Source organism: Mustela nigripes, chromosome 6 (assembly GCF_022355385.1).
Source record: "Mustela nigripes isolate SB6536 chromosome 6, MUSNIG.SB6536, whole genome shotgun sequence".
Taxonomy (NCBI): domain Eukaryota; kingdom Metazoa; phylum Chordata; class Mammalia; order Carnivora; family Mustelidae; genus Mustela; species Mustela nigripes.
In genome coordinates, this window is record NC_081562.1 from 6,860,725 (window position 1) to 6,999,483 (window position 138,759).

The window sequence follows — 138,759 nt, forward strand, 5'->3', positions numbered from 1 at the left end:
CATTTCCTTTGGTTTTTAAACAAAAAAAATTTTTTTAAGATTTTATTTATTTATTTGACAGAGAGAGATCACAAGCAGGCAGAGAGGCTTGCAGAGAGAGAGAGGGAGAAGCAAGCTCCCCACCAAGCAGAGAGCCCAATGTGGGGCTTGATTCCAGGACCCCGAGATCATGACCTGAGCTGAAGGCAGAGGCTTAACCCACTGAGCCACCCAGGAGCTCCACAAAAAATGTTTTTATTTAGAAATGTAATACATGCTCATTAAAGAAAAGTGTATAAAATATGGAAAAGTAGAAAGCAAGAATAATATCATTCTACCAATTACTTCAAAAAAATTTTTTAAATTAAAAAAAAAAAATACCCTAAGCCCCCAAATGCCAAAGTGTGGTATTTAGAGTCTATCCAGTTCCAGATCTGACTCAACACTTTGTAAGTATAGGAAAAGGGCAGAGCAGATGAGGAACCAACGTAAACTGCCCAAGTGTTACTGCTAGTGAGTGCCAGTCAGAACGTGCTGGCAGTCCACGGCTCCTGACGTGACCCACCCAAAGACCCACGCATGCGGGCTCAAAGGCTTCTTCCAAGAGGTCTCCACCTCCAGAACCAGAGGATGCCTCCCTGCTGCCACCTACTGTTCCCAGTAGGTGTACGGAAGTGCCCTGACTAAAAGGCACTCTGCAGGCTCACCTCAAAGAAGACAGGACTCACCCAAAGTCAGCCAAGCAGTCAGACACTCTGGACCCAGCTCTTCCTACAACCTCCATCTCAAGTCAGCTCAAAACGAAGCTCTTTCGGACCAGGTCTCTCTTCAGAGTGGCCAAATTTCATTTACAGAATACGTGTGTGTTCCTTGGTGAAGGCTGAATCACAGACCCTCACCACTGTTCTTCACTGATCCTAAGGACACATGGGTTCGAATCTCAGCACTGTCGTGCACTTGCTTTATGACTATTGGAATGTGACATCTCCATCTTTATTTTTTTATTTTTTTAAAGATTTTATTTATTTATTTGACAGACAGAGATCATAAGCAGGCAGAGAGGCAGGCAGAGAGAGAGGAAGGGAAGCAGGCTCCCTGCTCAGCAGATAGCCTGATGCGGGGCTTGATCCCAGAACCCTGGGATCATGACCTGAGCCGAAGGCAGAGGCTTAACCCACTGAGGCACCCAGGAGCCCCGAAATCCCCATCTTTAAATTGAGGTGGTTATAGCACCCATCTCACAGTCACTAGGATGACCAAATTAGGTAATGAATACGAAGCATTTATCACTCCATAAACACTGCTTATTTATTCTATTACTACTGCTTTCTACTTTTTCTTGAGAGGCATCTGTTAATGTACAATGAAATACCACACTTTGGGGTTTGGGGGCGTGGGGTTTTTTTTTTTTTTAAGATTAAAAAAATTTTTGAAGTCATTTCTACACCCAATATGGGGCTTGAACCCATAACCCCAAGGCCAAGAATTGCACACTCCACTGCCTGAACCAGTCAGGTGCCCCTACACTTTGTTTTTAAAACCAAAGGAGGGACGCCTGGGTGGCTCAGTTGGTTAAGCAGCTGCCTTCGGCTCGGGTCATGATCCCAGCGTCCTGGGATCGAGTCCCACATCAGGCTCCTTGCTCGTCAGGGAGCCTGCTTCTCCCTCTGCCTCTGCCTGCCATTCTGTCTGCCTGTGCTCGCTCGCTCTCTCTCTCTGATAAATAAATAAAATATTTAAAAAAATAAAAAAAAAATAAAACCAAAGGAAATGTGTCTGAAGAACAATAGCACTAAGACCCTCAGAAGGTCTAGTTCAGTACCCACAACCTTGTGTCTCTCGGCCTGACTCAGTCTCACATCCCTCTCCTACCCAAACTTCATGCTATCTGTGGCTCAGGGGAACCTACCATCACCATGGGGATACAAAGGGAGTCACAGGCAGTGAGAAGAAATTCTGAGAAGTCCTCCAAAGTGTCTTCCTTCTCAGCACTGGGAGCTGTGAATGGGTTCTCCTGGGCTGAAGGCTCACTCTGGAATTCCACAGCCAACCTAAGAAATCAACATGTGAGGGTATCAACTACTACCTATGCAACATAAAGGTCAGAGGCATCCTCCCAGAGCTTAGGGTTCTGGGAAAGTATCCCCATCATCAGTTTAGAGAAAATTCAAGAGGCCTCAATGATAGAGCACCCGGTCCTTGGCCACCCGTCCAGCTGTGTACTCCCCACCCCCTCTCTCATAGTACAGGACCTATCACATGTACCTCCCTGAACACACCATGCCACTTGCTATTTCACATCTCTTTGCCTTTACGATGCTGGTCTCTCTGCCGGGAAAGCCTTCCCCAGATTTGTGACAACCTAATGAATCCTACATATATACACAAAACTGCCTCTTCCGTAAGAGACTGTAAGCTCCTTGGGGGCAGGAATCAATCTGACCTTATCTGTCTACTCCCACTGTCTAGCCACGGGCCTGACACAGAGTAGACTCAACAGACACTTGTTACTGTAAATTATATTAGTCCAACAAGCATTCAGCTTGTTTATAAATAGGTGTTTCCCTATTGGGCAAAGTTATTTGGGAAGAGTAACAAAGCTGAATGAGACAGAACCTCATTGTAGGGCAACAAAAACTTCACCAGGGGACGCCTGGGTGGCTCAGTTGGTTGGACGACTGCCTTCGGCTCAGGTCATGATCCCGGAGTCCCGGGATCGAGTCCCGCATCAGGCTCCCAGCTCCATGGGAAGTCTGCTTCGCTCTCTGACCTTCTCCTAGCTCATGCTCTCTCTCACTGTTTCTCTCTCAAATAAATAAATAAAATCTTTAAAAAAAAAAAAAAAAAAACTTCACCAGGAGGCAATCTTTAGAGACCTCCTACTCTAGCTCCTCCTTCTCAAACCTTCTCTACACACCCCTGCACACACATACACACACACACATACATACATACATACATACATACATACATATCCCCAACCTCTGCCCCTGCCAAGCTGCTCTCATTATGCAGCAAAGCATCAGAAATCAAGTGTTGCAGGGCGCCTGAGTGGCTCAGTGGGTTAAAGCCTCTGTCTTCGGCTTGGGTCATGATCCCAGGGTTCTGGGATTGAGCCCTGCATCGGGTGCTCTGCTCAGCGGGGAGCCTGCTTCCTTCTCTCTCTCTCCCCCTGCCTCTCTGCCTACTTGTAGATCTCTGTCTGTCAAATAAATAAATAAAATCTTAAAAAAAAATAAGAAAGAAATCGGGCGCCTGGGTGGCTCAGTTGGTTGAGCCGCTGCCTTCGGCTCGGGTCATGATCTCAGGGTCCTGGGATCGTGTCCCACATCGGGCTCTCTGCTCAGCAGGGAGCCTGCTTCCTCCTCTCTCTCTCTGCCTGCCTCTATGCCTACTTGTGATCTCTGTCAAATAAATAAATAAAATCTTTAAAAAAAAAATAAGAAAGAAATCAAGTGTTGCTTCTAGAACTTCATCCTCAGTCTGATTCTTCTCCACCTCCACCCCCCATAATACTGCCTCAGACCACAGAAGGTCAGTCCCTCACCTGCAGGCATTTCTAAATCCCTCCAGAGTGCTCAGAAGGAACTTTCCCCTTCGAAGAATGGACTTCTCTGAATCTCTGCTGGAGGCATGGCCCTGAAGTGAGAAGGAGAGAGGAGCATCTATTAGTCAAGTACCTACTCTGTGTCCCAAACTGTGCTTGGAAGACCACAGACCTCTTCCTTCCCCGCTGGAGTCTGGCATTCCCATACACCTAACACTTTCCAGGGGATCTTGGTTATATTCTCACAAATCTAGTTATCTAATAGCTCTTTAAAAAATGGCAGCAGGGGGAATATTAGCTATCTGTCTCCCTGTGAACCACAGGACTGGCTCTGTTCTATTATATGCAGAAAACTGTCACAAGCTGGTGCACATTAACTTAACTGGCTGTAATGCCCATATCAGTTGCTCCAAAACACACAAAAATCCCACCCCCATCAGGTTTGATAAGCTTAATTTCCAAAGTTAATTTTGAAAGACATAACCAGCATTCACATTACCCATATCCTTTCTGATATTTTAAGTGGTGTGCCCTTAAAAGCCAACAATTCCAACACATTGCACATTGGTCAGATACTTTGCAAGATTCTAGTGAACCCAGCCTTAAATAATTTTGTGAGCATGTTTACCATAACTGCTTAGATGATATAAAAGACAAAGTGGTATAGTATAGTAGATCTGGGTACAAACACCCTGGGATTTACTATCCAAACTCAGACACTCCCAAGTTTCAGACCTTAGAGAAAAAGTATTTAACCCTATGGCTTCAGTTTCCAAATCTGCAAAGACGAGGACAGCAATCAAGCAGATTCATAGCTCTGCCATTAGGGGAGAAAAATAACATCTCATTATAGATGTTTTTGCATGAGAAAAAGTTATAAAGAGGCATACAAAGGTAAGGGAATTATCTTCTTAAAACACCTCATAGCATGATCTCCAGAAGAAACAGGCTGCATGCAGCGTACTGACCAGGGGCCTCCTGTTCAGCGGGGTCTGGGAAAAATCTGCACAGCGGCTCAGCATGGCTTCAAGCAAGGCCCGCAGTTCCCTGTACTGCACAGGTGGGACACTCTGATGGTCCTTCCTGCAGCCAAAGAGACAAAGGCAAGCTTAGGGTAAGGTAAAATGATTCCAAGATACCTGCATGTTCTTAGGCAATGGGAGACAGCATGATGGATCAGAACATGGGTCTAGGATCTGATCTAATAAAAATCCTTGCTCCAACACTTGTCTAGCTGCGAGACGCTGTGCATAGTCCTCACTTTCCCTAGCCCTCAGTTTTGCCATCTATTAAATGAGAGGTAATAGCACTTTCCTTATAGAATTATTTTAAGGATCAAATTAGATAATGTATGCCAAGAAGTTATGACAATGCTGAATAGATAGTAAGCCCTTGTAAATGACAGCTGAGACTATCACTGGTGTTATTAAGGAGACAGAGGGCTTTCTCGTGGAGGAGAAAGAAGCACTATCTAGAATTGAAGGTGCATGAAGACATGTAATGGCCACTACCCTCAAATTAGTAATAAGCTCTCTTGGGGAAGAGAGATCAAATTTGCTATTACCTTGGTAAGGAAAACCACGATCAACAGGGAAATATTATCAGGACTCAGACTTTATTTCAGAATAGAGAAGAACTTCCTAAGAGTCAAATTCTAGAGAGGTAAAGGGGAAATTCTAGGTGGAGCAAGCTCCCCATTCTTAGAAATTATAAGCAAAGACTAGAAACTAGTTTTGGAGATTTAATCATTCTGAGTGTGGCATAAATGTGGAAAGTAACACTTAGGGTCCATCTGAACTTTCATATTCCATGGATTCAGGGAGGCAAGAGTCATAGATTAGTCTAACTGTGAGCTCCAAGAGGCCAGAGACCAGCCCAGCTATATCTTTTCATTTTACCTGAACAGAACTAGATGCATTATAAACTGACGATAAATGTAAAAAGATGTTAAATGAATGAATAACCACTTGACAGGGTATAAAGTCACTATATTTGTTTCCTGGGAATGCTATAACAAATTATCACAGAACACATGGCTTAAAACGACAGAAATTTATTTTCTTGTAGTTTGGGGAGATAGAAATCTAAAATCAAGGTGTTGGCTCCCTCTAAAGGCTCTAGGGAAGAATCCTGTCATGCCTCATTGCTACTGGTGGTTGCCAGCATTCCTTGTGATTCCTTGCCTCAGAGCTGCATCATTCCACTTTCTGCCTCTTCTTCACAAGGCCATCTTCCCTGTGTCTATTACACTGTATGTCCAAATCCCCCTCTCCTTACAAGGGCACCAGTCTTTGGATTTACCAGCCAACACTGTATGACCTCATTTTAATTCAGTTGTCTCTACAACGGCCCTATTTCCAGATAAGGCCACATTCACAGGTTATAGGTGGGCATGAATTTTAGAGGGATGCTATTCAATCCACTGCAGTAACTAAGGGGAAACCTATGTCAACCCTCATCTCTGGGCCTTTTTGGAACACTGAGAGTAATCTGTTGAGCCTTCTAACAGGCACTCAGTTCACTGTATTATAGTTAAGCTTTGATTTCCCCTTTCCTTCTTCATTTCTAGAAGCTCTAAACTTTCTGTCCTACAGTGATTGTCAAGCCCTGGGTCCACCTTCTTTAAATTCTTTTCAGCAGTTCTCATTCCTCGTTCCTCCTTCCGGTTGGGCTTTCCAGAGACCCAGTGAACCACTATACTTCAGAGGGACCACTTCAGTAAATATTCTAGGAAATTAACATGAAAAATAAAATCATCTAAAGATTAATCTACTTAGCACTCTCCACAATTCTGACCCAACCTGCTTTCCCAGCTTCTTCATGTATTACTCTCCTTCACACAACCTGCTGGCCAGACTAGCTACTGTACCCTAAGTGATCCCTACACTTTCCCACTCACAAACCTAAATCTCTCTCATCCCTCTTAGCACAGCTCAAACATCACCCACCTCCTGCCTCAAAGGTGCTACCAGTCCCCCAAGCACTGGCCTCCTGGGAGACTTCCAGTTCTACCTGGGCACCTCTAACTGACACTGCTCTGCCTCTGTGCCTTTGATACCCTGTCAGTTAACTCATCTCCCCCTCACTGGGATTCATGCCCCCTGATTCAGAGATTCAGATGGGGGGGAAGAGGGGGAAAAGAGACAGATGAAGTCATTGTAATATAAATGTTATTTTATGTTTCCATTTTTATTTTTTTTTTTTTTTTTTTTTTTTTTTTTTTTTTTATTTTAAAAGATTTTTTTTATTTATTTATTTGACAGAGAGAGATCACAAGTAGACAGAGAGGCAGGCAGAGAGAGGAAGAGAGAGAGAGGCAAGCAGGCTCCCTGCTGAGCAGAGAGCCCGATGCGGGACTCGATCCCAGGACGCTGAGATCATGACCTGAGCTGAAGGCAGCGGCTTAACCCACTGAGCCACCCAGGCGCCCCTATGTTTCCATTTTTAGACCCCACCTACAATCAAATCACAAAGACTTAAATAAGGTTACAGAAGAGACTATAAATGTTAACAACCTTTACCATGTAAAATTAAAGGTACAGCTGACTAACACTGAAAAGGAGAAGGTGGGGAGGAGAAAGGAAAAGTTGGATGCTAATATACTCAGCTAATCAAGGAGGGAGTCAAAGATACTACTTGAAGTTGAGGGAACAAGAAATACAAGTTTTAAGTATACCATTTAAAGATTTGAAGACATTAAATATTAATTAGCAAAAATGCCAAAGAAATGTAGAGAAGACAAAATAATAGGATCTAAATCTTGGTCTTTCTTATGGGTGACTCAATGAATAATGTCCTAAATTGATAAAGTGACAGCATTATAAGCACATTGTTTAGGTGCAGGGAGATAATCACCAGAACTAAAACCAAAATGAGTTACATTTCGTTTTCTTTAGAAACTGGGAGAGGGAACTGTTCTTTTTCATTATAAAAATAAATATTTTATTTTTTATTATTTGAATATATTACTTTGTTAGATTTTTGGAAAAGAAAACATGGAAATAAAGTAAAAATTATTTCATAAATAAATATAAGTTTTCTCCATTATTTTTTTTCAAGATATCAGGCATCTTGCTAAGGAATACTTTACCATCCTGACCCTAGGATCACTTAATCTTATCATCTATTTTGAACATCTTTCATTCATACGCTTTCAGGAGTGAGGCATACAGTAGTGAGCAAACTGACATGGTCCCTGATCACTTGGACATTATATTATAGTGGGGACAGACACAAAATGAATGAATAAACAAGAACTATTCAAATGTTTGGTAGGTGCTATAACAGTCTAATAGGTCAGTTAGGGAAAGATGCTCTGAATGTGACCTGAATGATGGGAAGAAGCCAGTGGTGCAAAGATTTTAAGGAAGAGCATTTCAGGCAGAAAGAACAATTTGTAGAAAGGAAAAAGGGGGAAATTCTGGACTAAAACAGAAGACTGAAATGTTTAAAAAATTACATCCACGGAACAAACAGAATAAAATGTTATTTGAAAACATGCAAGTGGGGCACCTGGCGGGCTCAGTCAGTGGAACATGCGATTCTTGATTTCAGGATTATGAGGTTCAGCCCCACATTGGATGTAAAGCTTACTTTAAAAATTTAAAAAAAAAAAAAAAAAAAAACATGTAGGGAATTGGGAAGAACTCTTCCAAATTAAAAATATGAAAGCAAAAATAACATACACAGTAGAAGTGTTGAAAGATAAGTCAAGAAAATTTTCCAGAAACTACTGCATAATGACAAAAATATGTAAAACTGTCAGAAAACAAAGAAAATTAGAGGACCAGTCCAGATCCAACATTTGAATAGCAGCTCCAGAAAGACAAAAGAGTAAATAGAGTATTGGAAAGAAAAAATTGAAGAAAATTTCCCTGACCTACAGGACAAGTACTGCCTGGAAGCTTCCCTGGCTTGACCGGGCCCACGGGGCGTACAGAGGTGGAAAGTTCAGTCTGCCTGGGTCTCTCACCTCAGAAAGGCAGAAATGGCCTTCATTGCCTCAGCAGCCACCTCCAGCACAGGGCTGCTTACTGCTTCTTGGAGAGCACGGCCAGCATCTCTACACATGGCTGAGCTTGTAAACAGCTTAATCTCCTCTGGCTGCCTGAGAAATGGTAAATGATCAATGAATAAGTTAATGCCTATCATGGGCACAGCCAGGAACAAACACTTCTTTCCTTCTCCACTCTGGCCCCTACAGGCCCAACACCCCATCAATCTGCTCACCGAGTCAGGATCTCGGCAAAAAGCAGCAGACCCTGCTTATGCAGCTCTGTGTTGTTCATCCGGAGGCTTCCCTGTAGGCTCCTCACCACTGACTCGATCCCTATCTCAAAATTACATGACAGAGGCCAGGAATCAGTGCTTGGTAGCTCCTTCACTGCCTGCCCAGGAGAAGTGAGAGGCTGTGGACAGCACATATTTGCTGGTGGCCCCTCATGGAGGGGCCCTGACACGACTGAACAGAGGGGATGGGACTGTGAGATCTTCAAGGGCAGGCCATTCTCTGATTCATCTCTGTCTCCCCGAAACTCAGCACAAGCCATAGCACAGGCCCTGGTACTTAAAGTATTTAGTAAATGTCTACTGACTGAGTTGTCCCTTTTTCCGCTAGACACACTCACATTCCTTCTCAAAGAAGCGGGTCAGACCTCCACTCCTCCTGGAAGCCTTCCCTAATCCATTCAGGCAGAGCTATGGGCCTCCAGTGAGCTCCCACACCTCCTATACTTCCCTTTGGCAGAGCCCTAATTGGCTTGTTTGCATTTCTCTCCCCTTCCAGAGAACAGGGACCACATTCTAGGTATCACTAAATCTCTTAAGTCCCAGCCTGGTGCCTGGCACAGAACAGGAACATAGAATATAAAATGAATAACCAAATGTGTCCAGTCTAAAAATCCAGACATGATGTAAAAAGTCCCAGACAAAAAAAAAAATACCACCAGGAAGGAAGAAGGGACAGTTTCAAAAAACTATGAAAGAATGAATCAGCTAAACTTAGGGACTAACTTGATGGACACATACCTGGGGGACAGGAAAAGACTGAATCCAAGGCTGAGTAAAGTCATTCTTAAGGAATTCATTCAGGGGCTAATAAGAGTACTTTTCTCTTGCCAAACAAGGAGACTTCTTCTAATCAGCAGTGGGAACTGTCTGGATGTCCCTGCTTGCATATGGAATCTGGTAATGAGTTTGGGCTGATGGAATGACTAGACCCAGCACTGCCTCCAAGGTGTAAGCTAGTCCCCCATCCTTCTTTTTTTTTTTTTTTTTAAAGATTTTATGTATTTATTTGACAGAGAGAAATCACAAGTAGATGGAGAGGCAGGCAGAGAGAGAGGGAAACAGGCTCCCCACTGAGCAGAGAGCCCGATGCAGGACTCGATCCCAGGACCCTGAGATCATGACCTGAACCGAAGGCAGCGGCTTAACCCACTGAGCCACCCAGGCGCCCCAGTCCCCCATCCTTCTTACTGCTACTAACCTTCAAAGTACTGATCACACTGTGGGTGTGTGGGGTGGCTCAGTTAGTTAAACATCTGACTCTTAATCTCAGCTCAGGTCTTGATCTCTGGATTATGAGTTCAAGTCCTGCACTGGGCTCCATACTGGGCATGGAGCCTACTTAAAAAAAAAAGTGCTGACCACCACCCTACCAGAGCTAGTGTAGGACTCCCACTACCAACCATACACCGTGTGGCACTTGGAAAAGAAGAGTGGCTCTTCTGCCAGAAGTATCAAGCAGTTGTAGCTGGACCAGACAAGCACTTCGCTGGAAGAGGAAAGGTGCTCAAAGAGGAACTCTGGCCGGGAGAGGGGAGAAAACAATAAATGACAGTCGTGTGACCACGATCCCGTCACTAAAGCTAGGGGTTTGGACTACTCAGCATCTCACACCTATTACATCTGTTCACACACACCCTCCATGAGATGTGATCATGAATTCACAGGTAAACCTGGAAAATAACCTCAGGATTATGGTCTAACATCATCATTTTAACAGGTGAGGAAACTGAGACCCAGAAAGAGCTATTGTCAATGGCAGAGGTTCGACTGGAACTCGGGTCTCTTAAAGCCCAGGGTGGGTAACAGCATGATGCAGAAAGTTTTTAGAGCCAGAGAGGCTTGACTGCATAGCCTTCTCTGCCTGTGACTAGCCTTATAAGTTTACACCAGTTATTTCCCTTCTCTGATCCTCAATTTCCTTATCCATGAAGCAGCCAAGTTGAGGACCTAAATGCGGCATCTTTCCATCACCCCACACTAGGTGTTACCCCTAGATGGTCAAGGTCATTATAAGGAATCTGTAGCAAAAGGATTCACTTAATGAGGCCTTATTCTCAGAGTGTATCCTGTACAACTGAGCTTGTCATCAACCTCTCTCTCCAGTACGCATTATCAAAAAAAAAAAAAAAAAAACCAATAGGACAGCTGCTGCTGCTGTGACTCCAGGGTCTCCAGTCAGAACTCTGGGGTCCTCAGAAGAGAAGATTAGAAGGAGCTCCCTACCTGGAATGTCGGCATGGATGAAGGCTGGGGCATGCTTCAGTGGGGAGTGGACCAGTACGGCAGTCATACAGTGGGCACTGGCCACCTGCAGAGTCTCATCTCTAGAGAGGAGAAGCTGGAGAAACAGGCAACAAAAAGTGCTATGGTGACAGAGGGCCATGCAGCATCAGACACAAGGGTGGTGCTTGGGGAAAGCTACAGATTACGGACTGGGGTCTCTATGAAGAACAGCGGGTGGGAAACAGAACAAAAGAACATAATGGCATCAAAGAACACTAAAGCCATCACCAAGAAGGGTTTGGGCCTTCATTGACAAAAGTATTTTCACAGCCCTCATCTGGTTTTGAAGCTTGCAACAAGCCTGAAAGGTAACAAGGGACCGTTCTACTGTGAGTCTCACTTTACGGAGTGTGCTGAAAAGAACTAACAATGCAGGCATGAGGCTGTTATCCTTAGAAATGGCTGTCTGCAAAGTTTGTCACTGAATGGATTTGGGAAGCTGGATCTCAGGAGAGCTCCCGCCACTCCCAGAACCAATAATAGTGACTTTGTGACTACTCTCTATACAAACACTGGCGCCTACACGCTGAATACCTGCCATCCTTCTGTGAGTCTGGAATTTTGGTATGTGCTAGGTAGAGGGGACCAAGGTGACTATCAGCCCCCAATAAAATTTTTGGGCACTGAGACTCTAATGAGCTTCCCTGCCAGGCCCCATCTTACATGTGTTGCCACAATTCATTGCTGAAGGAAGAAAGTGCCTCCTTGTCTGACTCCACTGGGAGAGGACTCAGAATCCTGTACCTAGTTTTCCTGAACTTTACCACATAGGCCTTTTCCCTTTGCTGATTTTGCTTTGTATCCTTTTTGCTTTGCATCTGTATTAAATAAGAGCCATGAGTATGACTATCTGTTGAGTCCTCCTAGCAATCATTGAACCTAGGGGTGGTCTTGGAGACTCTCAACCTACAGAAGGAGGAATTAAAGCTCATGGTGGTTAAGTCACACGCTCCAGGCCACACAGTTAATAAGTGGCAAAGCTAAGGCAGAAACCCAGGTCAGCCACGTCCAAATCTAGGAGTCTTCCTACAGGAGAAATGCCTCCTCCACTAAAGTTTTAGATTAGTTTATTTCTCTACTCAAAATATTTCAGTGTTGGGGCGCCTGGGTGGCTCAGTGGTTGAGCCTCTGCCTTTGGCTCAGGACATGGTCTCAGGGTCCTGGGATCGAGTCCTGCATGGGGCTCTCTGCTCAGCAGGGAGTCTGCTTCTTCCTCCTCTCTCTCTCTCTGCCTGCCTCTCTGCCTACTTGTGATCTCTCTCTCTCTCTGTCAAATAAATAAATAAAATCTTTTTTTTAAGATTTTTATTTATTTATTTGATAGAGAGAGATCATAAGTAGGCAGAGAGGGAGGGGGAAGCAGGCTCCCCGCCGAGCAGAGAGCCCGACTCGGGGCTTGATCCCAGGACCCTGAGATCATGACCTGAGCCGAAGGCAGAGGCTTAAACCACTGAGCCACTCAGGCGCCCCTAAAAAAAATCTTTTAAAAAATATTTCAGTGAATTTCCATTATACTCTGAGTAACATCCAAACTCCTACTGAACACCATACCTATTGGGAGTCCCATGACACTTTCAGAAATCAAGGAAAGGGGACACCTGGGTGCCTCTGTCAGTTAAGCATCCGACTTGGTTTTGGCTCAGGTCATGATCTCACGGGATGGGACTGAGCCCCACACTGGGCTCCGCATTGAATGTACAGTCTGCAGCAGATCCTCTCTCCTTCTCCCTCCCAGACACTTGCTCTCTAATAAATAGATAAAATCTTTAAAAAAAAATAAAATAAAACCTTATTTAAAAAAAAAATCAGGGAAAGGGTTAACTGCAACTGTGGACATGAAGTGTAGGAGAAACTGGCCTCCTATGGGAAAATGGTGAGTAGAACATATAACATGAGACAAAAGAGAGTTATGTCTGGTTTTAGAGCTTCAGAAGAAAAGGACCAAGTGACACTCATACCTAGTAGAGACCTATCTGAGGGCTGTAAGCTTAAATAAACCCATCTCAGTCATGTCAGACTTAAAAAAGAACACAATTGACCAGCTTTGCTATTAGTAGGTGAAAGAGTCTCTAAATAGTCTTAATCTTTATCTTGTTCTCTTTTATATAAGAAATGACATGTATTTCAAGATGCTATTGATGTAAGGCAAACCATTATTTTATATGCCACTAAAAGAAAAAGAGCTATAATTAAACTATGACACACTATTGATGGTAAAATGTCTTCCAATTTCAGAGCTGCTAAAATGTGAAAAAAAAAAACTTAGAAAAATGCTCTTCAACTCTTAAGTAAAACAATGATTCTTGGTTTAAAGTGCATATTCCTTATTATTTTGAGAAAGAAAAAACACTCCAGTCCTACTTTTCCATCATACACAAACTTAACTATGAAAATTTATCCTTTAAAAAAAATCCTAGGGGGCACCTGAGTGGCTCAGTGGGTTAAGCCTCAGCCTTTGGCTCAGGTTGTGATCTTAGGGTCTTGGGATTGAGCCCCTCATCAGACTCTCTGCTCAGCAGGGAGCCTGTTTCCTCCTCTCTCTCTGCCTACTTGTGATCTCTCTCTCTCTGTCAAATAAATAAATAAAATCTTTAAAAAATAAATAAATAAAGGGGAGCCTGGGTGGCTCAGTGGGTTAAAGCCTCTGCCTTTGGCTCAGGTCATGATCCCAGGGTCCTAGGGTCGAGCCCCTCGTCGGGCTCTCTGCTCAGTGGAGAGCCTGCTTCTCCTCTCTCTCTCTCTGCCTGCCTCTCTGCCTACTTGTAATCTCTGTCAAATAAATAAATAAAATCTTAAAAATAAATAAATAAATAAATCCTATGGGCTTCTGGGTGGCTCTCATGTTTGAGCATCTGCCTTTGGCTCAGGTTATGGTCCCAGGGTCTTGGGATCAAGCCGTGTCAGGCTCCCTGCTCAGTGGGGTATCTGTTTCTCCCTCTCCCTCTGCCTCTCCCCCTGCTTGTGCTTTCTCTCCCTCTCTCTCTCAAATGAATAAATATTTTTAAAAGGAAAAATTAAAATAGACTAAAAAGTCCTAATTGGGGCACCTGGGTGGCTCAGTCAATTAAACATCTGCTTTCAGCTCAGGTCATGATCCCAGGGTCCTGGGATTGAGCCCTATGTCAGTCAGTCTCCCTGCTCAGCAGAGAGCCTGCTTCTTCCTCTCCTGCTCCCTCTGCTTGTCCTGTCTGCTCCCCACCACCTTGTCAAATAAATAAATAAAATCTTTAAAAAGAAAAAAGGCCTAGGGTGCCTGGGTGGCTCAATTGTTAAGCGTCTGCCTTTGGCTTGGGTCATGATCCCAGGGTCCTGGGATTGAGCTCTGCACTGAGATCCCTTCTCAGGGGGAAGCCTGCTTCTCCCTCTCTCACTTCCCCTGCTTGTATTCCTTCTCTTGCTGTAAAATAAATAAAATCTTTTTTTAAAAAAGTCCTAATTATGTACTATAACTCATCAGGACTTGCACGATCTTCCCTGCTTAATCTCTAGACTCATCCCTGCCACTTCACTTTCTACCCACCATCCATCCCATTGGCCTCCGTCTGCTTCTGGAACACATCAAACGTCCCCCTTCTTCTGGCCTTCATTTGTTATTCTATCCGCCTGAAATACTTTTCTACCTGTTCTTCATATCACTGGCTTACCTACTTATTTTATTTATTCATTTGTTAGTTTGTTTATTTTCAGTTTCACTGAGGTATAATTGATCACGGGCTTACTTTAATTGTTCAAGTGTCAGCTCAAGCATCAACCCTCAGAGAGGCCCTGCCTGACCACTCAGCTTATACCTGGACTTCCTCACTATCTCATTTCCTCTTTATTTCCTTTGTAGCAAAATTAAGAGTTACTTTGCTTTTTTATTTACTTGTTCATAACCTGTCTTCCCCACTAGGCCATACAAGGACAAGGAACTCATCTATTTATATACCACGATATTCCCAGTGCCTAACACAGTGACTGACATATCAAATTGGTGCTCAGTATGTATCTGACTGAATGAATGAATCAACATTGCAACAGCAGGGACACAAACATTGACAATAATAGGGACCTGAATTTTGGAAGAATACATTGATTATCAGCCAAAACAGGAAGGAGAAGCATTAGACTCTGACAAAAATGCCAGAACAGATGTAAAAGAATTCATGTCAGTCTTCTCTTTATTTAAAATTTTGTTATTTTGTTCATTATGAATTTTTTGCATTGATTAAAAAAAAAAAATACTGCACTGAAATACTATCTATCTTGATTGCTGAGTTTTTTAGCATCCCTTTAAATTTTACACCTGAGGCAAGTGCCTCACGTATCTCACCGTAGCCGCAGCCTTGCTGGTTGCTATAGTAAAATATGTTGATCATCTAAAATTGTCAGGAGAGGAACAGTCTCCATACGTGAAAGGAGAAGAGGAACCCGAAACCAAGATTCCTATCTCTACAAAGACCTGTCCCGTGGAGAAGTGCTCTAATCTCTGTCCCTGCCACCATTGTGCTTTGTTGTTGCACTGTGAGGACATAAGAGCTTGTGCCCTGCTGAGCCTGAGATCAAATGTTTTAACTAGATGTTACCTTGGACTCCCTGATGGCAGCAACAAAATAAGCACAGAAAAGAACCTAATATGAGATCTTCTGGTTCAGAGACATAGGACTTGCTCTTCAGAGTTCACAGGCCCTGAGTGGACCTTTCTAGAGGCATCCCAGAGAAACAAGAAGGAGCAATTTACGCTGGCTTTTTAATACCTACCTTATCTATCCCCAACTGCCCTTTCCCACTTCTGATCAGAGCTCCTCCTCCTTCCTGCAGAAGGAGTCCCACAATCTGGTCATTTAGTGATATCCCCATTATCAGATAAGGATAAGTAGTTCTGCCAAGCCCTGTGCTGAGCACTGCAGAGAGATACAGCCAAATCAGGTTTTGCCTTAAAGAAACTCCCAGTACAACAACCACAATACGGTGAAGTAAGTGCTGTGACATAAGGTACACTCTACCTAAAGGAACCAAGAGGACAAGGGAACCCTACAGGCCTTGAGGAATCAATGGACAAAGGAGAGGGGAAAGGTTTTAAGGCAAAGGGGAAGGGCATCTACACAGGCACAGAAACAGGATGTCCTGACACATGCAAGGCCAGGGAGAAGTTACATATGGCTGGAGCACTGGGTTGTATGGGGTGAAAGAGACAGATTAATAAGGCTCAAGGAATGCAGGGTCCAGAGAAAGAGGGCTCTAGCAAGTTGTTTATCCCTAAAATAACCGAGATAGCTTTGTTTCTGTTGATGCCTGTATTCTGCATTATCAGCCAACCTAGATGTTAAGGAGAAGATGTGTATATAAGAACTCACAACTGAAATAAAACCTACAGTTGACCCCTGAGCAGTTGAACTGCACAGGCCACTTACACATGGATTTTTTTCAATAAATACATACAGTACTATAAATATTTTCTCCTCCTTATGAATTTTTTTTTAAGAGTTTATTTATTTGACACAAGTAGGCAGAGAGGCAGGCAGAGAGAGAGGAGGAAGCAGGCTCCCTGTAGAGCAAACAGCCCAATGTGGGGCTCCATCCCAGGACCCTGAGATCATGACCTAAGCCAAAGGCAGAGGCTTAACCCACTGAGCCACCCAGGTGACCCTCCTTATGAATTATTTAATAACATTTTCTTTCCTTTATCTTACCTTAATGTAAGAATAAAGAATATAATAGATATACAAAATATGTGTTAACTGATTGTTATCAGTAAGGGTTCTGGTCAACAGCAGGCTATTAGTAGTTAAGTTTTGGGAGAGTTGGAAGTTATATGTGGATTTTCAAATGTATGAAGGGGTAGTCAGTGCCCCAACCCCTGGGTTGTTAAAGGGTCAACTGTACTTCCAGTACTCTAATAGCATATTGTTTGGGCCAGGAAGAAAACACCTTGGAAACCTTAGAGAGTAGAAATTCAAGGGCCAGGAGCCATTTGGCTTCCCTTGTTATTGAATCTAGAGACCAGGAATCACAGGACAATCACCTTTTTGAGCACCAAAGGCAATGAGGTCTCTCCTGGCAGCCCCTCAACATCCTCAGTACTGTCCGCCAGCACAGACTTGTTCATGATCACGGACACAAAGAGATCATACTTCAGCAGCTGCCTCAACAAACCTAAAAAACGAAAGTTTTGGGAGGTGAGGCAAGAGGAGTATGGGTACCAGAGTACACCCAAGGAAGCCCCTCAGACATCTTCTGGAAACTTCTTCATGTCTCCTTAAACATTCCTAAGTATTTTGTGGGTTGTTTGTTGTGGTGGGGTTTTTTTTAAGATTTTACTTATTTGAGAGAGCACAAGCAGTAGGGGTGGGGGGTAGAGGGAGAAGCAAACTCCCCACTCAGCACAGAGCCTATAGGCTCCTAGAACTGTAAGATCATAACCCGAGCCAAAGTCAGGCACTTAACATACCGAGTCACCCGGGTGTCCCAGTACTTTGTTATTTTTAATGCTGTTATAAATGGGATTGTTTTAACTTCTTTTTCAGATAATTCACTATTAGCATTTAGAAAAAAAAACTGATTTTATATCCTGTGACTTTACTAAATTCATTTATTAGTTTTTAACAGTCTTTTGGTGAAGTTTTTAGGGTTTCTGTATATAAAATGATGGCATCTGCAGAGACAGTTATATTTCTTCCTTCTTAATTTTGATGCCTTTTATTTCTTTTTCTTGCCTCATTGTTCTGGCGAGGACCTCTAACCCAATGTTGAACAGAATCCCACACTTTCATATACCACCACCATGGCAACACTTACCACACTGGGCTCTAATTGTCCACGTCTGTTTTCTATACTAGACTATGAGCTGCTTCAGAACAGATCTTGGGTTTGGTCATCTTTATGATCCTAGAGCCTGGCCCAGAGCCTGGGCCAAAATGAATACTCACTATGTGTGACTGGACTGTTCATAACAGAGCTCTTGGCCTAAACTGTGAAAAGAAACTATTGTCACTTAGACTATGTTTTTCCCTGTAGATCCTGCTTAAGAACAGGCCCTCGCCCAGTCTCCAGTCACAGTGGCCATGTGCTCTGTTCAAAAAGCAAAAGCTCCCTACTCAGAAGCATTTGATAGATCTTATGTACCTAAGTAAGGACGCAGCAGAAGAGGCTGAATGGGTACACTGGGGCTCCTAAGGAGCCTCAAATAACAAGTAGAAATACCTGCACATCACCCTGGAGGCCAGAGATACCATAGAAGATTTTTCAAATAGGAAACTGAGAGAATGCGAGCTGTGCAATGTGAAGAATAACTTAGCAGCAAAAAACAGGACACACTAGGACAGGCAGTAAAAACCAGAGGTAGAAAATTGTTGTGCCACTTTCTTCTTTTTCTTCCAAAGGCAACATTCTTTTTTTCTTTTTGTAAGATTCTATTTATGTATTTGAGAGAGGGAGTGTGAGGGAGATAGAATGAATGGGGGGAGGGGCAGAGGGAGAGGAAGAAGCAGACTCCCCAATGAGCAGGGAGCCAACATGGAGCCAATCCCAGGACCCGAGCAGAAGGCAGATGGTTAATCAACTGAGTTACCCATGCACCCAAAGGCAAAAATTTTTAAGATGCCACACCAACTCTAGTCATGTCTCACAGTCTGTGGATCTTATTTCCAAACCCATGACTTCTACCCTTTATAAGGCACCAAACTTTCCCACCACTAAAGAGCCAACATCTCAAGTCCTCAAGCAAAACCTCAAAAGCGTTCTCTCTTTTCTCTCCAAACCTACATCTTACCCAAACAGTTGATCTGTAGCTCCTTTGTCTGGGCACCATCCAGGGTAGAAAGGAAGAGAGGACACAGCTTCTCCCGGAAATGGCCCAAAAGTATCTCAGCAGCCACTGGTGAGGAGTACAGCTTCCCATAGAGGTAACAGACAGAAGCTTGCACCCCTTCATTGGGGTACACTAAACCTCTCAACAGATGCTCCATCAGGTCACCTGTCCATAAAACAGTATGAAACTGCTGTATGTCAATTGTATGCCAGCTGTATGTCAACTGCTGTATGACACTCCAGACTACTGTGCCCAGTAGGGTAGTAATAGTAATACCCTATAACCCCCCATAATAAATGATTTCTGGGCACTTAATGAGAAGGGAAAACCAAATCTTAGAGAAGTGCAGTGACTTACCCTGGGGTAAACAGTCTGTGAGATATTTATTTGCTTTTTACTGATAGAAAAAAATACTTCTATATTGCAGAACTAATTCTTCCTTTCACCCAAAGGAAGGTTCAAAATAAGTATTTAATTAGTTTGTACTAACATAGTGAATCAAAATGACTCAAGATCAGAGTCAAGAAATACTTTTTTCGACTTGGCCAACATAGAGTACATTTTGCAGATGGGAAAATTAAATCCTAGAGAAGGAAAGTAATGATTTCCCAGGTGTATATACTGAATGGACCACCCAGATGGAAGTGTGATCAAACCAGGTAAAAGGGTAGTAGCAACTCCTCCCCAGAGGTCACTCACTGTGTTCCATTACAAGTTTGTCTGCCAGGGGAGGGATGGCATCCACCAACTTGCCAAGAAGGGTCAGGGTGGCCAGGCTGCCTCTCATGGAGGGCATGTTACACAGCTATAGAAAGTGAACACATTCCACTCCATAAATTAGGATCAGGACAGATGTCCCACCAAAATGTATCTTGCTCTATCCAGACCAAAGCCTATATTGTATGTGTCTCTCAATACAATCAGTAATTAGCCTCTTTAAATAAGTGTCTATCTCCCTGGAGAAAGGCTCGGAGTCAGATTCCTCTCTGAGTGCTCATATCTAGCTCAGTACATGACAGTTAAACTGAATTAAAATTAGCATATTTTTTGTCTCCTATACAGCCAGAAACTGGGGGGTGAGAGTTGGGAACATCATAAGGATAGAATTCTGGCTGAGTGAAAAAAAATAAAAGTAAAAATTAAAATTAAATTTAGTTTAATTTAAAAATATATATATACATTATCATTATCATAACCATTATTGAACTCTATTTGCCAGTCCCTATGCTTAATGGTTTATAGGCAGAGTTGATAGTATATATTTCCCTTTTCTAGTGACTAACTATAACATCTTAAGTAAGACTCTTAATTACTCTGGTGGGAAATAATAATAACTTCATAATGTTGTTAGGACTAAATGAGATACTGCACATAAACCACCTAACACAGTGCCTAGCATATGGAAAGTGCTCAAAAGGGTTAAATGGCACTGTCATAGTGATAAGTATTGATATATATAATTATAAATTCAACCTGATATATTAATCACATGCAGAGTAATTATGATAATTTAGTATAATTTATAATTGCATGTTTCTCTTGGTGTTAAACATATATCTTCCTTTTGTAAAAAATAAAAATAATGATTCTGATATTATTTCTAAATCTTAAACATAATGCAAAAACTACTTATTAAATTGGTATCTTTGACTACCTTGAAGAAGAAGGCAGGTTAAATATACCTACTCAGTGCCTGCCTTAGATGTTGATAAAAGCAAATTACTTTAGTATAAAATACTGTATACAATTCAAACCAAATAAAAACACCAAGCAAGCCAAGACATAGTAAACATATTTCCTTAAATTGATCAAGAAAATCTATGTTGTACTTGGACATGGAGAATAGCCATGGGGTGATTATGTCAGAAAGATGGGACTTCACTGCACAAACGCAGCGTTTGGAAGACTGAAAGGGGAAGGAGGGAAGCTACAAACAGTAGCGGACCAGGATCAGAAGGCCCAAGCCTGAGCTCTGGCTCTGCCACTGACTCACTGATCACGCAGATCCCTTTCTCTATGTATTCCAACCTCCCCAACTATCTATCCAAAGAGGGTTGCACACAGCTCTGATTTCTGAGGATTCTGAGGGGTACTCAAGAACCCACAGATATTTACTGACCTCTTTGTGGCACTCATCCAGCAGGCAATGAATGATCTGCTCTAACTTCAGCTGAGTTGTAAGCTGGATAAGGACTGAGCAGACACAGTAGCATTAGTAACCAGAAGACAAACTCCTGGCCCACACGTCGCCTTTCATAGCCCTTCTACTCAAAGTCATTTGTTTGTGTTACCAGTATAGTCTTTTCTATCTCCCTAAACTGTGTGTATGTATCTAAACCAAAGGATTCCTGGCTTCTTTATCATTTTATATAAGTGGTTTACAATTAGGCTGCACATTAGAATTACTTAGGAAGTTTCAAAAAAATATATTAATGCCCAACTCCCAGTCTAGACAAATTAAATCAGAATCTCTAGAGAAAGAGCCTAAGCATTTGGGTATTTTTAAAGCTACCCAGGTGAGTCTATTTTGAAGCTCAGGTTGAAAACTGCTATTTTATACTCTCTCTACTTTTTTCCTCCTCACAGTTTGCTCCTTTATATACTAGAAAACAGAACTATGGCACACTCAATAGTATAGATTTCCCTTTTCTAGCAACTAACTATAGCATCTTTTTTTTTTTAAGATTTTATTTATTTATTTGACAGAGAGAGATCACAAGTAGATGGAGAGGCAGGCAGAGAGAGAGAGAGAGAGAAGCAGGCTCCCTGCTGAGCGGAGAGCTTGATGTGGGACTCAATTCCAGGACCCTGAGACCATGACCTGAGCCGAAGGCAGCAGCTTTAACCCACTGAGTCACCCAGGTGCCCTAACTATAGGATCTTAAATAAGACTCTTAATTCCTCTGGTGGGAAATAATAATAGTATCAACTTCATAGGGTTGTTAGGACTAAATGAGCTACTGCACGTAAACCACCTATAATTGCTTATAATATTATCTCTCAGCCCCAAACCCATCCTTCTATACAATCATTTGTGATGCTTCTGCTGGCATGTTTGAGGAGCAGTGAAGAAGAGGCTGGCTCTGCAAGTCTGGGAAAAGCTACAAATAAGATTTAGAGGCTACTGCAGAAAGGCTCTGCCTTTCTGAAAAGAAACATTCTAGGATAATAGAAACAGGAAGAAGGTAGGCAGCAAACAGGAAACAATGAGGAAGGAGCAAATCCTTCTTCTCTGGCTTTGCAGTCTCTAGTGCCCACCACCTCAGTAAAGTTCCGGGGTTCTGAGGAAGGTCTGCAAGTTACCCTGGCACCAATTAGAAGTGGATGGCTTTAGAATTATAGCCCCACCCAAGAGTGGTCGAACGGTGAAGGGAAATCTCCCCATTCCTGCCAGTGGTCAAACTTCAAGTGGTGTTCTTGTCCACATTATCTAGACCGAGAGATGGGCAGAGGGATATACAGATATTAACTTGTGATCTGTTACAGCTGCTAACTGCAAGGCTGAATGGTCAGAGACCCAGGAGCAGTCAAGCAGCATCCCCTCCTCAGAGAAAATTTATGTTTTAGTAATTCCAACCTCCTTTTGTTTCCCCAGCCCTAAGGGTGGGAGTTGCTTTATGATATTGCTACCTCTGTGAAAACTTGGGTGTTCTCTTTTTGCCTTCAGTTACCCAGCTAATAATTTTTATATTAAAGTTTTCCCTGTTTATTTTTTAGAAGACTTTATTTATTTGACAGAGAGAGAGTACAAGCAGGGGGAGCATCTGGCAGAGGGAGAGGGGGAAGCAGGCTCCTGCTGAGAAAGGAGCCCAAGGTGGGGCCCAATCCCAGGACCCTGGGATCATGACCTGAGCCAAAGGCAGATGCTTAAGCGACTGAGCCACCCAGGTACCCCTAAGTTTTCCCTGTTTAAATAACTCCTGTGGTTTCTGTTTCTTGACTAGCCCCTAACTGATACAATTCTTGCTCTTTTTGCAAGAATCCTCCTATCCCAATTCTCTTGTCTTCTTTCTCCTCAAGTCCTTTAAAGTTTATTTTAGTATTTATACCCCCAACATGAAGCTAGAACTCAAGACCCCAAGATCAAGAGCCATATGCTCTTCTGATTGAGCCAGACAGGCACGCCACTCCTCGCACCCTTTCTACACTTCCACAGCTCTTACCGTTGCCTATGTGCAGACAACTTTTAACCAACAAATGTAGATGGAATGAAAAGAGAATTTGTACATGCCTTTCTAACAGTGTTCTTCAGCTCTCATTATTTGCCATCCAACCTCTCCTCCAGATTGTAAACTCTTAGAGGGCAGGAACCATGTCTTACCCATCTATGCATCCCTGGTTTCTGACACAGATTGACAACTGACTTTTCTTGATATGTCTCTAAAATGAAGCAGTTATTTCATTAAGATCTCAAATAACCAGAGCTGCAATTGCGGTTAATACCCTCAGCTTCAAACGCTAGATACACAGTTTCACCTTACCTTCAATACAGAGGTCTGTTACACTCCCATCTTCCACATTGCATAACAGCCCTTGGAGCCGAGAGAGAGAAGAGATGGGGATGGTAAATAGTTAAAAGAGAAACAAACCCACAGAGGCAAGCTATAAATTCTAGACTAATAGCAGCTTTAAGCAATGTCCCAGATAAACGCTATCCTCAACACCAAACACCTAGACTTTCAGTGACCCACTCTGGCTTTAAAAGAATAAAAACAGTCAGTGTGGCACAGTATAAAAACTAAGTGTTCTGGGGTCTGTAATAGACCTGGGGTAAAATTCCAGTTCTTCCCGTTGTTAACCATGTCTTCCTTTAGCCTTGGGGACCATCTTCTCTCCCTTAAAGAACTGTCTTGGCAGTTAAAAGCCTGAAAAGCCTCTAGCAGAGAAAAATACCCAATATGAGTTAGCTCCCCTCCTCCCTGAAAGGGTTCTTTCCATAGGACATTATAATGACATTAAAATAAGGGACCTTTTAATCCATCTCAGGCACAGAAGAGGGAAAGTAATTCAATCAGGTCACACCAGGTCAATGGAGTCTAGTCTGGACCTTCTGACCCTATTGAGGGGCAGAGTGGACTTTTTGAATATCACACATTTCCCATACTCATATTCACACTTTTACAACCCTCTTGGCTGTAGCAAAGCCAGTTACCATCCAATGCATCATGTGTCTTAGAAAGGGGATCATTTCTTCATAATATGACAAAATAATTTACTAATACATTAAACTGATAAATGGCCAAAAACCTAAATTGTCTTTCCAAGACCCACTTCTCCAAACCCCAAAACAAATATACATGCTATACATACAAAATTCATGCCAAGTTCCCCTTCTAATCTCACCAAAAAGCGTGCTTATGAAGTGAATACAGATTCTCTGATCCTGAGCCACCAGCTGCATGACCAGCGAGGCATGCCTCAAGAGAGCATCTCGGAAGCAGGACAGCACATGCTTCTTGCGCACCAGCTTGAGAGAGATGAAAAAAAAAAAATTCAGTAAAAACCAAGCTTCAGGGGGCACCTGGGTGGCTCAGTGGGTTAAGCCTCTGCCTTTGCCTCAGGTCATGATCTCAGGGTCCTGGGATCGAACCCCACATCAGGCTCTGTGCTCAGCGGGGAGCTTGCTTTCTCCTCTCTCTCTCTGCCTGCCTCTCTGCCTACTTGTGATCTCTCTTTCTGTCATATAAATAAATAAAAAATCTTAAAAAAAACAAGTCTCAGTTATTCTGAACCCAAACAACTGTAATTTCTAAATATAATTGCAAAATGATACCAAAGGGTTCATCTAAACAATAGTAAGGTCATATATCCCTAAAGGGAGTAGGAAAAAGGGCATAAACTACACACAGGAATCCATGTGTTCATACAGAGGATTATTCATGAGCTAAGGTTCCCACCACCCTGTATTTACAGACCACTTTACTATTCACAAATCACTCTTTTGTCTACTAGCTCATTTAAACCTAACAAGTTGGTGAAGCAAGCAAAAATAGGTATTACTGTCACCGTTTTATAGATGAGAAAACAGAAGCCCAGGACTCAAATGTCTCCAAGGAGGTCTTATGCAAGGTCAGTGCCCTTTCCACTTCAACGGTCCAGGAGAGTGATTCTGGAGACCCTGCATAAGCCTCAAAGAGGTCGGTAGAGAAACGCATCCTTCCATTCAACATGGACATAAATCTTCACACTCAATTCACTTCCCTGTACAGGGAACTGGATAGTAGCTGTGTAAAGTGCTCAAGATAGTAGCAAAAGTTAGAAAAAGAAAGGGAGCATGCACTGAGGATAGAGCAGGAACATGGGTATAACTAACAGCATCCCCCTTTCAATTGGTGAGAGCCGAAGCTAAAAAAAAAAAAAAAAAAAAAAAAAGTGCATTCAGTAAGAAGTAAAGTGCAGGGTTGCCTGGGTGGCTCAGTGGATTAAAGCTCTGCCTTCGGCTCAGGTTATGATCCCAGGGTCCTGGGATCGAGCCCCCGAATCGGGCTCTCTGCTCAGCATGGAGCCTGCTTCCTCCTCTCTCTGCCTGCCTCTTTACCTACTTGTGATCTGTCTGTCAAATAAATAAAATCTTAAAAAAAAAAAAAAAAAAAGAAGTAAAGTGCGCTTTCTTGGTGCCTCTAACCTGTGCTATTGCAAATCTCATGTATTCCTTCATCAGCTCCTCCTACATAATTCATTAAGCTAGTGATCTAAAAATCTTGAGGACTCTCTTTTACCTGTGGGATTAAGTCCACACTCTAGCTTGGATTCAAACACTTGGAGGAACGCATCTTAAGCTGGCTTTTCAATCCCACTTCCCTCAACTTCCTTTCGAACACTCTGATTACCTCCCCGAACTCCTCCTTGCTAATACCTACCTCCTGGGATAAGCTCTCCCATTGCCTCTGGAACAAATCTCACTCATCTTCTCCAGCCTAATTCAAATGCTTCCTCCTCTAAAAAACCTTTTTCCCAGTTTCCCTCCTTATCCCAACAGCTCTTGACCATAAATATATCTAGCTACTAAAATCCTAGTAATTTTTAGCCTTCTCATATTCTCCTCTATTAATCGTCTTATTTATCTCTTTATGTCTGACTCGCTATCAAGGAATGGCAGCCTCAGAACTCCTGGTCTCAATGAAATCTCAAATATTATCAGCTAGAGCTATCAGTTCTCAGAGGGTAGCCTGGGAACACCAGAGGATGCCCAGAACCCTTACAGGGTATCCAAAAGATCAAAATTATTTTCATATAATACTTAATGCAGTTTGCTCTTTTCACTCTTATTCTCTCACAAGCATACAGTGAAATTTTTCAAAGATTACATGACAAGTAATACACAACAGATTAAGTGCAGAAATATATGAGAATCCAGCTATCTTCTATTAAGCTAGACATTAAAGACACTTGCAAAAATGAGCCATTCCTTTCACTACCTTTTTACTTTGGAAAATATCATTATTTTTACTTAAATTACTTATGCTACAGAACTGTACACTTAAAATGGTAGATTTTATGTCATGTGTATTTTGCCACAATAAAACCAATTATGCTAATATATAATGGACTTAGCAGTATTTTTAAATTAGTATTTTAAAATTGTTTTTACTTCTAATACAGTAAATATCAGCGGATACAACCCACATAAACAAAAGCTCTTTGGGGTCCTCAACACACTTTAAAAGTGTAAAGGCATCCTGAGAATAAGACAACAACTTGAGAACCACTGATCTAGCCCACCCCCCTTCCCTCCAAGGGACGAATGCCCCTCTCATGAATCTGAGAGAAAAGTGATCTCCCAAACTTTTCTTGGATGCCTCCACGGACCAAAAAAAACTCACTACAGAGGTGGGCAGGCAGTGAGGGGGAAAGCCCATTTTTCAGCCAGCTCTGCTTACTAGAAAGTTCTTCCCCTTCACTGCACTCTGCCTGGCTGTAACTTCTGCCTGTCACCCCTGCCATCGCAGAGACCAAGGCAGCCCCCACATTTACACCCTAAGACATGGGAAGGGAATGAGGAGCCTCGGCTGCGCGTGCACCTGGCCCGTGGGCCGAGCCGAGGCTCAATCCAGGAGACATGGCGACGGCAACTAAGGGCAGGGCAGCTACGGGGAAGGGAAGGGAAGGCGGGCATGCGAGCCAGCGCGTCCTGGAGGTGGCGGGCTTAGCGGACAGGAATGGGCCCAGCTGAGGTCCAGAGCCAGGCACAGGGGCTAGTCGGGAAAGCGGCCCTTGCTCCGAGCAGGACGGCCTGCAGGGTAAACTGAGGCGGGGATAGTACAGCAAAGAAGGCAACTCCGGCCTAGCAAGGGCGCAGGCCCGCTTACCAGGTCAAGTTAACGAAGCGGGCCCGGTGGAGGGAAGGTGCGTCAGGTTCTAGGGAGTCGGTCTGGCGAGGGAAGGCTGTTTGCTGAGGGAAATGCCGAAGCCTCTGTTCTTACCGATACGCAGGGCTCCGGCAGCAGCTCCACCATGCAGGCCAGACAGACGCGTGGGGGCACGGGCAGCAGCCAGCACGGGTCATGCCTGTAATGGGCCCTCTCGAAGAGCAGCGTCGTGTCCTCGTCCCTCCCAGGCCCGGGAAGGCCTGCCGCCGCGTTCCTCACAGACATGTCTCCACCACCTTTTCCCGCGCAGCGTGTGCGCAAGCGCGCTTGAAAAAGCCCCTTTGCCTTCGCTGGGGAGGGAGGAGAACGCGCGTGCGCAACCCGAGTGCAACGCAATCTCGCGCGAGCGATCTCCCGCGAGCTGCGGCCCTGAGAGCTTGTGGTAGGTGCGAGGACTCGCGAGTGTCCCGGGAAGGACAAAGTAGTTTGCTCCTTGATTTCGTAGGCGTTTGCCTTCACCGCGCTATAGGTTGAAAAATATTTATAAAGATCTCAGGGATCTAAAAGCCGTTAGTATTTTTTTTTTTTTAAGATTTTATTTATTTGACAGAGAGAGAGAGATCACAAGCAGGCAGAGAAGCAGACAGAGAGGCAGGCAGAGAGAGGAGGAAGCAGGTTCACCGTTGAGCAGAGAGGCCGATGCGGGGCTCGATCCCGGGACCCAGATCATGACCTGAGCTGAAGGCAGAGGCCCAACCCACTGAGCCACCCAGGTGCCCCATCCGTTAGTATTTTTTTTAAATATATCTTTTTTATTTATTTATTTTTTATTTAACAGACAGAGATCACAAGTAGGCAGAGAGGCAGGCAGAGAGAGAGGGGAGGAAGCAGACTCCCTGATAAGCAGAGAACCCAATGCAGGGCTCGATCCCAGGACTCTGGGATCATGACCTGAGCTGAAGACAGAGGCTTGACCCACTGAGCCACCCAGGCGCCCCTCTTAGTATTTTTTTAACTCTACGTGACCCCTTTCTCGAAGAGTCTAAGACGTTTCCCTTAAGATGCCCTCTCACAGACGGCTGCACGGCACTTGAGACTTTTGTGAGCGCGCAAGGAACACTGCAGAAGGAAAAATCGTTCATCGTTGCATGTATTAGCAATAACAGTCTATCCATCTACAAGAATTTATTTAGCACCTGAGTGTCCAGCAACTGGCTAATGGTGAAGGAGGTAAGCTCACGAGGTGTTTTCTACATTCAGAAGCAGTGTCACTGCGTGCAAAAAAATTTATTCCATAGAAAAATAGTTCAGAAAATAAGGATTTATTGTCCAATGTAGCGTTACGAAATAATGTTTGAGAAAAGTAGGTTTTAACATGGACTAGTTCTCATTAAAATTTTGCGCACAAAAGATGCAGAATTATATACAAAGTATGTAAAATAAATAAGAAAACATTTATTCAAAATATTTTAAATACATTATAGTAGTAGTACATATTCAGTGAAGACAATGAAAGAAAAATAATATTTTGGTATATTTTCTTTTAGTCTACACATTTTTAAATGTATTTTTTAAGAGATTTTATTTATTTATTTGACACAGAGAGATCACAAGTAGGCAAAGAGGTAGGCAGAGAGAGGGGGAAGCAGGCTCCCCGCCGAGCAGAGAGCCTGACCCGGGGCTCAATTCCAGGACCCTGAGATCATGACCTGAGCCAAAGGCAGAGACCTTAACCCACTGAGCCACCCAGTAGCCCCAAGTCTACACATTTTTACAACAGTAACATACAAAGTTTGTGAACTGCTTCCTCCAGAGAAAAAGATACCATATGTGTCTTCCATATCATTAAATACTATCCTGTATATTTTTAAAATGTCAACAAACTATGTATTCTTTTTGACAGAGTTTTGAGCTAGAAACTGGACTAGGAGCTGGAGGATTCAAAAGTGAACAAGACAATTCTCGTCCTCAAGTTTAGTCAAGGAAGCAGATGATCAATTATTGCAATACCGTGTTAGTTATCTATTGTTGTGTAACACATGACCCCATGTGATGGGTTGAATGGTGACCTTTTAATATATCTCCGTATCTGCTCTGGACTGAATTGTATCCTCCAAATTCAGATGTTGAAGCCCTAACCCCCCATGTGACTGTATTTGGAAAGAGAGCCTTAAAGAGGTATTTAAAGTTAAAAGACATTGTAAGGGTGGGACGCTGGTCCCACGGAATTGGTGACCTTATAAGAAGAGGGAGAGGGGCACCCGGCTGTCTCAGTCATTAGAGCATGTGAACTTTGGTCTCAGGGCTGTGAGTTCGAGCCCCACGTTGGGTGTAAAGATTACTTAAAAATAAAATTTTTCTTTTAAAAGAGAGAGAAAGCTCTCTCACCTCTTTCAGTTTACATGTGCCAAGGAACGGCCATGTGAAGACGCAGTGAGAAAGCAACCATCTGTAAATCAGGAAGAAAATTCTTACCAGAAACTGAGTCAACCAGAACCTTGATCTTGGACTTCCAGCCTCCAGAGTTGTGAGAAAATACATTTCTGTTGTTTAAACCACCCAGTCTGTAGTATTTTTGTTATAGCAGCTAGAGATGATTTATGAAACACCCTAATCCTCAGAATTTGTAAATGTTGCCTTGTTTGGAAAAGTATCTTCACAGTTGTGATTAAGTCAAGGATCTTGAGAGATCATCCTGGAGTATAGAGTGGGCCCTAAATCCAATGACAAGTGTCTTGAGAAGAGACCCACAGAGTAAAAGGAAGAGGCAGTGTGACCACAGAGGCAGCAAACCAGCCAATACCTACAACCACCAGAAACTGGAAAGAAGCAAGAACTGATTGCCCTCAAGGCCTTTGGAGGGCCTTCTGACATCTTGATTTCAAACTCACAGTGTAAGTGCTGTAGTAGAGGCAGGCATGAATTGCTATAAGAAACAACTTCCAGGTAGCAATGTGTAGCAAGAAAACCATCAATACAGTAACTGGGTAATAAGATTATGGATTATTTTTCCTTTTCTGAATTTTTTAAACTTCCTTCAATGAGCATGTATGGGTTTTACAATGAATAGGAAAACTAAACAAAAGGTAAGAAAAGAAGGGAGAAAAAAGAAGGGAGGGAGGGTAAAGGAGAGGGAAGGAGAAAACCTGGATTAAATTCCCAACTCCAGCTTTCATGGATATAGGATATAGGATCTACTTCCACATGTTGAAGCTGTCTGTAGAAGGATCATAAGACATGTCTTTCGGCTCAGAAGCTTCAGGCTTGATTAAAACAAATAATCACCAGGTTGTCCCATTGGTGAGACAAGCAAGGCAACAAGTAATTATGGTTGACAGCGCTTGAGAAATAGAGGGGGGCATGGCTTTTCCATGAAATGTATTCCTGGGCAGCAGAGTTCCAGCTGGGGGAATGCGCCATAATCAGTTACCTTCCTTGTGACCAAAAGACTTGCATATCAGTGTCCAGTGCAGAGCAACCCCCCTCCCACAAAGAGTGTGAGCACCCCACCTCAATCAGAATTAGCCTGGACCAGGGCAGGACAGAGCCATGATAGAAACCTCAGTATACCCTACTGTAAGGAGCTAGGGAAAGGAATGTGTTTAGATGACGACAACATTGGGTTGACCCACATTCCCCAAACCTTCAGTACCACAGAGTACACTGGCTTCTACTCCACCTACGAAGTATCCCAGCCTCCAAAAGGGGACACTCAGAAAACATGTGCCAGAAATAGCAGAACCCCACAGGGCCCAAATAACCAATTTTATTAGAAGTTTTGAGGGTGAGCAGACAACTCATGCCTTCTCTTATGTGTCCTGAGGACCCTAGGCCCGCAGCCTACTTTCTAAAGCCATGCTGGAGCAGAAAACATCTCAAATGCTTCATTAAACCAAACTTTTGAGGGGCTGATGGATTCTTCAGGGATCCATGTAGGTTCTCAGGTTCCCCCTGACCGTGGAAGCACTTTGTCTTGGGAAGAACAGCCTCAGCACAGGAATGACTTGGTGGCTGAAGGTCTGTCTTCAAAGAAATATAGACTCCAGGGCTGTCCTTCCTTGTATGGTGGTCACTCACTTTGGAAAGCAGGGTAGGATCAGGATCCCGTAGACTCAGGTTGGGGGCTGAGTGCTGAGGCTTGGCCTGGTGTGGGGACCAGGATATCTTTTTTAAAAGGGTCGTGCTCAACCTTGCTGCAGCAGAGTGGAAATAACATTTGAAGTTGGAGGTATTTGTGAAATGGAAGGAAGGCTGCTGCCCAGCCCCTCTGCCCTCTGCCGCCTCCAGGCTTTCTCTTCTCCCATGTGTGGGCTGCTGACATTTAAGTCTGGGGGGCTCAGGGGCCTCCTGGGGTATGCGCTCCTTCCTCCAGGCATCATGGCCTGCCGTGGAATATGAGGTCCTTACTTTGCAGGGAGCCATCTCTGCCGTCTGGGAGACTCCTGGCCTGACCACTTTCCTGTCCCTGTTGTTCTCACTGGAAGGCTCTTGACCACACCAGCTCCTAGACTGTGCTGCGGGCCTGGAGTTCCTGTAAGTGGCAGCAGCCTTGGCTCTAGGAGCCTTTTCCGGGATGTCCCATGGTTCTCTAGTGCCTCCTGGTGGCCTGACTCTCCCAGGCTTCTCAGAATGGATGGAAATGCCCATGGACTCACATCCATGTGACCCACATTTCTCTAGAGCCCTGGCCCGAGTAGGAAGTTTTGAGCTTTTTCTTTCTGGGGTCTGAACTCTCTGGGATCTCTCAGTTGACTTGAGGCCTGGCTTGCAGCCCTGGGCCTCACAGTGCATTCCCTGCTGTCGTTGGAGCTCATGGGCTGTGTACAATCCAGGGAGCCTCATCCCAGCACGGGGTAGCGGGCATGGTCCCAACTTGTTAAAAAGCAAATGGGACTCCAGGATCCGCTTGGGGAGGCCCCACCTCAGGTGTGCAATCTTCCGTCGCATGAGGGACTCCAAGAGGAGCTGTTGGCTCTTTTTGAGGACTGGCCACTTGGGGGAAACAGTGAGGACAGTGGGAGCACCCACCAGAGCTGCGGCAGCTTGGGAGGCTTGGCGACATGAGACAGAGGGGCGGGCAGAGGGCAGGCCCAGGGGAGCAGCCAGAAGTTCTCCAGAATGTAAGTTCTGGAGCTGCCGCATCCAGCCAGAAGTCCTCCCTGGATCCACCCTTTTATCCTTTCGTCGGCTTTTCAGGGCTTCAGGTGGGGCCTGTTGGGAGGCTAGCCTGACCCTCATTCTGTGCTTCTTGGCAGAGGCCATGCTCTGGCTGACCATATGCTCTCCCTCCACACTGGCATGCAGGGAGAGTTGACTGCAGCTCGGGAGAAGCTTCAGCTCAGGACAGGGAGCAGAAGCCACTGCCTGTTGCTGTTCCATGGCCTCATATCCAGGCCCCTCGCCCCCAGAAGAGTCAACTGGGAGATTGTCTTTAGCAGCATCTTTTCCTCTGACCTGCTTCTCGTTTCCTCCTTTTGGAATGTGAGGTCCTCCAGCCTCCTCAGCTCTGCACTCTGTCCGGCTCCCAGCATCTTGGATTTCTGCAGCGTCCTCATCTCTGTCCTTGTCCTGGTTCCCCAGCTCTTGTATCTGGATCTCTCCATCTACTTCACTTCTTACCTGTCCCTGGTAATCTCCCCCTGGAGCCTGGGCCTCTGTACCCTCATCACCTGTGGTCTCTCTCAGGTTTCTCTTCCCGTGTATTTCAGTGTCTGCACCATTCTCACCTCCCGCCTGCTCCTGGTTCGTCCACTCTGATGAACAGCTCTTTTCATTAGCTTTGCTTTCTATCAGTCTCCCGGAACCTCCACTAAGTCCTTGGGTCTTTCCACTACCCTCACTCCTAGCTTCTCTCTGACGTCTCTTCCCCAATGTCTGATTTTCCTCCTCCTTTCCCCTCTGCTCCCAATTGCTCCTCCTTGGTGAGTGACTCTCCCCAGTTCCACCATCTAACTGTTGCTGGCTCTCTCTCTCAGGCCTCTGGATCTCTACAGCATCCTCACTTCCAGCCTGAATTCTTCTTCCATTCTTACCTCCTGTCTGCTCCTGGTTCTTCCACTCTGAAAAATGGATCTTTCTATCAATAACACCTTTTACCTGGCTCTGGTCTTCTTCTGCATGTTCCCAGGTCTCTGTATCATTTTCAACTACAGCTTCTCTCTGGCTTGTCGTTATTGGAGCTTGAATTCCTGTACCATTCTCATCTCCAACCTGCTCCTCTGTCTTCCATTCTGCTGAATGAGTTTCTCCATCAACTTTACTTATTAATTCTCTCCTCTTTTCAGGCTCAGATGCCTGGGTGTTTGCACCATCTTTGCCTCTAATGTATTCCTGATTCTTACACTCAGATGTATGAATCTTGCTATTAATTTTACTGCTTGACTGACCCTGGTTTTCTTCCCCAAGTTCCTGGGTCTCTTTACCAACTTCACCTTTAACCCCTGTCAGATTTCTCTTCCCTAGTGCCTGAATGTCTATTCTATTATCATCTCCAAACTGCTCCTCGTTCCTCCTCTCTGGTGGATGGGTGTCTACAAGAGTTTCATGTCTTAATTGTCCTTGGTCCTCTGCTTCAGGAGCCAAGGCATTTGTACCATCTTCTTCTCCATCTTTTCTCTGATCTCTCTTCTCTGTTGCCTGAGTTTTGGCCCTAAATTCACCTCCAATCTGATTCCCCCAACATGGTATCTTGCATTCTCTGTATATTTCACTTCCACTCTGGTCCAGATGCCCCCAATATTGTATCTCAAAGTTTTTGTCAATTTTACTTGCTACTAGTCTCTTGTTTCCCCACCAGGGTGCCCGGATCACCACCCAGTCCTCCTCTCTTATCTCCCTGAAGTTCTTCCTTCTAGAGATCTGGGTCTCTCCAGCATCCTCCCCCCTTCTCGGGCCTTGGTTTCTCCACCCCACTAGAAGTTCGTGTCTTAGTTGTTTCCAAATCTCTTCCTTAGATGCTTGGATCTTCTCAGATTTCTCACTTCCACTCTGATCCTTCTTTCCCCACCCTGGGGTCTGAGTCCCTATAACATTCTCACGTCTAGCACATTCCTGTTTTTCCCACCCCAGGACCTGGGTCTCCACACCTTTCTCTTGTGTTACTTCTCCCAGGTTCTCCCTCCCCAGTACCTGGGTTTGCACATCATTCTCACCTCCAGCCTGGGCCTTGTCTCTCCTCTCCTGTGCCTGAATTTCTATGCTAGTATCATCTTGCATCTCGTCTTGTTTTCCCCATCCTGACAGCTGGCTTTCCTCACTATCCTCACTTCCACTCTGGTCCTGCTTCTCCAATTCTTGGGCCTTGGTCTCTCCTTCATCCTCTCCTCTGGCCTCTTTCTTGTTCTTCTCAAGTGCCTGGGTGACTACAGCATCCTCATCTCTACTCTTCTCTTGATTCCCCCATTCTGGTATCTGAGTCTCTGCATCAGTTTTACATCTTAACTGTTCCTGGTGCTCTGCTATATGTGCCTGGATTCCAGGAGGATTCTCACCTTCAGCCTCCCTCTCATTTCTATTCCCTAGTTCCTGAATTTCGGCTCTCTTCTCAATTCCCATCTCGTGCTGGTTCTTTGACCCTGATGTCAGGATATTTCCATCGGTTTTACTTATTACTAGTTTTCGACTGCTCCATGCCAGGAACTTAGTCTCTGCACCATCCTCCATCTCAAAATTCACCGGAAGTTGCCTTCCAGTTACCTGAATCTCCCAAGCATCCTCCCCACTGCTCTCTGTCTGGTTCACCCACCCTAGAGCCTCCCTGCCTAGCATCTGGTTTTCCCTCCCTGGTACCCGGGCCTTTTGTGGGCATCTCCAGGACTTCCAGGTGGACATTCTCACTTGTTGGATGGAAGGATCAGGCAAGAAGTCTCTGGAGCAGAACTGTAGCCTCTGAGATGAAGGGAGATTTGAAAGAGAGGTAGCTAAAATCCTGGATGTGAGGTGAGATCTCAGGCTGACAACACGCTCCAGTGACACCAACTCTTCCTGGGAGTGGACCAGCAGCTGCTCCATCCTTTGGTACCGGTCAAGGGCAGGGGATAGTGACTTGCATATCAGGTGAGTCCGCTCATCACTGAGACACCAGGGTACCTGCCGTGCTTCCTGAGAACTGTCCTGGAGGAGCATACAGGTGCTTGAAAGGGAAGTGGTGCAAAAGAAGGGCTCAATAGGTGTGTGGAAATCCTGAGGTGGGCCCTGAAATGGGTGTTGCCAAGAGAGCAGGTGTTGGGTCCGTGATACCTGGAGGCCCCTTCGGTATTCCTGTCTCTTCTTTTGTACCCATTGTTGGACATAAGCATCCAGGTCATTGAAATTTTCAGGACTGAAGAAGAATTCAGGGGTCATCCTGAAGTGAGTGTCATGTCTCACGGAGGGCACTGTCCACTTCTGCTGTGTCACCTGTAGTTTAGAATGAAGAAGTAAAATCTTTGCTCACATATTGTCTCATCTAATTCTCACAGATCAGAATTACAATGTCCATTATCCAGATGAGGACACTGGACTCAGAAAAGAGGGAATCGCTTCCCTTAGGGCATTCATTTAAGAAAGACAAAGAATTTACTCCAGATCAGGCACTATTCTAGATGCTGGGGTTACCAGCATGAACAAGACTAAAGTCCTTATTGGGAGCTATCTTCCAGACATGGAAGACACAATAACCAAGTATACAACATGTTAGGTATTGAAAAATGTTCTGGTGGAAATAAAAGTAGACTGGGTATGGGACTAGTTCCCTTAGACAGACTGGTCCTAGAAGGCCTCTCAGAAGAGGTGACATTTGACCGGAAACCTGAATGAAATGATAGGCAAGATGTTAGTGCAAAGGTCCTGAGATCATAACAAAGTCATGTGTATAAGAACATCAAGGGGCCCTATGCCCAGAATGGAACAGGTAATGAAAAGTGTGCTGGGAGTTGGGGTCAGAGAGAAATGTAGGACAGATCATGCTGGGCCTTTGACTTAAGGTTAGGAATTTGAATTTTTTTTTCTGAGTTGACAGGGAGTGTATCTGTAGGAGCTGTTGCAGGGTTTTGAGGGGCAAAGTGGTATGATTTATTTTGAAAAGTTGGTTCTTGCTCATAAGCATGATTTTAAGTCAGGTGCAAAGGAATACCTACCATACGGCATCATCACACAGGCAAAACTAGTCCATGTTATTAGGAATCAGCATAGTTGTGACTGCAAGTTTCTGGGCTTGATGCTGTACATGGATGTATTCAGTTTGTGAAAATTCATTGATCTATAGACATGTGGTCTATGTACATGTATTATCCCTGAATTAAAATTTTAAGGGAGAAAGAAAGAAAGAAAGAGAAGAGAAGAGAAGAGAAGAGAAGAGAAGAGAACAAAAAGAAAAGAAAGAAGATAATCCTGTTGGCTGAGTGGAATATCGTCTGGGCTTGGATGAGAGAGGCCACAGGAACCGAAGACAGTGCTACATATAGTGTAGGGGAGCTATGAGGGAAGGTTTGCCCAGGGGGCAGCAGTGAGTTTTCTAGAAGTGATCAGATTTGAGATGTGGTTTGCAAGTAGAGCCCATAGGACTTGTAGATGGACTGAATGTGTGGAATGAGGGAAAGAGACCAGGGTGACTGGTGGGTTTTGGGGTCTGGTAATGTTCTCCATGACCAGTCTTGAGCTCCTCCTTGTGATTTATCTCTGGTATAGGACATAGAACAGGGTCCTCATAACAAGTGAATGAGACAATCTTGGTGCCAAGGGAAGGAGGTGTGTGGGGTCCCCTCACCTTGATGACCTTCCGTGTGCTGGGGTGGGTCCTTGTGACCTGGTGCCAATAGTGCTGGACCTGCCAGATCAGAAAGAGGCAGAGCACAAGCAGGTTGCCACAGCACCGAGGGTCCCTGCAGCTGCGATCCTCAGAGAGCAGGCCCCGCACTGGCTCCCACTCAGGGCCCTGGAATGGCCCCACCACAGCACAGGCTCCCAGCAGTGGCAGCAACATGACAAAGCGTAGGTGAGCAGGTGGTGTTAGGGAGTTGGAGGGCAGGACTGGTGTGACTGACTCAGCCAGTTTGGGATGAGGTAGCCCCTGCCTCACAGCACTCCTGTCACTGAAGCTACCTCACAAAGGAGCCTCAGCCTCCGTTCCACCCTGAACCTGGCACCAGAGCTGGCTAACATGCCCTTAGTGCAGGTAAGGACAGCGTTGGGAAACTGCCCAGAAGGGAATTAAAAGGAAGAATTTGTTTTAGATATCCCATCCTCTGGAGGGAAGAGATTACATTTCTCCTTATGTGATGGGGTGATGTAACTTGCAGTTTATATGATTTCTTTCTTCCCATCAGATACTTTCCTCCATGTGTCCATCTGCCTATCCACTACCAAACATTAATTAATGAACACTGTATTGAACATGTGTATTCTTGTTTGAACACCCAGCATTCCTTCCTCTTTGTTCACAGTATTCTGGTTTTCTGTTGGGGGTTACTTTTCCCATCTCAGGATTGGTAGAGGAATAAATGCTACCCTGAAGACTGTCTTTCACCCAAAGGTTATATTCAAAATATTGAATAGTGGAGTAGGAAAGGGCATCAGCCAATTGGATGGGCCAGGCCTTAGCCCTTTAATAGCTGCATTATAAGTGTTCCTGAGCATCCCAGGAGAGGGGCATCACCTACTTGCCAACCATTTGGGATGTATTTCTCTATTTTAAGAACCCAGTATCTCACATGGTGTATTCTGGCTTAATGTTACCCCAGCTTATATCTGATACTCTCTCCTAGATCCAGGAGAGTCAAGGAATGGAGGTGTGACCTAAGCTTAGCCAACGAGGCTTTCTCTGCCAGGGCTCTAAATATCAAAATCAGAGATTCAAGGTGGGGAAAGGAAGTTGGTGAGAAAAAGAGAAAGAAAAGCAGCCCATGACAGCTAGGAACTATTAAGACTTGGTATTTCTAGGAGATGCCTTGACACTCACAGTTGGGTCTTGGTATTCTCCTGCTCAGTATAAACAATTTCATAGATTATCAACATCAGACAAAACCACTCTGTGATAATCAAGACAAAAACAAGACTACTCTTTAATCCCATCTGAACAAAGACAAAAACATGAACATTATTGAAACCACAAAAATCACCAAATTCCCCTTCTTCTAATATGTGTGACTAATATGTGTGACTGCTAATATGTGTGACTGCTATTTCTTTACCAATTACAGCTTTAGCCCCGCTTTATTCCTTCTGCCTTGTAGATAAGATTATTAAGATACCCAATTATAGGGGCGCCTGGGTGGCTCAGTGGGTTAAGCCGCTGCCTTCGGCTCAGGTCATGATCTCAGGGTCCTGGGATCGAGTCCCACATCGGGCTCTCTGCTCAGCAGGGAGCCTGCTTCCCTCTCTCTCTGCCTGCCTCTCCATCTACTTGTGATTTCTCTCTGTCAAATAAATAAATAAAATCTTAAAAAAAAAAAAGTTAAGATACCCAATTATAGGGGTACCTGGGTGGCTGAGTTGGTTAAGTGGCCAACTCTTTATTTTGGCTCTGGTCATAATCTCAGGGTCGTGAGATTGGGCATTGCATTGGACTCCACATTCAGCAGAGAGTTTGCTTGAAATTCTCTTCCTCTCTCTCTGCCCCTCCCCCTGCTCATGCACTCTTTCTCTAAAATAAATAAATAATAAATAAATAAATAAACCTATCTTTAAAAAAATGCCCAATCACAGAATTATTCACACTGCCTGATGGCATCTAATCCAGAGCAAACCCCTCAATTTCTTGAACCCTCCCTAAAATCACCTATTACAACACAAATCCTACAGTAAATCCTTCCTAACACCCTCTTATTGAGAAGGCCTATCATTTCCCACAATATGCATTCTCCCTTGATGCGATAAGTAATAACATTATAAAGTGTATTCCTGCTAGTCCTTGGCTGGAGGGCACTGACAGCGGAGTGAGACTGTAGGGCTGCTTCTGCTCTCACAACCAACTCCTGTGGAGTCTATGGGCTCTACAAAAGAGTTTTTCTCAAACTCCTTTTTGGTTGCTTGCCAGCAAAGATCCCTAAGTGAAACAGGCACTACCTTTGGGCCAGGCATAGTACCAGAAGATAGGTATCCAAAGTACCCAAGGCATCCACAAGACCTGCTCTCATGGAGCTCTTGGTGTGGTTGAAAAGGTGGGCACTGAATAAGGGCGAGGTTGACAGGTGCTGTAACGGGCAAGGACTGTGGATCCACCCGGAAGGGGAAGTTACCTGATCTGGGTGATCAGGGAGGCTTCACTGAAGAGGTGATGAATTGGAGTTAGCTTAGCAAAACAGTGGAGCACATTCCTCTCAACAAAGGTTGATGGACGAGGTTAGAGAAATTGGGGTGTTCTCAGGGTAGGAAAAAGGTGGGTACAGCTGTTATCATTGGGATGCAGGTGGGGACTGGTGGAGAGGAGTCTAGTAAACCATGAAAAGGACTTGGGTTTTTAAGCACAGAAGTGTGGTAAAGGACACATTTTTTTTAAAGATTTTATTTATTTATTTGACAGGCAGAGATTACAAGTAGGCAGAGAGGCAGGCAGAGAGAGAGGAGGAAGCAGGCTCCCCGCTGAGCAGAGAGCCCGTTGCGGGGCTCGATCCCAGGACTCTGGGACCATGACCTGAGCCTAAGGCAGAGGCTTTAACCCACTGAGCCACCCAGGCGCCCCGCAAAGGACAAATTTATAAAACAGATTGATATTGAGCATATGTCAACATTTATGAACTTACTAGCAAGAGAAACAACAAAATCAAAAGTGTGACCTAGTTTTAAGAGAATTTGAAAACTGAGTCATTGTATAGTTGGGAAACAATTAGGTGAGATATGCTGTCTCTTTACTCATAGTACTCAAAACTTCACGTCCCCATTAGTCTTTAGTGAGGAGACCTGAGATATGATGGTCCTACATGCCAGATAAGCCAAGTAACAACTGGAAATTGTTTATAAAGTATAGCTAAAAATCAAATGATAAGGACACATCTATGACTGTAAATTGGAATAATGTTTAATTCCTCAATAATGGTGGTTAGTATGTTCCATTAATATGGAAACATAAACAGGATCGGAAAAATGAGCAGCACCAAACCACAGGTTCTGCTCTTACACAGGAATCATCTGTGGGCACTTCTTAATTTGGAGACAAATTTTGTTCTTTGACAATTTTTCTAGGATTTGCATGAAGTGAAGTTCAATGGAGCCATTTTTTTATGTAATTGATGTTCCGTCCTGGAGGCAGTTCAAACCCATTCTGTTGCTCCATACCACAACTTGTCTCAGGCAAAGCTGCCAGATGTGGTGGAAGTAATCCAGGACAATAGTCAAAATTCCAAGGCCTAGTTCTGATTCAGCCACTGCCTCACTCTGTGACTGTGGGCAAGTAGCTTCCCTTCTCAGGGCCTTGGTAGCTGTAAAATGAAGAGATTGCTGCATGATTCCTAAAGGATCCTGCTAGGGCTCTAACTCTAGGTTTCCAAAACGATTAACTGGAACTAGCCTATAATGGTCTAGTTTTGGTTAGATCCAAATAGTCCCAAGATGTGTTTGGCATCATGTAGGAGAGAAATGAGTAAGGGCCCTAAGGACTTCTTGGAGGTGGTGAGGCATGAGTCTCGCTTTAAATAATGGAGATTTGGAGCAGCATAGAGAAAAGAACAGTATGCTGGGCAGAAGAAAGTGGGTGTCCTATGACATCTCCAAGCTCAACCTGACAGAAACTCAACCCTCACCCCCCAACCTGCTCTTCTTCCTGAATTCCCTACTCAATGGATTCTATTCCTGGTGGACTTCACATTTCCCACCAGTGTTTTAACAAGGATATCTAAATATGGGGGCTCCTGCGTGTCTTCGTTGGTTAAGCAACTTCTTTCCGCTCAGGCCATGATCCCAGGGTCCTGGATCCAGCGGGGATCCAGCCCCACTTCAGGAGCAAGGTGCCTGGTTCTCCCTCTCCCTATTGCTTATGCTCTCTTGCTATCTCTCTCTCTTTCTCTCAAATAAATATAATCTTTAAAAAGAGAAAAAGGATATCTACATATGCAAGAAAACATTTAGGATTACCCATCTTATCTCCATACAGTTCCCTCACCAGTGTAGGGTCAAAAGAGGATTTTAAAAGCACAAGAATGTCCTCAAAGATAAACAGGCAATGGAACGATGACACCATTGAAACCCGTTGGTGTGTGTGCGTGTGCGTACGCAAGTTTAATTCATTGTTCCTGCCAAAAGTTTATAGTATAACGAAAACAAAAAGTGCAAATTACAGCCCCTCCCCCAGAGCCTACGCGATAATAGGGCGACCTTAGAGGACGAGATCCGCCAGCTTTAGTGGCGTCACCTCCGCTTCCTGCCGCTCGCGGCCATTTCCACTCCTCCCGCGCGACTCTCCGGCAGAGGCGCGCGCGCTCCCGCTCTGACGTCGCCGGCGCTCCAAGGGGTGACGGGACCGCGGAATCGCAGCTATGGTGAGTGCGGGCTCCTGGCGCCGGGGCTGGGAGGCGGGAGACTCTGGGTTCGGGTCACTCACTGGACTTCGAGGGCTTAAAACTTACGCTGTCTAGACAGTCCGGCCCGGGACTAGGTTAGACCTCCAACGACCGCGGAGTCCCAGCCTCCGGCCCCGAGTTAGAACTTGGCGGTCGCGGGGTCCCCAACAGCCCCGCTCGAGGTTAGAACTCGGGAAGCCTCACGGCCCCAACTGCTGTGGTCGGGGGTACTTGACAACACTCTGTGCGCGTGGCCGAAAGCGTCGGGGGAATGGAGGAGTCCTGGCCCAACGTGGGAGAGATACCAACCCACGTGGGGGAGAGTAGGAAGTGGGGTGAGAAAACTTGGCTCCTTTTTGGCGGGGGAAGGGGGAAATCGCTAAGGGTAGTGTGGAACCCAGGATTCCAATCAGTCTGCTCTACACCACTTCCCCATTTGTGATGTTCAAGTTGGGGAGATCTAGGTCTCCGTGGGTCTGCGCCCGCCGCGAGTTACACGTGCCAGGGACTTCCAGGAGGAGCCTTTGGCGCTTGGGGGCTGCGGGAAATGAGTCCCCGGGTTGAGAAAAGGCTTTCCTGGGGCGGTAGTCTCCCAAATCAGAGGTCCTGGTATTACCACGTGCAACTTCTCTAAGCTGTTGGTGAGCTCCACGTTTTAATCAACTCCAGTAGCTTGGTAGCTAGTTTTGTTTAGCACTTGGTAAGGAAGGAACAGCTTGCAAAGAGCTTCCACTTCCATGGTGAGGTTTAATCCTTCCAACGGAGCTTGGATCCCGTGGTCATCTTCCCTCTCGCTTTCTCCCCACTCCCTATTTTGTGAAGCTAGGACTTGGCTGAGGTTAGAACCTGAAACCAACTCATCTTAATGCAATTCCATGAAAAGTTTTGATATAGAGTGGTCTCAACCTGAACTTAAGAGAAGTTCCCCTAAACTGTAAAAGGGGGATAACGATGCATGAGCATGTTTTCATTATTAAATGATATAATGCAGGGGCACTTGGGTGGCTCAGTGTTTTGAGCCTTTGACTACTGATTTCTGCTCAGGTCCTGATCGCAGGATCTTGGGATAGGCAGCGTGTCTGGCTCCATAACCAGGGTAGTGTCTGCTTGGGATTCTCTCACTGCCCCTCCTCCCTGCTCGCTCATGTGCGTGCCCTCTCTCTCTTAAATAAGAAAACTTTTTTTAAAAAATTAAATGAGATAATGCATGTTAAACAAACTAAGCTAATCCTAATGCTTAATAGGGTGTTAATGCGCATGCAGTGTTAATTGTTGAATCAAAACTTTGCGGGGTATTTTTGGCTCTCTGATATACAGGGAGACCAAAGGGGTCATGTTAGGGATGAAAATCAGCTAGCAGTATGATTTTATTCCTTCACTCCATTTAAATAACCCTCAGAAAAAATTAAAAGGTGAATAAATACACACTAAGGAAATTTCAGTTGCTATGTATGAGCCGACCTTTTATTGTTGATTATAATTAAAACGATAAGGTGAGACCTCTTTGATGGTTTTGGGGGCTCCTGAATTCTTCCCTTTTTATGCATTTAATATTTTGTTAAGAGTTGAGAATCCTAAATTCCAGAGAGGGGTTGTTGGAACTGTATTGGAAATACCTGATGGGGATGCCTGAGTAGCTCATTTGGTTAAGCAGCTGCCTTCAGCTCAGTCATGATTCCAGGGTCCTGGGATCAAGTCCTGCAACCAGCTCCTTGCTCTGGCAGGAAGCCTATTTCAACCTCTGCCTGCCACTCCCTCTGCTTGTGCTTTCTCTCTGACAGATAGATCGATCAATCAGTCTTAAAAAAAAATAGGTAACAGTTTTTTGAAGTATATTTTTCGAAGTGATTTTTTAAAATAATTTATTTTTTTATAAACATATAATGTATTATTAGCCCCAGGGGTACAGGTCTGTTAATCGCCAGGTTTACACACTTCACAGCACTCCCCATAGCACATACCCTCCCCAATGTCCATAACCCCACCACCCTCTCCCTCCCCCTGGGAACCCCCAGTTTGTTTTGTGAGATCGAGTCTCTTAAAAAATATGGGGGCGCCTGGGTGGCTCATTGGGTTAAAGCCTCTGCCTTTGGCTCAGGTCATGATCCAGGGTCTTGGGAATCCATCCCTGCATTGGGCTCTCTGCTTAGCAGGGAGCCTGCTTCTTCCTCTCTCTCTTTGCCTGCCTCTCTGCCTACTTGTGATCTGTCAAATAAATGAATAAAATCTTTTTAAAAAAATAAAATATGAAACGCATCATGAATTTACATGTCATCCTTGCGCAGGGGCCATGCTAATCTCTGTATCGTTACAATTTTAGTATATGTGCTGCTGAAGCGAGCACTTTTTGGAGTTGAATTAAAGTATCGGATCCTTTAGTGTTGATGAACATTAGATTTTGATAAGTCAAAGACCTGTGTTGTAATCTCTCAGGTAGCCACTAAAAGAATACAGACTTAAAGTCCAAACCAGTAAATGGAATAGTAGTGTGAAAAAATAATAAACCCAAAGGACAGAAAGAAAGAAAAAGAAACATATCAATAGAAACAAATAGAAGGCACAAAAGAAGTATTTGAACCGAACATATCAGTACTTATGTAAATATAGAAAGAGACCAAGTGCTCCAATTAAGACACATTAAAGTAAAAGGAATAGTAAATGTTTGCCAAGTTAAAAGGTATGGTGTATCCTCTGTAAACATCATAAAGAAATGGGGTTTAAGGGGCGCCTGGGTGGCTCAGTGGGTTAAAGCCTCTGCCTTTGGCTCAGGTCGTGATCCCGGGGTCCTGGGTTTGAGCCCTGCTTCGGGCTCTCTGCTCGGCGGGGAGCCTGCTTCCTCCTCTCTCTCTCTCTGCCTGCCTCTCTGTCCACTTGTGATCTCTGTCTGTCAAATAAATAAATAAATCTTAAAAAAAAAAAAAAAAAGAAATGGGGTTTAAGGTGAAAGGCAGGGATGCCTGGGTGGCTCAGTTGGTTAAACATCTGCCTTCGGCTCAGGTCAAGATTATGGGGTTCTAGGATCAGCGCCTGGGATTGGCGAGGTATCTGCTTCCCTCTCCTTCCCCTGCTGATGCTTGCTTGCTCTCTCCCTCTTCCTCTCTCTCAAATAAATTTTTTTTTTTTTTTTAAAGATTTATTTATTTATTTGACAGAGAGAGATTACAAGTAGGCAGAGAGGCAGGCAGAGAGAGAGAGGAGGAAGCAGGCTCCCTGCTGAGCAGAGAGCCCGATGCGGGACTCGATCCCAGGACCCTGAGATCATGACCTGAGCCGAAGGCAGCGGCTTAACCCACTGAGCCACCCAGGCGCCCTCTCTCTCAAATAAATTTAAAAAAAAATTTTTTTTTTTTAAAGATTTTACTTATTTATTTGATAGACAAAAATCACAAGTAGTCAGGCAGGCAGAGAGAGAGGAGGAAGCAGGCTCCCCGCTGAGCAGAGAGGCCCATGCAGGGCTTGATCCCAGGACCCTGGGATCATGACCTGAGCTGAAGGCAGAGGCTTTAACCCACTGAGCCACCCAGGTGCCCCTAAACATTTTTTTTTTAATATTTTATTTACTTATTTGACAGAGAGAGAAAGAGGGAACACAAGCAGGGGAGTGGGAGAGGGAGAAGCAGGCTTCCCTCTGAGCAGGGAGCCCAATGAGGACTGGGCCCGATGACCTGAGCCAAAGGCAGACATCTAACAGCTGAGCCACCCAGGCGCCCCAAGTAAATAAAATTCTTTACAAAAAAAAAAAAAAAAAAAGGATGAGGGGCACCTGGGTGGCTCAGTGGGTTAAGCCGATGCCTTCGGCTCAGGTCATGATCTCAGGGTCCTGGGATCGAGTCCTGCATCAGGCTTTCTGCTCGGCAGGGAGCCTGCTTCCCTCTCTCTCTCTCTGCCTGCCTCTCCATCTACTTGTGATCTCTCTCTGTCAAATAAATAAATAAAATCTTTAAAAAAAAAAAAAAAGGATGAAATGCATCTGTGAAGATAAAGTGGCTTAAAAAATAAAGTATGGGGCGCCTGGGTGGCTCAGTGGGTTAAGCCGCTGCCTTCAGCTCAGGTCATGATCTCAGGGTCCTGGGATTGAGTCCCACATCGGGCTCTCTGCTCGGCAGGGAGCCTGCTTCCTCCTCTCTCTGTCTGCCTCTCTGCCTACTTGTGATCTCTCTCTGTCAAATAAATAAATCTTTAAAAAATAAGTATGAATAAAAATGACATAATTACAAGAAGAAATAGATAAAAATGCAGTTATATAGCATTTAAGTATATAAATGATAGATGGTAAAGCCAGAACATCAGTATGATAATAGAGGATTTGAACAACACCATCAATAAACTCGATCTAGTGGTCATAGTGAATCTAGTAAATAAAATTGTAATAGAAATTTGAAAACAACTCATCAAGAATGAGAATACCACACACCAGAGCATGTAGGAATTAGCTAAAATATTACCTGAAACTTAAAATGCTTAAGTTGGAGGGAAAGGAACTATAAAAGGTAGGAAAAGAATAAAAGGACAAAATACAAAACAAAAGCAGAAATTATTGAAAAAGCAAATAGATCTGATTGTTCCTGGAAACACAGAATCAGAAGATTTTCTTTGAAAAGTCCCCTCTGGTGAGGTTAATCAAGAAAATAAGCACAAGAGGTATAAGTAAGCGGTAGCAAACATGAAGGAGACATAATCTGCAGATATTAAAAAGGATATTATGAACACTTTGATACATATAAATATAGAAACTGAGATGAAGTGAATAAATGCCTGAAAAAAATGAATCAAAAACAATTTAAGTAGAAATAAAACTTAAGGAGTGCCTCCGTCCGTTAAGCATCTGCCTTCAGCTTAGGTCTTGATCCCAGGATCCTGGGATCGAGCCCCACATTGGGCTCCCTGCTCAGCATGGAAGTCTGCTTCTCTGCCACCACCCCCGCTTGTGCGCGCCCTCTCACTTCTCTCTGTCAAATAAATAAAATCTTTTATAAATAAATAAACTCTTAAAACTGAAGAGTAAAGAAACAAAATTAAAGTTTTTTTTCATGCAGAAAAATCCTATACCTGATTTTGAAAATAGCTTTATTGAGATAATTTATGTACTATAAAAAGTTCATCATCTGAAGTGTATATTGTTCAGTGGTTTTTCATATACTGACAGAGTTGTGCAACTTGCTGTAAAATTTTAGAACATTTTTATCATTCCTGCCCACCAAGAAATCTTTAAGTCTATTAGCTAATGGATATAAAATAAAATAAGAAAGCCTATTTAAGTTGATTTTATCTCAGGAATGCAACATTGGTTTAACATTAGAAAAACTCAAAAAATTAAAGGAAGAAAGCCTTTTTAATCTGTGTCAGTTTAGCACCAAAAAAATCTGATAGAATTCAACACCAATTTGTTTAACAAAGAAGAAATTCTTTTTTTTTTTTTTTTTTAAGATTTTATTTATTTGACACAGAGATCACAGGCAGGCAGAGTCAGGCAGAGAGAGAGGAGGAAGCAGGCTCCCCGCTGAGCAGAGAGACCAATGTGGGGCTCGATCCCAGGATTCCGGGATCATGACCTGAGCCCACGGCAGAGGCTTTAACCCACTGAGCCACCCAGGTACCCCAACAAAGAAGAAATTCTTTAAAAAAAAATTTTTATTTAAATTCAGTTATCCAACTGATAGTACATCATTAGTTTCAGAGACATTCTTAATATAGTAGGAAATAAAGGGAATTTTTTAATTAATAAAGTGAATTTTCTTAGCCTGAAATATCTAGGAGTAAATCTAAAAGATGTTAAGCCTTCTGGGAAAATCGTAAAGCCTTATTGAAAGGTGCTGAGTTGGGGTGCCTGAGTGGCTCTAGTCGTTAAGCGTCTGCCATCCACTCAGGTTATGATCGCAGGGTCCTGGAATCGAGCCCCCCGAATGGAGCTCCCTGCCCCGCGGGGAGCCTGCTTCTCCCTTTCCCACTCCTCTGCTTGTTTCCTCACTCGCTGTCAAATAAAAATCTTTTAGAAAGAGAGAGAGAGAGGAAGGGAGGAAAGGAAGGTACTGAGTATATATAAAGTGATTGACAGATTGTGCATCCTAAAAGTCTTACCGCAACTGGGATTATAGCAAATCTGCAAATCAGATTATCCCAGCAGATTTTTATGGGCCTTGAGAGGCGGATTCGAGAGTGTATGGAGAACACCGGACCAAATATAAGACCTTCCGGGATCTCCAGCCCTCAATACCACTTCATCGGGGACCACTGCAGTGGTTTAGGGACCGGGCGTTTTGGTGCAATCTCGCTCTTGATGTCACTTCCGCTGACGTCATCCCTACATCACTTCCGGCTTCTCTGCGGGTGGGTCATTTCTGTGTCCTTGCGGTATCGGGCAGGAGACCACCGAGACGGACGCGATGGTGAGTGTTCCCACCGGGCCATCACCCACGGGGTCGCCACCTAGAACTGCGGTGCCGCGTGCCGCGTACCGCGGTCCAGCTCCCAGATCCAGGGTTAGGTCGGACCGCCGGGGCGAACCGCTTGTTGCGATGATAACGTGGAGCGCTCCTGAATTTTATATGCAAAATAGTTGTAAAAAGAATCCTAGGGAAAACAAATGAGAAATTCATGAAAATTGTTAAACTGGAGAGGTAGGGGTGAGGAGGAAGGAATGGTATAAGCAGACCCCAGTTCGTTCCGTACCTATGTTATTTTGAAGCAAAGCCAATGACTTAGCATTTTATTCATAGATATTAAATATGTGTAAAATACGTTTTAGCAACTGCAACACCATTATAATTCCCCTGAATTTAATACTTCCATACCAGTAAATATCTAATATTAGAGTCAAAGGCTTGAGCAGATTTTTTTTCTTCCCATTTGTGCCCCCCCCCCCCCCCCCCCCAAGACAACCTGAACATAGATATTTCGTTCTTCAAGGGGGGTACTGATCACATGGCATCTTACGATGTTGGTGGCTGTTAATCAGTGTCTGGATCCATTGATTTATGTCTAAGTCAATTACCTGGTGAATATGTGTTGTAGGATGGTGGGATTTGATTGAATCTGTCCTTCTTTATTAGGTGGAATAATAATACAAGAGAATGTTGGCATCTTTTTGTTACCCTGTGATACAGTCTGTGTAGGAAAGGTGGGAATAAATGCTTTACTGTTTACCAGTTTTCAGAACACTTTTAGCTCACTAACATAGCTTTTACTTTGAAAACATAGATATTTTACAGATTTGAAAAGTAAGATCTTAGTTCTTTAAGCAAGCTGAATACAAAGGAACCCAATTTGTATCAGATTGATAACCACAGGGAAAAAATGGAATAACTTGAATATAATACTGTCTATGTGGGTGAATATATACTCTATAATATAGATGACCCTAGTCAGATATATTCTTAGAACAAAAGGAAATTTCAACCTTGGTGAGCTTGTTGGTAGAGGTACCAACCATTTTGTTGGCAGAGGTACCAACCATTTTGTTGGCACCAGCCATTTTGTATGTATTAACAGATCAGATAAAGGAGAAAAGATGTTTTGGAAACCAGGATTCTTAGGACAGAAGATTTGAATATTGAATGGGGAATGGAGAGAGAAAAGTCTGTGCTACATTTGTATAAATTATACCTTCATTTTAATTCAGTAAATATGTATGACTCAAGTGGATACTGAGCTCAGAGAACTTATTTGTAATCCATTTGCTATAATATTACCAAGGAAAAGAGAGGCACATAAAAGAATATAAGCTTTAGTGTACATCATTGGACTGGGTAATTGCTAAAATTTTTTGAAGCTAATCATTGTCTCTCTTAACTGAAGTGTTTTGTGACTTGTCTGGAACAACTTCTGGTTCAGTTTTAACTGATGCTTTAATGATTACCCCCCTCACACCCCCAATTCACATCCCATAGACTGAGGCTGATGTGAATCCGAAGGCCTACCCCCTCGCAGACGCCCACCTTACCAAGAAACTACTGGACCTTGTTCAGCAATCATGTAACTACAAGCAGCTTCGGAAAGGAGCCAATGAAGGTAAGGCAGCTGGAGAGTGCTTGAGGTAGAGTGATAAAGACCCTGTCTCTGGCTTAGATTTCCAGTTTGGAAAGAGGGCTGGAGACTCCTGATTGGAACCAGTGGATGGACTTAAGAGCAGCATTTTGGCAGTAGATGCTAAAAGTTAATGGACTGAGAATGATTTTAGATCCACCAGTTGGTAACATTTTGCAGCATTTACCTTGTGATAAGTAGGAGAGTCAGGATTTGGACATGGCCATTGTGACTCCAGAGTCTCTGGTCTCCTCAGTACTTCAGCATTAACAAAAACTGGGCCCTAGCACTGGGCTGCAGTGGCCAAACAATGCTGTGGGTGCTGATGTTGCTTGGTAAGTTGCATGTAGTGTGAGCTTTCCAGAAATACTGCTCTTGAGGAACCGGGATGGCAATACCCTGGATCCTTCCTTGATCGCAGAGCGTGAGAAGTGCTGTGCCGCAGAGCTTGTGTGAGAGCTGTTCTTGTCTACCAGGCAAGAGATGGTGGTGACTTAGGCAAGTGTGGTAGCCAAGGAGAGGAAAGAAGTGGTCTGTCTCAGGATGTGTGTTCACAGAACTGATGGGTTCAATGTAGGGTTTGAGAAAGGCATGGAGGATGGCTAATTGATGCTTAAATCCCTTATCACTTCCCAAGGCCACTACAGGACACACAAAATTGCTTGTGCCTAGGGATTTTTGCCCAGTTCTCTTGCACCTGTTTCTTTTTCTTGGAAATTGCTTTGTTAGAGCTTTCGTGCCCACCCCCCACACCCCCTCAGTCATTTACTGACCTCCCGTCCTCTCCTCAGCTACCAAAACCCTCAACAGAGGCATCTCTGAGTTCATCGTGATGGCTGCAGACGCGGAGCCCCTGGAAATCATCCTGCACCTTCCGCTGCTCTGTGAGGATAAGAATGTGCCCTACGTGTTCGTGCGCTCCAAGCAGGCCCTGGGGCGGGCCTGCGGGGTGTCCAGGCCTGTCATCGCCTGTTCTGTCACCATCAAAGAAGGCTCCCAGCTGAAGCAGCAGATCCAGTCCATTCAGCAGTCCATCGAAAGGCTCTTAGTCTAAACCCGTGGCCTCTGCCCCACTCCTCACTGAGTCCTCCCCCTGGGGTTGCGTATCACACCGTCTGTGTCCGCATGTGGTTTCTCCAGCTCCCTTCTCGTTGTATTCTAGTACTAAATCTGGGGTTTGCATTTTTGTATTATTTTTGTTTTGTTTTATAGGTGGTTTTTCATATACGAATCCCTCACCTCACCCCTGGTCTCATTCTACTCTCTCTGCCGTCCCGTCCTCTTTTGAGAAATGAACTAATGCCGAAAACGGGCGGAAACAGAGTGGTGACACCATGCAAAGGCAGGGAAGAGCCTGGTTAGAGATCTGGTTCCAACATTCAGGCGCTCACTTCCTGTTGTGTGTAGGGCTTGATGGATGTACACGCCATTCACTTTGTATCCCTTGTGCCTGGAGTACGGAATCATTCCATATGTGTTTGCCCTCGGGGAGTTATGTATCATTTGGGGAGAAAGCATGTATTCCGTGAGGTTCTTAGGTGTATGTCCAAGAGTCATTTGCCAGTATACCCCTGCTGTCTGCTTTGGTCATGTGATGTTATTCCCCTTCTTCCCCAACTCCCAGCCATGCCCCGGAGGGTGGCGGGGCAGCAGCATACCAAAGAGATGTGCTGCAGAGTTCGAGAGGCTGCCTGGGCCAGGTAGACATGAGGCAGCTGACCTCGGTCTTGAAGGAGTCCAGAGGGGCTAGAAAAAAGAGGGTCAGCTGATGCTGGAATGAAGAAGTCTGGGCAAGTCACAGAGACCTGACTGGAAGCTACAGCAGAGACGTTGGAATCAAGAAAGCATCCTCTCGTGAATGGAGATGTCTGCCGTGGACACTTGGCACCAGCTCTGAGAGCCCTACTCCAGTTCCCTGCCATGACGTAGGTCAGATGTATGTATTCTTTACCACTTAAGAAGAACAGTGCTAGCGTGTCATTCTTGTGAGCATCCTAATAAAGAAATATATTCATATTCCAATTTAAAGATAAGTGTGAGTCTTGGTATGTAGTTAGCTAATGCCTGAACAAAGGACTGCTTAGCATTATCAGAATGGTCACAGCTTCATAAACTTTGTACCAAGGAGGTGTGGAAAAGCCAGCACCTCGGTTGATCTCTGGTCGCTGCATGTGTCTTGTACAGACTCTGTCACTGAGGTGCTGCTCTCAGGCTACAAAGGGTTTCTCGGCCACGGCACCGCTGACCTTTTGGAGCTGGAGAACTCTTCACAATAAGGGGCTGCCCTGTCTGCTGAACTTTCAGCAGCATCTCTGGCCTTTACCTACCAGCAGTCAGGACCAGGCTCCCACCTCTAAGACAGTGCCAGATGTCCCCTAGTGGCAAAGTCCCCCTAGTTGAGAACTGTTGCAGAATGAGGGCTCCTACCTAGTAGCCTTTGGCATATGTAAGATGGGGGGAGGGGAAGGTGATAATCGAAGCCCCTGCCACCTCACCTGCCTCTTCTCCCCGTTCTCTTAGGGTCAGCACTATGAGGTCTATGTCCCTCAGCAAGAGGTTTTTTTCCCGAAGTGTAGATAACTGGATACCATAATGGCGGGATGAGTGAGGATTTTATTTAGTGTCCTTTCGACCAGCTTGGGCGCATCTGCAGGAAACCTGGAAATCACCCCATCCTGCGAAGGCCTGTTTGTGCCCACCAGGCTCCCATCCCTAGCAGTTATATATTTGTGGATGGTGGAGTCCGAGATGCTTACTATCTTTTGTGGTGCCCATACATTTATAATTATACTTTAAAAGACAGAAGTAATTTGGGGGATGCAAAAAAATCAGGAAGTCTGGATCTCCACCTAGGTGGAAACCTCCATCTCCACTAGAGCCCTAAGGAGTGCGGTGGGGCAGGGACTCCTAGGACCTTCACCCCTAGTGCCCAGTTGACCCTGGAGTGTTAGCCCAGTTGCCACAGCCACAATGGAAGTCTTCGAAGGGCAGGATGTTCGTCTGCGATCCTGCGGAAAAAACTGGTTCTTTTCCCCTGCTCCGAGCGGCCTCCGCTGCCTGTCCTGTGCTTGCCACTTTGCCATGTTCTGTCTTCACTCAGTGTTTCACATTTGGTTTCTCCAACATTCCAAACCTACTTTCTTCTTGTATTTGGTGTTCCTTTACTGCACTGGTGGCTTTCTCCTCATGCCAGTCTTGATTCAAGTTATCCCTTACGGAGGGCCTGAGGTACAAACTACCTTATTTCTCTTTCCCCCAGCACTGCAACATTTGATTTTTAACTTGTCCTTAACTAGTATCAGGGTTTTGTTTTCTGATTATTACCCTCGTGAGCAAGCGGGAACTTGTGTGAGGCCCTAGCACCCGTGGTAGTGCCCTAACACAGATGCTCCAAAAGTGGAGAATGAGTAATTCCTAAAGCCAGACATGCAAGCAAGGACATCTAGTAACTTCCATCCAGCCATCTATGAAGTTGGTTGCAAAATTTTTGCATATAAACATTCTGGAGAGAATCCAGTGGCTTTCATCAGGTCCGAAAGGGTCTTCTGACCCCCAAAGAACACTGGTTAGTAACTCCTGTTTTAGCCTAAGTTTCCCGAGAGGACCCATGATTGAGGAATGTTTTTTACATTTGCAATAATGATCTTGCTAAAGGTCATTTGTAGCATGTTAAGCACTAAACAATAAATTTCCATTATTTTTAGTCCCAAACTGATGAGGAAGGAAGGGGAGCTTGTTCTAGACACTTAATATCCCTGAGTCCCTCTCAGTGTCAGCTAAGCTACATTTTGAAAAATCAGGTATGCGCCTCTGACTTAGCAGATGTATCTGTTTATGGTGGGGGTTGGATGGGTGGGTATAACTGCCTCACCTCTTCCAAAGGAAGAAAAAGAGAGTAGCCAGTCAATATTTTCCATGATATCCTATGGCAGCCAGCCTCTAAGATGGGCCCCAGTGATCCTCACCTCCTGGAATTCATTCCCCTGTGAATTGTGGGCCCTCAGGCCACACCAACTCAGAGTTGGACCACATGACCAACATGGCAGAATGATGTGACTTCCAAGGTTCCAGAAGACATTACAGCTTCTGCCTTCATGTCTTTGGATCCCTGGCTACGAGGGAAGTCATAATCGTGTTACAAAGTCCTTTAAGCAATCTGTGAAGAGGTCCAAAGGCTTCTAGTCAACAGCTAACGCTAATTGCCAGCCATGGCAATGACCCTCTGTCTCATCTGTACTCACAGGATCTTAGTTTACAGAGGTGAGTACAAATTAAAGAGGAGAAGAGGTTGATGCCATTGGAAGAATTTACCACTTACATTTCCCAAGAGAAGGGGACATGCCATACCACACAGAGCCACAGGGGAAGCACCCAGGATTTGGTCCGGTGGTAGAAGCAAGAGCAAGGGGAAAGCTGAGGCCAGGCTTTATTTGGGTTTCTGTGGTAAAGGCAAGACAGGGCAGAGTAAAACAGCTTAGGATTTGCCAGTCTGAACAACGCCGGTGGGCTTTGGGCTCTAAGAGTGGTTTTGAGTCGCCTAGCAGCTGGCTCTGGGATGATTTAGGGCAGGGACAATGTTGGTAAGGTGTCTGGCTTGCATGAGAGGCGTGCTGGTAAATACATCATTTACTGCGTTCACAAACTAGCTAGCTTTGGGAGGGGCAGTCTCTCCCCGGGCCTAAAAGCACCCTCCCGTCCCAGATGTCAAAACAAGATACAGAAAATTTAAAAGATTAATCAGCCATCTTGTAAATGGATACTCCAGCCTCAGTCAAGCTTTCAGAGGACTGTAGGCCTGACCGACATCTTGAATGCAACCTCATGATTGACTTCAAGCCAGCCTATCCGCTCCCCAGATGCCTCACACACAGAAATGCTAAGAAACAGTAAGTATTCATTGTTTTTAAGCCAAGTTTTGGGCTGATCTGTTACACAGGAACAGACAACTAAGGTTGTGGGGGTTGGTGACTGAGAGGGTAAGGCTGTCCAGTCAACACAGCAATAAATATGACTACGTCAAAACTGCAGGGCCATGCGAACACCAGAGGTGCTGGCAGGGCCCACAAGGGAAATGTTCCCGGCTGCTTCAGAGTGGCCAGAAGTAAATCCTACGTGGGACTGGCTTTCACAGGTGATGCAATCAGTTACAATAAGAATTATTCCATATTCAGGGACACTTTGCACTAAAACTAGAAAGGCTGGATAGTCGTCTGAGTGTAGCCGGGGTGTGTTCCCGCCCCCTGCACGGACTGGATGAGCGGAGGGAGAGGAAGTGGATGACTAATCTCTCCCCAGAGTTTGTGGTCCTGCCTTTTCTTCTGATATTTTAATAAGACATTAAAACAAGACACCATAAGATGTTCCCTCTGCATCTGGCCTCGAAGTATAAATGCACATGCGCATACCTTCGCTTGCTGTAGCTTCGGCCAGAGGTATTCGTGCTCTCCAGCTGCTGCCCACCGCTGCTCCATCACCTGCCCAGGCTGCTGGCCAATCCACCAAGACGTGGTGACCCCACCCTTCCCGCGGGGACGCGCATGCACGCCCATATCGCCACTGGCTCTCCACGACCCCCCCCAACCCGGGCACGTCACCACCCCCTGGTGGACTGAAGCGTGTTTGCAGCCAGAAGGGTCAGAGCTAGTACCTATTAAGCAGCGTGTTACATGTTTTCTATTTTCACCATTCCGCAGTATCATTCTTATAATAAATATGAGGAAACTGCAGCTCGAAAATGCCAGAGAAATTGCTCACGCTCACTTGTATGTATGTGAGGGAGCTAAGATGCACATTTACTAAATCTGATTTAAAGCCGCACCAAATTACGCTTTGGTTGTATTTCTTCTCTCCTGGAGGATCAACAGTAGGGATCGCAAGGTGGTCAGTTCACTCAGAGAGATCATAGCACGGCTGTGTATCACACACCTCAGACGGTTATTTTTCTAACATCACACTACCTTGAGCTCTTTCCTTCTCAACACTTTGAAAACAGAACTGAGGGAATGGAGCCTGGACTTGAGTCAGGTTCTCCAGGAGTGCATAGAAAAGCCGGGATTTCACTCTAGGGCTCCTCCTCACTAGCTAGGAAATCCAGGGTTTAAAACAAAGGCTCGGGCGCCTGGGTGGCTCAGTAGGTTAAGCCGCTACCTTCGGCTCAGGTCATGATCTCAGGGTCCTGGGATCGAGTCCCACATCGGGCTCTCTGCTCAGCAGGGAGCCTGCTTCCCTCTCTCTCTCTCTGCCTGCCTCTCCATCTACTTGTGATTTCTCTCTATCAAATAAATACATAAAAAATCTTTAAAAAAAAAAAAAAAAAGGCTCAGCAATGGTACTCATTCTTACTCTCCTACTTGTGACTGGCCTAGATTCCTATCTATCTTTGTAGTCCTAGTAACATCCTCTAGAACTTAGGGTTTCCGAGCATGCTGCATTTAAGAGCGATGGTCTAATTTCTCAACAAGAACGAGCACTGACTATATTAAATGACTTTGCATCATCTTGCTGTGTCTTCAAAAGCACCTCTTCTAACTGGAGAATTAAGTTCTCTCCCCCGCAGAGAGAAAGGCAAACAAGAACGTAACATCTGCTTTCCAAGTAAAAACAACACAAAAACCCTTATAATCCTCAGAGACCAAAGCATCTAAAACCAAAAACTCTCTTACAAGAGTAATTTGACCCCTCCTATGTCTCATGAGATGCTCACTCTGGTCCTAAAAGACACAAGACCTACGAACTCTGAATCTCAACCCTTCCAGATGCTTTCCTTCCTTCTCGCAGGCTAATTCTTCAAAAGCAGTAGAGCAGAAAGAGCAGGAAAGGGACAGGGAGGATAGAAGAGGGATGGCATGTGGGGGGCAGAGGGGACACAAAGAGAAAGACACCCTGCCCTGCTCCTTCCTAGGAACTCTCCTCATCTTACTATAGCTCCCCTGAAAAATAGAAATAACTCACTTCACGTATGTTGGTACCCAAATCCTCAGGGCAACAGAAAATGTACATATAGGGGCACCTGGCTGGCTCAATGGGTTAAAGCCTCTGCCTTCGGCTCGGGTCATGATCCCAGGGCCCTGGGATCAAGCCCCACACTGGGCTCTCTGCTAAGCAGGGAGCTGCCGCCTCCTCTCTCTCTGCCTGTCTCTCCACCTTCTTGTGATCTCTGTCAAATAAATAAATAAAATCTTAAAAAAAAAAATGTACATCTCTTCATATACCTGAATGTCACATGAACATCTTAAAGCAGCATGAAGGGGGCTATTTACTGATGAAGCAAATGGTACCAGAATTAGAAATGTTACATACTTACTGCTTCCAGAAATCTGATCTTTAGATCTATATTAAGATGCAATGAAAGGAAAAACAGGTGGGAAGCCAGAGCACGGATGAATATTGCTGGGGCTTGTCATCCCTCAAGTATATCAACCTGCCCTTAACTGTCACACTGCCCCCTGCCTTCACTGAGATTTGCTTCCGTTATGATGATGATATGTTCCTAATGGGAGAGAACATTAAGCTAACAAGCCAAAAGCAAGTGATCTTTGGAGGTGAGGCAGACACATGCTTCTGCATCATACTGAAGAACAGTATATAGTACAAAGTTAAGGCTCTTTATTCAGACAATAAAGCAAAGCAAAGTGAGAAGGCTATGCTGTTTCCATGGCAACGGAACATCTCATAAATGTAAAGTCCTTGGCTTATAACAGGCAGACTCTTCCTGGCTCAGGAGAAACCGGTTTCAACTCGAGAACAAAACCAGGCAGCCTGGCTAGAGTGCAGAAGGAGGGGGCTGGCTGGCTGGTCAGTTCTGGAAGCGCTTAGTAAGTGCATCCAGCAGCTCCTGCTTCTTTAATCCGCCCCTCAACCCATACACCCTGCAGGCTTCCTTCAGCACGGGCACAGTGAGCTTACCCAGCGTGCCCTTGCTCACGTGGGCCTTCAGATCCTCTTCAGATAACTGCATCTTGGGCCTTTTGCTTCCAGAACCTTCATCATCTGGGGGAAAAGGTCAGGAGGGAATGACTGTTAATGCCACCAGCAGCATCCCAGCTACACTGCACAGGGACCCTCCTATGATCTGGGCTGCAGTTAACCATTTTCCATAAGGCTGTGATGTCCACCTAGAACACCACGGAAGAGTGGTTTTTGGTTTTCTGAGTTTTGTTTTTTTTTTTTTTTTTTCAGATTTACTTATCTAAGAGGGAGAGAGATGCGGGAGGGAAGGGCAGAGTGAAAGGGAGAGAGTCCTAAGCAGACTCCACACTGAGCCCAACATGGGGCTCGATCCCATAAGCCCAACATCAGGACCTGAGCTGAACCCAAGATTTGGATGGTTAACCAACTGCACCACCGAGTCGCCCCTGGAGGGTGTTTTGATAAAGCAGCTTCATTTAAGCATAAAGTCCCACACCAAGAAGGGAGTTCAAAGTAGTTTAAGTGCCACAATTTACCCAAAATTGGTGTTCACTCTGAGTAAGTCATTCGCTCCTTCCTTCATTCAAAAAGCACTTACCAAGGGCTGTGTAAAGGACTTAGACATCATGCTAGGTGATCTCAAAGTGCGCAGGGCGGTGGACCAACGCGTACATCACAAAGGTGTGCACAGGTGTGAGGAGTGAGGACAGCAGTTCACACAGGCACTATACGAGTTCCTTCGGATGCAGAGAGAACACGCTCCCTGGCCACCAACCTAGGCTCTCACCACTCCACTTCCTTGTAGGGCTGCTAGGCAAGCAAGCCCCCACTTGGCTTTACTAGACCACAAACAGCCCCCCAAATTATAGCCTAAGCCAGAACTATTGTCACATGCCGAGGAACTCACAACACGCTGCCCTGAAAACGGTGAGAGTCACAGTGAAGAGTATTTGGGGTCTAGTGGCAAGAAAAAGGATAGTCCAGCAGAAAAAATGGTTAGAGCCAATCCCTGGAAGTTCACAGAAATAAAAAGTCCAAGAAAACCACATCTCATCTGGGATGTCTGGGTGGCTCAGTCAGTTAAGTGTCCGATTCTTGATCTCAGCGCAGGTCTTGATCTCCGGGTCATGAGTTCAAGCCCCGCACTGAGCTCCACACTAGGCATGGAGTTTATTTAAAATTTAAAAAAAAAAAAAAAAATTTTTTTTTAATTAACATTGAAAAAACAAAACTAAACTAGATTTCATTGCTAACTAGAGAATTGCAAATGAACACAGGATGTAATTTTCCCTCTAGTATTCTTTGTGAAAAAAAGAAATAGTGTATCAGGTCCAGTTCTGGTGAGAAATGTAGGGAAATACACACACCCTTTCTTTCTTTCTTTTTTTTTTTTTTCCACACACCCTTTCTTGAACAGGGTATAAACTGCATCACTTTTTCGGAGGCCAACTGGCAATTCCGATCAGAATTTTATTTTTATGTTTTTTTTTTTTTAAAGATTTTATTTATCTATTTGACAGACAGCGATCACAAGTAGGCAGAGAGGCAGGCAGAGAGAGAGAAAGGAAAGCAGGCTCCCCGCTGAGCAGAGAGCTCGATGCGGGGCTCGATCCCAGGACCCTGGGAACATGACCCGAGCCGAAGGCAGAGACTTCAACCCACTGAGCCACCCAGGTGCCCCCCAATCAGAATTTTATTTACTTATTTTTTTTTTAAAGATTTTATTTATTTGTCAGAGACAGAGGGAGAGAGAGCGAGTGAGCACAGGCAGACAGAGAGGCAGGCAGAGGCAGAGGGAAAAGCAGGCTCCCCGCCAAGCAAGGAGCCGCATGCGGGACTCGATCCCAGGACCCTGGGATCATGACCTGAGCCGAAGGCAGCTGCTTAACCAACTGAGCCACCCAGGCGTCCCCAGATCAGAATTTTAAATGGCGACACCTTGACCCAGCAATACTACCACTAGGAGTTTATCCTGGGTAAGTGGTGGGTCCACTCACACCGGAACGCAACAAGGGTTCATGTTCACTGCAGCATATCCGTCAAGAAAAGCTGAATGGCATTACCCTTCAGCTGAATAAACTGTGAACATCTATCCAGTGACGTACCCACCGTATGTAGCTACGTAACAAAATAGACTAGGAAACAATGTGAATAGAAATACATGTTTGTGTGAAATGCGTAGGCCTGTATGGAAATTTCCGAAGGGACATGACCCTCTGTGATAGGACCATAAAGGCAACTTTAAAAAATAACCCAGCTCCTCACCTTGCTTCCTCTTGGAAACTTTTCCTTCAGGATTGTAATCCGGTGGGTAGACAAGCTCCTTAAACTCACTCACCAGGAAGCCCAGTCTTTTGTCTATTGCTTCAATTTTAGGCACTAGAAAATACAAACACAGGAAAAGTGGCCAGGTGAGTCACAAGCCCTGGCTTTCTGTCCAGTTCCAAGCCTACGGGGACCAGAGGAGAAAGTACCTGACTGCTGGGGTCAGGGGGAGTCAGGAAGGGTCCAGGAGCCACCTGATCTGGCCATGACTACGTTCATGAAGCCTCTCTCCATGAACCTCGTTAACAACCGCATTTAATGAGCACTTACTACAGCCAGGCACCCTTCTACATACTTTAAACTTGTTTTTTAATTTAATCCTCTAGAGGGTAGGTACATGTGTCTCCCCATTTTATAGAGGAAAGCCAAGAGGTTGAAGGACTTGTTCAAGGCCACAGAGCTGGCAGTGGTAAGAGTCACGAACAGGGCTGGATTGTGGGGTTTCAAACGAAAGTCCGCACCCGCAGTGGGCTTACAGTCTGGTCAGGGTAAGGAGGTGGTGAAAACAGAAATGCAGCAGGTGGCCATGCCATGAGGGGACCAAATGAGAAACACTGGAACACGGGAGGGGTCAGGAACGACTCTCGCAGCTGGTTCTAGAAAGCTGAGTGTTCCTCCTCAGGCAGATACTATTCCAAGCAGAAGGCATAGGGGCAAGAAGATGACATACAGCTTGAAGGCAGGTCAGGAGGGGAGGACAGCGAGGAGGCCGGAAAGACAGTCATGGCGAAGTCATGGAAGCCTTGAATGCCTGCCCGGGGCTTTGACATTATCCTGAGAACAGTGGGGAAACTCTGAAGGAGTATGGACAGGGTGGCGACAGGATCCCACTAGCATTTTAGAAAGATTCCCCTGGAGCTGTGTGTGGAGTATGAACCCAATGAGGGGAAGACCGAAGAGGGGGAGCAGGGCCTAAACCTTAGAAGCTGCAGAACTGACAGACACACAGATGGAACGTGAGGTGTGGGGGCAGCGGGCGGAGGTGGTGGCTGGCTGGGAGGGCAGGGGCCTCCCAAACACCGCTACAAAGGAGCAAGATCGCTCTGGGGGAAAGACAGTACTGGTGTTACCTTACCATTAGAGATGGTTTGTGGGGCTTGTGATGTCAGCTGTGTCACATCAAGGGCAAACACGAGATCGTGCCTCATCATCTCCTCAGGCCACGTTTGCTAAGTACTGAGGGGAGCTCCTGGCCCGACGTCACAGACAAACTGGCCAAGTCAGAAGCCCCGTGTCCCAGACTACACAAGGATCTGTGAGAACTCTGGTTCTCAGCCTGGGAACCACCTAGAACTTCTTTTTAAGAATCTGAGAGAGACAGACAGAAAGAGGACAAGCAGGGGGAGCAGCAGAGGGAAAGGGAGAAGCGAGCTTCCCACTGAGCAGGGAGCCTGACGTGGGGCTCGATCCCAGGACCCTGGGATCATGACCTGAGCCTAAGATAGTTGCTTAACCCACTAAGCTGCCCAGGCGCCCCAGCTAAGGACTTTTAAAAACACTGATAATGCTTCCCCCCTCTCTCTGCCTGCCTCTCTGCCTACTTGTACGCTCTGTCAAATAACAACAACAACAAAATAATAATAATAATAATAATAAATATAATAAAATAAAATAAATCTTTGGGTGCCTGGGTGGCTCAGTTGGTTGGGCCTCTGCCTTTGGCTCAGGTCATGGTCTCAGGGTCCTGACATCAAGCCCTGCATCGGGCTCTCTGCTCAGCGGGGAGCCTGCTTCCCTCGCCCCCCGCCTGCCTCTCTGCCTACTTGTGATCTCTCTGTGTCAAATAAAAAAAACAAAAAACAAAAAAACAACCACTGATGCCCAAACCCTTCCCCCCAGAGATTCTGATTTAACTGGTCTTCAAGTGAGGCCTAACGAGGCAGATGTTTTTTAAGTCTCCCAGACGATCCTATTGTACGGCCAATGTTGAGAACGAGCAGGCTAGAGGTGGGGGAATGTCTCAGATCACCTGGAAGGCTTACTGTAAACACAGATTGCTGGGTCTTGGGAAAGGACTCAAGAGTGGAATTCTGACAAGTTTCCAGACGATGCCAGTGCTGCTGGTCTGAGGAGCGCCCTCAGAACCACTGGGGTAGCCTGCGGAGGCCACTTCGGGAGACGTGAAGTTGACAGAGAAAGATGGGGCCCAAGGTCATCTAGAGTGCTCCCATGGCTGGAGGAAGAAAAAGGGAAGCAGGCCCAGCAATGGAATCCTGGGTCACTGTGGGCCCAGGAGAAAAACCAAGACAGCGCGGCATCCCAAAGCCAAATGGAGAAAGCGACAAAACAATCCTAAGTCTTCAGTAAGTGATTTATGGAGAGAAAACCACTATCACTGTGCCAGAGGGAAGCAGAGACGCTCCAGATTAGAAGCGAATAAAGAACACAAAAGGGCACAGAGTCAAAGCTGTGGGATGTCTGAGCGGTAGGAGAGCCGGGTCCCAGGGCATGATGGCCGCTGGGCAGGGCGGCTGCGGTCCGGGCCAGAGCCGAGCAGAAAGGACAGGGCTGCGGACACAGGCTTGGGAGTCGTGGAAGTGAGGGGAAGTGAGAGACGCTGGAGGCTGTGGGAGCAGACCAGACCACCGACAGCGGGGGAGTTAGAGGAGACATGAGCACAGCTGAAAGGGCTCTAAGAATGCTGCGGAGGAATGGGGGACCGCTGTGTCCTGAGCACTTCTGAGCCTTGGGATCGAGATGTGCTTAATCCCTTACAGGAACATCCCACTGTCCCCATCTTCCCTATGAAGAAACTGAGTTTCAGGGAGATGAGATGAATGAGATCCCAAGCCTACTCGAGCTGGTACGTGGCCGACCTGGGATTCAAATCTGTATCGGCCGTTTCCAAAGCCCACGTCTTTCACCCCCTTGCTGGAGAGCAGGCCGCTTACTTCCTGAGTCACCTCAAGGCCACCAAGAAGATGGGCCACATCACCCCAGCCTTGCCCTCTAGCCAGATCCGGCTCACAGTCCCACCCCTGCACGGGGGGCACTGGCTCTCCCAGCTGGGATGCTTGGTCTAGCGTAAGACAGATTAGTAAGTGGGGAGCTAAATGGGCTGCACGAATTGTTCAGATCTTTTCAACCCCTGTCAAAAGCCTTCATTAAATCCCATCTGTTTCCTGCTGGGCATGTACTGACATCCCTAAACCGCACATGCGCTCTCGGGAAATAGGTAAGAGAATCACAATCAAGAAAGGGATGGGCAGCGAGCTTAGGGCTCGACTGAGGGGGCCAGGCCGATCTCCCCACCGTAGGGTCACGAGCGGGATCCTCTCGGGCACCGTGGCGCTGAGCAAGGGGTCGGGGCAAGACTCCCCAGACTCTAAACCTGGATCCACCGCCCACGACTTGGGGCCTCGGCCCATCACTTTCTTCTCCAGAAACCAAGGCCAACAGCAGCACCTACCTCACAGTTAGTAAAAAGAGTTAAATGAGTCAACGACACACAAGACAACAGTGCCTGGCACATAGTGCGCGCTCAATAAATGTTACGGATTTTTTTTTTTTTTTTTTACTTTTACCAACACGGAGTCATGAGGTGGCCTCCTTCAAAGACAGGTCTCAGAAGCCTGGCACTTTCCTCTCATGACAGAACCAGCCGAATCAGCCCTGCGGCAGCTGACACTGTTCTAGGACATCTCTCAGACAAGGAGGCTAGGTCTGGAGAGGGGGCAAGGAAACGCAGCCACCCTTCTGGTCCGGAGCGAGAGTGCTACGAGAAGCTCCCACGGAAAGAACCACGGAGCTCCGCCACGACCCTTCTTACGTGTCAGATCCACCACCTGCTCGGGCTCCATGAGATCCAAAGCCAGCGCCTCCAGGTTCCTGAAGTGTTGCTGCAGCACCGGGTTCTCGAAGCTGTCACTTCTAGTGGAATAGTCATAATAGCACAAATACATTAAAACATTGAAAATAATTTAAAATTATTCAATAAACCCGACTGAGGCAACTCAGGCCTGGGGCTGGCTGAGGCAAACAGCCCAAATCAAATAGCAGGGAATATTGTCTCTTGAACCAACTTTTCTCTTCAATTTTCAGTTTTTTGGGAATCCAAAAGCTAATTTAAAAGCAAACACCGGGGCGCCTGGGTGGCTCAGTGGGTTAACCCTCTGCCTTTGGCTCAGGGCACGATCCCAGAGTCCTCTCTGCTCGGCGGGGAGCCTGCTCCCCCCTCCCTCCGCCTACTTGTGATCTCTTTCTCTCTCTGTCAAAGAAATAAATAAAATCTTTAAAAAAATAAAATAAGGGCAAACACCACGTGCCTGTCTGCCCCGAGAAGCAGAGGGCAGAGAGACAGGGAGGAGGCAGGCCCGGGGAAGTATGAAAACAAGACCAAGGAGAGGAGGTGGGACATGGGCACAGAAAGAACCTGAACGCTCTTCCTCCCCATACTCAGCAGCAGCCTGGGAGTAAGAGAATCCTCTCACCTCGGGAGACGGTTCCAGAAGAAAGCCTGAGACGGACCCACCGCTCACCTGTAGTTGAAACGGAGCTTCTGAATGATAGCCTTCATCTTATCTATCTGCTCTGGGTTCGCCATGACTTTCTCGGTAAAGGGCACCTTCCGCTTATCGTCCGCGTAGGGCAAGAAGACGAGCTGGAAGCCTGAGGAAGGGGGAAAAGCCTCCTGAGATTTGACTTTATGGAAGGTTCCAGTTACAGAGCTGTCATTTGTCTCTCAACTCCAAGTTTGTCCTTCTATGATCTGTGACCCTGGGGCAGGGACCCTGCCACCCCTGCGTCTCCTTTACCAACTGACCCTGTGAGCATCTGCCCGACCGATTCCCTCTGGAGCCTGCAGAGCGGACAGGGAGGGAGGAGTACCCCTTCCCGCGCCCTCCCGTCCCTGCCGCCCCCTCCCCCCGCCATGGCTCCTCGCCAGGGCCCTTCACCTGCCTGGCGGTCGGTTCCAGCCTCCGGCTTTCTTGACACACCCCGAGCCAGCTGGGCAGCGCCCCCACCCTTTCTGAGGCCCGCCTCTGCGCTTCAGCCTCTCCCCTCGGTTCCCACACCCCCAACCCACGTTAGAGGGAAAGAGGAAAGGTTATCAGGCTGTTCCTGTAACAGGTTCTAAGAGACTCGAAAATCTGGACTGGAACCAGCGACTGCTGCCAGGGGAAGGGCCCTTGCTGGCAAGGCCAACAGTGCTGAGCAAAAGGAAGAAACAAGTCCCTTTGCTCTCCGCTGCCCGAGGCTCCCATGAGCACCCACTAGTGACAGAGTCTGACAGTCAGGGGTGGAGGAGGAAACTGGTCTGGAGAGCATCAGCCTCAGCAGCACCGAGTGTAACAGGGGAATCTGGAGCTGAGAGACAGCCGCCTACTGACGGACATACAGAGCTCTTCCTCAGCACCCTGATGACCAGGGTTACAAACAGAACATTTTTGGGTGCCTGGGTGGTTCAGTGGGTGTCTAGGTGGCTCAGTAGGTTAAAGCCTCTGCCTTCGGCTCAGGGTATGATCCCGGGGTCCTGGGATCGAGCCCCGCATCCGGCTCTCTGCTCAGCAGGGAGCCTGCTTCCTCCTCTCTCTCTGCCTGCCTCTTTGCCTACTTGTGATCTCTGTCTGTCAAATAAATAAATAAAATCTTTTTTTAAAAAAAGAACCCAAATATAACATTTTTTTTAAAAGATTTTATTTATTTATTTGACAGAGAGAGATCACAAGTAGGCAGAGAGAGAGAGAGAGGAGGAAGCAGGCTCCCTGCTGAGCAGAGAGCCCGATGCGGGACTCGATCCCAGGACCCTGAGACCATGACCCGAGCCGAAGGCAGCGGCTTAACCCACTGAGCCACCCAGGCGCCCCCAAATATAACATTTTTGAAGAATTACTTTACAGTTTACTTTTATTAGCGTGGCTTATTGTCTTAGGCACTTTCACAGTTATTAACTTGTTTCACATGGGAAACAACCGAAAAGTAAGATGTTCCAGAATTCTCATCTTTGCAGATACGGAATGTAAGTCAAAAGGTTAAATGAATGCCCAAATCGGCCAGGTAACAAGTGGCAGGGATGGGCCTGAAATAAGAGAAAGTAAGCTTTCCCACACGTAAGGAGGATAAGTCAAGTCTGACTTCAAAACCCACAGTCTTTCTGCTCTACCTCATTGCCTTAGTATATGCAGAGGGTAAACCAAACACCAAACACTGCAAAGGTATCTAACAATGGCATTTAGTAAAGGTGCAGCAGTTGCGCCATAAACTTTGTCAGTAACCTGCCAACAGTCCCTATGCAGCCAATTCTTTAATGGTGGCTGCAGAGCTGCCTTGCATAGTTGCACATGCCGTGCACTGCACAACCATATTTGGCAGTTTTACCTAGCTCTGCATCAAATTCACCTGTGAAACCCTAAAATTTCCCAGACCCTATTCCTGGAGACTCTGGTTGAGCAGGTCTGAGTTAGGATCCTATAAGGGATTCCAAAGTCTGAGCAAGGTTCAGAAGCACTGAAAAGATCTCTTCCACATACCTGGGGGAGTCACCTGAATTTTCTGCTTATCCAGCTCCTCTTCCTGTGGCAACAAGGCCACAAAATAAGGAGGAATGTTCTGACGGGCGGTGTATCGACACACTGCCATGACCTCCTTCTCCAGACACTTGGTGAGGAGAGCATGGAACAGGGTTGAGCTCCCTGGAAAACAAACATCCCCGGAGTCTGCATCCCAAAGGTATCTCCTCCTCTTTTCCCTCTAGCCCAGGTTACAAGCCTATGATTTCTCTTCGATTTTCTTAAAAGGGCTTACGATACTTCATTAGGTCAAGTGTGATGAGCCCAAAGCTGAAAGGAAAGTGGGGCAGCAGAGGCACAGAAAGGAAGAGGAAGGAAAGCAATGAGAGGCTAAATACCTCAAACCCCCATTTCAGAGTGTGAATTATTAACATCAGTTCACTTGCACTATCTTTAGACTAATGTTGTAAGCCCCAGTTACTAATAAAAGCCAGCCAGGTCAAATACAGGGGCCGGTTAGCTACAGCACAGAGGAATTTAGGTCTGGACAGCACAAACACAATGACCTAGTTCACAGCATCTTTAACTGCCAACACTAGGGGAGAAACTGGGTTTTTGTTTTTTTAACTCTCCATCTGATGCCTCAAAGGAAGACTTCCATAGGAAGTAAGCTTTAAAAATTCTAATTCCATATCCTCCCCTGGATATTCACAAAGCATATTAGTGTATTATAGGCCCTAAAGAAACATCTTTAACTTTGTTTAGTCCCAAATTTCCACAACTTATCTGAGCACGAAACACTTTTAGAATGCCCCCTTAATATGTCCTACCCAGGCTCCAAGCAAGACGGCCTTCTGTGACTCATGCATTTACCCTCGGTCCACACCACATACCATTCACCAGGGACTCCTCGGGGTACACGAACAGGGAGGGCCTCAGGTGATGGTGTTTCTTCAGCATTGTCAAGGGCTTGAAACCGATGAGAATCAAACCTGGTTCATCAAAGCGTTTCAGCTCTTCTGTTTCCTCTTTCTCTAGTACAATCTCACGACTCCCATAGCTCTACAGGAAGGGGAACACAAGAGCCACATACACAGGCTACGTGGAGATGCAAAGTGATTGCCACACGACACTAGCAAGTTAAAATCAACTTTCTTTTAAGGAACAGGAAGATGGCTCACCAAGGACATCTTCCTGCTACCACAGGGAATGAACAGTTAGTTACTAAGGGCCAGCCAGACACCTTACACTCATCACGCAATTCATCTTCTGTGTCCTGGTAGATGTTAAAAACTGCTATACAGATGAATGAACTGAGTCTCGATGGTTGATAACTTGCTCCAGGTTATATAACTGAATTGGGCTTTAAGCCACCATCTCTCAGGTGCTGAAGGGCCATTCTCTTCGGGCATTTATCTCTTCCCTTAGTTAACATATACCGAACCCTCAGCACCGTCCCCGACCCACAAAAGCTCAAACCACACCTACTGATCGAGAAGACCTATGTCAGGTATTGGGGTAGGTCTGAGCAGACACGCACATTAAGTATTACTTCCAAACTTTAGTTTTGGATTATGGTCCTAGATATACAACTGGTAACAGAACTTAGCGAGAGTCAAATTTGAGTTTAACGAATAAAACAGAGCCCTCAAGTTTTTTTGAAGGCACACTGGATCAAGAAAGAAACTCCATAGGGTGCCTGGGTGGCTCAGTCGTTAAGCGTCTGCCTTCAGCTCAGGTAATGATCCCAGGGGCCTGGGATTGAACCCTGCATCAGGCTCCCTGCTTGGTAGGAAGCCTGCTTCTCCCTCTCCCACTCCCCCTGCTTGTGTTCCCTCTCTCGCTGTGTCTCTCTCTGTCAAATAAATAAATAAAATCTTTGGAAAAAAAAAAAAAGAAACTCCATGACCAGAAGAGCGACTGCCTATGAATAAACCAACATGAGTAACTAGTTACTTCCAAAATGGAAGAGGAAATATCTAGTCTTTTCCTTCCAAAAGTAGGGCAAAACACTCCAGCTTGAGATTTGTGCTCCAAAAAATATCTCATGAGTTGAATCAAAATAATAATTAATTTTAGTCACTTAGTTGATCCTTCTAGGTCCTGAACTTAGGCAAAAAATCTCAGATTCTTTCCCACATTTTGCATAGTTAGGAAGGATGAGTCATGGGGTACCTGGGTGGCTCAGTGCCTTATAGCCTCTGCCTTGGGCTCAGGTCATGATCCCAGGGTCCTGGGATCGAGCTCCACATGGGGCTCTCTGCTCAGCGGGGAGCCTGCTTCCCCTTCCCTCTCTGCCTGCCTCTCTGTCTGTCAAATAAATAGACAAAATCTTTAAAAAAAAAAAAAAGGATGAGTCATTTGATTTTAATTTTAGACATCCAATCCTTCTACAGATTGAACAAAGGTAAGAGAACGAAGAAAGATAATGTTCTGCATTCTTAGTCCGTCCTTCGGATTAAGAAAGGCACGTGTATATCATTTCAAAGCACAGGAAAAAATTTGGTTCGGGGGAAAACAACTGCCCCCCCCCCCCAAAAAAGTTCACTTCACAGCTAACAGCTTCCCTAGCTCTTCTCCCTAGTTATCGATAAAGCCTTTTCTACTACTCTACCCAAACAAGGAACTCGACTGTTAGAGCAGAATGCAGAGGGGTCAGGGGCTAAAGTTTCCACTGCCATTTTTTTCAAACGCTGGTTCTAACTCTCTAGCTGTCAAACTATCAATGATTTAGACACTGGGGTGCTTGGCTGGTTCAGCTGGAAAAGCATGCAACTCTTAATCTTGGGGTTGTGACTTCAAGCCCTATGTCGCCTGTAGAGATTACTTAATTTTTTTAAGATTTTTATTTATTTGACAGAAAGAGATCACAGGTAGGCAGAGAGGCAGGCAGAGAGAGAGAGGAGGAAGCAGGCTCCCGGCTGAGCAGAGAGCCCGATGCGGGCCTCGATCCCTGGACCCTGAGATCATGATCTGAGCCGAAGACAGAGGCTTTAACCCACTGATCCACCCAGGTGCCCTTTTTTTTTTTAAGATCTTATTTACTGGGGTGCCTGGGTGGCTCAGTCAGTTAAGCATCTGCCTTTGGCTCAAGTCATGATCTCAGGGTCCTGGGATGGAGCCCCATGTTGGGCTCCCTGCTCAGCATGGAGTCTGCTTCTCCCTCTCCCTCTGCCCCTCCCCCTGCTCCTGCTCTGTCTCACTCTCTCACTGCCTCTCAAATACATAAAAAAATCTTTAAAACAAAAGATCTAGATGCCAGAGTTCCAAACAGGAATGGTTTTGTGTTCTAACAGCCTAGCTACAAAGACGTACACAGAAAAATATTTAACTGGTTAGGCTAATCACTGTCTCCCTCCCTGTTAACTCTTCAACGGGACAAAATTCAGTAAGAAGGCAGGCCTACCTGAGACCTCTTGGTGTCACTAGGCAGAAGCAAACTGCCCGTATTTACATTAAATGTCCGGGTCTTGGATTTCACTGGTTCATTGGTTTCCCGATAAAGCCTCACTGGAGGAGGTTTGACAGCCTTCTGGACCATATTATACATGCCGACAGTGAGTGCTATATCTTTGCTCAGCTTAAACTTCAACCTGGAGGAGAGAAAAACAAAAAGCCATGGACTGAAAAATTATGATTTCCTAGCTAAAATTCTTTTGTGGTACCCAAGTCTTGTTTCATTCCCCCCAACAGTCCAAATTCCTCAGATATAAATATAACATGTTTAAATAATACAGTAGAGTTTGCGGAGCACCTGGGTGGCTCAGTGGGTTAAGGCCTCTGTCTTCGGCTCAGGTCATGATCCCAGGGTCCTGGGATCGAGCCCCGCATCGGGCTCTCTGCTCAGTGGGGAGCCTGCTGCCCCTTCTCTGCCTGCCTCTCTGCCTACTTGTGATCCCTCTCTCTGTCAAATAAATAAATAAAATCTTTAAAAAAAAAATACAGTCGAGTTTGCTATAATAGTATCTCAGGGTCTAGATCACAAAAATTAGTTTCAGAATATATAGTTAAATACTTAAAATAATGATAAAGAGTGTACTGTAATAAAAATAATGATTATTTTAGGGTGCCTGGGTGGCTCAGTCAGTTAAGTGTCCAACTCCTGATTTCAGCTCAGGTCACAGTCTCAGGGTCAGGGGATGTGAGATCAGGTACCTATGTCAGGTACACTGGGTTCCACACTCAGTGGGGAATCTGCTTCTCTCTGCCCACCCCCCAACCCCACCACACACTCTCTCTAAAACAAACAAAAAAAAACAAACAAACAAAGATTCTCTTCCTGTTCTTCTGCCCCTCCCCCACCAGACTCACACATGTTCTCTTTCTGTCTCTAAAAAATAAGGAGCCAGGGTGGCTCAGTCAGTTTAGCATCTGCTTTCGGCTCAGGCCCTGATCCCAGGGTCCTGGACTCGAGCCCTGTGTGGGCTCCTTCATCAGCGGGCAATCTGCTTCCCCCTCTCCCTCTGCCTGCTCCTCCCCCGCCAGTACTCTCTCTCTCTCAAATAAATAAAATCTTTTCAAAAATAAAGATGAAAGTTAGTATGTTAACAAATAACTTAGGGCAGTGCTGGCACACAATAACCTTGTGATAACATAATTCCATTATTTGATTATAGTGAGAACATTAATCATTTTCTAGGCCTAAGGCGTTATTAGTTCTCAAACAGTTCCAGTTTATTACTCCTTTCAAGTATCCTGTAACCATTCGTCCAAAGAATAATACTAACATTTGGGGATGCCTGGGTGGCTCAGTTGGTTAAGCCGCTGCCTTCGGCTCAGGTCATGATCCCAGGGTCCTGGGATCGAGTCCTGCATCGGGCTCCTTGCTCAGCAGGGAGCCTGCTTCCCTTCCTCTCTCTCTGCCTGCCTCTCTGCCTGCTTGTGTGTACTCTCTCTCTCTGACAAATAAATAAAATCTTTAAAAAAAAAAAAAAAAAGAAAGAAAGAAAATACTAACATTTGTAAATAATCACTATGCCACGCACTCTGCCTGGGCTATCTGGGTTAGTCAATACAGCCGTCCTAGGGCGCCTGAGTGGCTCAGTTGGTTGGACGACTGCCTTCAGCTCAGGTCATGATCCCGGAGTCCCGGGATCGAGTCCCACATCGGGCTCCCAGCTCCATGGGGAGTCTGCTTCTCCCTCTGACCTTCTCCTCACTCATGTTCTCTCTCACTGTCTCTCTCTCAAATAAATAAATAAAATCTTTAAAAAAAAAAAAAAAAAAAAAAAAAAAAAATACAGCCGTCCTATGAGGAGGGACTATGTTTGCCCCCATTCTACAGAAGTCCAGAGAAGTTATGTGACTTGCTCCAGGTTGCCCAGCAGAAGGCGGGGACTACAATCCAAGCCAATCTGGCTCCAGAACCTACATTTTTTTTTTTTAAAGATTTTATTTACTTATTTGACAGAGAGAGAGAGATCACAAGCAGGCAGAGAGGCAGGTGGGGGCGGGAGAAGCAGGCCCCCCGCTGAGCAGAGAGCCTGATGTAAGGCTCGGTCCCAGGACCCTGAGATCATGCCCTGAGCTGAAGGCAGAAGCTCTAACCCACTGAGCCACCCCGGCGCCCCCAGGACCTACATTTAACCGCTATTTTATCCTCTCTGCCGTCCCCACCTAAACATGTGCTAGATTTCCAAATTGCAGTGACAATACTCCATTATTTCAGGAAGGGAGAAGAGATGCCAGCGTGTTTGTGTGAAGAAAAAGAAATCATTCCCAAGGGGCAAAGGAGAGAGCCAACAACCAAACTATAGCCGTTCGCAGTGGGCTACTATGTGGTTGCCCTGAAATCGTTTCATGGGTTTTCTAGCAGAACTGTCAGTAACCTCCTGAAAACTCAAAAACTACCTATGGTCATGTTCCCCTATGTTGAGGAACCTAGTCGAAAACAAAAGCCTGACGTTAACCTTTCGAAAGCAACATGGGGGAGCCCTTGGGACTCTCATGGCAAAGTTCTCTAAGAGAAGGTAATTTAGGGGCGCCTGGGTGGCTCAGTGGGTTAAGCCGCTGCCTTCGGCTTGGGTCATGATCTCAGGGTCCTGGGATCGAGTCCCGCATCGGGCTCTCTGCTTGGCAGGGAGCCTGCTTCCCTCTCTCTCTCTCTCTCTGCCTGCCTCTCCATCTACTTGTGATTTCTCTCTGTCAAATAAATAAATAAAATCTTTAAAAAAAAAAAAAGAGAGAAGGTAATTTAGGGGCGCCTGGCTCATTGGGTTAAGCCTCTGCCTTCAGCTTAAGTCATGATCTTAGGGTCCTGGGATCAAGTCCCATATTGGGCTCTCTGCTCAGCAGGGAGCCTGCTTCTCCCTCCCCTCTGCCTGCCTCTCTGCCTACTCATGATCTCTCTGTCAAATAAATAAATAAAATCTTTTTTTAAAAAATAAATAAAAGGGTCGCCTGGGTGGCTCAGTGGGTTAAGCCTCTGCCTTCGGCTCGGGTCACGATCCCAGGGTCCTGGGATGGAGCCCCGCATCAAGCTCTCTGCTCAGCGGGAAGCCTGCTTCCTTCTCTCTCTTTCTCTGCCTGCCTCTCTGCCTACTTGTGATCTCTCTGTCAAATAAATAAATAAAATCTTTTAAATAAATAAATAAGATTTTTTAAAAAGAGAAGGTAATTTAACAAGCTGGTTCCTGTTGATTTCAAGTTTGTAAGAAACCAGAATAACGCAACACCATGACAGTAACTAGCACTTCCGGAGTTTTTGCTCTAGACCAGGTATTACTGTTATCCCCAATTTACAGAGAAGCAAGCAGACGACATACTAGTGACTTCAGGTGAGGACAGCAGTAGGCCACAACTGTTTACACCAAGGAAGTGGAGAGCTGTGTTCTTCTGGAGAACTAGCCTACCCACTCTTGCCAGAGGAAGAGAAGCACATATGCAAACATGCTAGGCAGAGATAAAGCGAGTTTTCAGTGAGGCACACGGGGAGGCACCGCCCAGAGGTAAGGAGCCAAGGAAGCTTTGTCAAAGCAGCTGGGTGTTCCCAACCGGGCAGGGCCCTTGCAGGCGGTTGGCCCAGGTTCAGAGCGCACCTGCACAGCACACGCTTCTTGGTCTCCTTGGCGCGGACCTTCCTTAGCAGGTCCTCCAGTTTGCTGGATTCCTCAAAGTGAACCCCTAAGTCCTCATCCTCGGCTGTGCTGATGATATCTTGGTAAAACAAGGATATGTCAAAGCCCCCACGTTTCTTCAGGTGCATCAAGTCCAGGAAGATACCTGGGGAAAGGAAAACAACTTTCAGCAAGCGAGAATTTTTTTTTCAGTTAAACCTAAATACACAAAGAACTAGATGGGTTATTAACATTTTCAGGACTTATAGACGCGCTAAGGGAATCAGCTGCTATAAGGGCAACTTATTCAATATTTTAATTTTATTTTTAAATAGGCTCCACGCCCAACGTGGGGCTCGAACTCCCAACCTTGAGATCAAAAGTCACATGCTTTACTGATGGAGCCATCCAGGTGCCCTGAGCATTTACTTATTCAAACCATCACCATGCATGGTAGCATGAAAAGACAAGAAAAGCTCGCTCTAGTAGAGCTCTTTAGAAAACACACGGCCCCGGGGCGCCTGGGTGGCTCCGTGGGGTGAGCATCTGACTCTTGATTTCAGCTCAGGTCATGATCTCAGGGTCGTGAGCTCAAGCCCGGAGCCTGGAGTCCGGCTCCACACACAAGGCGGGCTGTTTGCGATTCGTTCCCTCTGCCCTCCCCGCACCCACCGATCACACACACACACTCTCTGTGTCTCTCTAAAACAAATAAATCTTAAAAAAAAAAAAAAAGAGAGAGAGAGAGAGAGCAAATGGCTTCATCATTTTCAGTAGGAATGTTACATAGATGTCTCCCCCAGCATCACTTTATTCTTTCATTTCATACTCAGTGGAGAAAAAAGAAATGTTTGACATTAACTAGCAATAAGATTAAGTGTCGATTTAAAAGAACAGGGATGGGGCTGGGCGCCTGGGTGGCTCAGTGGGTTAAAGCCTCTGCCTTCGGCTCAGGTTATGATCTCAGGGTCCCAGGATCGAGTCCCTCACTGGGCTCTCTGCTCAGTGGGGAGCCTGTTTCCCACTCTCTCTCTGCCTGCCTCTCTGCCTACTTGTGATCTCTGTCAAATAAAATTTTTTTTAAATTTTTAAAAAATAAATAAATAAAAATAAAAGAACAGGGATGGGGTGCTTGCGTGGCTCAGTCAGCTGACTGTCTCCCTTCAGCTCAGGTCATGATCCTGAGGCCCTGGGATAGAGCTCTGTGTGGGGCTCTCTGCTCAGCCAGGGAGCCTGCTTCTCCCCTGTCTGCTGTTTTCCCCGGTTGTGCACACTCTCTCCCTCTTTCTCTGTCAAAAAAAATAAAAGCTTTAAAAAATAAAAACAGGGGTGCCTGGGTGGTTCAGTGGGTTAAAGCCTCTGCCTTCAGCTCAGGTCATGATCTCAGGGTCCTGGGATCAAGCTCTGTATCGGGCTCTCTGCTCAGTGGAGAGCCTGCTTCCCCCTCTTTCTCTGCCTGCCTCTCTGCCTACTTGTGATCTCTCTGTCAAATAAATAAATCTTTAAAAAATAAAAATAAAAATAAAAAATCAGAAAGGAACACAAAGATGCCAACCTGTGTCACGGAGATCTCCAGCTTTGGTCCTGGCCCGGCTGGCTTTGGCACTGTCAAGGCCATGGGGGTCATCTTCATTGGTGAACAGCATGATCCTCTTATGGCTCATCTTGACCTGGACATCGCTAAAGAGGTTGGCGCAGACCCAGAGCACCTCACTCAGTGAGTAGTCAGACCCATGGCCAATTAGGTCTTGGAAATGTTCCTTCCCCTGCTCCCCTTTAAACTGGTCAAGCTCGAGCACTCGTTTCGCACCTGATCAAAGACAAGGAGTCAAACAGGCAGAAAAATCAGAACAGAGTTAATGTCCCATTTATATGGTAAACAGAAGAGCCGAGGTCCTGTTCTCACCCCAGAAGTGTTTAACCCACAAAGTGCACATCCCAGGAAGAACCCCCCTCTGCAGGAAAGCATATTCTTAGTCAACATGTCATCTACTTCCTTCTCCACATCCTTCTCTGTTCAGGGCAGTGACCTTCCAGTTTAAGGGAAAAGCTGATCTTACGCCTCTACTGACCTGGATTATCCAACTCCTGCAAGACGTAAATATTTTTGAAATTCACTGAATTTTTATCCTTCTCAGTACCATAGAACACCACTGCCAAGAGATCTTGATCACTGCTTATGATCTTATTGGTATACACACTCAGGATACACTGACAAAATCAAAATAAAAATTCAATTAATATTTAACTTACCATAAAATTTAAACTCCATAAGTGCCTGGGGCATAGTAGATGCTTAATATATTTGCTGAATCTGTCCATGGCGTTAGATTAAGGCCTGACTCCTACCTTCAGGAAAGTCATGAATCAGTGAGAAAGATGGGCATATATATTATGCTATAACAAAAGGCAAAGTGTGTTAAGTATGAGTAGTTCCTACCGCAAGAAATCAAAGAACTAGAAACACTTATTAGGGAGGAAATTCTGCTGTTAAGAAGGGAAAACAGCCCAGCATTGGAATCAGAAAACCTGACGTGAGTCCCACTAATGTCATTTACTGAACTGACTTGAGTTTGGACAGGCCATGTGATCTTCCCTCAAGCAGCCTGAGACCAAGAAACAGAAGGTACCTATGTAAAATAATTACCTATGCGAAAGGTTTAAGCTAACAATAAGTAGATGTGGCCCAACAGGAAGTCCTTAACTGCTAACAGCATCTTTTTTTCCCTAACAGCATCTTTTAGAATAAAATTTGCTTAATTACACAATTAAAGATGTCAGTATTCTAGGAAAATCCTGTCTAGTAATTATTTCTACAAGTATTTTAACCTACTCTTTTTTTTTTAATTGAAGTATATTGTAACATAATGTTACCTGTGTCAGGTGTACTCATAGTGATGTGACAAATCTGTACATTATGCTTTGCTCGTCACAAGTGTAGCTCCCACCTGTCACCCTATAAAGCTATTATCATACCACTGACTATGTTCCTTCTGCTGTACTTTCCATCCCCTAACTTTACTTTGAGCAGTCTATAAACATTTACAAAACTTTGGTGAGGGGCCCCTGGTGGCTCAGTGGGTTAAAGCCTCTGCCTTCACTCAGGTCATGATCTCAGGGTCCTGGGATCGAGCCCCGCATCAAGCTCTCTGCTCAGCAGGGAGCCTGCTTCCCTTCCTCTCTCTCTGCCTGCCTCTCTGCCTACTTGTGATCTCTGTCTGTCAAATAAATAAATAAAATCTTAAAAAAAAAAAAAAAACACTTTGGTGAGCGCTTCTTTTAGGTTCTAAGAATTTTTTTTAAAAATTTTTTTTGAGAAAATATTTTTTCATTGCTTATCAAATACATTATATTCATCTGTGAATGTCTCACTTATTTGCTACATAGTAATACCTTTTCTTTTGGATCCTTTAGGCATAAAGTGTTCTAAGAACCCTTTGAAATTACATGCAGAAGTGTGAGTGTATCTTTTTTGGAGATGGGGTATATAGCTTTTGCCACATCCTCAAAGAAGGCCACAATCCCAAAAAGGTGAAAGCAGTCCTCCTCAAAGAGTGATCTCCAAACTAGCAACATCAGCATTACCTAGGAACTTGCTGGAAATGCAAATTCTTGGTCCCAGCTCTAGATCTACAGAACCAGAAATTCTGATTCTGGGGTAAGGCTCTGCATATGTGCTAACAAGGTCTACAGATGACTCTGAAAACCACTGCTTTAAAGTTAAGGACTATTCTCATTAATTCTTTTTCTAGATACAAGATATTCTGATTTGCCAACTACAAGAACTGTCTGTATACAAATTAGAACATCAGAAGCTTCTGTTTGGCTCCAAACTCTAAAAATATAAAACATAATATATGCGGCTAAGTCTTTAGAATTTATAATTCTTCTCTATAAAGAAATGCTAATCTTCTGGAGATGGACTTCACATAACAAAATTAACCATTTTTATTTTATTTTTCAATAGGCTCCATACCCAGCGTGAGACTTGAACTCACAGCCCCAAGATCAAGGGTCTCATGCCCTACTGATTAAGCCAGCCATTGTCCCCAGATTAACCATTTTAACATTAATTAGTTCAGTAGTATTTAGTACATTCGCAACGCTGGATAACCACCACCGTCTAGTTCCGAAAGAATTTCATCACCCCAAAAGCAAGCACCACTCTTACCATTAAGTGATTGCTCCCTCCGTGCCTCTGCCTCCATCGCCATTCCTGGTCACCACCGACCTACACTCTCCAAGGATTATGTATTTTTTATTTCATATAAATGTAATCCCAAAATGTGTGACCTTTTGTCTGGCTTCCTTGACTTAACATGTTTTCAAGGTTCATTCCCTTGTGGTCTCAATATATCACTCCATTTTAGGGCTGAGTAGTACTCCACAGCATGTATAAACATTTTGTTTACCCATTCAAAACATTCAGGAATAACACAGAGGTAGTGGTTACACAACATTATGGATGACTAAAACCTTTGAAATGTGTACCTTAAAATGGTTAATTTTACGTTATGTAAACTATAGCTCAATTTAAGAAAAAAAATATTGAGGCTCCTGGGTGGCACCTTTGGCTGAGTGTCAGACTCTTGGTTTTGGCTCAGTCGTGAGATCAAACCCCACATTGGGCGCCTGGCTCAGTAGGGAGTCTGCTTGAGATTCTCTACCTCTCTCAGCCCCTCGCCCTGCTAACACTCTCTCTCTTAAATAAATAAATTTTTTAAAAAAACAGAACAAGGGGTGCCTGGGTAGCTCAGTTGGGTGAGCGTCTGCCTTCGGCTCAGGTCATGATCCCGAGGTCCTGGGATCGAGCCCCACATTGGGTTCCTTGCTCTGTGGGGAGCCTGCTTCTCCCTCTGCCGCCTGCTCTCCTGGGTTGTGCTCTCTCTCCCTCTCAAATAAAGAAGTAAAATCTCAAAACAAAACAGAACAAAACCAAATATTTACTCCTTGATGGGACAGGTACTATTATTTTCTCCATTACGCAGATGAGGAGACAGATACCAAAAGGTTCAGCAACTCTTCTGTCTTCATATAGTTTGTAATCAAGACCAGAATCAAGACCTGAACCCATTTTTATTCTATTGGGTAATTAGCTAGGAGAGGGACTGCTGGGTCATGTGAGAATTCTATGTTTACTTCTCTGAGGAACTGCTATCCTGTTTCCCACAGCAGCCGATCCATCTCACATTCCCACCAGCAACGTAGGTTTCCAATTTCTCTGCATCCTTGCCAGCGTTTCTTTGTATCCTTTTTTCCCCTCTAAAATAAAGCCATGCTAGTGGGTGGGATATTATCTCACTATGGTTTTGCTTTGCTTTTAATTTGCTTTTCTCTAATGACTAAAGATATGCATCTTTTTGAGGGCTTCTTGACCATCTGTAGATCTCTAGAGAAATGTTGCAAATCCTGGGGCACCTGGGTGGCTCAGTGGTTTAAGTCTCTGCCTTCGGCCCAGGTCATGATCTCAAGATCCTGGGATGGAGCCCAACATCGGGCTCTCTGCTCAGCGGGGAGCCTGCTTCCCCCCTCTCTCTCTGCCTTCCTGTCTGCCTACTTGTGATCTCTGTCTATCAAATAAATAAATAAATAAATCTTTTTTAAAAAAATGTTGCAAATCTTATGCCCATTTTAAATGGAGTTGTCTTTTTGCAGTCTTTTTTCAGCCATGGGTAATACTCAACTTCCAAATACCAATAAAAAGAGGACTCATTTAACACCATTAACTGTTAGAATATCCTTTCTTCCTGCACACGCACATCTTTACAGGAGGAGGAGCCCTTCTGTACCACCAGCGCTAACACAAGAAGTGGGAGCAATGTATTCCTAGGGTCTGAAGTCCAAACACAAAATAAAATGGGTCTATTCTCCAGTGCTGCTACCTTTTTTTTTTTTTTTTTTTTAGCTCAGAGTACATGTAGCCATCCTGGGAGAGGCTAACCAACACCGATCATTCACAAATTTTTCAAAGAGTCCATAATTTTTAGAGTAGTGTTAATACTTTTTTCTTCCTCTCCTTCTTTCCTTTTTTTAAATTAAATAGCAGGTCGTCTTACCTGGATGCTCATGTCAAAAGGAGTCATTTCATCTTCACCCTCAGATTCAAACATGGCCCTAGAACCATCAACCAAAAAAATCAAACTATCTCTTCCTGAGTATGTATATTCTCCTATGGGGGAAAAAAACAGAAGAAAATGTTTGCACCTGTGGTCATATTTATCATGTTTATTATTCATGTAAAACAAAGAAAAAAAAGCCCATTACAATGTCCACCCTCCTCCAAAGAGTAACCACTAAACTGACTTTCAATAATCATTTCCTTATTTCCTTTGTAATTTTATCATCCTAGTGAACATTCCTAAACACTAGTTTTGATTTAATTAAGTTTCGAGGGGCACCTGGGGGACTCAGTCAGTTAAGCATCTGACACTTGATCTCAGCTCAGGTCTTGATCTCAGGGTCGTGAGTTCAAGCCCCCAGTTGGGCTCCACACTGGGCATGGAGCCTACTTAGAAAAAATAAGTTTTTGAAACCTCTTAATCTATAGATACACCTCCGTTTTTGTGTCTTATAACTTATTTGCCAAAGAACCAGAATGTTGTGTTACATAGTTTTCCACTTTCTGGATTTTGCTGACTGCACTCTTTCGGTATAAACTGACATAATCCTCTGTCTTTCCTACTGAGGACCTAGAGAGGGTTCATCATCAGATTCAGGTGTTCTTTTTTCCTTTCTGGCATCATAGGCGATGCTGAGTTTTTTATAAAAACACATAAAATGGGGGCACCTGGGTGGCTCAGTGGGTTAAAGCCTCTGCTTTGAGCTCAGGTCATGATCCCAGGGTCCTGGGATCGAGCCTCGCATCGGACTCTCTGCTCAGCAGGAAGCCTGCTTCCTCCTCTCTCTGCCTGCCTCTCTGCCTACTTGTGATCTCTGTCTGTAAAACAACATAAAATGGGGGCTCCTGGGTGGCCCAGTCAGTTAAGTGTCTGCCTTTGGCTCAGGTCACGATCTCAGGGTCCTGGGATGGAGATCGAGCCCCAGTCAGGATCCCTGCTCAACAGGGAGTCTGCTTCTCCCTCTGCCCTTCCCCCATGCTTGTCCTTGCCTGCTCACTCACCTGCTCAATCTCTCTCTTGTGTTCTCTCAAATAAATAAATAAATAAAATCTTTAAAAAAAAGAAACACATAAAATGTCTGGTTGTCTCCCTTTTTTTTCACACTGCTGCTTTTAATACAATAAATATAATTTCCCATCTATAAAATATGGCGATTACGGGTCAAGAGCCCTAAACAAAAATTTTTTTCATTTTAATTAATTTATTTTTATTAACATATAATGTATTATTTGTTTCAGGGGTACATGGCGGTGATTCATCAGGCTTACACAATTCACAGCACTCACCATAGCACATACCCTCTCCAATGTCCATCACCCAGCACCCCCATCCCCCCCACCCCCTCTTAGAGCACCCTCAGTTTGTTTCCTGAGATTAAGAGTCTCTTATGGTTTGTACAAAAATTCTATCATGACCCAGTGAATTCTACCTCTTAGCAATCTAAAGAACATAAGATATGGGAAACCCCTTATACAAAATTTTCCACAACAATGTTGTTCATTAAAGTCAGAAATTGAAAATAGGGCACCTGGGTGGCTAGGTCATTAAGCATCTGCCTTCATCTCAGGTCATGATCCCAGGGTCCTGGAATCAAGCCCCACATCAGGCTCCCTGCTCAGCAGGAAACCTACTTCTCCCTCTCCCACTCCCCCAGCTTTGTTCCCTCTCTTGCTGTGTGTGTCTCTCTCTCTGCCAAATAAACAAATAAAAGCTTGAAAAAAAAAAAAAGAAAAAGAAAAAGAAATTGAAAGTAACTAAAATGTCCAATGGGAAGCAGAGTGAAAAAATCACAGTACCTTTAAAATGAGTTATAAAGATGACATATATGTAGTTACATGGGAAAATATATCTATAATATACTAAGGAAAAAAGGCAGAACACAAAATCTATGTTTAAAATTGTTTTTGGAAGACTGGTGCAAATGAAAACGAAAAAACATATATTCACTATGATTATAAAAAATCAGACACAAAGAAAAGCAGACATACATAGTTAAGAAATATCAGAATGAAAGATGAAGGAAACTTCCTTCAATGAAGGAAATAGGCAAAATGCCAAAAAGCTGGCAATAGTAGTGTTTAGGCAGTAGATTACAGCAAATTTTCTTTTATGTTATACGTTTCCTGTGTTTCTCACTTTTAGTAAAAACACTTTAAAATTTTTTTACCCAGGACTTAAATTCACCAGTATGTAAACTACATGTCCCCCCGACTTCTCTTCCTTTATCCTTTGTGTTACTACCACGCCTGAGACCATGGTGAGAGAATGAATCTCGTAACTGTGTTGCTCACGTTTTCGCTTTGGTTGCTGCAGTTATTGTAGGGTGAAGACATTTTTATACTGAGGTCCTACAATGAGTAAAACAACTCTCCTGGGTGAGGAAGGGTCTTCCCTGAGCCACCTAAGGTGACAAAAGGTACCAATGTTCAGGGTCATTGACTGGAGCTCAACAGATGTCTCTCTACCTACCAGAACCCAGTAAAAGTTGAAGGGTACAAATGTCTCAAGCACTGGAGTAGGACTTGAGTAAAAGAGCCTTGGATAGCTCTGCAAAGTTCAAAGGAAGAAAAGCATTTGAGATTCTCTGGGGAGGGCAGGGTAAGCCATTAGAAAGCAGAGACAGGGAAAGTCATACACAGAACTGCGCACACGTTGAAGTCACTTACCTCCTGCTTCAAGTCCCTCTTCTTGTTCTTCTTCCTCATCGCCCTCGTTTTTGTAATAAGACTCCCAACCTGACATATTGTTTACTGCTCACCAGGTGAAAGAAAGTTATGATCAGTAAGAAGCAAATTTAACCCTTAAAAATATCGACTCCTAGGCTCCTATGAGATCCGCCCTCAAGTCTCAAGGTTACTGGTGAGGAATGTGGATGCTGGATCCTGCTGCCTCCAGAGCTCTCAGTAACTGAGATGTACTAGTATACGGCCGTAGGCATCATTCCAGCGGCAGCCTCACCTCCGCTATCCCTCAGGGCCGCTTCAGGGCTCGTAGCGGCCCTCCGACTGACTGGGGTGCTGGGGCAGCCCAACCTGAAGGTCCCGTCTGGCCTCCAGCATCATCTGGACCTACGGAATTCCTGCTCCAGGGTACTAGATACTCTAGCAGACCCACTCATCCCGCCCCCAAATTTCCCCCAACTCCTGGGCCAGCCACGCCGAGCGACAGGGCCTCACTGCAGGCTGGCCTCAAGGCCAGGAGCCGCCTCCCACGGAGGAGGGGACGGGAACCAGAATCAGTCTCTACCCCGCCGGTCTGCACACTTCGTGCTGACGCTGCCTCGCGGGGAGGCTAGAGGGGCGCGCAAGACTAAGTGAGCGAAGCACGTTGAGGCCAGCCCCGGCCGGAAAGCAAGGGACAAAGCGAAAAGCCCGAACTGCCTACCTTAGAAACAACGAAGAGATCAATTTGGACAAAAGGCCGGGCGCCACGCTCGCAGGGGTTCCAGTTCGCGCTCCCAATCAACGCCCGTTACGTCATCACGCATAGCGCGCACATTCCTCCTCAAGTTGACACGCCCACTTCCCCCACCCGCTTTCCACTACTGTCTCGAACGAATCCGAGCCCTTGAGCGAAAGCCCCGCCCCCTTCCGCGAAACCCCGCCCCTCGTCGTCCGTCGGGACGGTAGCACATGCGCAAGAGTGCGTCTCCGCTCCCGCCCCCGCCCCCGCCCCCTCTTCCGCGCGGACCCTGCCCGTCCCGGCTCTGTCACCTCACAGTAGTCGTTGCCGGTGGCGGGCGCGGGGGCGCGTGTAGCGCAGGGCCGCCTTTCCCCCGCCCCTCAGGCCGGGCCTGGGCTCGGTCCCCCCCGCTCCCTCCGCTCCCCTCCCCCGTCGGGTACGGGAAGGTCCAAGCCGCTGCCGGGTGCCTGAGGGACTTCGTGGCAGCCGCCGCCACGGGTCCCGATGGAGCCGCCGAATCTCTATCCGGTGAAGCTCTACGTGTACGACCTGTCCAAGGGCCTGGCCCGGCGGCTCAGCCCCATCATGCTGGGTGAGGGGGCTGGGGGCGGGCAAGAGGGTGCCGGGACGGCCGGCAGAGGTAGGGAGGCCTGGACCACGGCTCGTGGTGGGGACGCGGGGCCCAGAGGATGCAGGAAAGCGCGAGTGGAGAAGGGAGAGGTCTGAGGTTCGGGCCCCTGGAGCGCCACTTTCCCGACTTCGCGTTTGAATCCAGGAGGAAGGGATGGAGGCGAGTCACGCCCTCCCCCTGCCCCCTGCGAGCCGTGGGGTGAGCCGGCGCTGCAGCCCGGCGGCTCCCCTGCCCCACTTCGGGAGCGCTTTACACCCCTTCCTCCACCGAGTGTAGGGGAGATGAGGATGCCTACTGCGCGGTGCCCCTCGTGGTGGAGGGGACACTGCGGAGGTCCCCGGTGGCCCTTAGAGAGCCTTCCCTCCGTGCCAGAAGGACACTCTGCAGTCTCTGGGGTAGATGGGAGTAGGAAGCTAGAGCCGCCCGGGGGCCCAGCCATGGCTCCCAGGTGGAGGTGAAGTCAGGTCTGCTACTGGAGCCCGAACTCGAGTGACAGTGCGGTCTTCTCAACAGTTTTTAAGTTAATTGCTTTTGTCCAGATGGTTAGAAAGCAATTCTAGGGGAGGACTGGATACTGTTGTGTCAGTAAGGGTAGTAAAGGACGTATTTCAGGTGTGCTCCATTAAACGACTTCCCGACCAGAAGAGAACATCAGCCCTAGTTCGCGGCATGTCAAACCTCGTTATAACCCAAATACCGAAAGGTCTCCTCTAACATAGAAGTTGTCGCGTTTGTGATTTCAGTGGATTCTGGGCGGGAAAGGATTCCAGGAATTGAAAAATTGAACAGCTTTGGCAACATCCATTGGAATGGCTAGTTTTTCCTTACTTTTATGGACTCATTAGAGAGTGTTTTAGTTCATCTTGGTAAGACAAGAGGGCCGAAGTCAAGTAACAAGACTACTTGGGAGGCATCTTTTCAATGACCTTGAGTTTCTGGTGTATCATAGTGAGTTGCACTTAATCTCTTAACCCTGGGCCAGTGAGTGGTTACTGATGGTTGGCTTTACCTCAGAATCACCTGGGATGCTTGTTAAAAATACAGATCACTTCACTTTCAACAAGTTTTGGTCAATGGAAGTAGAGAAAACAAAGTTGGAACAGTTCTTTAAATATTCAGTGTGTTTAAAGCAAAGGATTTATACATGCTCCTGTAGACAGGTAATTATCTGGAAGAATACATAAGAAATTGAAACAGTGGTAACTTATGGGAAGGGGAACTTGATGCCAGAGGACGGGAATAGAAGGGAGACTTCACTGTAAACTTTTTGTACCTTTCGAATTGTGTACTGCACACATATATTTATTCAAAATAAGCGAAGTTTTAAATTTATGGATTCTAGAGCCTCGTTACACAGGTACTAAATAAGAATCTTCTGGAATTTTGATCCAAAAATCTGCATTTTAAATAAGCTCTTCTTATAATTGTTATGTAGCCAGGCCATTGTTGGCTAGAAGTTTGGGCCCAGATCACCAGTTGTTAAAATGACTAAGGCAAAGTTGAAAGCAAAACTTACAAAGTCATGGAGGAAGGTGCTAATGGCTAACAGATTACATCAGTCAAGTTCCAACTAAACTTCTTGGAATGGAGCCATTATTTGGTTACTTTGGTCATAGCTATAAATGCCCTTAGGGAATCACTGCTATGTGATTCATTCAATATTTTTTTTTTAAGATTTTGTTTATTTGACAGACAGAGATCACAAGTAGAGAGGCAGGCAGAGAGAGAGAGGGAAGCAGGCAGAGAGCCCGATGTGGGACTCGATCCCAGGACCCTGAGATCACGACCTGAGCCGAAGGCAGCGGCTTAACCCACTGAGCCACCCAGGCGCCCAATAGATTGTTTTTTGAGTCCATGTGTTAAGCTTAACTGAGGACAATATATTGAGCAAAATGTTCACTGCCATCTTGGAGCTGCTCACCGGGGATGTGATAAGTGTTAGGCCATGCAAGAAGCAAACAGGGTGCTGAGATTGAAAGTAACAAGAGAAACCTGACTTTAAGGGTATCAGAAGGAGTGACTTAAGTTGGGAAGTCAAGGATCAAGTAGTAGTCACAGGAGGGTGGTGAGGGAGTTCTAGTGTTCTAGGCATGAGGAAGATCAATCTGCCAAGGCTGGGAGGTAGGATAGAGCCTGGCCTTGTGCTGGAACTGAAAGAAGGCCTTTGTGGAATATCATGGGTGAAGGGAAAACTGCCATAACTGAAGGGGGAGAGCCAGACAGGCCCCCTGCCCCCTCCTTTTTTTAATAGATGAGAAATCTTAGAAGGATCACGGGCAAAAATGGGAACTTCACGAGTTTGGCACATCTGCCCGCAGTGGTATTTCTGAGAACATCACCTTGCCTGCAAACCTAATTCTCTCTTCTCTATCCCTTGTCTCCCATATTGCTTTTATGGCTTTTGCAAAAGTAATGAAAGGATTATCAAAGCTAGTAATCACTACTTTCTAGAGTTAAAAACTTTTGGAAAATGGGCATTGCCATACTGGTTCACCCTGTCCAAACATCACCAACCTTAAAGTTGGGTATATACCAGTGTATTGATTTCCCATTCCCAAATATATTTGAACCTTTAGAAAGTCCACTTGTTTCCTGATTTTTGCTATATGACTTCCAGAAGCATATTAATAGTTTGCATTTGTTGAGAACTTCCCATGAACCACACACTTTTTTTCTGAGTACTTTGTGTGTGTTACAATCCTCACCATAGTTTTGGGAGGTAGGTCCTGTGATTACTTCCATTTTTCATTTGAGGAACCTGAGACATAAGGTGTAAAGAGACTTGCCCCCCCCCTCCCCGCCAAAAAAGAAACTAGCCCCTGCTCACACAGCTGGTAAGTGGCAGGGCTAGGTTATAAACACGAGCATTCTGACTTTCAGGGCTCGTGTTGTCAATCATTTTGTTATATCCGCTCTACTGTGGAACGTGTCCCTTTATAATTTTTCAAGTTTGTAAAAGCATCTTTGGTCAAGTGTTTCAAATTTGGATGAGAAAAGGATCTGCGTTCAGTGTTTCTGTGCCATTCATAATTATGGATTTATGATCATTGCTCATTGCACTCATTTTGCCATATTAAATTAGTGTGGCCTCATCAGTTGTACCTTATTCTTGTTATGATGGTTCCTCATTAAAAGACACCATCTAGGGGTACCTGGGTGGCTGCCTCCAGCTCAAGGCATGATCCCAGAGTCCTGGGATGGAGCCCAGGGTACCTGCTTCTCCCTCTCCCTTTGCCTGCCGCTCTGCCTACTTGTGCGTGTGCTGTCTGTCTGTCTCTCTCTCTCTCTGTGTCGAATAAATAAATAAATAAATAAAATCTTAAAAAAAAAAGACCCCTCTAGCTCTATTATAGTCATGACTGGACTGGAGAAAGCCTAGTGTAATTCCCTTCTCCTCCACTGGAGACTCCACAGTTTTATCCCATCCAGTGTCCAGTCTCTTAGAATAATTGCTTCACATGAAGGTATTTCTGGTCGACTGTCCTTCATTCACCATGAAATGGTCCCAGATTTATCCTTAGCGTTCTAATAGACAGCTGATTATACCTCTTTTTCGTAATATACCATTTGCCCAAGATAATTAGCTATAATAATTATCCTTTAAGTTCCTCCTCTTGATAATTTTGGCTGTTATTTAAATTTCATGACCTTTTTCAGTGCTAAAGGACATAGAGACAAATGCAGAGGTGCTTGGGTTTTTTTTTCAATTGTGATAAGAATACATCATATTTGTTGATTGTTTTCTAATCTAAAGTTTTGTGTGCATGCACGTATCTCAGGGTTATGTTTATTTTTTATTTTTTTCAGAAGCCTATCTCAAAATTGTTCTCAGGTTTAAAGACAGAAGGATATAGAACATATTCATTTCTTGGCAGAATGCAATCTAATGAATATTTGAGATTTTACTTTAGACCCAGTTCTTCGCTTAATTCTGTAATACAAAAAGTAATGAAGTAAAAAACATGAATTCTGAGGGGTGCCTGGGTGGCTCAGTCAGTTGAGCATCTGCATTTGGCTCAGGTCTTAATCCTGAGGGCCTGGGGCTCCCTGCTCAAGGGGCAGTCTGCCTCTTCCTCTCTTTCTGACCCTCCCCCAGCTCCTGCTCTCACTTGCGTGTATGCGCCCCCCGTCAAATGAATAAATAAAAACTTTTTTTTTAAAGAGTTTGTTTATTTGACAGGGATCACAAGTAGGCAGTTGGGGGGGGGGGTAAACCAAGCTCCCCTCTGAGCAGAGAACCTGACATGGGGCTCGATCCGAGGGTCCTGAGATCATGACCTGAGCTATAGGCAGAGGCTTAACCCACTGAGCCACCCAGGCACCCCCTGTTCAGCACATCTTCGCTCTTCAAAAGCTATGCTGCCTGCCATAACACTTCCGCTTGGCCTGGCTAACTTCTGCTCATCCTTGAGTTCTCAACTAACATGTCTCTTTCTCTAGGAAAACTTCCCTGACCCCTACCCCACAAATCTTGGTCACGTGTCCCCAGTATGTGCTCATAACATCCTATGCTCCACTTTAATCGCATTTATCATTCTATTTCATAATTGTTTTCTTTTTTAGAGAGCGAGCACTTGCAAGCAGGGTGGGGTGGCGGCAGGGCAGTGGTTTTGGGGTGGGGGGATCTTAAACAGGCTCCACACTCAGCACGAAGCCCAACGTGGAGCTCAATCTCATGACCCCGAGATAATGACCTGAGCCGAAATCAAGCCAGCTGCTGGGGCACCTGGGTGGCTCAGTCGGTAAGCATCTACCATCTACCCAGGGGTCCTGGGATCGAGCCCTGCATTGGGCTCCTTGCTCCGCAGGGAGCCTGCTTCTCCCTCTCCCTCTGCCTACCGCGCTCTCTACTTGTGCTCTCTATCTCTCTGTCAGATAAATATATAAAATCAAAAAAAAAAAAAAAATTCAGATGCTTCACTGGCTAAACCACCCAAGCACCCCTGTAATTGCTTATTTCCTCATCAGTGTTCACACACCCCCAGAACTGGACTGGAAGCTCCACTGTGGGCAAGAACTCTATGGATTTATCCAGAGTCTAGCACCGTGACCGGTGTTCAGTAAATATAGCCTAGCTGAATGGCGGAATGTTGCAGACATACCTCAAAGCATTGCAATAAGGCCTGACTAATGAAAACAAGCAAGAGTTAAAGGGAACTCTCTCAGTACTGAGGAAAAGAACTCCTAAGTCAGTTATTTTATACGAGGAAAGAATCCTGTACTGACTCCAAGGAATCCTAGCATTGGAATACCAAGTAGTTTTAAACCTACTTTTTTAAAAAAATTAAAATACCCTCTCAGTTGTTTGGGGTGCCTGGGTGGCTCAGTGGGTTAAGCCTCTGCCTTCGACTCAGGTCCTGATCTCAGGGTCCTGGGTTCGAACTCCGCATCGCATTGGGCTCTGTGCTCAGCAGGGAGCCTGCCCCCCCTACTCTTTGCCTGCCTCTCTGCCTACTTGTGATCTTTCTCTGTGTCAAATAAATAAAATCTTAAAAATAAATAAAGTAAAATAAAATACCCTCTCAGTTTTTAACAATGTACTGCATTTGATTTTGTGATAACCTTTCTTTGCCTAAAGGAAGGGAAAGCCCTGCCAATAGCCTTTTATTTTTCTTTACAATATTGGCACAGAGGCCCACTTACATTATACAAATGTTTCCTTTTACCTCTTTCCCACCTAGATTCAATATTTATCCTGTGGCCCCAGAGAAGAGCAAGCTGATTTTGTAAGTTACATTAACCCCTTCATGTGGCTGGTAATCTGGCAGATGCTGAGCCAACCAGCAGGTTAAAGCATTGCCAGCTGGGCGCCTGGCTGGCTCAGTGGGTTAAGCTGCTGCCTTCGGCTCAGGTCATGATCTCAGGGTCCTGGGATCGAGTTCCACATTGGGCTCTCTGCTCAGCAGGGGGCCTGCTTCCTCCTGTCTCTCTGCCTGCCTCTCTGCCTACTTGTAATCTCTGTCAAATAAATAAATAAAATCTTTAAAAAAAAAGAAAAGAAAAGAAAACATTGCCAGTTAAGGGCGCCTGGCTGGCTTAGTGGGAGGAGCGTGCCACTCAATCTCAGGGTTGTGAGTTCGAGCCCCACACTGGGTGCAGAGTACTAAAAATAAGTAAATAAACCTAAAAAATGTTTTAATATATTAAAAAAGCATTGCCAAATAAAACCACTATCAAGGGCTTCCTAGCTGGCTCAGTAGGTGGAGCATGTGGCTCTTGATCTCGGGGTTGTAAGCTTAAGCCCTACATTTGGTGTAGAGATTACTTAAAAATAAAATCTTGGGGGCGCCTGGGTGGCTCAGTGGGTTAAAGCCTCTGCCTTCAGCTCAGGTCATGATCCCAGGGTCCTGGGATCGAGCCCCACGTTGGGCTCTCTGCTCCGCGGGGAGCCTGCTTCCTCCTCTTTCTCTCTGCCTGCCTCTCTGCCTACTTGTGATTTCTCTCTCTGTCAAATAAATAAAATCTTAAAAAAAATTTTTTTTAAATAATAAAAAATAAAATCTTAAAAATAAATAAATACACTATCAATAATACTGCATGTTAACTGGAATTAAAACAAAATAAATAAGAACACTATCATTAGAGGAATATGGGAGGTGAGCTAGGTCTGCATTTATACCGGTGACCTAATGCTACTTGCACAGAGCCCCGTGCTGCCCCATCACCAAACAGACATTTGCTGAACAGCAGCAGGATTCCAGGGGCTGATCTCGAGCCTGTCCTGCAATCAGCGTGTATGTCTATGTGCCACCCGTGCCAGGATGCAGTATTTTCTCCTTGGCTTTTGTATCCTAACTCACCTCTTTCACAGTCAGTGAAATGCTGACTAATGCAGACCTCACTCTGCATTCTTTGTTACTCTTGATGGAAACAGGACTGATATCCCTGCCTTCCATTTGTTTTCATGTGCATACTTCATAGCCCTTGAAATCCGTGCCCTAGATGCTCCAGCAAGCTTGGAGACATGCAGGCATCTGACCCACCCACTCTTGGGCCTGCTGACGAAATCCTAATGGGAAAATAATCTGCTTCTCTCTAGTGTGCTAATATCCACTGAGCCTAATTCATGTTCCAAAATGGCCCTGTGACCTAATTCAGTCTCAAATCATCATCTCCTACTCACTCCCGCCCCAGTGTGGCCAACAAAAAAAAATATTTTTTTAAGATTTTATGTATTTATTTGACAGACAGAGATCACAAGTAGGCAGAGAGACAGGCAGAGAGAGGAGGAAGCAGGCTCCCTGCTGAGCAGAGAGCCCCATATGGGGCTCCATCCCAGGACCCTGGGATCATGACCCAAGCTGGAGGCAGAGGTTTAACCCACTGAGCCACCCAGACGCCCCTGGCCAACAAAATTTTTAAAAATCAGTTTAGTTCCACTTTCCAATGGCTGTCACTTGACAGAGGAGACCGTGGTCCTTGTTCTTTTCCTCCCAAGGACAGGCTGCTGAGCCACTGCCCTTATGTTTCTCCCTGAACTGCTCCAACGAGTACATTGGCGTATCGTGGTTTCTCCTCCTTGCTTTTATGCCAGACAAACCATGCCTCTTTATTTACCTGTTTGTAAAATGATGTTAATAAATATTTGCCCTACTCCACCGCATAAGGATGTCGTGAGAATAATGATAACTGAGAGTAAGGATCATAAAGGATGTACGTCTGCGGAAGCTGCCTTTGAGGACGCTTGTCCCAAGTGGGTGACCAGTGCCGTGCAGCCTCCAGTCTGTTTCTCAGCCACCTCTGTGGGATTTCAGCTCAGTTTGGATAAGGGCAGAGCCTGCCCCACCGTCTAGGGAGCTACCTCAGAAACCCCAGCCTGAATCCCTCTGTCTGTCTGGGCTTTGTGGGCCAAAGTAGCAGGTCTCTTAGTGAAAAGCACACTAGTCTCCTAACTGAAGGAGAGACAGAACTCTGCTACATTTTCTTTTCCTTGTTACTGCATTTAGCCTGGCCACACTAACAGGGAATGAAATGTTTGTATTGAAAATAGACACAGTATTTCATGTTAATTCCCTACATACTGAAATCTCTTCTTAGATTTTACAACCAATCCTAAGGTAAATTTTATCTTTTGGAGGTCTTTACCTTTCTCCCCAAGGCCGTTGAACCTAGTATAGTCTCCATGTATCAAAATTCTGGGTACCATACACTGTGATGCTGTATTTTATTTTATTGTTTCAAGAGGGGAGGAGGAGTAGGGGTAGGGAGAGATCTTAAGAGACTCTCCGCTGAGGACAGAGCTGTTGCAGGGCCCAATCTCAGGACCCTGAGATCAGACCCTGAGCTGAAATCAAGAGGTGGACGCTTAACCCACTGAGCCACCCAGGCGCCCCTACAGTTCTTTTACAAGATGTAGATGTCTTTTAAAAAAACATGGATCCAGGGGCACCTGGATGGCTCAGTGAGTTAAAGTCTCTGCCTTTGGCTCGGGTAATGATCCCAGGGTCCTGGGATCGAGCCCCTCATCTGAGCGGGGTAAGTCTCTGCTCAGCAGGGAGCCTGCTTCCCTCTCTCTCTCTGCCTGCCTCTCTGCCTACTTGTGATCTCTGTCTGTCAAATAAATAAATAAAATCTTTAAAAACAATATATAAAAATAAAAACATGGATCTGATCGAGGCACTCTACAGCCTAACAACCACAAATGCCCCCCCAGTGTAGGGCAGCCTTCTGTCCGGGCTTACCCTACTTTGCTGGTGCCTCTGCTAGCCGCTTTCCCTCCTGTCACCATCACTGCACTCTTTTCTCTAACCTGTCTTTATCACAACTGTGCATTTGCACATATTCACTCCGGCAGAAAGGTCCACTCCTGCCCCTACTTGTTCCCTGGTTGAATTGCTGCTTATAAAGTTTCCTTATCTTTATTATATATAACATCTTATTTTTAGCACTCTGTAATTATACCGCTCTATAATGAGAGCCTATCAACATTGTATTTTACTTAGTTATGTGTGTGTCTCTCTTTCCATTTGACTTTGGGCTCCTTACAGGCAGGAGAATGATCTGTTCATATTTTCATTTCCATACCTAACATCATTTCTGCCATGTGGAGGTATAGAATACATCTGGATTGACTATTCAGATGGATGGCGTTGTCAAGTTTTGCTCTGTCATTTCCTGAAGGATTTCACCTCACATATGCTCAATGAAGAAATGGATAATAGCCTTTTTATACCATTGTTCTGTTGTCTCTGTATGTGAGACAAAGAAATTAAAAAGGCAAAGTTGGGGCACCTGGGTGGCTCAGTGGGTTAAAACCTCTGCCTTTGGCTCTGGTCATGATCCCAGGGTCCTGGGATCGAGTCCCAAATCGGGCTCTCTGCTCAGTTGGAAGCCTGCCTCTCCTTCTCTCTCTCTGCCTACCTTTCTGCCTGCTTGTGATCTCTGCCTGTCAAATAAATAAATAATTTTTTAAAAAATATTTTATTTATTTATTTGACAGACAGATCACAAGTAGACAGAGAGGCAGGTAGAGAGAGAGGGAAGCAGGCTCCCTGGTGAGCAGAGATCCCGATGTGGGGCTCGATCCCAGGACCCTGAGATCATGCCCCAAGCTGAAGGCAGAGGCTTAACGCACTGAGCCACACAGGCGCCCCTAAATTTTTTTAAAAATAAATAAAGTTTAAAAAGTAAAAATAAAAAGACAAAGTTGAATTTACCCTGAAGGGGGAAAAAAAAGCAGACACAAAATTCGGGGACATCTGTACCATTGTTTTTTATCTTGCATTCTAGTTAACACAACATAACTGTATCAGGACCTAAGGACCTTATTGGAGGAGAAATGCATTCCTAGAAAGTCTCCCAAAAGGTTTTTAATAGGTTATTCTGGGTGGTTTTTTGTTTTTAAGATTATTTATTTCAGAGAGGGAGGGAGTTTTGTTTTGTTTTGTTTTGCCTCAAGGGAGAGAAATTCTTCCCCCAACTCAAAGATTTTTTTTTTTTTTTTAAGATTTTATGTACTTATCTGACAGAGAGGAAACAGAAGCAGAGAGAGTGGGGGAGAAGCAGGCTTTCCGCAGAGCAGAGAGCCCATTGCGGGTCTCATCCCATGACCCTGGGATCATGACCCAAGTATAAGGCAGATACCTAACGACTGAGCCACCCAGGCGCCCCCACCCAAAGATTGATTGACTGATTGATTGATTGATTTTGAGAGAGACAGCCGGAGAGGGAACACAAGCAGGGGGGGAGTGGAGAGGAAGAAGCAGGCTTCCCGCTGAGCAGGGAACCAGATGTGGGACTCTATCCCAGGACCCTGGGACCATGACCTGAGCCAAAGACAGAGGCTTAAGGACTGACTCACCTAGGTGCCCCAAGGGAGAGAAAGTCTTAAGCAGACCCTGCACTCAGTGCAGAACTCAATCCTATGACCCTGAGATCATGACCTGAGCTGAAACCAAGAGTCAGACACTTAACCGACTGCGTCACCCAGGTGCCCCCTGGGTTACTCTGGGTTTGGGTGATGGTCTGAATTTACTCAGGCTGAGAGGAGTCTGATCCCAGAGTGGCTAAATCTCTTCTTTTCTCCACAGGGAAACAACTGGAAGGCATCTGGTAAGTTGGGTGGGACTCTACATGGATTGGCTAGTTTCTGAAACAAAGCAGTACCTGTGCGTTTCAGGTCTCTGTAGCTTCCAGCTTGAAACCGAGCACTCCCTGCCATCAAACTTCTGACTTCTAAAGCAGTGGTGGTTCTCAGCCAGCGGTAATCTTGTGCCCTGACTCTCACCCCAGGGACATTTGGCAGTGTCTAGAGACATTTTTGATGGGTGGGTAGAGGCCGGAGTTGCTGCTGTAAACACCCTACCATGCACAGGACAGCCGTTACAACAAAGAATTATCCAGCCCCCAAAAATAGCAGTGGTGCTGGGGTTGACCCTGCTCTAAAGAAAGGCAGGATGATGTTGTGCCCACCCGCCCAACCAAGGCTTTCTAACTACAGAAGTCTCAAGGGCCCCACATGTCTGTCTTGAAACTCGTCCACTTTGGTGCCTCTGTCCTCGATCCTTCCCTGTTGGACAAGATGGTCGCTGGGTTCTCAGTTCCATGAAGGAGGAAACCATAGGTCAACTAACAGTTTCTCAGTGTCAGGGTGAATCCAGGGCCTCCCCTCTGCTGACATGATCTATAGCAGCGGTTCTCCAGGAGGACAGTTCTGCCCCCAAGAACAATCCAGACGAGTGCCTGGAGACAGGTTTGGTTGTCACAGCTGGTGGGGATGGGGTGCTCCTGGCATCCAGTGGGGGGAGGTCAGGATGCTGCTAAACTTCTAGAATACACAGGACAGCCCCCCAGTCAAGAGTTCTCCAGCCCCAAATGTTAGTAGTGCCAAAGATGAGAAACTCTGTAGGATATTTATGCCTTTGGTTAGTTACATAAGGCTGTTGACCTTGTAAGTCCTATCCTTGGGCAGAAATTACTCTCCTTCCAGTGGGGTATTTGCTTTTTCCCAGACCAGTTTTAAGTTTTCTGGCTTACCGACTCACTTCTCTGCATTGCAGGCACACCTCCATAGTTGTGCACAAGGATGAGTTCTACTTCGGCGTTGGTGGTATCTCCAGCTGTCCCCCAGTGAGTGGCTTCCCTCACACCCTTCCCCGTCTCAGGTCCCTGGGGTCCCCACTCTGTATGTCTGGCTTTTAGCCCAGTGGATGTTGGCCTATGACATAGTTCCTCCTAACTACCTTAAGACTCAGCTCAAGAACGCCCTTCCCTAGCTTCCTCTCTGCTCCCTTGGCATTTGGGGGTCCCTCTGGGTCCCACCGAGTGTGATACGGTAGATGAACCAACCGTTCCTGAGTCTCTGCAGGGAGCTGTGTGTCAGCTCCTTGTGACCTGAGACTGTGTCTCGCCCTCTGTCCCCATCACCAGCTCAGTGCCTAGCTCATAGTAGGAACTTAGCCAGTGGTCATCTGAAGGATGAGGGCTCAGAGAGGTAAAATGTGTTGCCCCAAGTTATAGGGCCAGTAATTAGCACCAGGGTATAAGTCAGGACTCTGCCTCTAAAGTCCATGCATCTTTCCAAGAAATTCCTCTCCGAGCTATCTAAGGGTTTTCACAGGAGGTAGTCAAACAAAGACCAGGCAACCATTCATTTTGGTACTCATAAATGGAAAGGCATTTTGATTTCTTCCTCTCACCAGTTCGCCACCTTCTCTAACAAATCCTTCATGAAGCCCAGTTAATTCCACCTTGTAAATGTATCTTAAGTCAGTCTCTCTCTCTTCATCTCTTTCCCTGTTTCCAGAGCTTTCACCTTCGTCCATGCCACCCTCACAGCTAGCCTGGACCTCAGAAGTACCTCTGCTCCCCCTCCGTCAGGACTCCCCCCCGCCCCCCAGGGGGCGAGGTGATCTTTTCCAAAATGAAAATCTGATCGTGGCATTCCCCTGTTTCTGTCAGAACTCCCCCTACTGCTCTTGGAATAAAACCCAGCAAGCTTAACCTGGCCTCTGGGCCCTCTCTGATCCGGTCTCGGTCTCCAGCTCTGCATGACCTTTTCAGGTGGTGCCTTTTCCCACCCCCACCCCCTTCTCACTTCTGGAACATTCCATGGACATTGGAACCTAAGCTCTCACTTAGCTCTCACTAAACTCTCACTCCTAAGCCCACCTCCCTGATCCTTCACCTGGTTCTGCCTCTCCGTCCTTCAGATCTGAGTTCAGTGTTAGTCTCTCAGGCAAATCTTCCCAAACCCATCCGACTGGAAAGGTCCCCTGCCGTACACACTGGTGGTGCTCTGTATTTTTCCAGTAAGACCCTTATTGCAGCTCATAATTATGCATTGGTTTATGGGATTTTTTTGGTCTGCCTTCCTGCTAGACTATAAGCTCCATGAGGTCAGGGATCTCATCTGTTTTGTCCCCATCATACCCCAAGTGCCTAGCGTAAGGCCAGCATCTAGTAAGTTCTCAATGCGTGTTTGTCATATGAGTGAACGATAGGGACTCAACTAGTGACCTTTCAGTCTTTACAATTCTGAGACCATTATTCTTGGACCACCATAGTTACCCTGCTCGCCACGCTTTCCCCCGTGCCTAGAACAATTTTAGTATATGTGCTGCCGAAGTGAGCACCCCCCGTGCCTAGAACAATGTCACGCACACAGTAGGTGCTTAATAGCTGTTGCGTGAATGAATGATCTTTTCTAGGAGCTCTGCTCAGGAGTCCTCTCCCTTACTTCCCCAGCCCCTTCCCAGCTCTGTCCTCCCCAGTGATCTGTTGCTTCACCCTTGGCCGGTTTCCCCCTTGGCCTCAGTCTCTCCTTTGGTCTGCTGTGGCAGTCTGTTAACCCATGGCAGAGGGTTTTCTGTAGGCCTTCCATGGCCCATTAACTCCCTTGCCTGGGGAACCCTATCACCATTATTAGATTATCTTCACAGATCAAAATAGAGCTGAGCTGTGAAAGTATTTGCCAGCCCACCAGATCGCTCAAGAGTCCTTCACATTTTCCCAGTCTTCCCAGGGATATCAAGTGTGTCACAAGAGAAAACTGGCTGTAGACACTTAAATGTAGGCCTAGAAAGATGGCCTGTCAAGTGCTAGCCATTTCTGAATATCCTGTTGTGCCCTTGGGATCAGGCATGTTGGAGACAAAGGGAGACTTCAGGTTCTGGATTTCTTTTTTTTTTTTTGGATTTCTATTTTTTTAATCAACCAGATGAGTAGATAGCATAAGGGGTCCAACCGGCCAGAGACTTGGCTTCCCCAGGCCCCGCCAGAAACCAGCAGCCCAGCTTCTTAGCCACATGGCCAGCACGTGGCAGTGGAGAGTTGACGGGAAGCTCTTAAACCATTGCAGCCTGATCCGATAGGATATAACACTCTTCGTCTGCCCTGAGTGCTCTGAAAGTTAAACGTTGTTGGAACAGAGCGTTGGTGGCCTTCCATGGGAAGCCACATGAAAAAAATTCAGTGGAGATAGTGACTTAATGACTTTCTTTGGGTTGGCTCTTTTAGGGAGGGACATTGCTTGGGCCCCCAGACTCTGTGGTTGATGTGGGGAGCACGGAAGTCACAGAAGAACTCTTTCAGGAGTACCTCTCCTCCCTGAGGGAGTCTCTGTTCCGGTGAGTGGAGACACGGGCGGTGGTTAGTCAGGTCTGTCCCCCGACTAGATAACAGGCCCTGGAGGGCAGCCACCAGCTCACATCCTCTAGCGCACTCAGCACAAGGTCTGGCCCAGAATTGGCTGAATACATTTGAAGAGAAGGCAGTTCTGCCCCCAAGGAGAGCTCAGCATTGCTCCAAGGCTCGTAGTCCATCTGAGCCTACCTTCTGCCAGAACTCTGAGGGCAGGGCTATTTATTCCTCCCGACTCAAATCAGCAGCTGCTGCTCGCAGCCCGTACCGGGCAAGTACCTTGTCCTGGGAAATCAAAAACAGGGTTTGTGGAGGGGTTGGGATGATACGCAACCCTGAGTAGGTTCTCTCTTCAAGAAGCTTTAATCCGCGGTTGTAAACGTTCAGCTGTAACCCTTGAGCTCTGCTTTGGTGAATACAAAGATTCTCCTGAAACAGTAGAGGAGCCATACATTTTTATTTCCTCCTTCCCTTAAAAATTGGGGTCTTAGAGTCCCCGGTGGCAAATCCAGCAGCCCTTGGGAGTGTAAGAGAGAAGGAGAATGCCAGGGCTCGGACTCAGCTGTGCTCGCCATGCCGTTACTTTGGTTGAGTTGTTGCACATACGTGCTCGCTGCCCCTCTGATCTGTTCTCTAAACCTTTCCCACAACGCGCAGGAGAGAGTCCTACAATGTCTTTGAAAACAACTGTAACACCTTCACCAACGAAGTGGTGCAGTTCCTGACTGGGCGGAAGATCCCTTCTTACATCACCGACCTTCCCTCTGAAATTCTATCCACGTAAGTGGCCTTGGTCTCTGGCCCTGCCCTTGAAAGCCCTGTTCACGGTCCGTGCGTGGGTCTGGCCCACGTGTGCCCTCCCTGGCTCTCACCGGAATCCTCCCGTGGGAGGTGCGCCCTGTTGTGATGGCACCTGCCAGCAGGGGCCGCCACCATCCCCTCAGTCCCTGGTCCCCGCCTGTGCGACCTTCACCCCCCCTGGAGTTGGACCTGCTCTGCCCTGGCTGGAGTGCAACCACAGGACTTAGGAACCCGCTCGAATCTAGCTAGGGCACTGACACACCATCCAGGCATCTGTCTGCCATGTTGGTCATGAGGCAGGCCCCTCCCCAGAAGCACATGAATATAAAACACTTTTACATGGACAAGCTAAGAATAGATCGGAGCATTAGTATGGTGGCTTAGTCTGTAAATGTCATTTATTGGTCTTGCTTCCTCTGTACTGTGAGCTCTTTGAGGCCCTCAAAGACAACTTCCTCCTGGCCTTTGTAGCACCCGGTCAGCCCTCCCATCTGATGTAGTCGTCCCAGTCTCAACTGTCCCCTAAAAGGGCCCGCACACCCAAACCCATCATACCCTTCCCTATCTTGGCTGTGGAATATGTTAAGGCAGCCTCTACCCACTCCAGGACCCTGTCCCACCTGCTGACTCTGACTCAGTTTCTCCTGAACTGGGGCCCTGTCCACCAGAGGTCCTGACAGGTTTAGCAGGCTCGGCAAGGTGAGGTGTTTTCCGCACGTGGGTAGGAACCCCTCAGGAAAAACTCGCAGAGGAAACAGGACTGTTGTGTCCTGGTGGGGAGAGCCCTCCCGGGCCTGGCCCTCCCTGCGTGTACTTCAGTGGGTGTGTTGAACCCCGAGGTAGTAAGCGTTGCTAAGGGATCTGGGTTATGGGGCCCTAAGCAAGTAGAAGCAGCTGGAATGTTCTTGCTGCTGTTATTTGATGCGTGGAGTTCCAGGACTTATCTGGTTTAGGGCTGATATATCTTAGTTTCATCTGCTTATGCTCGAGAATGCTTCATCCCCTTCAAATCTGGACTTGATTTTCAAAAAGGGCACTGTCCACTGAAGAAAAAGAAGGCCAGTAACTGAGATGTGTCATGGGTCCCTGATTTAAGGTCGTAGGAATTTTGGAAAATCTCTCAGACTCCGATATTGGCAATGTTCTGGTACAGAAAGGTCAGAAAGCTCTAGTTCCCTGTGTGTCGCCAGCCCGTTCAAGCCACCGAGCTAACCAGAATCTAGCAGTGAGGTACTGAGATGGCAGCGTCTACTGAGGCAGGGACCCCAAGGGTAAAAGGGCGGAGCAGGCTGTCTCAAGAGCCCCCCTGATGACGTCACTTGCGGGACAGGTGACAAAACTGAATGAGGCTGTGCTGTCCTTCTTCCTGGTTGGTGGCACCCCTGCCCCCTGGGCGCAGCTGTGACGGTCTGCACCCAGCCCACCCCAGCCCCTGGGTCTCTTTTCTCCACAGGCCCTTCGGACAGGCCCTACGGACCTTCCTGGACCCCAGGATTCAGCCTCCTGAAGGGAGCCCTGTGGGCCCACCCAACGGCCAAAGCTAACAGGACTGCATGGGACCGCCCTGCCTCACAGGGGCTTTTCCTTTTTAAACAAAACAAACCCTACCAGATTTCTATTTTATAATTTTACATCAGAGCTAACAACCAGGGGACGGCTTTTTAAATTTCCCAGGGAAGGATGTCATCAGGCTGCATGTAGGACAATGCTGCTAAGAAACAGAACAAAATGCCATCCCTTCTAATAGTATTATACTAATTTATTAAGGCTGTCTTGTCTGTGAGTTCACTTCTGACGCTGCTTCCTGAGCGTCCTCTGCACTGGAGAAAGGGAGGGGGTTTGTTTCAGCAGAAGGCAGGAGGCACAGTTTGGGGGAGCCCCGACCTAGCACCTCTTTCCACAGACCGCCCGTGCTCTACCCAGGTTGTCACCACCTGGGAGACCCAGGTGAGTTTTACGACATCTGTGAAGCACCAGTTGCGACATCCCAGAAGCAGTGACTCTGGTTTTTAAATGAACCAAAGGACTTGGTGCACCTGAGACCACTCTCAGGAAGACTGACCCAACCCAAGTGAACTCTGTAGCCACAACCTCTCTTACCGTCCCTCCCTACCCCAAGCAAGGCCACAGGGCCAGGCCTAGAGCGACCAGAACCCTCAGGATCGAGGGAGAGTGACAGCAGGTGTCAGGCCAGAGAGTACAGGATAAAGCCATTCTTCCTTCCACCTACCGATTGCCAATCCTCTGACATCAATTTTGGAGAAGCTGCCTAGCTGCCCGCGGGCTGCTCTTCCTCGGCGTAGCTGGCCTGTCCCGGTGGAGGTTTGGGCTGGAGTGCCAGAGACCCAGGCCTTTTGTCTACAAGTAATAATGTAGGTTATTTGCAGTCACTGTACCCCCCTCCAGTGCCCAAACCAATAGGCAATATTCGGCCAGGGACCAAGGAGGAAGAACTCCTGCTCTAGGAAACTATCCCTGATGTAGAAAGAGTAATAATGCAGAATTAAGGTGGCAAGAAAATTGTGAATTGTTTCCAATAGAGATTTTTTACATTATCCTCAATGTGTTTTGAAGGCACATGTTATTTCCGTTTTCGTTAGGACTTTAAGGATGCATTGTTGAGAGCCTGCCTGGGCACCTTCCTAATGAGCCGCTGCAGGAGCTTATAGGGAGGAACAATCTGGACGTTTCTTCTCTGGAGAGGCTCTCCGATTCCTTTTTTTCACGTGCCTCTCTTAAGTTTGGGGCAGTGAGTGTGGCAAAGGGATGTAGAACTGCCGGGTCCCTGAGTCCCAGCCCTGGCATCTGTGGGCTGCTCCCGCCACAGCTCCTGCCTCTCCTCAGACTTGAATTATGTTCTCTTTCCTTGGGTCTGGCCCGTAGCAGGTGCCTTTGCTTTTCAGAAAGCTGCTGCTCATCTCTGGCCTCATCCCCTCCTGTCTCTGCCATTAGTCCTAGCAGTTGGCACCATGGGGGTCTCAGCTAGAGGAAAAGATGGTTTTCTCCCTTAGTGTTGGTCTGTGACCTGACCAGGGGCACCTCCACAGTGACCAGCTTTGATGTTAAGGGTCATTTTGGAGAGCAGAAACCAGCAGAGACTGTACTTAATGTGGACCTACTGGCAGAATTGGGCTCATGGAGAATGGGTTTCAGGCTGGATTTCTCCCTCCCAGGAGGGCAGCTTGTTGGTGGAGGCCTTCGCCCTGCCTCCCGCCCAGTTTCTCTCCTATTCCGGCTTGCCTCGCCTAGCCCTCTCGTCCAGGCTTCTGCTCCAGACCTCTCCTCCCAGAACTCTCAGCTCTATCCAGAGGGCACTGGGCAACACAGGCTCCACCCCCTTCTCCCCCATATCCAGGCTCAGCTGGCTTCACTCCTAATAGCAGTCACTCCAGGCCCAGGAGAAGTTAGCCAAAGTGCTACCCTGAGAGACTGAGTCACTCGGTTCATTGAAAGCCCCCTCCATGCCCAGCAGCCATTTGTGCCAATGCCTGTGCCCTGGGGATTGTGGGGTCTTCTCAGAGCTCTCCAGGAAGCCCAGCTCTCTCTCCCCATCCAAGGCCCCCTGTCACTCATTTTGGAAGCCTAGGCTCAGGCTACAACCGCTAACCCCATCCTCACATGTCTTGGTCAATCCCAGAACCCCAGGAGCAGGCTCATTGTGACCAGCTAGCTCCACACGGGTGTGCGAGGCGAGCAGAGCAAAAACTGAACCATGTGTGTAATCGTATCACACGGCGGACACCTCCATGGAGGCCCATTGGTTTAAAGGGACAGGGAAAGAGGACGGATGAGACCATCACCCCTCCCCAAAATAAAGCTGTACCTTTGAGATTCCTTTTCGCCCTTAAAGTCAAACTACTAATAACTGTCTTGTATGGAGGTGTTTGCTGGTTTCTTTGGTGTTTTTTCTAATGCAATAAACTCATTTCTGCCTGCCGCATTTGTGTAGTGCCTCAAGGTCACGGTACGCGTCCAACATAGCCAGGCTTCTGTCTGCCTCTGAGCTTAACCTTGCTGAGTCTGGATAGTCTGCCTTTGCTTGGTCGTAAGCCTTATGGATAAGAAGTGACACTAGCAGGGAAGAACGCATGACTTTCATCATTGGTTTACAAAAATGGGGAAAAGGGGACGCCTGGGTGGCTCAGTTGGTTAAGCGGCTGCCTTCAGCTCAGGTCATGATCCCAGCGTCCTGGGATCGAGTCCCACATTGGGCTCCTTGCTCGGCAGGGAGCCTACTTCTCCCTCTGCCTCTGCCTGCCTCTCTGCCTGTGCTTGCTCCCTCTCTCTCTCTGACAAATAAATTTTTTTTTTAAATCTTAAAAAAAAAAAAAAAAATGGGGAAAAGGCCCAGAGAGAATATCACTTGCCCAGTGTCACCTTGTGACCCATGGTAGAATAAGACTCAGAGCCCCATCTGCTGGCCCCAGCTTCAGAGCTCTTCCCGAGGACATGCGCCATCAGAGGACATCCGACCTCACCGAGAAGTGTTCTCTTCTGGTTTCATTTTGGCTATCGGCTGTGTCTGCGGCCCTAAGGCTCTCTCCCCACCTTGCTACCGTGACCTCACTGAACAAATCAGGGTGGGTAGAGAGCTCTCTGGAGCGGTACTCGCCCACTTTGAGCCAGCACATTCCACAGGCTGAGCCTGTGCTAGGTGCTTTAGCATGCGACAGACTTGAGATGTGGTTACGGGTCTCCTGTTACAGCTGGGGAGACAGGTGCGGATACCCATGTGGCCCATGGCTGAGCCCTGGAGTCTCGGTCATGTGTTCTCACCGCCACACCCGTGAGACCTCACTGTTGAGGCATTGAGTCTTTCCAGCACGCTAGCTGGAGAAGACGGTTCTGGCTCCCCAGAGGACACACAGAGTAGGTGGCTTTGGCTGGTCTTGTTTTCTCCCCCCACCCCCCACCCCGTGGTGGCTGGCATGTTCAGAGGCAGGAGTCCTTAAGAGTGCCTGCTCCGAGATCACGTAGCCCGAGCATATATGAAGCCGCACTGGGCTCTGGGCTGGGGGTACGGTGGTGAGCAGGACCAACAGGGCCCCCGCCTGGCAGGGATTCTATTCTGGGGAGGTTGGGAGACAGAAAGGGGAGAGAAGTTTGGTCATCTGAGGTGGCACAGCCCTGGGGAGGAATTAAAACCAGGTGGCAGCAGAGTACGTGAATGGGGGGAAGCCCTGTGACAAGGCGATGTATCAGCTGAGGCCTAACTGACAAAGGACAGATGTGACAGAACATTCCGGGCAGAGGGAGCAGCAAGTGTAAAGAACACTGGAAGGACTGAAGGAGACCGGAGTGGCTGGAGCCTGAGAGCCAAGGCGTTGGTGGAAGGTGTGGAGGCCGGAGAGCCTGGTGGGTCAGATGGTGCCAGGCCCTGTAGGTCAGAAAATGACACACTCGATTTGCTGTGTTGAGAACAGACTGGGGGGTGGGGGGGCACCTGGGTGGCTCAGTGGGTTGAAGCCTCTGCCTTCAGCTCAGGTCATGATCTCAGGGTCCTGGGATCGAGCCCCGCATCAGGCTCTCTGCTCAGCGGGAGCCTGCGTCCCCCTCTCTCTGCCTGCCTCTCTGCCTACTTGTGATCTTTCTCTCTGTCAAATAAATAAAAAATTTAAAAAAAAAAGAACAGACTGGGGATGTGGTGGTGTGAGAGGCAGCAGAAAACCAGGGAGGCGGGTAGTGCCGGAGTCAGGGAAGAGGAGGTATGTTGTGTATCAGCTGAGGGCCCGGAGAGAAGCCCCCGCCCCCCCGCCGCCGCTGGTTCCCGGGTATTCAGAGCGCAGGGAGGGAATGGGCCGCTCCAGAGACAGGAATGGTCAGAGCTTCAATGACTACAGAGCCAGTCAGCCTCTTGCCCTGAGTCCATGAGCTTTGATGGAGCTACTCCAGCTTTGCTCTGGGGTGTGCTTAAAGTTCTTAATCTGTTTTTCCCAAAATGAATTTTTTGGGGGGGGGGGTTTACAAGATAATCTATATTTAAAAAATGTAAGCGACCAATGAAAGTACAAAGACGAGGGGCGCCTGGGTGGCTCAGTGGTTTAAGCCGCTGCCTTCGGCTCAGGTCATGATCTCAGGGTGCTGGGATCGAGTCCCGCATCGGGCTCTCTGCTCAGCGTGGAGCCTGCTTCCCTCTGTCTCTCTCTGTCTGCCTCTCCATCTACTTGTGATTTCTCTCTGTCAAATAAATAAATAAATAAAATCTTTTTTAAAAAAATAAATTAAAAAAAGAAAGTACAAAGACGAGAGGAAAGAGTCATCCGAGATTCCGTCATCCTACGGGACACTGGATTTTGTGAACATCTCTGCCCATGTTTCTGTGGGTTTGAGGACCTGCTCTGTGCTGCCTGCCTTTGTTCTCTCCCAGCATGTCGTGAGGACCTGTGAGGCCCCGGAAGGTAGGAGGAGAACCATTGAGAAGGGAGAGAGGGTGCCTGGTGGTGGTATTGGATGGAGGAAGCTCTAAGGAGTGGACATTCCAGCAAAGTTCCCCAAAGCTTGAGGGAACCAGTAGGTAAGAGTAGGCCACTCGTGGGGGCAGGACCTGCCCCGGCGTGGGAAGATGGTGGAGGAGGATGTCCACCCAGGCTGGCGGGTTGGACCATGAGACCCATGGTTCCTCAAGCTCAGAGGGGCTCTGGCCTGAGAGGGCAGCAGAGAACCCAGGAGGGGCCTGGTATATCTCTGAATGCGAGCGCCTTGACCATGGAGCCCAGCTCCTTTGGGAGGGGGCGGGGGTTGTGGGACTGGTTCTGGTCTGAAGGGTTGCCTGGGAGCCCCAGAGTCCCCTGCAGAGATCTCTGCTCCACAGACTCCCCCCGCCCCGCCCCCATGCCGCCCCTGGAGAGAGCCCCTACAAGGTCACGCTGCAGGGAGAGAGATGGGCACCAGGGGGCGCCGTGGAGGAGCAGAGGGAGAAGAAGAGCGAGAATCCCAAGCCGGCGCTACACCCAGCACAGACAGCGACACAGGCCTCGATCTCACAACCCCAAGACCATGAACTGAGCCAAAATCAGAGGTTGATGTTTAATTCACTGAGCCAACCAGGTACCCCATCAAGACCCTTCTCAGACCCTGGGCCTCTCCAACCCCCATACCCTGCAGCAAGTACAGGGCCCTAGCACTACAAGTGCTTTCCAACCCCTCCTTCAGTTACAGTTTGCCGGATCGGGGCACCTCTCCCCACCTGTCTGCAGAGCTGTCCCTTACTTGGAGCTAAAGGCCCAGCTCCAGCGTTTCTTCTACAAAACTGTCCTGATTTTTCCCCACCCCAGAGTGGACTCTCCGCTTCCTGGCGCACTCCCACTAGCAAGGGCACCCTCCAGGGGTAGGGCCTGGCTCTGATCACCTGGGAGCACGGTGTCCAGCACAGGACCTGGCAAAGAGGCAGCATCTCCTGGAGAGCCAACATTCAAGGGGAGGTCAGGTCTTAAAAAACCCTGGACTTGGATACAGGTCTCTGACTCAAATAACCCTTAATGAAGGCCTCCCCCTCTCTGGGCCTCAGCTTCTTCTTCATTCATTCTTAGAATGAAGACTGTGGCTCAGATAGTCTCTGCCACCCCTCCCAGTGGGGACTCCTCTCCCTGCGTCTGGTTCCAGAGATGAGGAGTGAATCGCCAAGTCCTCAGTCCCGGGGCTGGGCGCTGATCCAGGTGTGGGCGTGGGGAGGGCTGCCGCCCTTACCCCCCACCTCCAGGTGGGGCAGTGTCATCCCTGTCCCCACTGGCTTTGGCCCCAAGGGGACCTAGTGCCAAGCCAGCCACAGCTCTCCACCCCCTCCATAAACACCTCTGAGCATGCGCCCTTCCACTTGTTTAAATTCCATGCACTGTTTATTGTGAAAATAATATAAGCCCAGCAGACATTTTGAAATAGGGAGGGAAAAAGCCAACATCCACAATCTCCCCCAGCCTCCTGCTGCCCCTGAACCCAGAGGGAATTAGAACCAGCACCCAGCCCGGACTGTTCTTTGCAGAGCCTCTTGTAGCACATCTCCTTTCCTGTGCCCCTCATCTTCCTGACTGCTTGGGGAGGCAGGCACTGGTGGCCCATTTGTAAATGAGGAACAGGCTCAGACATTGGGAAGGACCTGCCCAAGGTCACCCTCGGGCTGTGTCGGGGCAGCCCCAGGAGCTGTCTGACTATATACACACCACACCAAGACTGCCCCACAGGCTGGCACTGCAACCCTTGAAAAGTCACACTCCAGGCAGGGAAAAAGAGGGTCCATACCCACTATACTCAGTACGCACTGATAGTTGGCCTTCCAGCAAGGGGGCAGGGAAATGCACAAGCTTTAGAGGAACAACGGAATGTGAATCCTGGTTACACTGTGGTCCTAGAAAGCCAGCTTCACCTCCCTAGTGTCAGTATTGACCTCTAGAAATTGACATAAGGGTACTCACCTCCAAGGGTTTTGGGCAAAAGTAAGTGAAACACCCAGGGTAGGAGCCACAGTGTCCAAACCAGATATGGAAGGTGCCCTAATCTCCAAACCTCAGTCAGATGCCTGGCGCCACAGAGCCAGAGCCTGCCTTCCTGAGCAGGAACCTTCTGGGTTAGGGTCTCAGGCCCCCTGTCTTTAGGCCTGGCTTCCTTTGGTGCTCTGGAAATGCTTTCTGGATGGTCTTTCTAGTCCCAGTTCCCCCAGTCCTACTCCTCCCTCTCCCTAGGGCCACTCCAGGGCCCCACCTGAGTACCAGTTGCCAGGGACAAGCCTCTCAAAGGGACACACTGGTGGCCACAAGGGCCACTCCCTCTGGTTGAGACGAGAATTCAGAAAAAGACTGTGGAAGGTATTTATTTGTAAGGAAACTAGTTCACTGCACGTCTAAGGCACAGGTGTGCTATTGCTGTGGACCCAATCTACAGGAGGCAAAACCTGTGAAGCCCCCTCCTACGGCTTCTGGATCCCAGCCGCGGGGGCGGAGCCCGGGTATCTGCATTCAATCAGTTCTTAGGAATTCTTGGGCAATGGAACAGGTATTGGCTGTGAGATAGGAGAGACTAATCTCAACACTCCAGCCCCACCCACCGGCTCTACACTCCTGGACCCTGGCAGGGGGTCTCAGGTCCTGCCAGTGCCCAGAGTCCCAGGGACCAGATCCAGATGGAGCAGGAGGAACAGGACAGGTAGGAGAACGAGTTGGGTTTCCCTTCCCATGCAGATGATTCTGTTTGCTGTCTGTATACCAACAGAAAATAAAAGCTTTTTGAGGGCAGGGCCCTTGTTTTGTTCTCTACAGTGTTCCCAGAACTGAGAACAGCATGTAGCGCAATGCATTTGTTTAATGAATGAACCAAACTCTGGCACAGGGCTTGGGAAAAAAAGGCAGATTTTTTTTTTCTTTTGCCCAGCTTGAATATGGCTCCTCGGCAGGGCACAATTACTGATCCAGTCCTTTTTTTTTTTTTTTTTTTTTTTTTTTTTTTAAGATTTGTGCATTTATTTGAGCACAAGTGGAAAGGAGAGGGAGAGAGAATCTCAGGCAGGCTCTGCGCTCAGCACGATGTCAGCTTGGGGCTGGATCTGATGGATCCAAGATCACAACCTGACCGGAAACCAAGAGTCAGAGGCACAACCAACTGTGCCACCCAGATACCCCTGTTGATCCTGTCTTTTAAATTTTTTTCTCATATTCTGCTCATCATGGATTCTTTTGCATTAATTTTGATTTTTAAAAATATTGTTAAACATTAAATTAAAATGCCATTTATTTTATCTTTTTATTTTTAAACATTTTATTTATTTATTTGACAGAGAGAGATCACAAGTAGGCAGAGAGGCAGGCAGAGAGAGAGAGAGAGGAGGAAGCAGGCTCCCCGCTGAGCAGAGAGCCCGATGCGGGACTCGATCCCAGGACCCTGAGATCATGACCCGAGCCGAAGGCAGCGGCTCAACCCACTGAGCCACCCAGGTGCCCCAAAATGCCATTTATTTTTATATTTTGGTGTTCTCCTAAGTTTTTTGCCTGTGGCATGTCACGCACCTTACCTGTCCATGCTGGTCTCAGCCCTGGGGGCCTGCCAGGTGCTTTGTAAAGCCTTGGGCACATCCCTTTTGTTTTTCTACACCAAGTGGAGACAGCAATGAAGGATTATTGGAAGAAAAGCCCACAGGGTCAAGGCTCCCTGCCAAACCTCCTGCCCTAAGAGGAAACCACCCTTAAAAGGATTCTACACCCACCCAGCAAGGAGCCCTCCACCCTTTTCCACATGACAGATAAATGACAAAAACCTGATTGGGTGACAGGCACGGGGAGGATTAGTCAGATTAAAACAGCCCGTCCTGGGGAGACCTGGGTGGCTCAGTAGGTTAAGGCGCTGCCTTTGGCTCAGGTCATGATCCAGAGTCCTAGGATCCAGTCCCCCATCTGGCTCCTTGGTCAGCGGGGAACCTGCTTCTCTCTCTGCTTCTGGCTGCCACTCTGCCTGCTTGTTTTCTCTCTCTCTACCCCTGGCAAATGATAAAATCTTAAAACAAAAACACAAACCATCCCATGAACAAGCCCATGAAAACCCCTAGACTTAAGAAAGTCTGGTGGCAACCCTCTTGGGTCTGCTCCCTCCTCAGGAGCTCAATAAACTTGGCGTTGCTGCCCACCACTCTTCGTCTGGTCTACGTCTTCATTCTTCAAAGCGGTGTTGACCGAGGACCATGGGCACCAAAGGAAAATAAATCTTGCAACAACAATATTACCTTCTACAGCTGCTCTGAGAATGAAGAAGATACGTGGTCGAGTGCCCAGTGTGGTGCCTAGCGCACAGTCTAGGGATCAGGAAATAACAGTTACTGTTATGGAGTTTTGGAATGTAGGTGAGGTCGGGAGGCGACAGCCAAGAGTTCTTGAGATGTCTTTGGTGCAATAAGGTGATTATATTAAAGCACGGGCACAGGACCCTTGGGCAGAAAGAGGCGCTATACTAGGGTTGCGAGGGCTGGCTGATTCTCTACTTGGGAGTTGGGGGTAAGGAAAAAGGGAGAAAAGGGAGGTATCCAAAAGGATTTTCGTTGCTTAAAGAGGACCATCAGGATACTGCAGTCCTTGCTATTATCAAGCTAAGTTGTTTTCCCTCTAGTAAAACATTAACATGAGAATAGTTGTAAGTTTCCTGGAGGAATGTGAATGTGAATGGCATATCCCACTGCCCCACTGCTGGGGGTGTGGGGGGGGGGTTGGGTTGCGCGATGTCAACTTGTGCCTGTCCTTAGCTTGCTTGCCTACTACTACATCACTACTGTCTCACTGTTCACAGTCATAGCAGGTGCCGATTACATCTCCATTATACAGATTAAGAAACAGGTCAGGACAGGTGACCGGTCCAAGTCCTTACAGTTACCAGGGACCAAATTACACTTCTCCTGATTCTGCCTTCCATGATCTTCCCAGGCCACTGCAGCTACTGAGACAAAAATAGAAAAACAAAACCCAACTAGCAAAGGATGGTGCACTGACGTGCCACTCATAGGTGTGTGGATGTGTGTCTTTGCATGACCAAAACTGCCGGGGCTGATCACAGGCGTCAGGGCAAGAGTGGCAGGTACAGCAAAGATGCCCGTCCAGGCATCCGGTCAAGCTGAATGACACCCCCCGGGGAGCACAGAGGGGAGCAGGGGTGGGCTGGGCTCTGGCAGTATGGAAGGAAGCCCCCCACACCCCAAAAAAAAGAGTCCTGGAGAAAAGGAAGCTGCAGTCGATGCATTTCTGAGGGGAGAAAAACGTTAAAATTCACCGTGATACCACTCCCTGGGGACGGCCTGCTACTTTCCATTTTAATGCTCTTTCCATGTTAAATATTCTACAACGCAGGTTTTATGGCTTCATGACACTTCATCTCATAAATGGATCGTAATTAAGTTAACCAATCCCCAAATTTTCCCTTATTTTTGACAAGTTAAATTGCTGGCTCAAAGGTCTGCTCATTTTTAAAATGTTTGCTGTCCCATTAGCTGTTTAATCAGGAACGATACCAAGTACATCTGTAGAAATTCTCCTTTGGAGTAGGTCTGCTGTGTGCCGGGTACTATGTGGACTCTTTTTCATTTATTATTTCTTTGTAGGTGCCACAACAACCGTTCAAAGTAAGTGGTAGTCTTCCCTTTTTATAGGTGGAGACGCAGAGCCTCAGAGAGGTGAAGTGACTTGTCCAAAGTCACGTAGGGGTGAAGGGGGAAGAAAACCTAGAACTAACCGTAAAGTCAATGTGATGTTAAATAGTGAACAGAGGGGTCCAGGAAGGTTTCCTGAAGGAGGTGGACCATGAACGGGGCCTCATGGGGTGGACACAATGACAGCAGAGGAGTAAGAATCGGCGAAGGCCATCTGGCAAAGTCCAGAGCCTGAGCAAAGGACATCAGGTGATTACTTAAGGCTTGAGAATTGTAGGGCAAAGGCATTAGCAACAGGCGGGTGCGTCACAGATGATGGCAAGCTGGGCGAGTCCGAGACTGCACAGGTTCTTTGAGACCCGCCCCCGCCCCGCCCTGCTCCGCCCTGCCCCGCCCTGCCCCGCCCTGCACTGCACTGCGGAGTTTGAGGCTCCGCCCCCGTCCAGCCCCTTGTCGATCGATGCAATCAGAATCTTCCCGCGAAGGAGCGACTCTGGCCCCGCTCCTCTCTTCCGGGTTGTATCACTTCCCGCCGGGCCCGGGCCCAGGCCCCGCCTCCGTCTGGTTTGAAACAGTCCGACCAACCCGCCGCGCTCAGCTCCGCCCCAAGCCACGCCCCCTCCCCTCCCGGTGCAATCAGAACCAGCCTCCCTGAGTCAGCTCAGGCCCCGCCTCTGCCCCGTCCGGGCTGTCCCTCTCCCGCCGAGATCACGCCCTGACCACGCCCCTTCCCGGTTTGGCACCCGCCGGCGGGCCGCGTGGCCCCGCCCCTCCCAGGCCCCGCCTGGTCTAGCCTCTTTCCCAAGCGGCTGTGGCGGCCGCATCTCTGGCCTCGGCCGCGCGCGCGCGGAGTTGCAGCCATGGCGGTCTCCGCTGAGGGCGCCCGCAGGAAGGAGCGCGTCCTCTGCCTGTTTGATGTGGACGGGACCCTGACGCCGGCTCGCCAGGTAAGGCCCCGACGTTCAGCAGCTGCCGTCGGGAGTGTCACGCGGACGCTCAGAGGCCGAAAGTGGTGACGCTGGACACCCCAGGACGGAGTGTGGGATGCAGCGGTCCCTGGTCCCTGACGCCCCAGGGCCACCCGCTGGGAGTGATGCGGCCCCGGCCCCCCATGTCGCAGCCCGCGAGTGTCTGCGCCCCCCTTCTGCCCGGGAGCGTCGGAGCGGGTGGGATTCTGGAGGGAGGACACTGCGAGCGGGGACCTGGCTTCCCTACCCCCGCTCAGGCTTCGCCTTGCTGAGGCCTGGTCCCCGGACGCCCCCGCCTCCCCAGCCCGGGCTCCCGCCTCTAGGACGCACCTGTAGCCCGAAACTGGCATCTGAGCCCAGGATTCTAGACAGGGTTCGGCGCGCACCCGAGCATCAGAGTCGCTATCTAGTGAGAGTCCGGGAGTCGTGAAGCCAGCCCACCTGACCTTTCCAGGCCCGGGCCTAGGTCTGATTTTCTCAAGCTCCTCTGCCACTTCACCTCCCACCCTCAGTTATGGAGGCAGGGAGGGCTCCTGTACCTCCCCGGAGGAGTTTTGGGCTCCGCCCACCCGGAGGTGAGAGTCACTGGGCCTGGTCTGGTCACTGTGAAGGTGTCGTGGCCCAGGGAGGGTGGGAGGACCACTCTTCTGAAGACTTGTCGCTGTGTTGATCCTCCAAATTCTGCCCGGCGCTCAGTGTTTCTAGCTTTGGATCTCACCCTAGATGAGCCCCTAGACCGATTCTCACCAGCTGGGTAGTAAATAGGCAGGCCTCTTTCTGGACAGCCCTGAGGCTGTTCCACCCTCCAGCCAGGCCATAAGGGACAACTGGGATCCCCTAGAGCAGGGACCCGTAGGGCTGGGTTGCAAGGCAGAGGCTGATGGGAAGCCAGGTCTTAGCCTCCCCTCTTAGGTCCTAAATGGCACCCCCTTCCCTTGGATTAGGCTCTGGGAACACAGGGAGAGGTCAGGCTGCTCTACTGCTGATGAGGGAGCAGGAGGCTGGCTGAGGACAAAGCAAAAGCTGGCGCCTTGCACCCCCTCTTCACCCGCTCCCCTCCATATGTGTAGCATCCCTCAGGCCGGACCTCAGCCCACCAAACCTCACCTAGGTTCTAGAACTTCATCACTGCCAGTAGCTCCCAGGGTCCTCAGGGATGGGAGAAAGATGACCGTGGAGGGGGGTGGCAAGGTCTAAGGCACAGCTCCAACCCCTCCCTTTGACCCTTTGCTCCACTGACCCACCAGCCCGGACGTGTGTTATTGCTGGCCACCTGTTAATGCCAAGCTCTGTCCTTAGTGCTCTTGAAAGTTAATTACCAGGGAACCCTGCGGACTCTGTCGAAAGATCATGTGACTAGATCTGGGGTTCCTAAGTTCTAGCCCCACATGGTACAGAGATTACTTAAATAAATAAATAAATAAAAGCTAATTTTTTTAGATATTTTATTTATTATTTGATAGAGACACAGCAAGATAGGGAACACAAGCAGGGGGAGTGGGAGAGGGAGAAGCAGGCTCTCTGCTGAGCGGAGAGCCCCCATGTGGGGCTCGATCCCAGGACTCTGGGATCATGACCTGGGCTGAAGGCAGACGCTTAACTACTGAGCCACCCAGGTGCCCTAAAAGCTAATTTTTAATTATATACGTATTCACAAACACATTCTCTTGTGAAGAATGAAAACGTAACAGAGATGCTAAAGTCCCTTCTGACCATGTCAGGATCCCAGACCCACCTCCACCCCAAAGAAAGGTTGTTACCGGTCCTGTGATTTCCTTCCAGACCTTTGTCTAGATCTGTTTACTCAGAACAAATATTAAGCAGTTTTTGTGGCCTTTTTTTTCTTTTTTAAGGTTTTATTTATTTATTTGAGAGAGCGAGAGTGCACAACCAGGGGCAGAGGGAAGAGGGAGAAGCAGCCCTCCCTCCCCCGCAACCAGGGGCAGGGGCAGAGGGAGAGGAAGAAGCAATTTCCGTTGTCCACCACCACCACCACCACTGCTGAGCAGGGAGCCTGATGCAGGGCTCCATCCCAGGACCCTGAGACCATGACCTGAGCCGAAGGCTGATGCTTAACAACTGAGCCACCCAGGCACTCACCCCCCACCCTGCCTTTTTTTATGAATAGTGTCATACTGTGTGTGCCTTTCTGTAACTTGCCCTTTTTTTTTTTTTTTTTAAAGATTTGTTTATTTATTTGAGAGAGAGAAAGCAGGGGGAGGGACAGAGAGAGAGAGAGTGTGTCTCAGGTAAACTCTGTGCTGAGCTACCTGTTTTGGACAGTTAACAGCATGTCTTAGGGACTGTTGCCTGTTGGAAGCACAGGCCTGCCTTGCTCTGTAACCACAGGGCACCATTTCAGAGCAAGTGTTTCCCTTCTCGGGTCAGCAAGCTTAGGAGTTGTTTGCAGGTTTTCACTATGATAAACCACACCTCAGTGAACCTCCATATACACCCAGGCAAGAGAAGTGGAAATTCTGGAGGACGGGGTGAATGCATTTTAAGCTCTCTTGCAAAATTGCCCTACAAAGGGGCTGCACCAGTTTACACTCTCAGTGGCAGAATTTGACAAGGTCATTTCCCTACAGGTATTGTCGGCTTTAAATAGCCGGGAACCTGAAAACGTGGAGTGTAACTCATTAGTTTTCATTTCCTTGGGGAATCTTCACATGATTAGTTAACATTGAATTGCTTGTTTGTTTCCAAGCAATCGGGATGCACTATCTCATTTAATCTTAGCACGGACCGCCTCCAGCGGTTGCTACTGTGATCCCCATTTTACAGATGGGACAGTCACTAAGGCAGAGAAAGCAAAGCCAGTTGCCCGAGAACCATCTGCAATTGAGGGACTTGAGCGAGAGTTTGAGGTCTGGGTTCTAACCTTGAGCTACCTCAGATTCAGATGGAACATGGGCCCCCTTGAGCACTGTGTGTGGGTTGAGTGAGGTCCCAGACCTGCTAACAGCCAGAAATCTTGTGCTTTCCCCACTCCCCTGCAGAAAATTGACCCTGAGGTGGCTGCCTTCCTGCAGAAGCTGCGTAGTAGGGTACAGATCGGTGTGGTGGGCGGCTCCGACTACTCTAAGATTGCCGAGCAGCTGGGAGATGGGGACGAAGGTAGGAGGAGCACCCAGAGCCGGCTCCACAGTCCAGATGGGGGGAGTTCGGGAGGTCCCCGATCCCTTGCGCCTTCAAAGACCCAGCCCCGCTTCTGTGGGGCAGAGGGAATAGAGGAAACAGTCTGATAGCTCCCTCACGGACTCACAGGGAGCTCCGGCCATGTGCCTGGCACTGTGGCAGGCTTTGGAGAAAGGGCAGGGAACAAAGCAGACAGGATCTTGCCCTGGAGTAGTTGACATTCTCAGCTCTCTCTGCTGAGTCTCAGGTTTCCTGTTTAAAGTGCACATAGTCAGTTACTGAAAATGACCATGTGTTGATTTCTTTTCACTGCATCCTGATGGCCACACTGTAGGGTGGGCACAGTTATCCCACTGAACAGAGGATTCTGAAGTCACCCGGGGAAGTTGTTATAGCCCCAGAGCATCTGTTCTCAGCTGACTTCCAGGTCTCAGCACAACTGAGGCACATCCCACCAGCTCATGAACTAGAAAATTTACCTGACTTTTACCTTTTCCCCTGCCCCCTCATGCATCCCATCAGCAAGTCTCAAAATATCTCCCTGAGGACCCACCACTGCATCTCGAGGGCCGGCTCCCTCCTGGCTGTGCTCCCGGAGCCTCTCCTCTTGCCCCCTCCAGCCACTTCCTGTGGCAGCCAGAGCTGAAAACTCCTCCATACAGCCCCCCTTGCAGAATAATGATGGAAACTATAAAACAAGGTGGGAGCCTCAGGACCGCGGTGGCTGTGGGAGCATGGCAGAAATGGCGCCCTCTGCTGGGGAGTCTCTCGAGGCTGCAGGATCTTGGAGTGGGGAGGGTGATCCAGGCAGAAGCACCTGCGTGCAAAGGCCCGGAGGTGTTGACCAACTTGCTGGCTTGTTTGGAAAAAAAGTTGAAGGTGAAGACCAGAGAAAAGCAGGTTTCGGATGGAACAAATGGGCTTTGAATGCGAAACCAAGGAGTGTGAGCTTTATCTCTCCACTTGGCTCTGGGGGCTTGGTCTCACAGTCTTTCTTTCTTCCCCGCTTCCATGTGCCCTGAAGTCATCGAGAAGTTTGATTATGTGTTTGCCGAGAATGGGACCGTGCAGTATAAGCATGGACGACTGCTCTCCAAGCAGGTCAGTGCCCCTCAGGGCCTCAGCCTGCGACACTTTTCCATAGCGGCATAGCCTCTGATGCCTCAGTCCCGGGCTGGGGGAGGGCACTGTGCCCGCTGCCCTCAGAGCCCCGCGTTCCTTGCCCAGACCATCCAGAACCATCTCGGGGAGGAGCTGCTGCAGGACTTGATCAACTTCTGCCTGCGCTACATGGCCCTGCTCAGACTGCCCAAGAAGCGGTGAGCCCTCCCAGCCTGCATCCTGCCCCGCCACCCCTGTCTCAGGCCTGAGGGAGGACAGGGCCGGGTCTCCTGGATGCCACCGGCAGGCGCTGGGGCCCCAGCTTATTGCTGTGTGGATTCTTGTCCCACCTGAGGTCTGAGGAGGCCGAGGTCCCAGATGGGGCTGGATTTGAATTCAGGGCTGTCCTTCTCCCTGCCCCTGTACCGCCAGCGGAACCTTCATCGAGTTCCGGAATGGCATGCTGAACATCTCGCCCATCGGCCGGAGCTGCACCCTGGAGGAGCGGATCGAGTTCTCCGAGCTGGACAAGGTAGCCCCCGCGCGCAGCCTTAGGCTCTCAGACCTTGGCCACTCAGCCTCTCTGAGCCTTTCTTTCTCCTTAGCAAGATGGATCAGTGCGGGGGTCGGGGGTGGGAGTTCTGATTCAACCAATACCCTCTGGGACACCCATCCCGAGCCATGGTCTAGGCACTCCATGTCTTTCCTGTGTGGCTGGTTTCCTTCCCTTGGTCACTGGCATCAGCAGCCATCACTTGCCTAAGCCAAGGGCATCATTTCTACCTTCCGCCCACGTGGGGGCCAGCCTCTCGAGTGGCCTCAGATCTGTTCACCTGTGTGTGTCTCCCCCCATAACCCCCTGCCAGTCTGTTCTCCAGCGATGCCACTGAGAACCTTCTAAAGCCTGTCAGCTCCCCCCACGTCCTGCTTACAGTGCTTCCAACGCTCCCCTTGCCAATTGGCAGTGCCCCAGCCCCTCCTCTGGTGCCCTGAGCCCTGAGGGGTCTGCCCAGCCCGCACCCACCTTTCAGCTTTCTGTGCATCTGTTCCTAGAACATACTGATACTTCTCTCGCCTTCCGGTACGCGCGCCTCTGCTAAACCTTGACTTGCATTTTGTGTGTCATCTGCACCGCCCACCCTGCCTTCTCAGGAGTAAGGCCAGCCAAGCCTCTCGCCACTGGCCCGTGTCTGGCCTTCTCTGGCCTTCGCGGTCTCTGCTCCAGCCACGTCCTCCTTGCGGATTCTGCAGGCGCAGGTGGAGATGGAGACGGCTTCAGGGCTGTGCTTGGGCTCTCCCCCATCCCTGCCACCTCTGCTCGGGTGTCCCTTTCTCACTCCATCCAACCTGGCACCCCTGCCCCTGCTCCCTTCCTGTCCTGCTTCTCCCCGGGCAGCCGTCGCCACCCTCTAGTACACTCTCTCAACCTACTTTCCAAATCGCGGATACTGTCTGTCTCCCCCGCGGAAGCTGTAAGCTCCTTAAGGGCCAGCTTGGCATGTGCCCAACACGTAGCAAGTGCTCGAGAAATCGTTTCTGAATGAATGAAACAGGTGGTGGTGTCCCATTTTATGAATGAGGAAACTGAGGCTCAGAGAGGGGAAATGACTTGCCAAGGTCCCATAGGAGGTGGCTGAGGTTTCCTTGAGGGTGGGTGGGACTCTCGGGGATGCTCACTGACCCCCACCTCATCCCAGTCCATGTCCCAAGGCTCAGGGGAGACACTGCCCATGGGCACGGAGACTTTTCCTTTTGGGGTGGTGAAGACTGACCATTGGCAGAGAACCCTTCCCACTCACATACTGAGAGGTGGCCCCTACTCAGGCCACCCAGTTTCCAATGCCAGCTCCACCTCCTGCTTGCCAAGCAGCCGGGGGCTTTGCTAGCTACTGTGTGCCTCTGTTTGCACATCTGTAAAGTGGGGGTGAGCACAGTTACATCCCATGGGCTACCGACCGGGCGAGTTGGAAGTTTGGCACACACTAACCCTTCCAGCAGCTTCCAGGGTCTTTTCTTGTCTCTCTGGCTCTTGTTCTCCCCCTTCCGGTCTGAGGGGAAGGCACAGACTCCCTGGCCTGTGTGACCTACACCAGCCAGGATCCCATTTATTTTCTTCTTTTCTTCTTCTTCAGTCCTTCGGATCCCAAGGGCAGGTAGCCCCTTTCCTTAGACGAGGACACTGGGGCCATAGGCTGACTAGCTCAAGATCACAGTGCTGGTTCTTGCTAAGGCTAGACTTGACACACAGGGCTCTTTCTCCAGAGACAGGAAGTATACCCCTTCTGGGTCGCCTGGGGCCCCATTAACTCTAACTGTGGGCCCACAAAGTGGCCTCTGGTGGGGACTCTGGCCTCCCTGGGGGACCATTTGCCTGCTGGGAAGGTAAGGCCACAGTAGGCAGGGGTCTCACATCCCACCTTTCTGCTTGTTAGGAGAGGGAGGGAGGTAGGATTCATTCATTACCTCTCCATCCTATAGCTCAGGAAACAGGCTCAGAGAAGTCAGGCGACTTGCCCACGGTCACACAGCCAGGCCTGGAACCCAGGAGGCCTGCCTTTATCTCAGATTCGGCCATATCTGGCCTTATAGCTCATGTCCTCCCTGGCCCACTTCAGGTCCCAAACTGTTGGCCACTGCCTGCCTCTCTCGGTTCCAGTCCTACCCAGCGCGGACTGACCAAAATGCAGTCCTAGGTACTCTACTCCCAGGCTTCAGCATCCTCAGTGGCTCTTGGTCCCCCAGGATGTGTGCAAGCTCCCTTCCAGGCCACCTGTGAGCTGACTGTCCCTCCAGGCTCTTGCTGCTGCTTTGGGCACAGCGAGCCCACACTGCATGAACCTTCTGTCCTGTGGCACTGGTCCCCAGCACAGCAGCCAAGGTGCTGCCCCTCTAGGCCCTGCATGGCTCCTCCATCTGTGGCCCCAGCGGGGCCAGGCCAGGGGTCCTTGAGTGCATGTCTCCTTAGTCCGAGTCTCTAGATACACTGCAGACTTGCAAGATCCTGCCTGAGGAGTCGGGGGCAGCAGGGGGCTCCTGGGCACTGCCCAAGTCCCCAGACCCCTGCACACCAGAGGTGTCCAGCCGGCACACATCGCCGTGTGGTTGGGCCCATGGCTGTGCCTGGCATCCTGCTGACCTTACTCTGAGTACCCACGGCCACTGCCGCGTAGTAACAGGGCTCCATGTGCTCGTGGCTCCTCACACTCATTTCTGGCATCTGGTTTGCTTTGTTGAGCTGGGCAGAGCCCATCCCCTCAAACTTCTCCTTCTGCCCCGCTCCAAGGCCTCCTTCAGATACCCCGCCCACACCCCCCAGGGACAGGATCCGCCCCTAAGTTCAGTCATTGACTTTCTGGATTCAGGCCCTGGCTCTGCCACTGAGGCTGGCTGACCTTGAACAGGGCACAGCCATTCCCTGAGCCTCAGTTTCCCCATCTGTGAAGTGGGGATCACGATATCCACCTGGAGACCTCTGAGCCCCCGGCAAGTTGTGTGCCCGGCACAGGGCCTGGCACACGGCAGCCCTGGGAGCCTGAGTGTGCTCCCTCCCTCCTGCAGAAGGAGAAGATCCGGGAGAAGTTCGTGGAAGCCCTGAAAACAGAGTTTGCTGGCAAAGGGCTGAGGTTCTCTCGAGGTACGTGCTTCCATTCATCCCGTGGAGGGTCTGAGAGCCTGGCCCGGCCGCCAGCCCCAGCCTAAGCCTTCCTGCCCCATAGTCCTCCCCACCCAAACCCAGGCCATGCCCTGCCTCACCCAGTTGCTCAGGTCAAAAAACCAAAGTGTCTTGTTCAGTGTTTATCTCCCTCACCCCTTCCCAAGGGCAGTGTCCTAGCAAGTCCCAGGGCCCTGCATCCAGAATGTTTCTGGAATCTGACCGCGGCTCACACCTCTGCCACCAGCAGCCTCTTCTCAGGCTCTGGCTGTCCAACACCACTGTCATAGTGTCCAGTGTCCAGGGATGCTCCCGGGAAAGCAGACCATGCTGGACCCCAGGACCTGCGTGGCCACGCCCCTGCACGGCCCTTGGCCTCCTCTGGTGCCCTTCTTCGCCTTGGGTTCCCTGCAGTTGGCGCTCTGGCTCAGGCCTTAGCTCAGTGTTCCCTCCCAGAGAGGTCTCCCCCGCAGCGCTGTGTGGGGGAGCTTCCGGCTCTCTACCCCACTACCCTGAGGTGGCCTGGCCTGTTCATCACCTGTTCTGCCCGCCAGGATCACAGCTCTCAGTGAGGAGCCTGAGGCTTCCAGGCCCTGTGCCTGGCTCTATGTAGGCATAAATGCAGGATCTTGGCCAAGTCCACCCCGTGGGCCACGCCACTGTTAGCCTCGTCTGCCACCCCCCACAGGCGGCATGATCAGCTTCGATGTCTTCCCTGAGGGCTGGGACAAGCGCTACTGTCTGGACAGCCTGGACCAGGACAGCTTCGACACCATCCACTTCTTTGGGAACGAGACCAGCCCCGTGAGTATGGCTCAGCCCAGGTGTATTCCACTCCAAGTCACCCCCAGGTCAAGGCCAGGACACAGGGGAACAGAAACCTCCCTCAGGAGACCCCTGGAGAACAGCCAGTGTTCCTCAGCCCCATTACACAGATTGGAAGGCTGGGGCTAGAGCTGCCTGGACGCTTGTCTCATGTCACACAGCAAGTCAGGGCAGATCTGGTGAAGGCTGAGAAGGTGGGGTTCTGGGTGGTTCTGAGGGGGGCTGGAGGAGAGGCAGCTCTGCAGGAGCCAGTGTGGGGAGGGGACCCTGTGGCAGGGCACATGCTGGGCCTCAGCCCTGGGAACCTCCTCCAGGCACCACCTACATAAGTGCCTTCCTGCCCTCCCTTGTGCGCAGGGTGGGAATGACTTCGAGATCTACGCTGACCCCCGGACCGTCGGCCACAGCGTGGTCTCTCCGCAGGATACTGTACAGCGATGCCGTGAGATCTTTTTCCCAGAGACCGCGCATGAGGCGTGACCAGGGCCCATGCCTGCTCGTAGGGACTTCAGAGAGCTCCCCCCAGGCCTAAAGAGAGCCCCTGGCCCCGATGGTGGGGGTTGGGGGATGCCAGGCCCCTCCTCCCGTGGCTCAGGATGCCTGCCTATGACCTGCTCCAAGGCCTCCCTTGACAGGGCCAGGGTCCGCACGGACAACTGTCCGCAGCTAGTCAGCTCCTGGGGGGACCGGCTCGGTCCTCCACCATCACAGCTGCTGCTTGTACTTGTGAACAGGACAGATTTCGGTCTACGCTGCAAGTAGGCCTGTGCTAATGTTGGCACGAGATAGAGCCCGCCCAGTTTGCCTGTCCCAGGCAGGGTGCAGTGCACCGGGGAAGGTGCGTATTTGCCAGAACTTTCTCTCAAACATTAAAGTTCCTGGAACAAGGTATGGTGTCGGCTCTGTCTGAATGCGTAATTGGCGCCCATCATAAGCCACGGATGTCCCAGCCACCCCTTGGCAGGTGAGGGAGCGGAGGCAGAGCTGGCAGGGACTCCCCGACCCCCTGCCAGGTCACACAGGAAGTCTTCGACCCACTTGACAATGGGCCACTGAAGCCCTAAAACAGGTTAAGTTTGGGGTACTCTCCCCAGGCGCCTGCCCCAGGACCCACAGACGGAGGCAGCTCTGGGCCAGGTGGAGTCACAGTTGAGGGTTTATTGCCAGTGTTAGGAAGGATGGGGGTTGGGAGGGGGTCCAGGTGGTTTGGACACTGTGGGGCATGGGTTTGGAGGGGCACAGCCGCCCCCTGCCTCCCAGGCAGCCCTGATGCTGATATTACCACATCTTCTGTCCTGGCTAGTGCCTAAAAACGGGGGGTCTGCTCAAAGGAGGGAGGCTTGGGGGCTCCCAGGAGTTAACCTGTACCCATAAACCTTCTGCCAAGGAAGCCAGGGAGTCCTTGTTCCTCTGGGGCAAGTCCTCGGGCCTTGTCCGAACAGCTGGGCTCAGACGAAGTGGTCAGGCTGGGCCATTCCATTTCTCAGCAGCTCTGATCACCCCCCAGCCTGGTAGGGACCGACGTGTGGTGCACGTACCCCAGCTCATTGCTACCCCGCGGGCCTCGGGGCACCTGCAGTACTGGGGATCCTTCTAAACAGATACCCCTCATCTTGGGCATTTGAACCTGTTTTACTCCCAGACCCGGTCTCACAAGGATCACTGTCCCTGGCAGGCCTTTACTCGACCCCCATTTCTTGTACCATCAAATGGTGTGTTCTCTGGGAAGGAGTGTGGTGGTGATGGCGGGGGTAGTGGAGGCAAAGCCTCTCCTTTCTGGCCTCCCAGGCCACACCAGCCCCCTCACCCGAGAGCCAATGCACACAGACACATACACGCACAGACGCACACACCTTAAGGGACCCAATGCACGAGATCAGGACCATACCCCCCAGCCGCTGGCCTACTGGGGCCAGTAGTAAGGGCTGAAGCTTCAGGGAGAGAGTCCAGCAAGGGGCTGCGGGGCTAGTGGTCTTGGGCCGAGGGCCAGCCTGTGGGTGCCCCTGCCTGGCCCTGCCTGGTGGGGTCCTCAGCAGCCACATCTGGGCATGGGCAGAGCATCAGCGGCGTTTGTGGGTCAGGGCGAGGGGGATGGTTCCGTCCAAGCCGGGGGAGACGTGCCCCCACCCCTCCACAGATCCGTGTCTCCCGAGTGGTGGTGGCGTGGCTCAGTGCAGCCCAGGGGAGGGGACACGGCCTTGAGCTCACAGAGCCATTGCCAAACTGAGGAGGCAGAGGGACCATGGCCGGCAAAACTGAGACCCCAAAACCGCCTCTGCCCTCAGCTCCTGCTTGCCTGCCTCTCCGGGACGCTGAGAGGAGGGAGCAGGTGGAAGGAAGGGAGGCTGGGCCCGTGGCAGTGAGGGGGGGTCTGACTCCAAGGGTGACCCTCTTCCCCTGCCAGAGGCTGGGAGGCGCCCCCAGAGCTCTCGCTGGCCAGGCTTCTGAGGGAAGGGCTGCAGGCCACCGTGGGAGGCCCCAGCCCAGGGGGGAGGGGTAAGGAGCACAAGCAGAGTCTGGTCCCTGGGCCAGGCCTGGAGCAGAGGCGAGGGCAACACGCTGGTATGGACAGCAGCCCACCGGGGCCCGCTGCCTCCCGGGCCCAGGCCCGACGCAGGCCCTCGGGCTCGGTGGACAGGAGGGCGAGAGGGTCCTGTGCGGATGTGGCAGGGAGGGGAAGCAGACAGCGGACAAACAGGCGGGGCTGGGGGCCTCCCCTTGGTCCAGCTCACGCAACAGTCACGGGTCACGGGGGGGCGGATGGAGGCACGTGCTCACGGCCACAAGCACAGACAGACAGACGTGTATGCTGAGGCCGCCCAGGGGACCGGGCCAGCCAGTGCAGCGGGGCCTGGAGCCCCCAGCTGCCCATCTACCCTGTGTGGCTCCCCACCCGCCCGGCGGCTGACACGCGAGCCCCCCAGCCTAGGAGCCCACGACCTGGCCGGACCACGTCTCGTGGGGAGTATGTGGGGCCAACTGGGTGAGCACCACCTCCACGGCCTGGAACTTCTGGTTCTTGGGTGGGATGGGGCACATCTTGTAGGTCACCTCGTCGCCTTCCACGGGCACGTACTCCCCCTCGATGCTGGCGGGCAGGAGAGCGGCGTCAGCCCAGCAGCGGGCCCCACTCCCAGACACCCGCCGCGGGCTGGCCTGAGGGTGGCCTCCCCTCCCTTCTCAGAGCTTCAGCTCTCTAACTTGTAAAATGGGACTCCGAAATGGTCCCTCCTGTCTGTGCTTTTTGGGGATTGAGACACGAAAGGCAAGGGAGGTCTGGAGGCCTAGAGAAGCTCAGTGCCCTCCCCAGGTTTGCCTGGCACCGGGGCTGGGGGCCAGGCCTAGGTCAGCTCTCCCATGCCCATCTACCTTCCAGGCCGAAAGACCCAGGGGCTGGCCCCGCCCTCTCAGTGCCCGTGATGCTGGATCCCAGGGCTCAGCCAGTAGTTCCCGGGGCTTCTGGGGCCGGGATGTCCCCCCCCCCAACCTGGTCCAGCCTTCCCCTGCTCCCCCTCCCACGCACCAGCAGCCCCTGCGACAGGAGGAGAAAGATGCCAGGGACACAGACTTCAGCCAGCCAGGGTACAGGCCTGGAGAGGCGTTTCTAGAGGCCTTGCCAGGAGCCTGCAGTAGGGGCCCAGCCAGGAATGTAGTGGGGGAGGGACTCACTCAGATACATGCACAAAGATGTCCTCGGATCCATTCTCGGGGGTGATGAAGCCGTGGCCCTGTGAGCGTGAGAACTGCTTACAGACGCCTTTGAACACGGGGCCAGCCGAGGCCCGGGCTGTCCTGAGGTAAGAGTAGGGGGATTAGAGCTGTGATCTGGGGACTCCCCTCCCTGGACTCCCACAGCCCTCCCTGGCCATGTCTGCCTGTAGAGCCTGTCCCAGGGCTGTAGAAAGTCCTCCCCAGCCCAGAAACTGCACATGGTAATGCTCTGTCATGGTCCCATTGGACAATAAGGAGACTGAGGCCCAGAGAGGGCAACTGGCTCTCCAAGGGAACACAGCAAGCAAATTTCCTGACTCCCAGCCAGTGCCCCTCTCTGTGCAGAGCACCCTTTCCTCCTGAGACGATTCAGGTTTACATGGGCTCCTGCTGTAAGACTTCTGAGTGAAGAATACCGAACCTGAACTCGAATACCTCTCAAAATGGGGAGCTCACTACCTTTCGAGGTCACGGTATCCTATTCACTTATTTGTCCCTTACCCACTCATTTATCATTTATCAAGCATCTGCTCTGTGCCCAGCCTTGGGTTGGACACAGGGGACAACCAGTCCCATCCAAAACCTCTCCTTTAGGGACACCTGGCTGGCTCAGTCGGTGGAGCACGTGACTCTTGCTCTCAGGGTTGTAAGTTCAAGCTCCATGTTGGGTGTAGGGCTTACTTAAAGCAAAAACAAAAAATCTCTCCTTTGGCCAAGACAAGTCAGTCCGCCTGTGATCTCTCCAAATCGCCTCTCCCATGTGACCCCAGCCAGCGAACTACCCCAGAGGCCCAAGTCTGGTCTCTGTCTAGCCCACCCACCCCTCACCAGAGGTCAGTCCTTGCTTCCATTTTGGTCCAGGCTGACCCATGTACCTTGAACACCCAACTTCCTTCTTCACCTAACACGTCCTCCAAACCCACTAGGACCTCATCCCCCCTGATGCCTGACATTGTGTCCTCTCTCCCAACCCTGCTGGGTGGAGGTGAACTGTAGACAAATTCCTTCTGGATCATAGACAGCTTATAGGCAGAGACTGTCTTATTCACCACTGGATGCCCTAGTCAGATGCTCAGTAGATCTTAGTGGAGTGAAGAATGAATGAATGAATGAACACAGTAGTTTCTGGAAGGTCCATATCCAGCTCCCTTGAGTCCTTGAGTGAGGACAGCAGGGGTTACACAAGGATAGGACTGGAGCCTTGTCCTGGGGAAAGATCCCCGGAGCCTGGGCGAGGGGCAGGTACTCACGCTGAATACGTCCTGGTCCGTTTGGTGGGCAGAGGACTGGGCAGGTCCCGGGACGAGACGCCGCCCCGCTCCCAGACCCGGCTGCCCTCCCGGTGGAAGGGGAAGGTGGGCCAGACAGGAGACTTGGGGGAGTGCAGTGGGGGCACTACCGGGGGCGACGTGGGTTCTGAAGTCATGGCGGGTCCCGCGAGAGAGCCCGGTGGGCTCCCAGGCACAGGGGCCGGTGAAGAACTTGGGCGTCCTTGCGGGCAGGGCCCGGCCTGGCCCTGCTCGGCAGCCGCACCAGCCACGGGCTCCGTCTAGAAGGGAGAGAAAGAGGCAGAGTTGAGTATGGGCCAGGCTGAGCATCTTCTGGACACCAGGCCGGAGCCTGGAGGGTTGGGCCGGTTCACCGACCCTCACAGAGTGACCTCAGGCCACTCATAGCCCCACACTGACTCAGAATCCTTCCCAGAAAGACAAAACGGTCCTATAAGCTTGCTCTGGGCTGAATTATTTCCCCCTAAAATTCCTATCTGGAAGTCCTAACCCCAATGTGGTGGTATTTGGAGATGGGGCCTCTGGGAAGCCATTTGGAGCAGGTGAGTGGGAGAGGGGTGCGGGGGGGCGTGATGGGATTAGTGCCCTTGGAAGAAGAGACCCAAAGACCTTGCTTCCTCGCCGCCACGTGGGGACACAGCGAGACAGAAGCTGTCTATAGGAAGGGGGCTCTGACTAGAGCCAGACCATGCTGGCTCCCTGATCTCGGCCCGCCAGCCTCCAGAACTGTGAGAGTTAAACTGTCGTTGAAGTCCCCCGTCCACGGTATTGGGTCACAAGGGATGGTCCAAGCTAAAACTAACCTCCAAGTCCTTCCAGCTTAAGGCTCAGTTCTCTAACTCCAGGGCCCTGGGAGGTAGGATGGGGAAAGCAGCCAGTGACCATCTGGAACACAGTTTGGCCCAAGTGTGAGCAGCTTCACATCCACACACCTGGGCTCGAATCTCAGCTTCGTCACTGTCACTTGGTGACTTCAACAGTTCCAGGAGACAGTGCAGGCTCTGGAGCCAGGTGACCTGGGTTTGAATCCTGCCTCCTGCCCCTAACCGGCTATGCAGCCTGCCTTGGTCAACGCTTTTAATCTTTGACTCAGTTTTCTGCACTGTAAAATGGGGCTAGTGCTGGTCTTCACTTGGCGGCAAGGTTGCTGTCAGGATTCAGCACCTCTCTCCATGCCAGGGCGGGGGCGTGGGAAGCCCTTGGGAACGCTGGTGAGTTTGCCTTAGCCCTATTTTCCTCTGCTCTGAAGTGAGATTGAGAATACTTACCGCGCAAGGTTGCGAGGGGTCACTGACGGAGTGTGTGACAATATCGGCATCTCAGAGATACCCAATGAATGGCTATCGTCAATGCTCAGCAGTAGAAATTCCCTCATCACCTGCTAAGTGCCCGGATGACCCTGAAAAAATTCACCCTATATTTTCCTCTACTGAGGAAGAGAACATAGTTCTCTCCCCACCGGGGCTGGGAAGTCTCAGACCCTAAGAGACGCTGCCGTGGAACCCCGGGGAGGACGGCTCAGGGTACCGAGCCGGGCTGTGGACGGAGCCCGGGGCCACAGTGGGGCCAGACTGGACACTTGGACCAGGAGCCCTCCAGCTCTGCCACGTACCAGCCGCCAACCTTGGGGAGAACTTCCACTGGCCTCAGTCTCCTCATCTGTATAATGCAGCTGATAAACCCTGCCGGACTCCCTCACCAGCTCCGGTGAGCCTTGGCTAAGCCTAGGCCTTCCCAGAGGCCCCATCATAATCTACAGTTGTGCAGGAATGAGGACGGGACTCTCCACCTCCTCAGCCCCCTTCTTCAAAGACCCTAGGGCCTAAGGTAAATCCCTGAGCCGCAACCCTATTTCTGGCCTCCATCTTGTGCCCCACCCCCACTCCGGCCTAGAATTTCCAGGGCAGAATCGCCCTGAAACGCAGTGTGGCAAGGGAAGGGAGAGCGGAGAAGTCACAAGATCCAACAGTGGGGCAGGTCTCCTGGCCGCCATTCAAGGTCACACAGCAAGTGGGACCCGTCTGGGTCAGGATCAGGAGCTGCTTCTGCCCGGCCTCCAGGTGGAGATGCGGCCTTCCTCCTCCCCAGACCCCCGCCCCGCAACATGCCTCTCCACCCAGGAGAGCTGCTCCCTCACGGCCCCTCACAGCTCCTCACAGCCCCCTGAGGCCGACGTGGGGTTTTTCTTTCCGAGCCTGCTCCAGGAGGCCGGGCCAGGTTTGGCATTTTTATTCCCATTTTTAGAGAGAAGAAAATGCAATCACACGAGAACTTGGGCCTGAGCGTTCACAGCAACATTACCCACAACAGGCCCAAAGTGGAAACGAGCCAGAAGTCCATCAACAGACAAGCGGAGACACAAACCGTGGTCTAGCCACAGAGCCGAATAGGATTCAGCCGTAAAGAGGAACGGGAGTTCCTGACACCGGCTGCAACACCAATGAGCCTGGAGACCCTTACGCCAAGTGGAAGAAGCCAGCCAGCCACAAGAAAGCACGTTGTGTGATTCTATTCATGTGACATGTCCAGAATGGACAAGTCCACAGAGACAGAAAGGACATCAGTGGTTGCCAGGAATTGGGGGGGGGGGGGGGTCATGGGGAGTAAATTCTAACAGGTGCAGTTTCTTTCTGGGGCGATGAAAATGTCCTGAGGTTGATCATGGCCTTGTTGCACAATTCTGTGCCTATACTGAAAACCACTGACTTGTCCACCTTGAACGGTTGACTCATACAGTATGTGGGTTATATCGCCATAAAGCTGTTATCAAAAAGGAAACCGGGCAGCAAAACTACCCAAGCAGTCCAAGCCAGGAGAGCAAGAGACGTCGGGGCCTCACACTGCCCGCTCAGGTGTCCCCTCCGCACCTGGGCACGGGTGGCAGGTGGACAGACGCTCCCCTTCCTTCTGTCCAGAAAGCGGGGCAGTCCCAGCCTGCCCACTGCACAGTTTTCCCAGAGCTGGTATTGTGCTTGGTGGTGACAGCCGGTGCTGGGAGGTCGTGGGGAGGAGGGGCAGAGGCAGCCCACAGCCGTTACCAGGGAGACACAGCTGAGCCAGGCCCTGCTCTGGCCAGGCCAGCCGGGTCTCCCGACCCAAACGAAGCCTCTTGCAGGGAAGGGGGAGAGATGCATTGATTAATTACCCAGGGTTAGGGGTGAGGGAAGGCCCCTCTCCCTTCCCCTCCCCAAAATGGGTTCCCCATAAGGGACTAGGCAGCAGAAGAGAGGGGGATAGAGTAAGGGCAGGGATAGGCCTTCCTGCCCTCTGGCCCCACAGGCCTGGCTGCTTCCGGCCCTTCAACCCCACCCCAAACACTGGCTCTGCGCAAGCAGCCCACGGCTGGCCTTAGGAGAGAGGGCTGGGGGTGCAGAAAAGGCCGCCTCCAGGGGGGCAGAGGGTGCTGCTTTCGGATCTCCCCCAACTCCCTCCTCTTCTGGAAAACGGGGAGTGCCGGAACCGTCCTCCAGAGCTCCTGTGAGGATGAAATGGGAGGCAGTGCGGGGGAGAACAGCAGGTGCTGGGCGAGAGGTCGCCCCTCCCAGACACGGCTGCTAAATTGGGCTTAGGGGGAAGAGGGAGTGGGAGGAAGGAGAGCCCCAGCGGAGCCAAGCCAAGCCCAGCCCCACCCCCCTCTTTCCTGTAACTCAAGGTCTTGCCCACCTACCAGGTCCCTGCCCTGCCCCTCAGAGCTTCTCCCTTATTAATTCCTGTTTCAACAGCTGCCCTCATGACTACATTTTGCAGAGGAGGAAACTAAGGCTCAGAGAGACCAAGTCATTCACTCAAGGCCACACAGCAATTAATGTCTGAGCCAGGACTAGAAGCAAGGTAATCTGACTCTGGAGCCCTGAGTTCAGGCCCTGCGTTGCCACTGAGTTGCTGTGCGACCTTGGACAGGCTTCCCCTCTCTGGGCCCTGCCAGAAGAGAATAAGGGGACACAGAGCAAACTTCCAGTTCAGACCCTCTCCCCAGGGTGTTGCTGCAGAAAGGAACCAGTAAAGACAGGCTTTTATTGTCTGAATGCTGTATCTAGTGCAAAAGTCTTTACAGAGGTCACTCTCCCTTCCGAAATCTCCCAGTGGCCCTGAAAGGTTGGAATTTCCATCATTTCTATTTTACAGCTAAGGAAACTGAGGCTCAGGGAGGTGGAGTGACTCACCCAAGGTCACACAGCAGGTGAGTGAGAAGAGCCCAGATTCAGCTGAAAGCAAATGGTGTTCTTAAATTCTGCTCCTGGTTCAGCCAAAACACGGCTGGAGTTTTTACTAAAAGACCTTTCCCTGAGAACTGAAGGGGAAAATCAACTCCCCAAAGCCGCGAAACACATGAGTTTGAAGAAAGTTTGTTTCAATTCAGGGTAAAGCCCAGCCCCCAGGGGACTCGGTCCTAGTGTCTGGGAGCACATGTGGCCCAGAACGAAGCCCTTCAGAACGGGCTGCTGGAGGTTCGAGGACAGGTCGGGACCATTTCTGGCCTGGGCTGGACGCCAGTGACCCTCCCTTTCTGAGCCTCAGTTTCCTTATCTGTCCGAGGGCTATTAGTGGCACCTGTCCCGTGTGTGGGAGGGGCTGAGGGGCCGCTGTATCGACGGTCCCCCTGTGAGGGCACGTCTCCCTGCCCATGTGTTCTGGCTCGACCCTTCCGGCCACGCTGGTCTGTATTTTTCTGCATGAAGGCCAAACCTGGCCATTCTGCGGACAGAAGGACTAGGGGAGGTAAAACCAGAACATCGGGGCTGTTCAGAGGTAACCTGAGGCGAGGCTGTGATACAGTGTGAGTCAGCCCTGTCAGCAGGTGACCATCGTCCTGGTGCTGGGGCTTCTCCAGTTCTCAGACACCCCAAAAAGATGGGGCAGGCAATGGCTGTCAGAGTCCTCTCTTGACTGTGAGAATGTCTCTGGTCTGGGGCAGAGTAGGGAAAGCCGACTGGATCAACCCCCCAGTGCTGTGTGACCTGGGCCCGCCCTTGACCCTCTCTTAGCCTCACTTTTCTCCTGAGCTGCTTGAATCATCACTGGCCCAGATGCCTACTGAAGGTCAGTCCAACTGTCCTCTGAGGCTGTCAAAAAAACACATGTAACTGCAAGGAAATTGCTTGCCAGGCACTGGGACCACAGGCACAGGAGGAGGGAGCCCCAGCCTCCAGGGGGAGGACCAGACTGACCAGGGCACAGCGTGGGAAGTCCGAACGTGACAAGAGGCACGGCTACCACATATAGATCGTTAGCCACATGGCCGTGCTCTGCCAAGTCCTTGGCCTCATTTCCTCGGGAGGTCCCCACAACAGCCCTACGTGACAATGACTGTTATTAGCCCCATTCTTCAATAGAGTAAACTGAGGCCCGGAGAAGGAAAGAAGCTACCTGGGGTCACACAGGTGGTCAGGGGAGGTGCTTTCTGCACGTGAGACTGTGGGAGGGGGGAGGAAAGCTCCCTGACATCTCCTGCCCTCCGCTGGTGAAGGAAGAACGGGGGTGTGGAAAAACTGGGGAGTCAGGCCTTGGGGTTCTATTTCTGGCTTTGTGCCGACTCAGACTATGACCTTGGGTGAATCACTTGCCAACTCTGGCAAGCCTCAAAACAACTCCCCCAGTGAGTATGTCCCAGCCCTGAGCCCCCACGTGCAGGAGCAGCCACGGGCTGGAGAAGGTACAGTGGCTTATAAAGGGGAAGGACACAGGGCACTGGATGGCGGTGAGAGGGCTTTCTCAATGTCGGGGTCTTATCTACGGTCGGCGGTCCTAGGAGCAGGAAACAACCTCAGGACCACCAGCCAGAAGCTGGCACCTCCCCAGCCCCTCCCCCCCCAGCCACCCAGACAGTCCTTAAAATACCTCAGTGCCAAAGCTGCTCCAGCAGCTGGAGGTGACCTAATTAAACCTGGTTCTTCCCCCTCCTACAGTGTGTGCGTGCGCGTGCATACACGCGCGCGCGTGTGTGTTTGTGTGTGCGCGCGCATGGGGGTTAGGGGCTGCCCCAGCCTATATTTGAGCTTCATGGAGACCTTTTCACTCTCCTTGTCACATGCCCCTACTGCCTGGGGGAGGGGCCACCCTGAGGAAGGCCTTCGGGCTTCCTTGGCACCAGTGAGGGTAAAGATGCCAGAATGGGCCCCGCAAGAGCCGTGTTCACATCCCATCTCTGCCAGGCTGTGTGACCCTGAGCAAGTCACTTTCCCACTCTGAGTCCCCTAGAGAGAGGAAAGGATTGGTCAAAGTCACACTTAGAGTAGCTGAACTCAAATCAGTGTGACCTCAAAGCCCAGAGCTCACCGGGGTGCCAGCTGCCACCCCAGTGACCATCATTCCACCTGCTTTGGAGCAAGGGAGAAGCCCCCCACTACTTGTTGTTCCCTACCTGGCTGCTCTGCGTGGACAGGGGCCCCAACTGCCCCAAGCCCCCTTCCCACCAGGCTCCGGGACTTGGCGGTGCTGGCGGTGACCCCGAGACACGACCCTCTCACCCAAGCCCGGAGCGCCCTCTGCTGGTGCCAATCTTGGGGCCCTGCCTCCAGACCCGCCCGCGGGTGTCCCCTCCCCACAGGCTGGCAGTGTAGGTCCCCCTATTCCTCCCTCCAGAGCCCCTCCAAGGCCAACGGGCATCCGTGAACATTGCCAGGCCTGGCAGGGGACCCCGTGACCCAAACTGTCCCCGGGCCTTTCCCAGGCCTCTCTGTGACCAGTTCCTGCTCAGATCTTTTTTTTTTTTTTGGAGTGGAGGGACACAGATCCGGAGGGGTGGGACAGATATGGGAAATAGATGCTGGAAAGGACTTCAAGGAAATGGTGGGGGTAGGCGGGTGGGGGGGAGTCTGGGTGAAGGAAACATCCAGAATTTGGAGGGGCCTCTGGGATGCAGTCAGTTTTGGGGAACTGGCTCCCCGTTCTCCAAGGGGCTGCAGACTGCCCCTCCCCATCGAGAGCCCGGTTCTGGAGCACATCCAGGTGGGCACGGTGCCAGGCTCTCAGGGAGGTTGCCCACCCTCCTCCCGGGCGCACTTCCTCCTCCCCTCCCCCAGCCCCAGCGGCTGCAGCAGTTCACACTCCGTATTTATTATTGTTCTCGCGCCGCGTCCCTCCCCTCTCCCTGGGAAGAGCCTGCAGGCTGGCAGCTTGGCAAGAACCTGCTGTCTCCCTTGCGGGTGCCAGCATCACCCCTTATCTCTGCCCGGACTCCCTGTGCCCGGGCAGGCCACTCAAGGACTTGGGGCTAGCCCAGGCTGCCCCGAGTCCCAGCAACCCGCAGCTGGGGGCCAGCAGCCCCGGGCTCAGCACCCTCGCCTCTCCACCCCCCCACCCCGCCGCCCCAGGGTTGCACCCTGGCAAGGGCGGAGGTCAGAGCGAGACCAGCAAACAGGGGAGAGGAGTGGCCTTGGGAGAGGCGAGAGCTCTGGGTGGGGGCTGCTCGGAGGCGAGGATAATTACAAGGAGCCGCCTCTCCAAGCCCATTAACACAATTATCCCCATCGCGTTGGGGACGAAATAGAGTCAGGACGACACAGCTGCTCCAGGTCCGACTGTCTGCCTGCCCTAAATGGTCGGTCCCCGGGCCCCAGCCCCGAATTCCAGGGGGACGGACACATGCCCCCTGCTGCATTGTGCTCCGACCTCTCGGCATCGGGTCGGAGCACAATTATTCCCCAGTCATTTCTCTTCCCCCGTTCCCAGACGGGAGGCTGCGGCTTGGCAGGTGTCTGCTGTTCTCTGCCTCTTGGGCCAGACACAAGTCCCAGACACAGACACAGACACACAGACCCACACACACAGACACACACACGCCTCACAGGGAGCCACACGGCCTCGGCTCCTCTTGGGGGCTTGGAGGAAGGAGGGAGAGAGGGAGGAGGGAGGACCGGGTGGGCTCCTCCACAAACCCTCCAACACCCTCCTCTGTAAATGGAACGGGGCTGGGCCAGCCCCAGGGGAGGGACCCACCTTCCCAGCCCCGTCGTGTCCTACCTCCCCGCGTGGTCCCTGCCAAAGCCAGTTTCTCGAGCTGGTGTGCCCTCGCCGCCCCGTCCTGTCCCTTACCTCTCCGGGGCAGCCGAGGTCCAGCCACCGCCTCCCGCAGCCGCCTTCAGCACTCTGCCTCCCTCTGGCCCTCGGAGCTGGCCAGCAGGGGCCGGGTCTGAGATGGGTTGTGTGTACGACGAGAGTGTGTGTGTGTGTGTGTGTGTGTGTGTGTGTGTGAGCATGCGGCACCTCGAGCCCCTCACTCACTCACACACGCCCTCCTCCTGACGTCAGGAGGAGCCGGGGGGAGGGACGGGGATGGGAATTTGTACTCCCGGCTTAAAGGGACCCAGGGCCCTGCTGCCTCGGGGCCAGACACCGCCTCCTGAGTCAGGCGCGGACGGGGTGAGGGAGTTTTAGCTGCGTCTCTCCCGGCCCTAAAGCTTCTTTTTTTGGAAAGTGGCTTTTATTGTCAGGCTGGGGTATAATTTGCCCTGCCAGGTGGGAGTAGCTGCTGAGGAATGCGGGGAGGGGGGGTGCGGGGCGGCGGGGGGAGGAGGGAGAGAGAGAAGCTGGGGCAGCCCGCATTCCTGGCAATTAGAGAGCTGGTGGGTGGGCGTGTGTGTGCGTGCGTGTGTGCGTGCGTGTGTGCGTGTGGGTGGGGGTGTGGGGGGTTGTGGGGGGTGTACAGGAGACTGTGCTGGGGGCCTCGGGGTCTGGGCCGGGGGTAGTGGTGAGTCTGGGAGAACAGAGGAGGGGGAGGAGCCCTCTCTGAGGGAGCCCCGACAAGGGCGGGGCGAGCCCCGTTTTGGGGACTCTCAGACCTTCCTCTGCCCTGTGGATCCACAGTGTCCCCGGCCACCATTAGCACCGACACTGCTCAGGTCTACCCCTTGCTCGGTGGAGATCCTTTTCTGCAATTATAGGAGCGCCTCTCCTTCTCCGGCCCACAGTGGACGATGTTTCTGTTGAATTGAATTGAATTCAATTCAATTCAATTCAACTCAACTCAATTCAATTCAATTCAATTCAATTCAATCGAGAAGCCCCTAAGGGAGTGATAAACTTGCTTCTCTCTCTCTCTCTCTCTCTTTCTCTCTTTCTCCAGGTCGGATGACCCCTGCGCCCTTCCCAGTGCCCCTGTCTCCACATCAGAGAGACCCTGGGTGTGGATCTCCGCTCCAGCATCCCCAGGCCCGTGATCACTTGGGAAAATCTTTTACGGACTCTGATCCTCCGCAGCCTCTCTGCAAAGAAGGGAAGAAGGCCCTTTCTCAGCGGTGCTCAGTGTTTGCAGAGCAGTCTGCGGTTAAGCCTCAGGCCCCGCTAAAGAGGCCTCCACCTGGGGTTTCTGTTCCTCCCCACCCCTTCTCCTAGGCCTCAGCTTGGCGAGAAGGAAGCTTTCCCGCAAGCATCCTTCATCCTCCTGAGGCAGGCTGGCATTTGAACAGAAGTCTTATTAAGATCAGAAGGAGGAGGGGGTCAAAAAGGAAATGATTGAGAAAAACGCAAATAACAACAGCCAGTAAGACGCACTGAGGGCTTCCCAGCGGGCTCTGCCTCGCCCAAGGCCCACAGCGGTCCAGCCATTTATGACCGCCGCCCCTGCTCTGCTGCTGAGGACGTAAGGCTCGGGCAGGAGGAGGGAGTTGCCCGTGTTCATTATCTGGCTAGAAAGATATTGAACCCAGGGCTGTCCAAGGCCACCACAGATCCCTGCTCTTCCAGAACCTCCCAGAACAATCAGGCTCGGACAGGCTACGTTTCTGATCCTGCACAAGAGGTGGGGATCCTTGTGGCCCATCCGCACCCGAGGCCTGGAGTTTGGATTCTGTTCCACTCACTAGACTGAGAACCCTCCCAGTGGAACCTCACCCGGCTTAAACCCTTCTCTTCTTTCTTGGTCTTCCTCTCTTCCAAAGAGAATCATAGTTTTCAAAGGGCCCACACGAGCACCAGCTCACATGCTGCTTGTAACAGCTCTGGATGAGGAGGGGCACCTGGGTGGTTCAGTGGGTTAAAGCCTCTGCTTTCGGCTCAGGTCATGATCCCAGGGTCCTGGGATCAAGCCCCGCATCAGACTCTCTCTGCTCAGCAGGGAGCCTGATTCCCCCTCTTTCTCTGTCTGCCTCTTTGCCTACTTGTGATCTCTCTCTCTGTTAAATAGATAAATTTTAAAAAAAATTTCTAAAAAAAAATTAATAACAGCTCTGGATGAGGAAATGGGCTGGGAGAGATGGGGGACCTCGCTGAGTCAGCCAGCGCGGAAGCGACAGAGTGACAGAACAGGCTGTGGTCCCATCCTGTTCTCACACTCCAGGAGAAGGGCCAGGGCTGGGGTCCACGCCTGCGATCTCCCCGCCCACCACCCACCGTCCCTTCTCGGGGGAGTGGCCCCGTGCTTTCATCTGGGGACTGCCTTCTCTCTCCCGAGCCACAGGAACCCCATCTGCGCATCAGAGCTGGAGTCCGGGAATTGGGTTGGAACTTCAATGCCAAGGTCGGCTCTTCGCTCAGCTCCTGAGTTGGCGGAGATTGGACCTTGGCTGTTGGTGGCCGAGCTGTGGACTACAAGCCAATGATGGGTCAAGAATGGGGAGCAGCCAGGGGGAGCTTTTCTGAGGGGATGATGTTTGAGCTGAGCCCCAAGTGACAAGAAGGAGCCAGACTTGCCAGAATCCAGAGAGGAGGCTGGTGTGGCTGGAGGTGGTAAGGGAGGTGAGGCCGGGGTATAGGAGACTCGAGGCCAGGAGGCAGGGTCTGAAAGACCACCTCTGAGAGCCCGAGGCCTGGTCTGCTGTGGGCAAGGACAAAGCGGGGGCCACATGCCCGACCCTCACTTTGTGGCCGGCCTTTCTCGGAGGGCCCACCCGCTGCCGGCAGACACGAGTGGGGGCTTCCAGGCACCCTGAGAGCCGTGAATGAAGGAGGCTGGGCCGAGGTTTGAAGCTGTGTTATGATTATTCCCGACAATGAGGAGAGGGCACAGCTGTTCATTGAAGAAATGAGCAGCCCGTGGCACCACCCACCCACCCACCAGCCGCTGAGTAACAAAGAAATTGTCTGCTTGAAACCAGGGGTTCTGCCGCCGAGGCTATTTTTGTGAAACGCTGAGAATTCAAAAGCTCATCTCCTCGAAAGCCTTCCTCGCCTCAGAGAATCTGGAGGTGGGTAAGGGGCAGAATAGCCCGAGTCCTACTAATTCCCTCTGACTCACAGTTCCCACCCTGTGACCCGCTGCCAGCCCACCCACGGGGGCCAGGCCTGGGCCTCCCTGGCCTTGAATCCATAGATGCCTTAAGATACATCCATCCTTAAGACGTGGGTGCCACCCGTTGGACGGACGTGGAAACTCAGGCACAGAGAGGTAGAGAAACTTGCCGGGGATCACACAGCTGGTGACAGAGCTGGGATTAAATCTCAGGAGTTCTGGCTTCATTACCTTCTCATTCCTTCTGCTACACCACACTGCCTTCGAGATTTCGAGATGTCTTTTCGGTCCCCTGGATGCCCATCTCCTTGGCCATGGGACTCTTCTCCAGCAGGTTCTAGTGATTTTGCTCCGTAGAGAATGGTGGCTTTTCCATCCTCTCTTCCTGTCCCCCGGCCGTCTTGTCCAGTCCGACCACCGACCGCCCTTCTGCCAGAGAAGGTCTATTTCTGCAGCTTGGACCACGTCCTTCGTTCATTCATTCAAACATCTGACAAATATTTATTGACCCCTCGGGCGGTCTAGGCTGGAACACAACAGTGAACCAGACAAATACACTCCCTGAGTTTATAAAGCTTATGTCTTATCTAGGAAGAGACATAATACCAAGTATGCAAACGAATAAATGTATAGCCACAAATTATGAAGACAGTACAGAGCAGGGTTTGAAGAAGGAGACAGGCAGGACTGAATCTACCCACTGAGGGCTGAGAGAGGCCACTTGGAGAAGGAGAAGGGGCCATTTGCAAGCTGATCCCCAAGGGTGAGAAGGAGCCTGCCTTGTAAAAAGCAGGGGAAGAGTGTTTCCCAAACAGGGAAGAGCATGGCTGAACTCCCAGAGGCAGGAAAGGCTGCTGCATGTTCCAAAGGTCACTGATGTGGCTGGATGAGGAAAGACGGAGGAGGGCAGGGTCACACTGTGTGTGTGGGGGGGGTGCTGGCAAGAGGTCTGCTCCTCACCTGAAATGAGATAGGAAGGCGTGACGTGCTCCTGACTCCAAAGAGTACCCCCAGCGGTCTCACGGCTCCGTCCAGGGTGATGACCGACACAGGCAGGAGACTGAGGAAGATGGAGGGGTCTCCTGGCCCTGGCCCCAGGGCTGGAGATGACCCTGTGGTCTGCGGGTGAGAGTTTCCTGACGCTTAAGTTCTCTTGAGTCATTGGGAAGCGCTCTCCATCATGGGGAAAGGGGTCCCTGCCCACGGCTGGCCCCATCTGCACCCTGCCCTGAGACCCCAGGGCCAGGCCGACCCCCACCCCCAACAAACCCAGGGCTGGGAGGAGGTGTGGGCCAGGCCTCCCTCGCACACCCATTCCCAAACACCCCGTGTCTTCTCAACATTCAGCCTCTCCTCCCCCTGTACATTCTGAGTGAGGCTGTCCCTGACTGTCCTGGCTAGAATTCTAGTCACTCACTGTCACAGTATGCATGTGACCTTTCTCCATAGCAATGCCTGGAATGAGCTCCCACATCTGTTTCCTGCTTCCCATCGGGGTCCCCCAATAAATACCTCTTGATTTTTTGCATTTTGCTTTTGGCTCAAGCCAGAACAGAGAGCAACATATCAGGAGCCTCAATTTCCAGGTCCCTTCTAGAATCACTATTCCCAGTAGTACTTCAGCTGTGCTTTTGGCCTCCATGGAAAGACTTTTTTTTTTAAAGATTTTATTTATTTGTTTGAGAGAGAGACAGTGAGAGACAACATGAGTGAGGAGAAGGTCAGAGGGAGACGCAGACTCCCCATGGAGCTGGGAGCCTGATGCGGGACTCGATCCTGGGACTCCAGGATCATGACCTGAGCTGAAGGCAGTCGCTTAACCAACTGAGCCACCCAGGCGTCCCAAGACTTTTTTTTTTTAAATAGTTTATTTTGGGGGCGCCTGGGTGGCTCAACTGGTTGAGCGGCTGCCTTCGGCTCAGGTCGTGATCCTGGAGTCCTGGGATCGACTGCATCCGGCTCCCTGCTCAGTGGGGAGTCTTCTTCTCCCTCTCCCTCTGTCTGCCTCTCTGCCTACTTGTGCTCTCTCCCTCTCTCTGTTAAATAAATAAAGTCTTAAAAAAAAAAAAAAAGAGTTTAAGTAATCCCTACACCACCCAACGTGGGGCTCGAACTTGCAACCCTGAGATCAAGCATTGCATGCTTTTCCTACTGAGCCAACAGGGTGCCCCCCACCATGGAAGGACATTTTAAAGAGTGTCCAAACGAGAATTGTTCCTGGTTCTGCTCATCAGAGCTTCTATTCCTAAGAACCCGGAAGGAGGTCTCTGGGGCTCAGAATTGAGACAATCTGGACTTACCGACATCTGGTGAGTTTCCAGATTGTAACTGAAAATGT

At 48.7% G+C, this 138,759-nt stretch overlaps 7 protein-coding genes and 1 non-coding gene across 11 annotated transcripts in view; 3 read left to right on the plus strand and 5 right to left on the minus strand.

Moving 5' to 3' along the window:
* MEI1 (meiotic double-stranded break formation protein 1) overlaps positions 1-27,481 on the minus strand; it is a 79,583-nt gene extending 52,102 nt beyond the window's left edge. Inside the window, exons 1-14 of the mRNA XM_059404581.1 lie at positions 27,311-27,481; positions 24,231-24,354; positions 23,369-23,419; positions 21,007-21,080; positions 19,587-19,692; positions 18,849-19,052; positions 17,103-17,233; positions 11,039-11,153; positions 10,216-10,332; positions 8,756-8,855; positions 8,499-8,633; positions 4,495-4,609; positions 3,527-3,618; positions 1,889-2,030 (exon numbers count right to left, since the gene is read on the minus strand). Coding sequence (XP_059260564.1) covers positions 1,889-2,030; positions 3,527-3,618; positions 4,495-4,609; positions 8,499-8,633; positions 8,756-8,855; positions 10,216-10,332; positions 11,039-11,153; positions 17,103-17,233; positions 18,849-19,052; positions 19,587-19,692; positions 21,007-21,080; positions 23,369-23,419; positions 24,231-24,354; positions 27,311-27,481 — 1,677 coding nt within the window. The remainder of the gene's footprint in view (positions 1-1,888; positions 2,031-3,526; positions 3,619-4,494; positions 4,610-8,498; positions 8,634-8,755; positions 8,856-10,215; positions 10,333-11,038; positions 11,154-17,102; positions 17,234-18,848; positions 19,053-19,586; positions 19,693-21,006; positions 21,081-23,368; positions 23,420-24,230; positions 24,355-27,310) is intronic.
* Positions 27,482-30,390: 2,909 nt separating this feature from the next.
* LOC132020227 (uncharacterized protein DDB_G0290685-like) lies at positions 30,391-34,858 on the minus strand. The gene is made up of 3 exons (XM_059404440.1): positions 33,971-34,858; positions 31,852-33,913; positions 30,391-30,413 (listed from the first exon to the last, which is right to left on the minus strand). The coding sequence occupies exons 1-3, from the start codon at positions 34,856-34,858 to the stop codon at positions 30,391-30,393; spliced, it is 2,973 nt and encodes a 990-aa protein (XP_059260423.1).
* Positions 34,859-41,537: 6,679 nt separating this feature from the next.
* On the plus strand, positions 41,538-51,722 carry SNU13 (small nuclear ribonucleoprotein 13). Of its 2 annotated transcripts, none has more exons than XM_059401907.1 (3): positions 41,538-41,646; positions 49,554-49,674; positions 50,481-51,722. In XM_059401907.1, the coding sequence occupies exons 1-3, from the start codon at positions 41,644-41,646 to the stop codon at positions 50,741-50,743; spliced, it is 387 nt and encodes a 128-aa protein (XP_059257890.1). In that variant the 5' UTR covers positions 41,538-41,643; the 3' UTR covers positions 50,744-51,722. The 2 variants fall into 2 exon arrangements, with proteins under 2 accessions (XP_059257890.1, XP_059257889.1); XM_059401906.1 differs by lacking the exon at positions 41,538-41,646 and adding an exon at positions 47,361-48,053.
* On the minus strand, positions 43,908-44,011 carry LOC132020979 (U6 spliceosomal RNA). Its single transcript, XR_009405169.1, has one exon. It is a non-coding gene; the product is annotated as a U6 spliceosomal RNA (small nuclear RNA).
* Positions 48,060-83,024, minus strand: XRCC6 (X-ray repair cross complementing 6). 3 transcript variants are annotated; one of them, XM_059401903.1, is made up of 14 exons: positions 82,930-83,024; positions 82,212-82,295; positions 79,483-79,595; positions 75,499-75,637; positions 74,982-75,236; positions 73,409-73,592; positions 69,778-69,964; positions 67,265-67,433; positions 66,393-66,554; positions 64,401-64,530; positions 63,692-63,792; positions 59,863-59,976; positions 57,595-57,678; positions 48,060-48,237 (listed from the first exon to the last, which is right to left on the minus strand). In XM_059401903.1, the coding sequence occupies exons 2-14, from the start codon at positions 82,285-82,287 to the stop codon at positions 48,209-48,211; spliced, it is 1,743 nt and encodes a 580-aa protein (XP_059257886.1). In that variant the 5' UTR covers positions 82,288-82,295; positions 82,930-83,024; the 3' UTR covers positions 48,060-48,208. The 3 variants fall into 3 exon arrangements, with proteins under 3 accessions (XP_059257886.1, XP_059257885.1, XP_059257887.1); XM_059401902.1 differs by lacking the exon at positions 48,060-48,237 and having other exon boundaries at positions 57,273-57,678; XM_059401904.1 differs by lacking the exons at positions 48,060-48,237; positions 75,499-75,637; positions 82,212-82,295; positions 82,930-83,024 and having other exon boundaries at positions 57,273-57,678; positions 79,483-79,564.
* Positions 83,025-83,166: 142 nt separating this feature from the next.
* On the plus strand, positions 83,167-102,398 carry DESI1 (desumoylating isopeptidase 1). The gene is made up of 6 exons (XM_059401908.1): positions 83,167-83,539; positions 94,108-94,129; positions 95,077-95,146; positions 97,535-97,644; positions 98,315-98,437; positions 99,912-102,398. Exons 1-6 carry the CDS (start codon positions 83,452-83,454, stop codon positions 100,000-100,002), a joined length of 504 nt encoding a protein of 167 aa, XP_059257891.1. The 5' UTR covers positions 83,167-83,451; the 3' UTR covers positions 100,003-102,398.
* Positions 102,399-111,354: 8,956 nt separating this feature from the next.
* On the plus strand, positions 111,355-121,143 carry PMM1 (phosphomannomutase 1). Its single transcript, XM_059401909.1, has 8 exons — positions 111,355-111,517; positions 114,538-114,655; positions 115,701-115,777; positions 115,904-115,995; positions 116,210-116,309; positions 119,336-119,411; positions 120,118-120,233; positions 120,612-121,143. The coding sequence occupies exons 1-8, from the start codon at positions 111,431-111,433 to the stop codon at positions 120,732-120,734; spliced, it is 789 nt and encodes a 262-aa protein (XP_059257892.1). The 5' UTR covers positions 111,355-111,430; the 3' UTR covers positions 120,735-121,143.
* A 1,755-nt stretch (positions 121,144-122,898) lies between these two features.
* On the minus strand, positions 122,899-133,471 carry CSDC2 (cold shock domain containing C2). Its single transcript, XM_059401910.1, has 4 exons — positions 133,289-133,471; positions 125,216-125,514; positions 123,924-124,046; positions 122,899-123,342 (listed from the first exon to the last, which is right to left on the minus strand). Exons 2-4 carry the CDS (start codon positions 125,389-125,391, stop codon positions 123,180-123,182), a joined length of 462 nt encoding a protein of 153 aa, XP_059257893.1. The 5' UTR covers positions 125,392-125,514; positions 133,289-133,471; the 3' UTR covers positions 122,899-123,179.
* Positions 133,472-138,759: the final 5,288 nt, after the last annotated feature.

Excerpts from the sequence above, each read along its gene's own strand:
- LOC132020227 (XM_059404440.1), bottom strand. The coding sequence starts at position 34,858 with ATGGAGGATGGTGCAGAGACTAAGTTCCTGGCATGGAGCAGTCGAAAA. Across the intron at positions 33,914-33,970 it reads GGTGGGGAAACAAGAGACTA|AGTGGAAGTGAAATATACAG; the intron begins GTAGCAAGTAAA and ends CATCTGGACCAG. Across the intron at positions 30,414-31,851 it reads GAAATGTGGGTCACATGGAT|ACAGCTTCAACATGTGGAAG; the intron begins GTGAGTCCATGG and ends ATCCTTCTACAG.
- PMM1 (XM_059401909.1), top strand. The coding sequence starts at position 111,431 with ATGGCGGTCTCCGCTGAGGGCGCCCGCAGGAAGGAGCGCGTCCTCTGC. Across the intron at positions 111,518-114,537 it reads CCCTGACGCCGGCTCGCCAG|AAAATTGACCCTGAGGTGGC; the intron begins GTAAGGCCCCGA and ends ACTCCCCTGCAG. Across the intron at positions 114,656-115,700 it reads GCTGGGAGATGGGGACGAAG|TCATCGAGAAGTTTGATTAT; the intron begins GTAGGAGGAGCA and ends TGTGCCCTGAAG.
- SNU13 (XM_059401907.1), top strand. Across the intron at positions 49,675-50,480 it reads TCGGAAAGGAGCCAATGAAG|CTACCAAAACCCTCAACAGA; the intron begins GTAAGGCAGCTG and ends TCCTCTCCTCAG.
- DESI1 (XM_059401908.1), top strand. The coding sequence starts at position 83,452 with ATGGAGCCGCCGAATCTCTATCCGGTGAAGCTCTACGTGTACGACCTG. Across the intron at positions 83,540-94,107 it reads GCTCAGCCCCATCATGCTGG|GGAAACAACTGGAAGGCATC; the intron begins GTGAGGGGGCTG and ends TTTTCTCCACAG. Across the intron at positions 95,147-97,534 it reads GTATCTCCAGCTGTCCCCCA|GGAGGGACATTGCTTGGGCC; the intron begins GTGAGTGGCTTC and ends TGGCTCTTTTAG.
- CSDC2 (XM_059401910.1), bottom strand. The coding sequence starts at position 125,391 with ATGACTTCAGAACCCACGTCGCCCCCGGTAGTGCCCCCACTGCACTCC. Across the intron at positions 124,047-125,215 it reads CGGACCAGGACGTATTCAGC|GACAGCCCGGGCCTCGGCTG; the intron begins GTGAGTACCTGC and ends CTCTTACCTCAG. Across the intron at positions 123,343-123,923 it reads ATCTTTGTGCATGTATCTGA|CATCGAGGGGGAGTACGTGC; the intron begins GTGAGTCCCTCC and ends CCTGCCCGCCAG.
- XRCC6 (XM_059401902.1), bottom strand. The coding sequence starts at position 82,287 with ATGTCAGGTTGGGAGTCTTATTACAAAAACGAGGGCGATGAGGAAGAA. Across the intron at positions 64,531-66,392 it reads AATTCAGGTGACTCCCCCAG|GCTTCCAGCTCGTCTTCTTG; the intron begins GTATGTGGAAGA and ends CCCCTTCCTCAG. Across the intron at positions 59,977-63,691 it reads GCAGGTGGTGGATCTGACAC|TGCCTAAAATTGAAGCAATA; the intron begins GTAAGAAGGGTC and ends TGTATTTTCTAG.